Genomic DNA, 144,179 nt, shown 5'->3' on the forward strand with positions numbered 1-144,179 from the left:
ATGAATGAAGTGAGGACATGGCAAGTCTATATGCTCTGAAATCAAGTATTAAATGATTCCAAATCATCCAAAAAGCTCAAAGATAGCATGCCTGAAGCATCGAAACACAAAGCTAGCAAGGCCAATTGCACTATAGCTATACAAAGCATGAGGCATATGACAAAGGCAACCCAAAACAGTCCTAGAACATGTTAAAATGAGTCTAAAACATGTATGGATGGAAGCCAAAATGTGCTAGCATGAAGGGCATAAGGCATGGTGTATGTAAGGCAAATAGGGTGAATTACACTACACCTATTAGGACCAAACATGATATGACTTAAGCACCAAAAATCAGAGTTATATTATGGAAAAATAACCCCAAATAATCACTGAAATGATGGCTCGCAAGCTATGGCATGAATGCATACACAATGGCTCACGTTAAGGCATAAAGGACCAACCCTCCAACACATTGACTAAGTGACAAATGTGAATGTATGGCCATGAAAAATGGACTGAAATCACATTATGAATGATGTCAAATCATTGAAATAAGCCAAGTAGAGCATGCTAGATGACTCAATACACAAAGCTTACCAGCAAGATTGAACCAAAGCTATGCAAAACAAGTCATGGATGACCAAGACAACTAAAATCAGACCTCAAGCATACCCAAACATGGATAAAAGCTTCTTGAAGTCAAGCCAAAATCATGCTAAAAAGACATGTCACAACATGACGCATGTTAGGCTATTTCATGGGATTACATGGCAAGTGTATGGAGCATGCAAAGGCTAACCAAACCAAACCTAAACAGAGGTATGACATGATAAAATAAGCCCAAGAACATGCTGAAATGGACATAACATAGGCTAAAATGACATGCCACTTCAAGGAGCATACAAGGCTAGTGTGTGTGATTTACACTACAAGTGTATAAGGCATGCAAGAGCCAAACAAACCAAGCAAAAAAAGATCTAAGGCATGTTAAAAATACACCAAAAATCTGCTGAGATGGCCCAAAAACAAGCTAGAAACACATGCTCAAACATGAGGCATACAAGACTAGATTGTGTGATTTACGTTATAAGTGTATTAACCATGCAAGGGGTGACCAAACTAAGCAAAAACAGTGGCATGCCTCAGTAAAATAATCACAAATACAAGCTAAGACATGGCCAACACACACTTACTAAAGGTGCTCAAACATGAGGCAAATAAAGCATGTATTGAAGACACAAAAGAGAGGGGATGACCCTCTCTTTCTTTGGACCTTAAAACACCATCCCCACCACTGAAATCCCTCTGGATTTTAGTGGTGAGAAGGCCAATACAAGGTGGTCCCGAAGCTCACAAAAGAAGCACAAAAACAAGGCCAAACAAGGCCTAAAAGGGGGTAAACAACCCCAAATGAAAAAGTGACCTTAAACAAACTTTTTAAGCACGCAAAAATAGAACTTTTTCCAGTTAAGAGATAAGCTTAAAAAAATATGCAAATAAGGCAAAAATCTTAAGCAAAAACGGGGATTTAAGGGTTGGAAACTCACCCTTGATGACCCTTTTCAAAGCTGCAACTCCAGCAACCTCTTTGAACCCAAATCAGTCCAAAAACTCCAGAAACAACTCCTAGGTGCCTCAGCAACAAAAGGATGATGTTTGGATAGGAGGTTGTGTACACAAAAGTGTGAAGAATGGTCACTTTAAGGTACAAAACAAGAGGAAAATGGAGGATTATAGATATAGATGATATGTATAGCTCAAGCCCAAAATTCTGAACCCTAAGAAGGGAGAGAGGCATCCCCTCTTGTAGAGGAACAACTCTCAAACTTCTTGGACAAGCTAAGAGCTTGTTTAAATCCCTCAATTTGTATGGAGGATACAGTCTGTGCCCTCTAGCTGGCACAGCTGGCATCCACAGACTTTACAAAATCTGCAAGAAGGTCGCCGACCAAAAAAAGTGGTCGGCCTGCTACTTTTTCTAGTCGGCCAACCACTTTTTCTGGTTTTCCAAAAGAAAAGTGGTCGGCCAGGGTAATTGGTGGTGTCCACACTGAAAGAAAACCAGTGGTGTGGTGGGAAACCAGCAAATGTGGCCCAAAGACCAAGAAAACTGATTTCCTGACCAGAAAGTCGGCTGGCGGGGAGAGAAGTTTTCCCCAAGGATAAAAGCTAGTTTGTAGGGGGAATTGGTGGCCTCCACACTGAAACCAAGCCAATGATGTGGTGGGAAACCAGCAAATGTGGCCCAAAGACCAAGAAAACCAATTTCCTGACCAGAAAATCGGCTGGCCGGGAGAGAAGTGGTCCCCAAGGATAAAAGCTAGTTTGCAGGGGGAATTGGTGGCCTCCACACTGAAAGCAAGCCAGTGATGGGGTGGGAAACCAGAAAATGTGGCCCAAAGATCAAGAAAACTAGTTTTCCGACAAGAAAACCTGCTAGCGGGGAAAAGTGGTCTCCAAGGAGAAAAGGTGGTCTCCCACCCTTGTACCACCTCCCAAGCAAGGAAAACAAGGTTCATGCCAAAAATGAACCAACACGGATGCAAAACGAGAGATTGGGAGGCAAAGCGCGAGGCCGGGGGCCTCGAAAATTAGCTGTTGAGCACAAAAGGTGGCATATGACCACAAAAGTGGTCTCCCGGACCACAGTGTCCCTCTAGACAGAGGAAGCAAGGTGTGTGCCAAAAATCGTGCCAAACGGAGAATGTTAAGCGGTCCCAAGCCGAGGCGCAAGGCCGACAGCTCCAAAAATCAGAAACCAGTCTCCAAACGGGATCAGTGGTGTACGACCACGAAAAGTAGTCTACGACCACTGAGTGATGGTCTACAAGACCTCTCCCTCCCTCCGAGAAAAGAAAACAAGACTTAGTCCGCAGACCGAGTCAAAGCACAAAGGGTCCCGAGGTCTGGAGGTGAGGCTCTCAGCCAAGAACTCCGAAACCTTGAAATAAGCATAACATGCGCAATCACCAAGCGCTCAATCGATGACGTCTGAGTCTTAAGGTCGGTCAAAAGTGGGGTGTCTACAACTACTCAATCTCAATTTGGTACCCAATGCCATTTGCAAACTCTGCCAAAATCTTGATGTGAACTTCAAGTCCCTATCAGAAACAATGGACACAAGCACTCCATGCAATCTAACAATCTCATTGATGTAAATTGTAGCCAATTTATCTGCATTATAGATTGTTTTGACAGGTAAAAAGTGTGCAGATTTAGTCAAACGATCAACAATAACCCAGATTGAGTCCATACCTCTATTGGAACGAGGTAGTCCGGCAATGAAATCCATGGTAATATGCTCCCATTTCCACTCCGGTATTGGCAAAGGTTGAAGCAACCCTGCGGGTCGTTGATGTTCAGCTTTGACTTGATGGCATTATAAGCATTTTGACACAAACTCAGCAATTTCTTTCTTCATTCCTGGCCACCAGAAGTTAAGCTTCAAGTCTTGGTACATTTTTGCATTCCCTAGATGAATAGAAAGTTTTGAACTGTGGACTTCTTGCAAAACTCGCTTTTTCACGTCAACATCATATGGTACGCACAACCTACTTTGAAATTTCAGCACACCATGTTCAAAAATAAATCCTGACCTCGGTTGGGATTCCCCGTCATCAATAATCTTCTTCAAAAAGTCATCTTCTTGTTGTTTCTTCTTAATCTCCTGAATAAGTGCCGGTTGGGCAGAAATAGCAGCCAAGGTTCCGCCTTGTTCTCGCAGAACAATTTCAAATCTCCAATTTTTCAAGGTCGTGCAACAATTCTCTTTGCCCGGTAAGTAAGCATGCCAAGTTCCCAATTGATTTCCTACTGAGTGCATCAGCAACAGTGTTAGCTCTCCCCGGATGATACAAGATTTGTAAATCATAATCTTTTATTAATTCTAGCCATCTCCGCATTCTCATGTTCAACTATTTCTGTGTAAAGAAATATTTTAAACTCTTGTGATCTGTGTACACCTCACATGCTACCCCATACAGGTAATGGCACCAAATTTTCAATGCAAATATTACTGCAACAAGCTCCTGATCATGAGTTGGATAATTCTTTTCATATGGTCTCAGTTGTCGAGAAGCATATGCAATGACTTTACCATTCTGCATCAATACACACCCCAAACCCGTACAGGAAGCATCACTAAAAATAGTATATCCATCCGTACCTGAGGGTAAGGTGAGAGCTGGTGCAGTCATAAGTCGAGTCTTCAATTCTTAAAAGGTTAATTCTCTCTGATCGGTCCAGTCAAATGGTATTCCCTTTTGAGTCAACTGAGTTAATGGCAAAGTAATTTTGGAAAAATCTTTCACGAATCTTCGATAGTACCCGGCCAAATCCAAGAAACTTCGGACTTCGGTAACATTAGTCGGTTTAGGCCATTTCACCACTACTTCAATTTTTTGTGGGTCAACTGATATGCCATCTTTACTAATCACATGGCCTAAAAACATAACATTATCAAGCCAGAATTCACACTTTGTCAGATTTGCATACAATTTCTTCTCTCTCAAGGTTTGCAAAGCAATTCTCAAATGATGTTCGTGTTCCTCTTTACTTTTGGAATAAATCAAGATATCGTCTATAAAAACAACCACAAATTCATCGAGGAATGGTTTGAAAATTCTGTTCGTAAGATCCATAAATGCAGCAGGTGCATTAGTAACTCCGAAAGGCATAACGAGAAATTCATAAGGTCCATACCTTGTTCAAAAAGCAGTCTTTTCAATGTCCTCGGCCTTTACTTTCAATTGGTGGTACCCGGATCAAAGATCAATTTTTGAAAAGACTTGAGCACGTTGCAGTTGGTCAAATAAATCATCAATGCGAGGCAATGAATACTTGTTTTTCACCGTCACCTTATTTAGCTCACGGTAATCAATGCAAAGCCTCAATGAACCATCTTTCTTTTTCACAAATAAAACTGGAGCGCCCCACGGTGACGTGCTAGGTCTGATGAACCTCTTGTCTAACAACTCTTGCAACTGGATTTTCAACTCTTTCAATTTAGTAGGTGTCATTCTATACGGAGCTTTGGAAATTGGTTGTGTACCCGATATCACCTCAATAGTGAACTCAATCTCCTTGTCAATCAAATCCCCTGGCAAATCATCTGGAAAAACATCTGGAAATTATCTGACTATAGGAATACTGTCCACATTAGCTTTAGTATTAGTAGGCACAATCAATATACAGCATAAATATCCTTTACACCCCTTTTTAATAAATTTGGACGCTTTCATAGATGAAATCAAGTATGGGGGAGGTACAATACCAACCCCATTAAAGCTAAATTCAGGCAATCCCAGTGGACGAAAAATAACTTGCTTTGTTACACAGTCAATGGAGGCATGATATTTTGTTAACCAATCCATTCCCAAAATTACATCAAAATGATTGAGATTCAAAGGTAGCAAATCAACATATAAAAGCACATCCCCAATAACAATCTCACACACAGGATACACATAAGCACAAGTCATAGATCCCCCAGCAGGTGAAGATATAGCTAATAAATAGTTCATGGGTTCCAGCGGTCTATTTGATTTTCGTGAAAAAGCATGCGAGACAAACAAATATGTAGACCCCGAATCAATCAGAACATAAGCATTTTGAGCACAAATTGAAAATATACTTGACACAACTGCCTAACTGCCTCGATATTCTGCACGTCTCCTGGTACAACTGCAAACACCCGGCCTTGCCTCAAAAGTTCATTTCCGGTAGCTTTGGGATTAGGTTTTGGGTTAACAGTTGATGCTGCAGCACTTGCTACGGGTCTACTAGTGCCTTGACATGTGAGAGGACAATCTTTGACCATGTGGCCCACCTTGCCACACCTATAATATGCCCCAGAAATTTTGTAACAAACCCCTTTATGTCTTCTACCACATCCTGGACAAGGTGATATGGAATTATTTCCTTGACTGGAGCTACTTGTTAACCCTGTATTTTGCTTTTTATTTAATGAGTTGTTTCGGCCCTTTTTGAAACTAAAACTTTGTCTTTTGCCCCGCCATTCAGTCACCGGTGCCTTAGACTGTTTCAATGCTACAATATTTGCCTCAGCTATGATCGCTCAGTCAAGGACATCTACATACTTGAGTAATTTCAAGACATTAATTCGATCAAGTATTTCCACATTAAGCCCACCTTCAAACTTTCTAGCCTTTTTATAGTCGGTATCCACCATGTGTGGTGCGTATCGGGCGACCTTGGTGAACTTAGATTTATATTCAGCTACTGACATGATGCCCTGCTTCAGTTGTTCAAATTCAGTCACTTTGCGGTCCCGGACACACTGAGGGAAATACTTCCCATAAAAAGCTTCTTTAAACTGAGCCCCAAGTCATAGCATTGTTTGTATCACGAATAAGCATCCACCACCGTCTAGCCTCTTCTTGTAAAGTAAAAGTAGCCAATAACACTTTATGTGCCTCTGCACAAGGAAATACTTCAAAAAGTTTTTCAGTTTCTAGGACCCATGCTTCGACCTTCAGTGGCTCAAGACCTCCCTGGAATGTTGGTGGCTTCATTTTGTTAAACTTTTGTGTCAAAGCAATCACATCGTCATTGGCATTTGGTTCTGGCTGCACTGGAGGGGGTGGGGGCTATTGGTTCTGTTGTTGTCTTAGTGCCTCAGTCAATAATTCAACAATTCTTTCCAATCTTGCAATTCTCTTTTCAGATGATTCAGCTTCATCTGTATTCCTTGTATTCTCCATTGCACTATATACAACACAGTAATAATAAACATAGGAAAAATAGCTTATACACATTAGCATACACATACATATCATGACCACACATACTTTCTTATGCTCATGCAATGCCCTAATTACTTTTCTAGGACATCCTATAGCTCATTTGGACGTGTGTGTGCGGTATAGCTCGTGCTCTAATACCACTCTGTCACGACCTAAACCCGCCCCTATGGGTTTAGCATCGTGACCGGCCAGTAATCTGTGATTACCAAAGGCCTGCTTACCAGTAATGACAATAATATAGTATAAAGGGGCTGGCGGAAGCCAATCAATAATAAAATGATGTCCAATAAGCCGTGGGGACCTGAATAGAAGTAAACTTTCATGCACACAACCGTATTCACAATCACTTATACCAAAAATACATATGTAAGACATTATGCCACTTAGGGACGTGATCCCATCATCAAAAGCTGTATAACCAGGAGTCTTAAATATTCTTTACATTGGCAAGGACAAAAGGGTGAATTTGAGTCACCCAAAAAGCCTTGACTCGTGCAAGTTCGGAACTTCGTTATGACGTACAACAGCTGGCTTGACAAAACGTGAGCTCAAGTCGACACCTCTAGCTTTGATCCAGTGCCTGGCCACCTACATATATACAATAAACTGTGAGCGAAAGGCCAGTGAATAACGAATGTGTAAAGGGGTTAAGAATGAATGTCCTTTCAGAGTCTAAAACAGTCATTTGTATCTATAGATTATTCATTCAATGTCTCATATTTTGAAGTCATATTATTTATTTAGAAATCATAGCAGTCGTACATGGTACATCCAATAGCAGAACAGTACAGTAGGTCGTAATAGACCAAACAGTCAGTTGATGGCCATCAATACAGTAACAGTAGTTCCAAGGATAGGAACTGATGGAGATCTCTATAACAATAGCAGTAACAGTAACAGTAGCAGTAACAGTAGCAATCAGTTGCTACGGATGCCACGAGTACAGTTCGTAAAATAAGACAAACATTCATTCGGTAAACAATGTCATTTCAGAAAACAGTACAGTCAATCGTTCAGAAAATAATTATAATTGAATATATCTTTATAACATTATTACTCACAGATGACAGGGCTGTAAGCAGGCTATTCAGCTTCCTTGAGGTGCGTAACCTACACAGTTACAGAACAAACGTCTACTAAATTACACACCCAAAATTTATAACTTAGTCTTTTCTATTGTTTTGGTGTGGTTCTACATCATTATCCTTGTTATGATGTTTTAATCATGGCCTAGGAATGCCTAGGATGGAATGAAGATATAAAAATGTACTTGAAAATGTTTTTTAAGACTTGCTGAAAACAGGGGTCTCGCTCGAGCGTAGCTTTCTTCGCTCGAGCGAACATATCGAATGTGAGCGGTCGCTTGAGCGCACACTCCCTTGCTCGAGCGGTCTACAAAGTGTGAAAAAGTTCTGGTTGCGTGCAATTTTCGCTCGACAGTCGCTTAATGCTCACTCGAGCGTGAGACACAGGTCCTCGCTCGAGCGCAAGTCTTGTCGCTCAAGCGTGCTTCCTAACACACAAACTTCTGTGAGCATGCAATTTACGCTTGAGCCAACCTTTCGTCGCTCGAGCAGAAGTGTGAAAATAAATGTGGTCGCTCGAGCGTGGAAGTAAAATTCTGGGTTTTTCAGATTTGCTCCCAAAGTTCAAAATATGAATTCAACACTCCAAAACTCATCCTTTTGGGCCAAAATTTTGGAAACATTTTGGAAATTCATAACACATCATGATTTAAAGATCATTTCATAAAATCAAAGCCCAAAAGCATGTCAGTTGTACACAAATTCAACTTAAACTTTATGAATGTTTCAAGAATATAGCATGCATGAATTCTCTTGAACTCCACCACTTCAAAACATGATCAAACTTGGCAAATTGATAGAAAACATGATGATTGTCTACAATTAAGCTCAATCTATGACATGCATGAGAGGATTCTTAGCAAACATACTCCAAATGTAATGAATGAACATGAATGCACGGATTGATCTTCCTTCCTACTTCTTAAGCAGCTTAATTCTTACATCTCATTGCTCAATTCACTTGGATTCATAGATGAATCAACTTAATTTCAAGATTAGAGATTTGACTTCTTACCTTAGATGTTCAATTGGGTCCTAGATGCCAAATTCTTGAGCTAGATGATCAATCTCTGAGGTCCCTTCTTCTATTCTAGCAATTCCTTTCAATGCCTAAGACTAAATCTCCCTACTCTCTCCCTTTCTCACATTTTTTAGCATCAAAGAGTAGGAAATGAGAGTGTAAAGCCAAGTAAAGGAGTCAAAGTAGCCTTATATAAGCTTAATTAGGGTGACTTAATTAAATTGACTTGTGTTAATCACATTGGCACTAATTATTCTAATTTATTTGTTCCGAATCGAATTTTAAACAAACTTACAATAAAATTCTACAAGCATATAAATCAAGTCAATTTCTGAATCGAATGCCGATAAGGCCTTCAATTCGTAAATCGAAACTAAAACATGAACAGGTCTTTCTACATCAAACAGATAAAAATGCATTTAAAGCAACACACTCATGTAATTAATTTAGAATTTCATCTTAATCATTTACTTAACATGCTTAATCAAGAATTAGCATTAATCATGGGTCGGGGTTGTCACATGTGGTCCTTGCCTTAGATAAGTTCCGGTCCTATCTCCTAGGTTCCAAGGTCATAGTCTTCACTGATCATGCCGCTTTACGGTATTTACTATCTAAGAAAGAGACCAAACCTAAATTGATTAGATGAATTTTATTACTTCAGAAATTTGACCTAGAGATCTAAGATAAGAAAGGGTTTGAGAATGTGGTGGCAGATCACCTCTCCCGAGTCCTTGTTGAGTATACTAGTGACCCTCTCACTTTGCATGATTCGATTCCGGACGAACAACTTCTTGTAGTGTGACACCCGAATTTTTAAATTTAATTCAATACTGCAATAAATAGAATTCGTTATTATTATAAAAAAATAATAATAACAAATAAATAAATAGAAAAAAAAACAAAACAAAACCATGTTAGATTTTTGTGGGCCAAGGTTACTTTTGAGCCAAAGGTTAATTTGGCCCTTGGTAACTTCATAAGGTTAAAAAAAAAGGGCCAAAGGCCAATACAAGTAGCATTACTCCTTAAGGCCAGCACAAAGCAACGTGGCAATATTTGGCTTAGGAATCTTGCGTGGTAAACAAGTTGAGAGCTTATAAATAGGGACTCCGTAGGATGTAGGAGAAGCGATGAAGTAAGAAAGAAGCAACAGGCAACAAAATAGAAAGGCTCGGATAAATAGAGGGAGTGCAAGGAAATAATAACAAAGTGAGTTAAGTTATATCTTGAGTTACCATAATATGTTTTCTATATATGTCTTGAGTCACCTTATTATATTTTACGAATGTTTTGAGTTACCATAATTTATTTTATATAATTTATGTTTTGTAGTTATATTAATGTTTCAATTATGTGGATTATTTTCTGAACTTTATTTGCTTAAATGGAAATCCATGGATATATTTGTTTAAATTTTAGAAAGTATTTGACAAAAATCTTATAAACAATTATTTTCTATAAATACTACCACGGGAGTTCCATGCCTTGGGAGACTAAAATAACCATTGGCCCTTGTTTGGCCACTTTATGGTCCTCTGTTTGTCATAGATCCATTGACCCCTATTCTGATTATCACTCCGGTGATCCCTGTTCAGTTCTGTTCTGTACCGTGGTTATAGTTATTTACGTAATTTCTGTATTTCAGTTTATGCCACTTAAATGATTTGTTTATTCAACTTAAATTATGTTAATGCTTTGGCTTAAATAACTATCCATGACTATTTTGTACCTCTATACTCAAAGTATGATATTTCTCACTCTGCTATGTGCATATAGCTGTTACCCTTTTAGGTGACGAGATTTAGCGGGATCAAGATGGAGGATAAATCACAGTATTTTTTTTTTTTTTGTACTATCTGTATTTCTGATTGGACTCTTGTAACAAAATAAAATCCCAAATGACTATTTTTGTTTCTTTTTAATAAACTTTTGGTACCTAATTATTTTATTTAATTTATCTGTTGCCCTATTATTACAGAAATTTTAAAATTATTTTATTTTTATCTTGTTGCGACGCCAAACCTTTGGTTATCGGGTTTGGGTCGTGACAAAAGTTGTATCAAAGCAAAGTTTTTTTTTTATCAAAATGAATTTAGTATATTTTTCTAACTTGTTCCGTACAATTATTCACATTATTTGAGACAAAAAAAAATACTAATAATAAATTTAGCTTCATATTAGTATTTGATATTGTGGTATGTGTTTCCAGAACAAAAAAAATTTAAATTAAATTGTCCAACACAAGTAAACCGTGTTATAAATTTTTCTGGGCAATAGTTTCCTGTGTTGTTGTGACGCCCCAAATTTTGATAATATAATACAACAATACATCAGGGTTTAACTAGCAGATACACATCATTTTTAAGCACAAAATACAGATAATTACACTAAAAGAAAATATTAGTTACAGATAAAATTCTTCAAGTCTTTAAATACAGATCAGTTCCTTGATACAAAAAGATTATCCAAAATACAGGAAATATAAAATCTACTCTCTAAGGCATCCATGGTTTCGTTAAGCTTTCAGGGGTTCCGTTCTCGGTGTAAAACTCGCCTTCACCTGGCATAAAACGCTATGAGCTTGGAATGCCCAGTAAACACACACACCCCGACCCTTTTCCCATTCCAAATACACAAGTAACATAACAGCACGATCATAACATACAGCGAAAGCAATAATTAAGCAGAGCTTATAATCAAATATCAGTTCTCATGAATAATAGTCCATTTTAGTTAGTTCTAGGCAACTTCCCGCGGAATGCCATTCCTACCCAACCACTAACACTGGCCACGGGCAATTCTGACTCCCCCTTGGTTAATACAATACCAATGCGTCGCTTACCGCATAACCACCAGTGCGTCGCTTACCGCACAATTACCAATGATGCCCACGCACCTAGGTTACATATCCAAATGGTGACATCACGGTCTGTCCCAAGGAAACGAGCTTCCAGGGATACTCTCCTTGTGTGAGACCCTCACTGCCACCCTTATGCCTCCCATTTCCGTTAAGCAGCCAGAATACCTCCCGTGCCATGTTAGGGTTCAAAAACACACTTGTGCAAGACTTCACAAAAATGAAACACATTCCACTATATCATACTCTTGAATCCACCATTCATTATCTCATAAAATTTAATACAATAATTGCAACTCATTACCATCCCATTTGATTTCCGCTTTATTAAGTGCATTATGTCCTCAGTTATAGCAAAGCATGGTCAGTATAATTATGAATCCAAACTAAATAACAAGTAATTTATTCATGGTAAAGAAAATTCACAATTTATAATAGATTATATATCGAGACTAAAATATTCAAGAAACATAGAATATAAGAGTTGCAAACCAAATGAGAGCATATTAACACAACTTTCCAAATTTCCAGATTTGAACCAGTTTGAAAATAATTATGAAAAAAATACTTTTATTGGCCCTATGTACCTGGCCTCAAGTGAGTTTGTAGATAAACAAGTCTAGTTTCAAACTCAATTCACGAAAGTAGGATAGGTGTTTTATTTTTTTAAGATAATTCAGAATTACCAAGATCTGTCCAGATTCGTTGACCATTACAGAAATCGGTTTTTTCTCTCAAAGCCCTCACTCTCTTGAGTTCAAAAAAATTTTAGTTAAAATATAACACCAAGATTAAGATTTTGACATAAAATTGGACTCAAGATTATTTTTCTGGAATTTTATAAAAATAGAGAAAGTTGACTGTTTTTCTAGTTCTGTGAGTAGCAAGCTTAGAAAAATTATTTGGGTTATAAAAATACATCATTAGGTCCCACAAAAATTACCACATACTCTAAACATACCAAATATTACACCATAAAAACATATTTTGAGTTTATGGAGTTTTGATAGGAAAATAAATTGAAGAGAAGGAAAAGATTTGCTACTGGAAATTTAAGAAAGAAAAAGAAACACACCATTTCTTGATTAATAAAAATGTATACAAGAGTGTAGGCCTAGAATACAACATATATATATATATATATATATATATAAAGAGCTTGTATTAGGAGGGGAAAAACAAGTAGTAAAAGAACTTGAGAGAAGAGGTGATGTAGGTTTACCTTTGTTGTACATGACTCAACAAAATTCTTCTTTTTCTTCTTCTCTCCTCTCTCTCTCTCTCTCTCTCTCTCTCTCTCTCCCTCTCTCTCTTTTTTTCCAAGATCACTTTCTCTCACTCCTGTAGTGTATGGCTGAAAAATGTGTAAAATGAGGGGGAGAAGTGTGCATATATAGAGAAAGGAATGGAAAGTTTTTTAGGGACTAAGTTCCCTAAGTGCAAATTGTCAAAGCTGCCATTATGGCCCTTTCATCCATCACATGGTCAACAACTTGGGCTCTAAGACATATATGAGATATATGTATTTATAAACATAAAATAATAGGCACAAGTACATTAATTAATAAAATATTACAATTAAGGGTTGGAATGAAATAAAATAGAAGTATATAGGGACCAAGTCTAAATTTATGAAACCTTGATATTTATAATTGATATACTAACATTAGAAAATAGTTAAAATAATAAATTTGGGTCCCGTTAAATTAAAGCGCAAACAAAGGCGAGAAACCGAGCAAAAACGGCATTATTGGGAATTAAGATTTTAAAACGATTAATCTATAATTATAGGGTCTAATAATTAATAATAGGGTTTTAAAGGTGATTATCAATCTACCAGGATCGATTAGGGTTTACTTGAATTAATCCGCGATGCTTCCCGATTCTAGGGTTTATAACGCAATTAAGTGAAAATTCAAGGACTTTATTGAAACAAATTCAAGGTTAGGGATTTAATGGCAATTATAAAAATTAGGGTCTCTACAGTTGTAGGAAATGGAAAACCTAATGGAGTTATTTTGGTTCGAGCCCCCAGTAGCTTATCTTATTCTGAACTTATTAGAAGGCTGGGGTGATTCGGAGAGTCTTGTCAGGCAAGCCTACCCAACACTTGACCGACTCATGGGGTGACCCATGTATTTGCAAGCTGAAGATTTCTTATTTTAGAGGCTTAGCCAAGGTAGCACTCGTGAGAGGTACATAGGGCCGATCCACGTTGTTGGTCTTGCTCCAGACATCGGACAGCTGCATTTTCTGGTCGCACCTTTACCCCTGGGCTTTATGAAGAGGAGGAGACACGCATACCCTAGAAGCTACATTTGCACTACGACACCTCCCCCACAGCACATTGTCTAGACTCCAACTGTAGACTTCACTGACAGTGTATCATACTTGGAGATACCGGTGCGGATTACCGGACGGGAGTTTTGGGGTTATGATCACGGTATTCCTGTCTACATGGTTTAGGTAGTATGGCGTTGCTTTGGAGTAGAGCTCAATGGGTGGTAATTTGAGCCCCTCATACAGAGTGAGTTCACGGGGTTATTTCATGGGCCAGTTTTCCAAAGTTAGTTCTCATGGTGGCCTAACAATCCATTCTAGATATCTAACCAGGAGATTTTTGTGACTTGACCATGATTAGTCTAATCCTTCTGTTTTTTGTATTAATAGGATTAGACACTAACTCTTGACTGTATTTTAAATACGTTGTACTAATATATTTTCTTTTACATAAGTAAAAATGATATATGTACTGTTATAGTATCTTGTGAATCATAGATAATTAAATATATATTAAGTGGTTCAAAAAAAAAAAAAAAAAGAGGGGGGAGTTCACTAACCGTTTTCACCTTGCAGTTATGGCTAATGATGGAAATGGAACCGGATCGTCAGTTAGCGGTACTAACCCAATGGATCAAATTATGAAAAGAGCAGTTACCAGTTTTCTACGAGTCTTACAAACCAGCATAAGTAACGAAATGCCTGAACGACGAGAAAAGCCAACTACAATAAAACAGTTCCAGAACTTAAAACCTACCATATTCATCGGCAGTACAAACCCACTAACGGCAAAAGCTTGGGTCAGAGATATGGAGAAAATTTTTCGTGCGCTACCTTGCACAGAAAGACAGAAGGTGACTTTTGCCACATTCACCTTCAAAGACGATGCACAAGAATGGTAGCTTCTTACCCTGGAGAAAGAAGATATTGTGACTTGGGCAAGATTCTTGGAGGTATTCTATGAAAAATGCTTTCCAGATTCACTGCGGGAACAAAAGGCGGCAGAATTCATACATCTAAGGTAAGGAACCATGACAATGGCCAAATATGAGAGGAAGTTCACGCAACTAGCTCGATTTGCGACATACGTCATCCCCACTGAAACTTAAAAAGCCAGGAAATTCAAAGCAGGATTAGATGCTGAAATCAAGCACAGGTTGGAAGTTTTGAAACTACCAAACCTATGCGAAGGTGGTGGATCGAGCATACATTGCGGAAAAAGGGTTCAAAGCCTTGTGCTCCGGAGAACCAAGCCAAATGAAGCGATTTTGGGAAAGAGATAACAGAAGACCCAGTGTCGCGCCTCCTAAGAGGGCAAATATGGGCACAACCAGTTCAACCAGTTCAAGCAATCAAGATCCTATAAATCCCAAAGGTAGCACCATTCCAACTTGCTCTACCTGTGGAATGACTCATTAGGGGCAATGCCGTCGAGACAAGGGAGCATGCTTTAGATGTGGCCAAGTTTGCCACTTGCTAAGAGATTGTCCAAAGCTTGCCAATCCTACAGCGGACCCCTCTGAACTAGTCAGAAAACCCGCGGTACCAGGAGGAGTGAGGAAGGACTAAAAAGGCCAAGGAAGAGCTTTTGCCTTGGTGCCTGGAAATCTAGAAATTACTGAGAATGTTGTGTCAAGTACACTTTCTGTTTGTGGTCACTTAGCTCATGTTCTCTTTAAGTTTGGTTCAACTCATTCTTTTGTTACACCACACTTTGCTACCAAGTTGGCATTAACACCCAAACCCGTAGGATATATACTATTTGTGTCTTTTCCTTCTGGTAACTCCGTCCTTAATGCTGATGTGTACAAATCTTGTACTGTATCCTTAAAAGGGGAAACCTTATACATAGACTTGATTCCCCTTTGCATTAGTACCTTTGATGTGATCTTAGGAATGGATTGGTTAGCTGCCAACCATGCCTCTATTTATTGTGAAGCTAAAAAGGTCTTCCTCCGGTCACCAAACCAACTCGAGCTTATCTTTGAAGGAACTGGAGTCTCTCCCTCTCCATGTGTTATATCCTTCATGACAGCCCAACAACTTCTAAGAAAAGGTTATTGTAGTTATGTATGTTATATGATCAATACTCAACAAGAGGCCCCCATATTTGATGCAATCCCAGTGGTTTGAGAATTTTTGGATGTATTTCCTGAAGACCTACCTGGCACCCTGGTTGACCGAGAAATCAAATTCACCATTGAAACCTCACTTAGTACACAACCAATCTCAAAAGCCCTTTACCGCATGTCCCTGACAGAATTAAAAGAGCTGAATACTCAACTCTAAGAACTATTGGACAAAGGTTTCATTCGACCAAGTACCTCACCGTGGGGAGCTCTAGTACTATTTGTAAAGAAAAAGGATGGCACGATAAGGTTATGCATTGATTACTGGGAATTGAACAAAGTTACCATCAAAAATTGGTACCCTCTACCACGAATCGATGACTTGTTCGATCAACTACAAGACGCCCAAGTGTTCTCGAAAATTGACTTGCGTTCTGGCTACCATCAACTAAAAGTCAAAATGAAAAGCGTCGAAAAGATTTCCTTCAAAACCCGTTACAGGCACTACGAGTTTCTCGTCATGCCATTTGGCGTCACAAATGCTCCAGCAGCCTTCATGGACCTCATGAACCAAGTGTTCAAACCCTATCTGGATGAGTTCGTCATTGTCTTCATTGACGACATTCTTGCGTATTCCAAATCACCAAAAGACTATGAGCGACACTTATGAACGGTTTTACAAACACTAAGTGTTCACAAACTCTATGCCAAGTTGATGAAATGCGAATTTTGGATCACTAGTGTACACTTTTTCGGTCACGTCATTAACAAAGACGGCATCTCAGTTGACCCCCAAAAGGTTGCAGCAATCGTGGATTGGCTGCGACCTACTAACATGTCTAAGATTCAAAGCTTCTTGGGTCTAGCCAGCTATTGCCAGCGCTTCGTGCAAGATTTCTCGAAGATAGTATCACCCTTGACCCATCTAACTCAGAAAAACACACCCTTTGAATGGTCGAACAAGCAAGAATGTTGCTTCCAATAATTGAAGAACAAACTCCTGACAGATCCTATACTAGCACTCCCAGCGGAAACAGAAGGGTCCGTAATTTATAACGATGCCTCATACAATGGTTTGGGTTGCGTTCTTATGCAAAATGGGAAGGTCATTGCTTATGCCTCCTACCAACTAAAGACTCACGAAAGGAACTACCCAACCCATGATCTAGAATTGGCTACGATGATCTTCGCCCCCAAGATCTGGCATCATTATCTCTACAGTGCAACCTGTGAGATTTACACAAATCACAAGAGTCTCAAATATCTGTTTACACAGAAGAAGTTGAATATGAGGCAACGACGATGGCTAGAATTTATGAAAGACTTACTTTTGGCTACTAATTATTTTTTAGTTGCTAAAAAACTTAACTTTTGTCGATCAAAATCGGATTTGGTCACCAAAGTTGCACTTTCAGCTACTAAAATTTTGGTCACCAAAAAATTTTATTCTCGCCTTAGGATTTTAGTTCTCCCGCGCAAAAAATGACCACTTTTGGCGACTAAACTTATTTTTTAGTCGCCAATTGTAGACTTTTGGCTACTAAAAATTTTTTTGACACCAAAAAGCTTTACTTTTGGCTACTAAAATTTTTTTAGTCTGTAAAATCCATATAATCAACGACCAAACTTATTTTTAGTCGCCAATTATAGACTTTTTGCTACTTAATTTTTTTAGTCGCCAAAAAGTTTTACTTTGGGCTGCTAAAAATTTTTTAATCACTAAAACCCATATAATCAGCAACCAAACTTAGTTTTAGTCGCCAATTGTAGACTTTTGGCTACTAAAATTGTTTAGTCGCCAAAAAGCTTTACTTTTGGCAACTAATGCTGTTTTACTTTCAGCGACCAAATTTTTTTGGTCAGAAAATTTAGTCGCCGAATATGCTTTTTCCTGTAGTGTATATTGAGTTTAATTCATTTATTTTTAATCATTTACTGCATTTTAAAAATTTAGAAAATATATTGGCATTTTTTATTTTTTCAAAAATGTTATTATAAGCTTGGAAAGCTTTTGGCTTAGTGGCATTTCTCAAAATACTATAAAATATTTGTTTATGACACTTTTCACCTAAGTGCCATAAAAAGTAATTTGCACCTACCTAGTGTCCTGACATTTTTTAAAAAATGCCATTGCAAATATTCATAAAAAGTTTTTGTAGTGACATTTTTGTTGTAGTAAAGTGACACTTTTTTTAATTGAAATGCCACTAGAGCCTTGTATGTTTGTGGCTCTATGACATTTTTCTAAAAAATGCCACCAAATATTCTTTTTGTGACATTTTTTAAGAATATGCCACTAGTATAGTGTCACTAAAATATGTTTTTGTTGTAGTGTTGTGACACTTGTTCATTGAGATTAAATTACGAAAAATTATTCAATACTTTCGAAACACCATGTGGTTATATTTCACTAATTACTTAGCCCCATGTTGTTCCCTCATTCCCAACATAAATTGTGGTCCCTTACGTCTCTTCACCAATCAAAACCTTAAGAAATACCACATGTCTATACTTCGAAAATACTGAATAATTACCCTTAAATCACTTATTACTCAAGGTTAATAAAAGCTTTAAGAATATAATAAAATTACATAAATTAATTATAAAATATGACACAATCTTATCATGCACGTGTGATAAGTCTCTTCATTTTACGGATCACGCTTGTACAAGAGGTTCATCTGCTACTTTGTGTGTGTAAATAGAAGAACTTTATAAAAGCAAACTAAACTAATGGCTAATTAATCTTCAAGAAGGTCGCTACCCCACATTCAACTACATGAACAACGTCGACATGAAACGAAGAAGAAGGTTGTTTGTTACTTTAAGAAGATAGTAAAAGCAAAGCACGTGGGTCAAGCAGACAGACTACTACACACCTAACTAACTAGTTGGGGCAGGCAGGCAGACACAAGTTTTGCATTCAAAAAAAATTATACTTGTCCGAGCTTGCCCATATAAAGGCTTCATTTAACTCAAAATAATAAGTCAATAAAAAAAATTAATTTGTTTGAAGTTTTTTTAAATAATTAGAGTCGACTATTTAAGGAAAAATAAATATGGCTAAATAATTTACAAGAAAAAAAAAATATAACTTTTTTTTAAATCAATGTAACTTATTATTATGACATTGAAAGGGTGAATCCCAAAGTTAATAAACTCTAGTCAGTAAATTAACACACTAACAACAATCAAACTTGCCTTGCTCTGATTCGCTCCAAGAAAGTGTCAAAAACAAGAAGTTCACTACATTTGGTATTCTTCTGTAACATATAGAGCAGCATAGTCGGAATACCAAGCCCTGTCCAGAGAGAGAAAGAGAGGTACCATGGAAGAATCCACAGCCGAAATCAGAACTCCTCTGAGTAAGTCTTCTTCTTCTTCTTCTTCCGAACTTGATTTACAATTCAAATCATACACAACCACCCTTCTTATATTCATTCATTTATTATATATATTTCTCTGCAGTATCAAAGGATGGGAAATCTGAAGAACCATCGACCTCAGAGTCTGAGATTAACGTCGAACGAGTCCATCAACCGAAGGAGGAGGAGGAGAACTCGCCGGTGAAGCAGGTGGCTCTGACCGTACCCACCACCGACGACCCGTCCCTCCCGGTCCTGACCTTCCGGATGTGGGTCCTGGGAATCCTTTCTTGCATCCTCTTATCTTTCCTCAACCAGTTCTTCTGGTACCGGACCGAACCGCTGACAATCACGGCCATCTCGGCTCAGATCGCCGTCGTGCCGCTTGGACAACTGATGGCGGCGAAGATCACGGACCGGGTGTTCTTCAAGGGAAGTCGGTGGGAATTCACGTTGAATCCGGGGCCATTCAATGTCAAGGAACATGTGCTTATCACCATCTTTGCAAACTCTGGTGCTGGCACTGTCTATGCTATTCATGTGGTTACTGTTGTCAAGGTGTTCTATAAGAAGCACATCACCTTCTTTGTCTCCTTAATCGTTGTTATAACGACACAGGTTAGTGATCTAAATCCGCCACACAACCAGGCACAAAATGTATATCAACATATAATTATATTTTTCAAAAGTAGAATGCATTCAGTAAAATTTTACTTATGTCTATTCTGTGTCTGATTTTGTGACCCGACGGTTGTGGATGAGGATTGGTTGGTTGAGTTGGGCGGTTCATGTTTTGATTGGGCGTTGGGTTTGAACTTTTGAATGGTAGGTGTTAGGGTTTGGATGGGCTGGAATATTCAGAAGGTACCTGGTGGAGCCATCAGCTATGTGGTGGCCTGCAAATTTAGTCCAGGTTTCACTGTTCAGGTATGTTTACAATTACGTTTTTGTGTAAGTTTTCCAGTGGATATCCGGTGATTCAACCGGTGTTTTTGGGAGGTGGACACAAATATGGCATGTGTGTGTGTCCCAGATGGGTATGGCTCCTCCAATTCAATTTCTATTATTTCGGGGTGGACGCGAATTGGTTACGGTCACAGAATTTTTAATCTGTCATTCGTCTGTTAAATTGGTAGATTGGAGAAAATCAATTCGCATCCATTTATAAATCTGGCGGATATAGATTAAGTGGATTGACGGATGGATGCAAATTAGTTTGGCGGTTTAAAATTTTATAAATTTTCAATATAATTCAACTTGTGCACTTTCTAAAAAAAAAATATTACAGTCAATGACTTAAAAAAAGTATTACAATCACTGCATGTCTCATCCAAAGAAAGAAAGTTTGAAACTTTAGAATATTACAATCATTGCACGCCTCATTTATATATTACAATCACAGCATGCCCCATCCACATAAAGTATTACAATATATGATTATTAAAATATAAAAATAATTCAAACCACTAAAACCATGAACAGAGCAGTAGTAAAGATTATATGTCTCTATATTGTTATATCTATATCTGTTTTTGAAAACAAAAACCAACCAGTATATATCATTTCTTTTATTTATTATTTTTAGAGTTGATTTAAAAATTAAAAAATATAGATAAATAATACATTTATTTTTTTCAGTTCAAAAAATATATTTAAGTTGAAATTTTTTTTTTAACAGAATATTTTTTTTTTCAATTGAAAATACAAATAAAATATCTAAACAAATTAAAAATATAAAATTTTATAAATTATTAGGGATGCTCGCAGTTTGGTGATTCGATTGCAGTCAAAGGAACCTCAAATTTGTCATCCATCCAAAACTAAGCAAATTGAAAAAAATTAATCCACAATCGTCCACTCATCATCACATATCCATTTAACATGTGACGAATCAATTCAATTAGATCAACTTAAACAAATCGATATATTTGCTGTTTACCCCTACTATTACTAGTCTGATTCCTGTACGGAATAAGATGTATCATTGTTTAGGAAATAAAACCAAAAGGGTAATACTACGTATCATGAAATAAATATCATGAAAAACTTCATGAAACTAATCTAATGGTGAATGCATAACATACAATAAAACACTACAAACACTATAATCTAATCCAATGGTGGAGAATCTTCATGAAAACTTTTCATGACATTATTTTCATGATACCTAACATTATTGAAACCAAAATGTCAAAACCAAAGTACATGTTGAATGACAACTCTCATCTCACCAAACATCGAATGGGGGGGGGGGGTTCTGGATTTTCACTCGGTTTTACCACATGAGATTCGAAAATTTAATTTTAATTTTAGAATAAAGCTTTGGACCCCCAGTGGGGGTACTGGGGTCCCCTCCCATTGGTCCAAAAAAACAGTTTTTTTTTTTTTTTGAGTTTTCAGCCAACCCCAGGCCGACACGTGGCACTGGGGGTCACCCCCACTGGGGGTCTGTAGCATTGCTGTTAATTTTAAGTCTTCCCCTTTGCTGTCTGCGTTAAGTGTATATGATTTGTCATTATTAAAATTGGAGTTGTTTTGAAAAATAAGTTAAAAATTATTTTTTTATTTTTTTTAAAAAATATATTAAAAAATAAAAAAATGATATGATTTAAAAAAAAAAATTCAAAATAAAAAAATTATTTTAACCTTTTTGCCAAAAGAAACCTTAGTACTTCTGAGGCAAATGCTTGTAAAATTTGAACATAATTTACTTTTTTTAGTTTAAAGAGTGACCTACCACTTTTATCGTAACTTTTGACAAATGAACAAACAAATATTACAGTACAATAATAGAAGGTGACCTGGAAAATCATGGTTCAACGTATTTGAGTCATTTTTTTTTATATATATTTTTCAATATTTTTATTAAAAAATGTTACAGATTCCATAAATTTGAACATAATACGTATAAATTACAACTGTATTTTGATCTTAACAATATTTATACCATGTCTTTAGGCACGGACATACACTAGGGATAGCCTTAATTACAATTGTCCACATGATAAATATTGTTAAGATCCTACCATTACAAATAGATTATCTATGCACATCTATCTATCTAGCTATATATTATATAAGCAAAAACGAGTTTTCGTAAAGAGTTTTGTAAGAATTTTAAATTTTTATAACAAATTTGTGATTTTATCAAATTAAAAAATATATTTAAATAGTGTTGGGATTACAATTATATTCTAATTCTAACATTATTTATACCGTATCTTTAGGCACGGGCATACGCTAGTTAATAGATAAATTACTAATAGATCTTAATAATTATATTTTATTTTCATAAAGTCTTTTTAAAAATAATTTTTTGTGATACTTTTTTGAATATATCATTAAAAATTAAAAATTAATAACTTTTTTATATCACAATTTTTTTAAATTGTTACTAAAACTTACAATTAGTAATGTTTTTCTATTAAAAAAAATTTAAACTGTTACTAAAAATTAAAAATTAACGATTGTTTTCATTTTTACCAATTAAATTATAACATTTATTTTTTATTATATATAATTAATGACATAATAATTATAATATATATTCTAATAAAATAGTTAAATTTTAATTCATTCTAAATTATTTCTATATTTTTAAAAATAAATTTTATATGATTATTCAATTTAAATTTTATTTTTAATTATTTATTTAGTCCGTGCATTGCCACGTTCGTATGCTAGTTCTCAAAAGCAAAAGGCTCATGTTATTGAGACGTGGCAACATATCATCCGCTGCACAATATTCTTTGAATATTTTGTTTCTCCACGGTAACACCGTAAAAAGTAATGTTATAAGTAAGTGGTAAATATTTTTTTAATTTTTTAATATATAAATTAATGAATAAATTTTTTTTTCATTCAATTAATGAATGAATTACAAATACACTTATAATATGAATTACCCTTATGATTTTAAAAATTACAAATATTTTATTGTTAGAATTTTTCATTTAACAGAATTAATTAAAAAAGTAAAATTTCTAACTTTTTACTTATATAATAATAAAGTTATATGAATTATTAATTGAAATAAAATTTTAACATTATTAAAAATTGTTGATTAACTTGATGATTTATTAATAAAAGAATCTATTTGCTATGAAATTAGAAATCTTATGGGACATAATGTAATTTCTAGAACCACAAAAGTAATTTGTAATTTAAATAAACCTTAGGGGGTGTGTTTATAATTTGTCCTAAATTAGTAGATAAATTATTAATAGATCTTAATAATTAGACTTAATTTTCATAAATCTTATTAAAAATAAATCTTAATAAAATCGTCATTAAAAATAATTTTTTATGATGATTTTTTGCATATATCATTAAAAATTAACAATTAGTAATTTTTTTTGTCTCACAAATTTTATCAATTGTTACTAAAACTTATAATTAGTGATATTTTTCTATGACGAATTTTTCAGACTATCATTAAAAATTAAAAATTAATGATTTTTTTAACTATCTCTAAAACTTATGATTAGTAATATTTTCACTAAAAATTAATAATTAATAACATTTTTTAATAATATTTAATAAAAATATTATTAATTATTATAAAATTTATTAAATAATATATATATCTATTACAACCCTGACTGAAAACTCCCTAAATTAATTTGCTTGGTTGACCACACCACCACGTCAATCTATGAAAATAATTTATTTATATAATATTTTTCACATCAAATAAAAATGAGTAATATTAGGAATGTCAATTTTTTTACCAAATAAATAATCAAATGTTTCACACGGGTGGAGTTCATATTTTTATGAACTCCATACGATATAAGATATTTAGTCATTCATTTAATAAAAAATTTAGGACCTATAGTGTTTTTCAATAAAAGCTCCTGTAACTTTAAAGATGAAATTTTGGAACCATCTAAATAAATTGTTTATTAATTAAATTGTTTATTAATTTATTTATTATAAATTATCACATTATTTTTTATTTTTTTATACGTATTTAAATAAAAAGTTAAGAAAAATTTACGTGTACGTCATAATAAGTAGATTTATTATTTAACAGATCATGTAATAATTAATGATATTTTTCATCAAAGACTATTTAAAAAGTCAATAATTGTTAATTATTAGCTACACTTTGACACATTCGAGCCATTCGAATTACGAAAATTCGGATTACCAAATATTTTCCATTACAGTATAGGAAAATATGTCAGAGTATTGTTCCAATACTACCAAATAATTGTTCGTAGACTTCTCTCCAATGAATTAGATGGTCAAATTAATTTTTTTAAAAACAAAAATTAAACTACTTCCCAGGAGCTCTATTTTAACATACTATTTTTGTTCAGCTCATACACTTGATTAGTAATTTTTTTTATTACAATTTTTTTTTTTTTTATGTAATTCATATCCAAATGAAGGGTGTGAAAACTTTGAAGTATGTGAATTGTTACAATTTTTTTAATGTTTTATTATTATAATTTATAATACATAGATATTAATTATTTTTACATGTACAAATTTGAAAGAGTGATTTTAACTTTTATGAAAAAAATATCATGAAAAATTTATAAAAAGTTTTTACTTTTTAATTACACATACCATAAAATATCATAAACTAATCAAAAGATAAAAAAAATTTATAATATTTTTTATGAAATTTTTTTCATTAAAGCTAACATTATTCAATTTGAGTAAGCTGAGTAAGGAATCCGTGAAATCCGTAATCCGATCCAATCCAGTTCAATCCGATAGGTTTGGATTGATTTTTTGAATCCGTGGTTCGGTTCCGGATTGAAGAATTAAAAATCCGTAGTCCACGGATTGGTTCCAGATTTCAAACCGTGTACAAATAGTCTATATTTTTATTATACATCATCTCCCACAGTATCTTATCTTATTCTATATAAAACCCAAACTCAAACCTAAATTCATATAATATCTTCTTTTATTACTTTTGTTTATTAGTTTTTAGTTTTAATTTGTAATGGTCTAAATACTTATGGTGAAACCAGTTTTCTTAATGTTGTTTAAATTCTAGAACAGTATGTCGTTATTATAGAAAAATATGTTACTATTGTAAAACTAATATAGCGCTATATTTATGTTTTTAAGAAATTAAAATGTTAAATATATATTTTTTGTTATTTAATTATGTGAATCCGTGGTCCTAAATCGATCCAATCCGTGTTTAAATGGATTGGTTCGGATTGGTTTCATGATTTAAATGGATTGGATTGATTCCAATTTTTTAAGAACCGTAGATAATGGATTGTTACTGATTTTATCCTAATCCGGACCATGCTCACCCCTATGAGTAACAATGTTGAGCATGGACAATTAGAGCACAATATCGTGAATGTGTTTTCCTCGCCACTTTGTAATGTTAGAGCATCTCTAACGGTTCACCAAATTTTTCACTAAATCTAAGTAAAAAAAAAGATCATTTTCTCAACTTGATACAGACTGCTCCAATGGTTGTCATCAAAGCAGGGGTCGACCAGTGGGTCGACTGGCCGGTCAACCGGTTAGTGTATTTTTTTTTTACCTCTTTGAACCTTTTGACCTGTTTGAACCAACCTATTTGCAAGGGAACCGGTCGACCGGTTGGTCAATCGGTCGGTTGACTAGTTGGTCTCCCCCAACGGTCACGCACAGTAAATTGGTCAAATCTTCCCCCTGTTCTCACTTTGATGAAAAATCTGGTGAATTCTCGTTTTGATACCAATTTTATGAAACTATTGGAATTGCAAAAAGTGACTTTTTTACTAATTTTTAAATCCGATGCAAGGTTTGATGAAACGTTAGAGATGATCTTAGGTGACTTGTATCTGACAAACTTTATTTTTGTTGTTATCATATACCCAAAAATAGAAAAAATGATGCAAGATTTGAGACAATTATATTATACAATTTCTTGCTTAGACACACACAAGTATTGGATATATAAGTAATATATTTATCAATTATCATATGAACTATGAAACACATATCTATAATTTTTTAAATTGCGCCCTTAACAATTGAAAATCAGAAGATAGAATAATTTTAAACACGCAACAACTTTTAAACTGATCTTTTAAGATTACCCTAAGTGTCTTTTTTTTCTTTTTGTTTTTTCCTCCTCTTTATGATAATTTTGAAGAAGTTTCCAAACAAGACTTTAATCAAGCATTTTTCATCTACAACAATGATTGAGGCCCCCATTTTTTGGAGACCCCACAACCCTCTTTGAATCTTCACCATTGATGTGTGGGGCCCACACATACATCAATGGTAGAGATTCAAAAGGGATTGTAGGGGTCTCCAAAAAATGGAGGTCTCAAGCATTTTTCATCTAAAAAGCTACATATTAATGGGAAATTATTTACTAATCCCGGAACACTACGTGACCATACTCCATGTCAATCACCAATTACTTAACCCTTATGTTGTTTCTCATCCCCAACATAAATCGTAAGCCTCTATCCCTTTTTATCAATCAAAACTTTATGGAGCACCATGTGTCTATATTTTGGGAATACTGAATAATCACTCCAAATTGACTATATGTAACTAGGAATGGCAACGGGGTGGGCCGGGGCCAGGGACTGCACTCTCCGTCCCCGATCCCCGACGGGGAGCCCATCGGCCCCCCCGCCCCCGTCCCCATCCCCGTCACTGATCGGGGATCGGGTATCTTCGACCCCACAAATTCCCAGAAATATAGCAGCTGGTCTGATTTTTTTTTTGTTTTTTTTATCTGTCAAACAATTTTTAAATTTAAAAATCTGTACACATCTAGGAACATGTTTTTGTTCAATTGTAGAGTCTGATTCATTGATATTAAATGAAGAAGAAGAAAAAAAAGCAATAATCTAAAAAAAAAAGAAGACAAATCACAACTCAAGAACACAAAATCATTAACAAATCTGTGTATCAACAAATCATTATCAACAACAATAATAAAGCCATCAGATCTCAGATCTCAGAGAGAGAAAGAGAGGACAACGGAGGCATGAACAGCGGCGAACGACAGAGAAAATCAGCGTGATGGACGACGGAGGAGGTGGAGCAGCGGTGCGAGGTAGATAGAGGTGCGAGAGTGATGAGGTGGACGGAGGTGCAGAGTCGACAACGGAGGTGAAGCGGCAGTGCGAGCTGGACGGCGACGGCGGTGAATCTGGATGAGAGACGCGGTCGTGGTGGTGGTAAATCTGAGAGAGAGAGAGAGAGAGAGAGATGAGAGACGCGACTGTGAGTGAGACACAGAGAGAGAAGTGAAAGTGAGACAAGGGAGAAAAGTGAAAGTGAGAAACACTGATCCTTATATATATATATAGGGGCAAAATAGTAATTTCACATCGGGGATAATCCCCGTCCCCGGCCCGAAACTGATCGGGGATTAATTTTTGAATACCGTCTCTGCCCCGTCGGGGGTATTTTTTGGGAAAAACCCGCTCAATTCGGGGTCAGGGGGTCGGGTTCCCGTCGGGCTGGGTTCAAATTGCCATCCTTATATGTAACTTCTTTTGGTTATTGATTAGTTCGGCTTAGCCAACTTTCACCAATTCAATCTAGAAAAATGAAACTTGTCACACAGGATGAATATCACCAGTTTTTTTTTTTTTTTTTTTTTCAGGGCTCTGCACGAGAAAGAGGAACGGGCCAAGGGAGGCGTGACACGAACTCAGTTCTTCCTGATTGCACTCACCTGCAGCTTTGCTTACTATGTCTTCCCAGGTTACCTCTTTGAAATGCTAACTTCATTCTCATGGATCTGCTGGATATTCCCCACATCAGTCCTAGCCCAACAGCTCGGTTCGGGGCTTTATGGGCTTGGCATTGGTGCTCTCGGATTCGACTGGTCCACCATCTCATCCTACCTTGGAAGCCCATTGGCAAGCCCATGGTTTGCCACTGCCAATGTTGCTGCTGGATTTGTCCTTGTCATGTATGTGTTGACTCCCATTTGCTATTGGCTTGATATCTATAAAGCCAAGACCTTCCCAATATTTTCGGACGATTTGTTTCAATCAGATGGTATGATATACAATATTACGAGCATCATCGACTCCAATTTCCATCTAGACATTGCGGCCTATGAGCGAGAAGGACCTCTTTACCTCAGTACATTTTTTGCCATGACTTATGGTGTTGGTTTTGCTGCACTCACTGCGACAGTTGTTCATGTGTCACTGTTTCATGGAAGGTACTACTATTAAAGCATAAGGTGCCGTGGTATGGTATGTGCTAGCATTGATATTATCCATTGTCTATTGTTGGTGGGTATTGCAGTTCCTGTTCGTACATCACAATTGGTCATGTAGACCAATGTTGGCCTTTTGACATGGACTGCAATTCCAAATCGTCCTGTTTTGTGCAGTTTATAGTTTGTTTGTTTTTTTGGTGCTACTTTTCTTAAACTGAAATTTGATAACAACTTAAAAGCACTAATTTCCCAACTTCTAGATTACAATGAATATGCTAGGGACCAAAAACTCAACTCTCATATTGTGGTGTCCACACTTTTTAAAATAAATCTGGACCACACTTTTTTTCTTGATAATTTTTTGTGTCAATTTTTTGTCCTCGGGCATTCCTGTCTTTGAGACTTTAGGTTTAGAGCTGTATTTGACAGAAAATTGGAAACTCAATTTCAGCAGTGAAAATGCAGAGAAATTTGGGAGCAGAGCAAATCGAGTTTTGGAGAGAGGAAGATGGACATACACACAAGACTGATGAGCAGGTACAGACAAGTCCCTGGGTGGTGGTTTTGGGTGATCCTTGTCGTAAACATTGCAGTCACCATCTTTGCCTGCGAGTATTTCATTGATCAGCTTCAGTTGCCATGGTGGGGTGTGTTACTGTCATGTGTGATTGCCTTCGTCTTCACTCTTCCTATTGGGATCATCACTGCCATCACAAACCAGGTAATTCACTACTACTCTCTTGGTTGCTGCATTGAAAAACAAAACAACCTATGGTTTTGGATTATTACAAGTTGAAACTGTATATGTTGGCAATGGACAGACACCGGGGCTGAACGTGATCACCGAGTATATAATTGGGTATATATACCCGGGATATCCGGTGGCTAACATGTGCTTCAAAGTGTATGGATACATAAGCATGACACAGGCTGTCACCTTTCTGCAAGATTTCAAACTTGGTCACTACATGAAAATTCCGCCTAGAACTATGTTCATGGCACAGGTCAGTAATTGAAGCCACTTTTTTGTTAGAAAAACAGTTTTGATTCTGAGGCATTTTGGTCATTTTTGAGTTAAAATAAAAGTTGGCCCAACATGTATCCCAATCCACCTTATAACAGTATAGGTTAACAACTTATGTTTGTATGCTCAAAACTGTTGACAAATAAATGAGTAATTGACTCCGAAAATATAGCAAATTGGTTGTCAAAGAAACCTCAATGAAGTTTATGTACTTCTTCCTTGGAGATGGGTTTGGATGACAAAAAACACCCAAGTTTTATAGAAGAGAAAAAAGGACTTAACCAAAATAGTTTTTTTTTTCCTTTTTTCCTCACAATTTATTTTCCTTTCGCACCTCCTCAACCATCTAAAGTTACAAACAAGTGACAATAGTTAATTTTTTTTTTTATCATCATGTAGGTTGTAGGAACACTGATTGCTGGTTTTGTCTACTTGGGCACTGCTTGGTGGTTAATGGAAACAATCCCAGACATCTGCGAGTCATCCTCCTCCATATGGACTTGTCCAACGGACACTGTCTTCTACGACGCATCCGTAATCTGGGGTTTAATCGGACCTCGTAGAATCTTCGGAGACGAAGGCACATACGGAGCGGTCAACTGGTTCTTCCTGGCGGGAGCAATCGCACCACTACTAGTATGGCTAGCTCAGAAGGCCTTTCCGAACCAAAATTGGATACGACTGATCAACATGCCGGTGTTGATCGGGGCCACTGGAATGATGCCACCGGCCACGGCCGTGAACTACACGACTTGGATCATAATGGGATTCTTCTCAGGTTTTGTAGTGTATAGATATAGACCAGAATTGTGGAAGAGGTACAATTATGTTCTGTCAGGTGCGCTAGATGCTGGATTGGCTTTCATGGGAGTGTTGTTGTATTTTTGCTTGGGATTGGAAGATGTGAGTCTTGATTGGTGGGGGAATGATCTTGATGGCTGTCCTTACGCATCTTGTCCTACTGCCAAAGGGGTTAGGGTGCCTGGTTGCCCTGTCGTGTTATGAAATATTTGAGAGATTGTACCTTTTGTTTTTGTTTTTGTTTAGTTGGCCTTCATTATGTAAATACATTGTTTTTAGGACAAATTATACCAATAATTTCTAGTTTCTATTGTTTGTATCAATCTGATCCATATGCTACTTATTGTCATGCATTTGCTCTGTAATTTTTTTGATTTATTCCATTTCAATTTACTCTTATATATTTTTAATTGAGAGGTTTGAAAGTCAAATTTTATTCATCATAAAAAAAAGAAAGTCAAATTTTATTAATGAAAAAAATTTGCTATTTTTTTTAGGAATATTTAATCTAATATCCCTCTTCAACTTTTGATAATAAAAGAAATCAACAATGTATTTTTTTTTTGTGTAGCTTAAGATCCCTTACCTGCACCCACTCCCACCCCCACCCCCACCCCCGTACCTGTACCCGTACCCACCCCTCTCTCTCTCTCTCCCCTTTTTCGTTTTAGTTCTCACGCCTTTTCTCTCTTCTTCTCCCTCTGGCGCTGATCAAAATCGAATTTGCATCATCGGAGTAGTCTACCATCTCCGAAAGGGGCGCAAGAAAGGAAACCGAGATGCCATTCCTTTACCTGTTGCTTCTGATGTCCCAGCACCCACAAGCAAACACTTAAGCTGCTTTGTATGCCTTTTCCAAACAGTAGAGTACTGAAAACAAATTACATTATCCACACACATATACACGGGTGATTATTCAGTACTCCCGGAGTATGGACACGTGGTACTCCATAAGGTTTTGATTGGTGGAGAAGCGCAAGGACCCACGATTTATGTTGGGAATGGAAGAACAACATGGGGCTAAATAATTGGTAATTAACTTAGAGTATGGACACGTGGTGGTCCAGAAGTATTGAATAATTTCCCATATACACATACATATATATAACACAAGAATAGTTAATGGCTTCTCATTGGAGTACTGTTTTAATTGATACTAGATGGAATTGCGGGAGTTTGAAAATTGGGCATAAGAATTGTCTTCTTCAACCTTTGATTGGTTGTCTATTTGGCTCTTTGTTTCAAGTTGAGAATGGCAAGGAAGGACTAGACAAAAATTTCTCTAGATATTGTTTTGAAATTTTCTCTTCAAAGAAATTTCTTTGTGAATATTTTTGAGGCGAGTGGTGAAGGTGCGGGCAAGGGAAGAATGCTCCGGTAGCTGAACGAGCAACGCGAGAATAGAGATAAAAAGAGAGAAGATGTTGACATTGAAGAAGACGAAGGTGATGAACCAGAGAAGCTATATCTAATATAGATGAATATGTGTGTATATATGTATATCAATGGCATTATCTGGTTTCTTCTTATTTGTATGCTCCATTCTCTGATTGAGTCAACACAATTTTTTCTGCTTTCGTCAAAATATAGAGAAAATTGTAAGTAAATCACAGAAAATTAAAATCAGAGAAATTTCAAAGTACAAAAATTTGAAAATAGAGGAAAATGAGAGAAATTGAGCAAACCAAAAAAATCTCAAAACACATAGAAATTTGTCGGTGTTTCAAAATTTCGCTGGAAAAATGTTAAGTAACCTCAACCACTATGAAAATATTACATGTCTTTTATCTTTTAAAATCTTAATATCAGAGACCTTAAATTTATTTATTTATTATTACCTAATCTTTCTTTAGTTTTATTTCTCATTTTTTTAATTATAAAGTTTATGGATGTAACAATAAGGATTATTTACACAAAACCTTCTAAACTATTAAGAACTATCACTTTAACCTCCTAAACTATAAAAGTGTACATCATTGTAATATATTTTTGTACCTAAATGAAGTTGTTTTTGGCTATGAGATAGTTTTAACTGAAAATATCTAATCATCATGTGTAAAGTACAAATATTACATTGTTCTGTTAATTGTATTTAAGCAAGCTAATATTTAACAATATTAAGCTCTCGTTTGGCAATGTGGTCAAGACTAATTCAACTTACTTAACAATAAAAGAGATTAAAAAGTTAATAAGACAAATGTAATAATCATTTCACATCAAAACTACAAAAAAGTCAAAACTTTTTTAATCAGACTAAAATAGCCAAAAATTAAAAAATCAGGCTAAAAAAATTCTTTCCAAACATAAATTAATTTGTTTAAATATCAACTATGTGGGAGCCAAAAAAAATATATATATATATATATATCCACTTATTGGGGTTAACCCAAATAATGCTTACAATGGGTCCAGCCCAAACAAATATCACACCCCCCATCTATATAAAGGGGGGGCATTCCAGAAGAAAGGTATGTTCTCTCTCTCTACACTACACACCAACACTCTTGATTTCCATAACTTTATTCTTTCAATCAAAAGACTAACTTTAGCATCGGAGTGTCTCCGGCCGGCAACCTCGATTGGGTGGCGCCGATCATGTTCATCTTTGCAGACACACAGGAACAAAGTTCATACCTTCGTTGGATCTCTACAACATCCATGTGAGAGGATATTTCATGGTCTCACAATTTGCACCGTTTGTGGGAAACGTCTGCAAGAGTTCAACGAAGAAAGGAGCAAACATGTTCTTGTAAGTAAAAATTTAACAACACTGATTGATCTTGCTCTCTGCAAATTAGTTTAAGATTGGTTCTTGGATTAGAGGTACATATGTTTGTGCTTACAAAATAGAGCTTTTTGTTCACTGTGAATCTCAATAAAAAGTTTTAAAACAACATAGAATTCATGGTCTACTTTTGCATTTCCATTTTCTCTCTCTACAAATGGGTTTCACTTTTCTTAAAGAGAGCCTCTTTTCGGCAATTCAACAAGGTTGTTCGGCCAAACTCAATTCATTTATTTATATACATTTAGACTCACAAGTGGTGTCCAACCTTTATTGAATGACTTGACCAAGTTTATAGATATATGTGCATATACACAGGATGCATTATTCAAAATCCTTGCAATATTAGCACTTGATCGCTACTTAAAATCAGCATAAGTCTCCGAGTATAGCGTAATCTTCGCACTCGGCATGGAGCGCCACCAGCAAAGGCCTACACCCTCGCCCGAGGGTAATCATACCGTGGTCCATTTTTTGGCTGATATATTTACCTTATTTAATCTACATTATTTAGTTCAAGCAATCATTTCCGTGCTTGGTATATAGAGATATCACTAGCTTGGCACGAAAGTTCATATTTTGAAGTGCTCTTGGCACTCGACAATATACTACACCCTCGCTTGGGGGTCATAATATCGCGGCCTACAGCCCTTACCCGGGGGTAACACTACCGTGGCCCATCGTTATGATTTGTTTGAAACTCATGTGATATAGTTTCGTCCTATGATAGACATATGTATATTTATACATACATTCAAGACATACGTACATTTATGCATACATACAGTCATTCATTCATACATTTTATTCATTTATCCAGAGTGTTCTTTATCAAAAAACCTAACAGCTATTTGAATAGCGTAACTCGGCAAGAAAAACTCTCATTCTTTTTACCGCAGATAATGAAAGTTTTGGGGAAATTGTAGGAGTCAGAAAAAATATATATATCCGCTTATTGGGGTTAACCCAAATAAGGCCTACAATGGGTCTAGCCCAAACAAATATCACCCCCTCCCCCATTTATATAAAGGGGGGGCATCCCAGAAGAAAGGTATGTTCTCTCTCTCTACACTACACACCAACACTCTTGATTTTCATAGCTTTATTCTTTCAATCAGAGAACTAACTTTAGCATTGGAGTGTCTCCGACCGGCAACCCCGGTTGGGTGGCGCCAATCATGCTTATCTTTGCAGACACACACGAACAAAGTTCATACCTTCGTTGGATCTCTACAATATCCATATAAGAGGATATTTCATGGTCTCACAAACTTGTTACATTTCATAAAGTACCCTTACAATGCAAGTTTAGTTCATACATTATACATGTTTTAATGCATATAGTTATAGTTCAATAGATTTATTCTGATTGGAATAATACCAATATTGCATTATTCAACTGTGACATTCAGGGTGGCGTTTTTCAATGGGGGAATTTGTGGAAGACCAATATTGCATTATTCTACCGTGACATTCAGCAGATTTGAATTTGCAAAAAATCTAGAAAAGCTTTTCTTGAAAACTTAGTTCTTGAAAACTTGGGCAAAGAACAGTCTTGTTGACAACAATCACTGACTCCCGCTTTCAAGACAGTTTGTAAAAATCTGAATTTTTTCCCTTATCATTCTTATTATTATTTTTACTATGTATTTATTTCATTTTTAATCAATTAAATGCATTATTAAATTCATTTTAATTTTGTTAGCCAAAAGACAACCTAAGAGGGGGATGAATTAGGTTTTGCAATTAAAATTAATAATACCCTAATAAAAATTATGACTAGCACAATAGATAAATATAATTAATGAAATAAAAATAATTAAAACAAGTGTCTTAACAACTATGTCAATTAATGATTTTAGCACAATAAAAATGTAAAATATAGCTATGACAATTTAAAATAAAATAAAGAGATAAGGGAGAGAGAGACAAACAAATTTATAGTGGTTTGGCTTCAACTCGGCTTACATCCACTCCTCAAGCTTCACTTGAGATTTTTCACTATCTTCTAGCTTCACGGGAGTGCTAGCAACCTCTTTGCAAATGGAGCAATCCTCCACGAATTTTACACAGACTTCACAAGCCTAAACCCTTGCAAATCTTATGTGATTCATAATCACTCTCAAAATTTCAAGAACACAGTGTTTGCAACACTTTTACGAGATGAAATGGTATTTTTGCTTTCAAAGAAAACTTACAATAAATATCTCTCAAAGATAGAAATATAAAATGAAATTTTGATTTTTCTGTAAATCTCACACAGAAAAGATGGGCTTAAACCTGTAAGACACAGTGTATAATTTCTGAGAATAGATGTGAGTGATTATAAATCAAAGAATATTTTCAAGTTTTTTTGTAATTTGTTTACATTCGAGGCTTTAGTATATATAATGAAAATTATAACCGTTTATAGCCGTTGTATTCATTTGAATTTATAGTCGTTTATAGTCATTGTAGTCATTTGAATTTATAGCCGTTTATAGCCATTGTACTTCCATCATTACCAATTTGAATATCTTCGACTCCATCATTACAAATTTGAATAACTTCCACTTGAACCTTTTGAATCTTTTGGCCTTTTGAACCTTTATAACCGTTTATAGCCGTTGTACTTCCATCATTACTAATTTGAATATCTTTCACTTGAATCTTTTGAACCTTTTGGCTTGGTGCTGTGCTAGGCTGTTTGAACCTTTATTTTGGGCTGTTTGAACTCCTGATTTAATCAAATATTAAATACATTCTAACAACATTTAAGATAAAAGTTTAGGTGAGAAATAATTGGACAAAATAAATTTTGATTTTATTTTTCTCTTTTAAATAAATCATCAAAATAAATTTTGATTCTATTTTTCTCTTTTAAATAAATTAAAACATAATTAAATAAATCATCAAAATAAATTTTGGATTCTATTTTTCTCTTTCAAATAAATTAAAACATAATTAAATAAATTATCAAAATAAATAAGTCTAACAAATTTAATTTGTCGTTTGTGTTGGCAACCTGTATAATTGTTTTTGTGGATTGACCAAGCGTATAATGTTATGTTTCAATTTTTAACGTGTGTAATAGTTAGTTTATGTTTTATTCTTATCCTGCTAATTTAACAATTAATAATTGACTTTCGCTAATAAAAAAATATATAATAAATGATATTGCAACATTGTGGTGGGTGGGGAGTTTGAGAGTGATGGATGGAAGGGTGCCCTGCATTAAAACAAGGAAACCCTAAATTTTTTTTGCTTATTTCTTGGTAGTCCCTCCAATTCTTGAATGATCCTTACAAATAAGGCTCTCTTGCATCTCCTCTTTAACAATCTTTACAAATAAGATATCTCCCTTTATATAGCCATCCAACTTCTCAATGGATGGTTAGGATCATTTTGATCCAAGGATTACAAACTATTCTCTTGAACATTCCATAGAAATATTTAGGACAACTATCTTTCTTCTACATTCCTCTATACTAGAGTATTATATGGCAGGCTTCTTCACAATATTCTAGGATGTTTCAGACTCATCTAGACTCCTTGGGATCCTTCAAGGTTCTTCTACCATGTTCCAATATCTTCTAGTTCACTCCAGACCCCTTTGTCATATTCTAGAGCTTTCTAGCATACTTTAGCATGCTCTCATGCCTTTCGGACATAATCTCAAGCACTACTTCCTATGTCACAGAAATTCTCGGAGTACAAATAGAAAAGAAGTCAAAATGAAACACACCAATAGTTTAGGGAGTCTATTTATATATTTTTATAATATAAGGGCAAAATGATACTTCTCAATAGTTTAGGGAGTCTATTTATATATTTTTATAATTTAAGGGTAAAATGATACTTCTCAATAGTTTAAAGAGTCAATTTGTATGTTATTATAGTTTAGAGGATTAAAGCAATACTTATTAATAGTTTAGAATGTCTTTGTGTAAATAATCCTAATATAAGTTGTGAACATACGTTGTTGGATTTTATTTTATTTTTTTCGAATTGGTTGTTGGACTTTCTTATAATTTTCTTCATATTATTATTAATTATTAATCCCCACCATTTATATATATATATTTAGAGTTAGCTAATTCATTTAATTTTTTATGAATAAATTAAAAATTGCCCAAACCAAAAAAGAAAAAAGGTGTAATTCCTCATCTCCGAATCCCTGGAATATGACTCTTGCTCATAAAAAAGCATTTGATAGAGTTTTAGAATTTTGATTTGAGAATAGAGTTGTATTTTGAGTTTGTGAGTTTGGAAATTATGATTTGAGTGTTTAAAATTTGTTTAATTATGAGTTTTGAAAAGAGTTTTGAATTGAGTTTGGAATTTTTATGTGACATATGATACTTGATTTAAAAACTCACAACTTATAACCAAACACACAGCCCAAAATTCTATTCAAAACTTATAAAAAATGTAAAAAACTTCTGAAAATATTTTTCATTTAAAATATAAAAAATAACAGGTGCCAATTGCCAAAAAAAAAAGAAAAAGAAAAAAAAAAGCACTGTTTCGGTCAACTGGTCAGACGTCCGAGAGGACGACCGGGTAAGCCAAATTTCAAAATTCAAAACCCTACCTGGAACGAGTTTTCAAAAGTGGGTGTAGAATTAATTTTTAAAAGTTATATCCAAACACCACACTCAAGTATGGGTGTAGAGTCATGATTAGAACTCCACACCAAACACAGCCTTATTTATCCTATTTGACTTTGGGTTTTCAAACGTACGTTGCTTTTGTTTTTTGGAAAATTTGGTCTAAGATCCCTGTCCAACTTTTAGTAGGAAGAGATGTCCACAATAATATTTTTTGATGTCTAAGGTCCCTCAATGTTATTTTAGGTTGTAATGGAGATTTTCGTAGAAGATTATGATGTGCAGATCAATCGTGCCTTTTACACTTCTCTCTCTCTCTCTCTCTCTCTCTCTCTCTCTATCTCTCTGTGTCTATACTGTGTGTCACTACTGAGTTTCAATAATGGCGAATGAAGAAGAACAACAACAAACTCTGATCTATGAATTCCCTTCTCCAACATCATCTCCTGGACCGTCCTCCCTTATCTCTGCTCTCTTTAACTCCTTCATCTCTTTCCGCTACTTTGTCTCCATGTTCTGCCACCCCACCCTCTCTAACCATCGCACTCTCGCCACCCTTTTCAAGTCCTGCTCTTTCCTCTCTTCTCTATTCTTTCGGCCTCCAACTCCACACACTCTCTCTCAAGCTCTCTCTATCTTCCCAACCTTTCACCACCTCTTTGTTTATCAATTTCTATTCCAAAACCCGACTTCTAGATAATGCTAGTAATGTGTTTGACGAAATTCCGCACAGAGACCAAGTTTGTTACAGGTCTATAATTGTTGAACTGAATTTTCTCTGGTTTGGACCAGAGAATTTTTTTGGTTGAATTTTCTCTGGTTTGGACAGAGAATTTCTCTGGTTGAATTTTCTCTTTCTTCTCAACCCTTCACCACCTCTTTGTTTATCAATTTCTGTTCCAAAACCCGACTTTCAAATAATGCTAGTAAAGTGTTCGACGAAATTCCTCACAGAGACCAAGTTTGTTATAGGTCTATAATTGTTAAATTGAATTTTCTCTGGTTTGGACCAGAGAATTTCTCTGGTTGAATTTTCTCTATCTTCCCAACCCTTCCTCGCCTCTTTGCTTACCAATTTCTGTTCCAAAACCCGACTTCCAGATAATGCTAGTAAAGTGTTGGACGAAATCCCTCACAAAGACCAAGTTTGTTACAAGTTTATAATTGTTTAATTGAATTTTCTCTAATTTGGACCAGAGAATTTCTCTAGCTAAATTTTCTCTATGGAGCAATGCTATGGTAAGACCATTTCTACTATTTTTTACTTTTTTTTTTTTTTATCTATTGAACATTCTACATTTGTTATGTTACTTTTTTTGTTCAATTTTCTCTGGTTTGATCAAAAACACAAATTTTCTCCATACAATTTTCTCTAGATAGAGCCACACAAAGCCACACAAATTTTTTCTAACACATTTTTCTCTGGATAGAGCCACACAAATTTTCTTTACACAATTTTCTCTAGATAGAGCCACACAAAGCCACACAAATTGTCTCTAACACAATTTTTTCTGCATTGAGTCACACAAAGCCACACAAATTTTCTCTAACACAATTGTTTTTGCATAGAGCCACACAAAGCCACACAAATTTTTTCTATACAATTTTCTCTAGATTTCTTTGGTACTTAGAGAAAATTTCTTTGGTACTCAGAAAAAATTGGTCAAAATGATGGTTGTTCAATTTTATCTAGTTTATTGTTGTCTAAATGGCTTACAGTCTAGTTTGATAAAAAAAACACAGAGAAAATTATGAGCAAACCAAAGAAAATTGGTCAAAAACATAGAAAAATTCTCTGAGAAGTCAAGAGAAATTCCCAGAAATTAGAAAATCTCTAGGAAGGTCAGAGAATTCTCTAGGTCGAATTTTCTCTACATAGATGTTGAGGGACCTTAAATATTATGAAAATATTGGGTGTCCTTTATATTATAAAATTTTAATACCAAGGACTTTAAAAAAAAAATCCCCTAGTTTTTTCCATTCAATATGTCATTTCTTCCGGTGTTTTTGTATTTTTAATGAATTTTAAATATTGTAATCAATTTTTTGTTTTTTGTTTTTAAATTTTTAGATCCACTCAATCTTAATTTACGTAAATAGTACAAAATTTGTACAAAAATCTTTAAAAAAATCATTAAATATAACAAAATATGAAAATGTAATAAATTTTTATATATATATTTTGTATTTGATGAATTTTTTTTAAAAAAAAAATTATAGATATTATTAATTTTAAGTATATTTAGATTAGGTATATTTTAAAAATAAAAAATTAGGTAAAATATTAAAAAAAATTACTAAAAATAAAAAAACTTAATTTTTTAAAAAGTAAATTCAATTTTCTAAAAGTAAACATGATTGGTTCGAGAGATTGAGAGGAAAAAATTGTGTGATGTAACATTAACAAAAAAAAAAGTAAGGTAGCATTTGATAGAGTTTTAGAAATATGATTTGAGAATAGAGTTGTATTTTGAGTTTGTGAGTATTGAAATTATGATTTGAGTGTAGAAAATTTGTTCAGTTATGAGTTTTGAAAAGAATTTTGAATTGCATTTTTAGTGGAGTTTTGAATGTTTGATGTGATATGTGAAGAATGCTGCTATTAGCACTTATCAAAATTCTTTGGACCTCCCATTTCTTTGGACCCCAACCCTAAACCCTAAATTTTAATAATATTTTTTTGGACACTCCACTTATTACCAAATCTATCCATATTCATAATATTTTCACAATGAAATGCACACCCACCTAATTTTTCAACCCTCTCCTTCCCTGACTCACTCAATCTTCAGAGTTTGGAGCTTTGCTCCAGTATAGTTCCTCCGACCTCCCCATTGCGTAAGGATGGTAATTCACTCTCATACCCTTCTTTACTCCTGTCCCATCTGGCAACACGTCGTTCTTTAAAGCTTGCTTTTCGTCAATGGGGATAGGTGGGTAGAGTCTCATGGTCTCGCTCAGCAACCCGTGTGTGTAAACCATGTCTTTCATTTCTTCATAGATCGGAGCTTCGGATTTCTCATTGATTTCTTTGAGAATCTCAGTTTCTATATCTGGGTTTTTAGAGACAAGCCAGAAGAACCAGATTAAAGCTTTCATCTAAATGCCCTGAATTCAAGAATCTCGATAGGAGATCAGCAGATTCGAGTGATGATTTTGAATTTGTTCACCACTGTGTAGCCGAAAAAATGTATTTTGTTCAGAACTGTTTTGTTGAACAATAATGATCCTGTCAGCACTGTATGTCCGAACAAAATTTGTTCATCACTGTGTAACTTGAATCCATTCCAATTCACAACTTAAAATGACATGAATTAAATCCATTCAAAATACATAACTTAAATCCATTCCAATTCACTCTTTTACATTCTAAGTTAGTTTAACAAAGAAAATTACATAACTGACTATCTGCATTAATGTTCGGAACCTATGTATTGAACGAAAGGATTATGTTCAGTATTGTATTATCGAACATAATTCTAACAGTCAACAAACCAGTACCGAACAGCTCGAACGAAACAAGAACGACCGAAAATGACTGAAAACGACCGAGAATGTTAATACAAGACAGATAAACTTATTAATAGAACGCCAGTCTCACTAGAATTGTTGTCCTCGTCCTCCATTGCTCTACACAGTAAAATAAGTGACGAAGTATATGTTATACTTGAAGCAAAACTTTCAAGTTCAATAGCGTTGATGATGGTGATGAAGATGACACATTCAGAATTTAAGATGATTAAGAAAAATAATAGATTTAGGGTTTATATTAGTTGGTTATGAAAAGTAATAGGTTTAGGGTTTACAAACATGGAATACGTATAGTTGGAGTAGGAGGTAGGGGTGGGGGTGGGGGTGGGTGTCCAATATTATAGAGTATTAGTTCTTATTAATAGGTGGGTGTTCCATTTAATAATGTCTTTTAATGTAATTTTACTTTAGGGTATAATTGTAATAAAAAAAAATTATAAAATAGGGGGTCCAAAGAATTTTGGCAGGTGCTTATAGCAGCACTCTACGTGAAATAAGAAAATTTGTTTCATTATGAATTTTGAAAAAAGTTTTAAAAAGTTATAACTCAGAACCACACACAACTCAAAACTCTATTAAAAATTTTGTTCAAAACTCATAGCCAAACTCTTTTTAAAATTCAATTAAAAAAATTAATTATTAAAAAAATAACATAAATTTTTTTAAATTGAAAATATTACAAACAAGATAAAAAAAAAATTCAAGATAAATATTCAATTACTGCTTTAAAATAACTTTTGATTGTATATTTGATTGGAGTTATTTTTTAAAAATATTTTTTATTATAAATTGCAATTATTGTTTTATTTATTTATTTATCTATTTAATCTTCTCTATTATAACTGCTCAAACTCTCTCTCTCTCTCTCTCTCTCTCTCTCTCTCTCTCTCTCTCTCTCTATGACATCAAACTCTCTATCTATGTCAAACTCCATAGACTTGATTGAAACTCAAAATCTGAGATTCCGGACACAAACGCCTTTCATTTCATACGAGAAAGTTCTAGATCTTGATGACGAAGTTGAATATGAATCTCATGATTTCAAGATCGCCATATATTTAGAGAGAGAGAGAGAGAGTGAGAGAGAAGAGAAGGAAAATGAGGAAATTCTAGATCTTGTTGATTATAGAGTTTAATGTGGAGATCTTCTGTCACAACCTAAACCCGCCCCTATAGGTTTAGCGTCGTAATCGGCCAGTAATCCTTGAATTACCAAAAGCCTCTTAACATAATAATGCATAATTATGGGCTGCGGAAGCAAATACATAAAATATACATAGTCCATCAAGCTGTGAAGGCATACATGGGACATATAATCTCAAACTTTTATAAACATACGAGCGACGTCAAAAAATGTAGTATTTACACGTCACTTCATATACATAAAAACATAGAAACTTGTTCATGGAGCTAAGGTTGGCTGACAAAAACTGAGACGCCAAGTTCTCAACTATGAGCCTGGTCATGTGCCTGATCACCTATATACATAATATAAATAGTGAGCAGGAGCCCAGTGAATAATAACAGAGTAAATAGTTAAATGAGTGATGTCCCATGACTAAGCTAGTTCACATTCGTATTCTTATTCAATTCATATACAGAATTCAGAATTCAGGCTTGATCATACGTGGTTTATCCATTAACGCTAACAGATCATATACAAAGCATCATAGATTATACTTGTCAGTTCGATAGAGGAACCTCTGGCCAGGTACGAATAACTTGTCAGTTCCATAAAGAAACCTCCGGATTGGAAACAGATAACTTGTCAGTTCTGTAAAGGAACCTCCAGCCGGGTATAGATAACTTGTCAGTTTCATAAGGAACCTCCGGTCCGGGAACAGATAACATACTTGGATCATAGGATAATACCAAAAATATTTGTTAGAGTTGGACAATCATCATTGTATAATACATGGCATTTCATAGAACAAATCTTATTCCATATACAGAAAATAATTTAACTTGAACATAGCTTTACTACGTTATTACTCATAGATAACAGATGGCTCCAAATAACGAACAGAGTAGGCAATTTAGATATCTTGTGGCACGTGACCTACATAAATATAGAACAAATATGTACTGAATTACACACCCAGAATCATTAACTTAGTTCTTTCTTGTCTTGATGTGTTTCTACTTCTTTATCCTCATTATGGTGTCTTAATCTTGGCCTAGGAATGCCTAGGATGGAAAGAGAATACAAAAATGCACTTGAAAACACTTAACAAAAAGTGCTGAAACAGGGTCCTCGCTCAAGCGTGACTTCTTACGCTCGAGCGAACATGCAAAATGTGAGTGGTCGCTCGAGCGCAAGATGCTAGTCACTTGATTTTTCTGTTCGATGCTCGCTAGAGCATAACTTTTGTCGCTCGAGCAGACTGCAAAACATAAGAACTTCTGGGAGCTTGCATTTTACGCTCAAGCGGACTTCTGGTCACTCGAGCGGAAGTACACGCATTCAGAGTGGTCGCTCGAGCGTGGATTCCTTCGCTTGAGTGGAAGTGCAAAATCTGGAATTTCCAGATTGCACTCCTTAGCTCAAAACTCGAATCTAACTCATCAAAACACAACTCTTGGCTTCCAAAACTTGAGAAAACAAGTTTAGACTTTGAAAACATTAAGAATGAAAGATCCTTTCACAAAATCAAGGCCCAAGAGTAAGTTAATTGTGCAAAAATTCAACTTGAAATATAATAACATGATATGAACATGACATGCATATATTCATTTGGATTCATGGCTTCCAAAACATGATCAAATGAGGTCCAATGGTGAGAAATTGTATGAGTTCTTCAAACCATGCTAGAATTACAACATACATGACAAAAATCTTTGAAGACAACTTCAAAATGTCATGAAATATACATGCATGCATTGTATGATTTATATTCCTTTATTTTAGTTCAATTTCAACTTTATTCTCTTGTATTCATGAACTTGCCAACTCAAAAGCAAGACTAAAGGCTTGAATTCTTACCTTATACTTTGGATTCACAAGTGTGGAGGCTTAAATTTCTAAACTCTCCTCAAGTTTCCAACAATTCGTAGCAATTCACCGCTTCTCCCTTGTTGAACTCACTCTCACTTTTGGTCTCTCTCTTTTCCCACATTTGTAGCTCAAAAAGAATGAAATGAGAGTGTATGGATGCATATAAGAGTGCACTAGTGCCTTAGTTAGGCTTGGATTAAGGAATTCATTAATTAGTCTTAATTGAACACTAATTACTCTAATTTAATCGTTCTGAATCGAATTTCAATTAAACCTATCATAAAATTCTAAAAATCCCAAATAACACATAAACCAAGTTAATTTCAAAATTGGATTCGATAAGGCCTTCAATTCACAAACCGAAACAAAAATATGAATAGATCTTTTTACGTTAAACATATATAAATAAAAATAATGCAATGCACATGTAATTAACTTAGGATTTCTTCTTAATTACTTGTTAGGCATACTTAAGCATGGATTAACATTAATCATGGGTCGAAGTTGTTACAGTCTTCCCCCCTTAGGGAGTTTGGTCCTCTAAACTCAAATTACCTTCATTTTGAAAGAATACCGAGTCCAAAGGAAATAGTTTCGGGTATCTTTTCATCATATCTTCCTCTGTCTCCCAAGTTGCATAGGTCCCTCCATGATTTTGCCAATCGACTTTCACCTATCGGATTTCCTTGTTTCTCAATTTCTTGATTCATCGGTTAACAATCTATATCGGTCTCTCCTCATACGTATAGTCATCTTTCAGGAGCACATGAGTTGGTTCTATCACATGGAATGGATCTCTCAAATAATCCCGAAGCATAGAGATATGAAATACATTGTGCATATGTTCCATGGCTGCTGGTAAAGTTACCCGATACGTCACTGAATTTATCTTCTCAAGGATTTCATAGAGTCCAACATATCTTGGTGCCAATTTGCCTTTCACGCCAAACAGTGGCTGGCCTTTCATTGGAGCCACCTTGATAACTACATAGTCATTGACTTCATATTCCCTGTCTCTTCTTCGAACATCGGCATAACTCTTCTGGCGGCGTTGTGCAGTTTTTAGTATTTGCTGAATCAATTTCACATTTTCAATTGTTTCTTGCACAAGTTCTAGTCCCAACAACGGTATATCACCTACCTCAGCCCAACAGATCGGAGATCAGCATTTTTTACGATACAAAGCTTCATAAGGAGCCATACCAAAACTTGAATGGTAGCTGTTATTATATACAAACTCGGCCAACGGTAAGTAGGTTTCCTAACTGCCTTGAAAGTCTAGAGCACACATCCGTAACAAGTCTTCCAGCGTTTGAATGATCCGTTCAGATTGACCATCTGTCTGTGGGTGATAAGCACTACTTAGTCTCAATTCAGTTCTCAGAACTTGCTATAGACTCTGCCAGAATCTTGAAGTGAACTTAAGATCTTTGTCTGATACAATAGATGCCGGTATGCTATGTAATCTCATAATTTCGTTAACATACAAATTAGCCAACTTATCAGCATTATATAGTGATTTAATAGGTAAGAAATGTGTTGATTTTGTTAAACGATCAACAATTACCCAAATAAAATCCATACCTCGAGGAAAGCGAGGTAATCCCACAATGAAGTCCATGGTAATGTGCTCTCATTTCCATTCCAGTATTGGAAGCGACTGTAATAAACCAGCGGATCGTTGATGTTCAGCTTTGACTTATTGGCAGTACAAACATCGGGCTACAAAATCTGCAATGCTCTTTTTCATTCCAGGCCACCAGAAATTCTATTTCAAATCATGATACATCTTTGTGTTTCCTGGATATATGGCAAATTTGGAGTTGTGAGCTTCTGCCATGATTTGTTTCCTTAAATCAGAACAATCTGGCACACAAAGACGACTTTGAAATTTCAACACATTGTTTTCGAATACAAACCCGGGCCTGGGTTTTGAGTCAATTTCATTCATAATCTTTTTCAGGAACTCATCTTGCAGTTGTTTCTCGTTAATTTCTTCAATGATTGCAGGCTGGGCAGAGATAGGAGTTAAGATCCCACGTTGTTCAAGCAATGGACTTTCAGCTCAAGACATCTGTGACTGTATTAGCTTTCCCCGGATGATACAAAATCTGTAAATCATAGTCTTTGATTAACTCTAACCATCTCCTCTATCTCATGTTCAATTCCTTTTGGGTGAAGAAATATTTGAAACTTTTATGGTCTGTGTATACTTCACAAGTCACACCAAACAAATAATGGCGCCAAATCTTTAAAGCAAAAACCACAGCTGCCAGTTCAAGATCCTGAGTCGGGTAATTCTTTTCATGTGGTCGGAGTTGCCGAGAAGCATAAGTAATTACCTTTCCATTTTGCATTAATACATAACCCAAGCCTTTATAGGAAGCATCACTATAAATCTGGAACCCATCTGTTCCGTTTGGCAAAGTCAGGATTGGTGCAGTTACCAGTCTAGCTTTCAATTCTTGGAAGGTGGACTCTCTTTGATCATTCCAATCAAACGCGACATTTTTCTAGGTTAACTGGGTCAATGGCATAGCAAGTTTTGAAAAGTCTTTCACAAATTGTTAGAATTTACCATTCACACTCACCTACTACACTCCACCTACCACCAATTTACCCTCACCTACTCCTCACCTACTACCCAAACCCTCTCCTATATAATGAGCCACTCTGATTTGTAATACAACAATCTTGTAGAACATCAATCAATAATAATACATATATTTTTACATGGTATCAGAGCAAGGTTAACAACCTAGTCATTCTGTTTCACCGGCGGGCGGCAGTCTCGCCTTGGCCGCCCGCCGGACCTCTACACATACCTTCACTCCGCTGCCCGCTGAAGTTTTCAAAACAGCTCATCTTCCTCATCCACGACCTCCGGCTCGCACCCGACTCGACCCGCAATGACCCGTCAGACGAGCATCGCACGCTTCCCGTGCATGCACTTGAACTCGGATTCTTCGCGTTCTGGGGCCAACCCGTTTTGGATATGATCCGAACAATGTTCTTCCCCGAATCGCCATCTATAACAGGCTCACTATCTTCATAGAAACCCACCTCTTGTCCATCCTGCATTCCTTTCTCGATATCAACAGTCCCAAAATATCCCTCCCTTTCCTATTTCACATTTGGGCATTGCTCACAGACCTGCTCTGTCATCTGCTGGAACATTCCAGGACCGATTTGCTTGTGGTAGACCTCATTTCGACAATTACAGCGTCTCTTACCCGGGGCTGATTTTAAAATGTTTTTCTCCCTCCCAACCTTCAATGATCCCCCCTTGTACACATCCTCCAATGTTGCCTGTGAGTTGTTCTCCTCCCTCAGAAAAGCTCTCCCTTTTGACCTCTATTTTTCACCCCTGCCCATGAACACCACCGACAGAGAGCACATGCATACACATGCTCACCATTCCACATTTTTGAAATGAATAGTGCTGGTGGGCCCTACCACTAGCCAAAGCAATTTATATTTTGATTTCTCACCACCGAATTCCACTCAATTTGTCTCCACTTTGCATTTTTCTCTTTTTTTATTTCTTTTGCTTTTTTTTATCATGCCATCCACCTGAGTTTGTCCCTCTCTCTCCTACGTTTGCTTTCAAATTTAATTATTATTTTTTTTTTCCTTTCTTTATTTTATTGTCTCCAAAAAAAAAATAAAAATAAAAATAAAAAAAAAATAAAAAATAAAAATAAAAATAAAAATAAAAATTTCTATTAATTACATCTCATTTTTCTGCTCAGTCTTGTCCCTTCAAACCATTTAGATTTGCACAATACACTCATTTTATTTCTATCGGGACTTCGCCCTGATCACCATTCTACACCAAAACAAAAAAACAAAAAAAACAAACAAAAAAAACAAAAAAACAAAAAAAAAAAACAAAAACAACAACCACACCCACAGTGGGATTTTTTCTCTACTCTGCCGCAGGTCTCTTCTTTTTGCCTCCGTCCTGGGCAGTCCTTGACGGTGTTGCCTCCGTGTTTCCTTGTCCACCGAGCACGTTCACTCCCCCATACTCCTCTACTGCAGCATATGGCGGCCCTCCGAATCGGAACATCACGGTGGCTTTCCGCTTCAGCTCCTTATTTTCTGCCCTTAGCACGCTTATCTCTGCTCGCGCATCCTTATACATGCGTTGGAGCAGAGCCAGCTGGGAATTTAAATGCTGCACCTCATTTGTCCTACTCTGCAGCCGGTTCGACAGATTTGTGACCGCCGTCATGGTTTCCACGCATGACTTCAGAGTATACTGATTAGCCTCAATATCTGTTTGTCCTGCCATTTTTTGCTCCACAGACCGCATCGGAAAGTTCAGCGGAGTAAACTCCGGGGCACTCGGTTGAGGTTCCAGTGCCACCGCTCCAGTTCTCTCTCTTGTTGACTCGTTGAGGTCGGGAAAGAGGGTGAGCAGTCCACGGGAAGACGAGGCCATTTTCTGGGCAACCAAGTGTTACAGCCTATCTCTCTCAGCACAAGGAACTCTCTTTCTCAGCAACACGGAGGATTTTTCAGAGGTTTCTCTCAGTTTTTCTCTGCCTCAGCCTCTGCCTTCGTCTTGGTTATATAGCCAAGGTAGCCACGCGCATCGCGCGCCTCTTGCCACCAGCCGACACACGGGCACGCAAGCCAAGGCGCCCACGTGCCTCGCCATCATGTCCGGCACACCTTTTGATGAATTGGGCACGCCTTTTGATGGCACGCCTTTTTGACAAAATTGGGCACACCTTTTGAGGGTGCCACTTTTCCAAGGGTCCGACAAGACTCTATAAACTGTCCCGACATTTGATACCGGTTAGCTTTTTCAAGGGTCCGACAAGACTCTGTAAACTGTCCCGACATTGATTCCGGTTAGTTTCTACAAGGGTCCGACAAGACTCTGTAAACTGTCCCGACATAGATTCCGGTTAGTTTCTACAAGGGTCCGACAAGACTCTGTAAACTGTCCCGACATTGATTCCGGTTAGTTTCTACAAGGGTCCAGCAAGACTCCGTAAACTGTCACAACAACTGTCACAACAGTGTCCTCTACCACGTTATGACACCCCCATACAGTGTCATCTACAACGTTATGACACCACCATACAGTGTCCTCTACAACGTTATGACACCACCATTCAGTGTCTTCACCAATGGTCTGACACGACCATACAGTGTCTCCTATCCTTTTTTATTTTTATGTATTTTCTTGTTTTGTTCCTCTCTTCAAACTCAAGTTGGTTAGTTTCTATCCTCCTTGAGTTTGCGGGGGGCTGTTAGAATTTACCATTCACACTCACCTACTACACTCCACCTACCACCAATTTACCCTCACCTACTCCTCACCTACTACCCAAACCCTCTCCTATATAATGAGCCACTCTGATTTGTAATACAACAATCTTGTAGAACATCAATCAATAATAATACATATATTTTTACACAAATCTTCTGTAGTAACCTACAACTCCCAGAAAACTTCTAACTTCTAACATATTTGTCGGTCTAGACCAGTCCACAATAGCTTTAATTTTTTGTGGGTCAACAGAGATACCATCCTTGTTGATTACATACCCCAAAAATGATACACAGTCAAGCCAAAATTCACATTTGGACAATTTTGCATACAATTTCTTTTCTTTCAGAATCTGTAAGGCAATTTTCAAATGATTCTCATGTTCTTCTTTGCGTTTGGAGTAAATCAATATATCATCAATAAAGACAACAATAAATTCATCCAGAAATTGTTTGAACACCCTAGTCATTAAATCCATGAACTCCATAGGTGCATTAGTTACCCCAAATGGCATTACCAAAAATTCATAGTGCCCATATCTAGTTCTGAATGCAGTCTTCTTTATGTCTTCTGCCTTGACCTTTAATTGGTGATACCCGGATCTAAGGTCAATTTTAGAAAAAACTTGGGCTCCCTGAAGTTGGTCAAACAGGTCATCTATTCGCGGTAATGGATATTTGTTCTTTACGGTTATTTTATTCAACTCACGGTAATCAATGCATAGTCTCAAAGGTCCGTCTTTCTTTTTAACAAACAACACTGGGGCTCACCAAGGTGAGGTACTTAGACGGATGAATTTCTTGTCTAAGAGTTCTTGGAGTTGAACTTTTAATTCTTTTAGTTCAGAAGTCGACATCCTATATGGAGTTTTAGAGATAGGTTGTGTTCCAAGTACTATATCAATGGTAAACTCAATTTCCCTATCAATTAACTTCCTAGGTAAGTCATTAGGAAACACATCCGGAAAGTCACAAACCACAGGAATAAGTTCCACGTCGGTACTATCCGAAGACATAGTCAACACACTGCACAAGTAGCCCCGACACCCTTTTCTCAACAATTTTCTAGCTTTCATATATGAAATCAAGTATGGTGGAGGAACTACCCCATTCCCTGTGAATACAAACTCAGGCATACCAGGTGGTTTAAACGTGACGATTTTATTCATACAATCAATAGTGGCATAATATTTCGACAACCAATCCATACCCAATATACAATCAAAGTGGTCAATGCTCAAAGGCAACAAATCAACATACAATGTCATATTACCAATCAAAACATCATATGCAGCATATACATAAGTGCACATCATAGAACTTCCCAACGGTGTAGACACAGATAGTATGCAATTCATGGGTTCTAAAGATCTAGCCAACTTCCGAGAAAAAACACGTGATACAAATGAATGCGTAGAACCAGAGTCAATCAGCACATAGGCATTCTGTGCATAGATAGAAAGTATACCTGACACTACTGGCTCAGTATTCTGTACATCTCTGGGTACTAGAGCAAACATTTTTCCCTGCCTTAGTGTTTCATTCCTGGTGTTATTTCTGGCATTGGTTCTTGCATTAGGCCTCGTTACAAGAGTAGATCTGGCCGAACTTGCTACTGGATGGTTTGCATTGTCAAACCTCATTGGACAGTCCTTAAGCATGTAACCGGTTTTGCCACAGAGAAAACACACACCCAATACACGATGACACATGTCTTTATGTTTCCTTCCACATTCTAAACAGATTGGCATAGACTCACTACTTTGGCTTGAGCTGCTTGAAGATCTAGTATTTTGCTTTTTGTTTGGGAAGAAGGAACGGTCCTTCCGAAAATTTGACCCAGATCTTTTGCCTCTCCATTTCTGTTGTTAGTGCCTTGGCTTGTTTCATTGCTGCTATTGTGGCTTCTATCATTATTGCTTTGTCTAAAACTTCCACATAGGTAGGCAATTTCAAGACGCCTACTCGGTCAAACATTTTCAGATCCAGTCCACCTTCAAATTTATGTGCCTTCTTGTAATCAATATCTACTATATGTGGAGCAAATTGAGCCAATTCAATAAATTTGGCCTTATACTCGGCCACAGACATCCTGTCTTGTTTAAGTTCTTGGAATTCAGAAACTTTCCGATCCCAGAAGCACTGAGGGAAGTATTTATCGTAGAAGATTGCATTAAATTGTGTCCTATGTTATATTCCCATTACTGTTTCGAATTAGCAACCACCACTTTCGGGCTTCATCTTTCAGAGTATAGGTGGTCAGAAGAACTTTTGAAACCTTAGAACAAGGGAATATTTCAAATAACTTCTCTATTTCAAGTAACCATATCTCTGCTTTTAACGGTTCAATATCACCTAAGAAAGTCGACGGTTTCATCTTCAGGAACTTTTGAGTTTAATTTATGAGATCATTGTTATCCAGTTCCATTTGGATCAGCGGGGATGACGGAGGTAAGGGTTGTTGCCTCTGTTGTTGTTGAGCTATTGCCTCAATTAAAGCTGTTAGCATTTGTTCCATGCGGCTCATTCAAGCCTCAGATGATTCAGCTGTTCCATCACTTCTTGTATTTTCCATTTGTTATAGGTAAACGAAACATCATGAACATAGGCAAATAGTCCTTTTTACATTATTTAGATTATTTGTTTCCATATCTTGTGATCATAACCAGATTTATGCTTTCACTTTCAAAAACACACACTCATATATGCAGATAGAATGCCCCTACTTCTTACTAGGACATCCTAAGCTCGTGTGTACTTGTGTGTGTGGTAGAACATGTGCTCTAATACAACTCTGTCACAACCTAAACCCGTTCTTATAGGTTTAGCGTCGTAACCGGCCAGTAATCCTTGGATTACCAAAGGCCTTTTAACATAATAACGTATAATTAGGGGTTACAGAAGCAAATACATAAAATATACATAGTCCATCGAGCTGTGAAGACATACATAGGACAGATAATCTCAAACTTTTATAAACATATGAGTGACGTCAAAAGATATAGTATTTACACATCACTTCATGTACATAAAAATTGAGAAACTTGTTCATGGAGCAAAAGAAACAAAGTCTTATACATTCATAATAGCATAGCCACTAGACTTGACTTAATCCGGAACCTCCTCGGGAGGCGCTAAGTTTGGCTGACAAAAACTGAGACGCTAGGTTCTCAACTCTGAGCCTGGTCATGTGCCTGATCACCTACATACATAATATAAATAGTGAGGGAGAGCCCAGTAAATAATAACAGAGTAAAGGATTAAATGAATGATGTCCCATGACTAAGCTAGTTCGCATTCGTATTCTTATTCAATTCATATACAGAATTTAGAATTCATGCTTGATCATACACGATTTATCCATTAGCGCTAACAGATCATATACAGAGCATCATAGATTATACTGGTCAGTTCCATAGAGGAACCTCCGGCCAGGTACGGATAACTTGTTAATTCCATGAAGGAACCTTCGGACTGGGAACGGATAACTTGTCAGTTCCATAAAGGAACCTCTAGCCGGGTACAGATAACTTGTTAGTTCCATAAGGAACGTTCGATCCGAGTACAGATAGCATACTTGGATCTAGGGGTGTTCGCGGATCGATTTTGTGCGGTTTGTGGTTCGGTTTTGACCGGCCCGCATATATGCTATAACGCCCTCAAAAATAAACCCATTTATCATATATTCTTGACATGCTTAGACGAAAGAGAATAAAGCATAATTTCATAAAATTGGATTATTCTTTACAAAATGTATTACATGTTGGCAACAAAAGTAAATGCCCTATAGGCTTACAACTTTCTAAGTCAACACTTGGTTACAAAAGGAGAGTACTAACTCTACACAAAATAAGCCCTTGGCTTGATATACATGTAATACAACAAAATAAAACAAAAAGAGTCTTCGACTCCCACTGCCATCCAAGCTAAGGCCTCGGAGGCGGCATACTACCTGTACCTGAAAATAATGTCCCATATAGGGTGAGCCAACGCCCAGTAGAGATATGCTAAACATAATATGAGTAATAACTAAAACATTAGCACTTGATAAATGTTCAACTTAACAAAACTCAACTTATAAACATGGCTCAGAACCTGGCCAAATAACTAAAATGAGGCTATATCTCATGCCAACAATACTACAACTTGCCATTTTACGGAAATTGCATCCGCGGGATTCGGCACCCATGTATTTTCATTCTCTTATGGCCATTTTACGAATATTTCATCCGCGGGACTAGGCACCCATGTATAGATATATTCGGATTGCCATTTTACGGATATTGCGTCCGCAGGATTCGACACCCATGAATAATTACATTCAAATGGCCATTTTACGAAAATTTCATCCGTGGGATTCAGCACCCATGTATTCAAATACACAACTTGATTAGTTTCAATTCACCTAATCGTCATGTAATGTCTACAACAATCAAGACTATCCTCCACCGATAGCCCAAAGCAGTTATTTCTAAATAGATAATAAATGTCTCAACAGATATATAATTGACATTTTCAAAAGTAAGCGATTTATAAATCCAACTCCATCATTCTATTTCATAATGAGCAAATTTCATTATCCCTAACTCAATTTCATAACAAATGTCATTAATTACACTGATGACCCAAATATGGCATTTTTTCCTTTAAACTCAATATTAACCCAAAGGTCCAAATATCTCCAACAACATCAATAATCTCTTTTTAAGACCCCAAATATATATATATATATATATGAGTCAACAAGACAAAACTCCTATTTTTCAATATAATACAGTACAAACCCTAACTTCCCAAATCAAACCATTTATACAAAAGCTCTACATTTAGGTTAAAGATCATAAAGATGAGTAGGAATCCCTACCTCAAGAGATGAAACCCAAAGAAATGATGAAGAACTCGAAAATGCTCCAAATCTCAAGATTCTCGGATCAAAATGTATCCCTCAATAATCAACACACTTTTTACAAAGGCCCAAGGGTAGAAAATCACTCCTACTAGATCAATCCTAAGAGAGAAGGAAGAAAGTAGTGAGAGAAGCTCTCAAAAATGGCTTTTCGAAAAAGTAAGAGAGAGAGTGGAAGTTGAAAAGTGATCTAAAAGACCCAGCTGATATCTGATATACGTATGACCCGCTCAAGCGGAGAATAGGACGCTCGAGCGTCAAACACAAAAACTAGACCAGCTCGAGCGTAAAGATTCCCGCTCGAGCGCTAAGACACAACTGCAAAACACACCTGCTCGAGCGCAAAGGAAAAGCCGCTTGAGCGTAGATTCCCCCCTTCCAGAACTTTTATAGACAATGAACTACCCGCTCGAGCGTAAAGAAATCTGCTCGAGCGTGAAAAACACACCTGTAAAAGTTTTGCAGAGGCACGAAATGCTAAGAGTGTGAAAACCTCGCTCGAGCGCAATAAGGCCGCTCGAGTGGACAACCAAAAATCAAACTCTGCTCGAGCGCAAAGGGACCCGCTCGAGCGTACCATCAAAAATCTGGGCAACAAGGAATGGGATTAAAGCTCAACCAACTTGTTCGAAACACGCCCAATACATCCTAAAACTCAAATACACAGAATTAAAGGATAGTAACAAGATATACAACCACCAACTCCACGGAACCTAAGTTCGGAATACAACAATCAAAGAAAGAGAAATCGGGATCGCTCGGTTTGGGGAAAAGTCAAACCGCAACTGCCCGCAGTGCGGTTTGCGATTTATATAGATAGGATTTACGGATGTGCGGGCGGTTTACGGTTTGCGGTTTGGATATTTTTCTTTAAAAATTAATATTTGATTTTTTTTCCCATTTTGTAAATATTTATTTTTTATCATTTTCTTCCAATTTTCTAAAATGCTCCAACAAATCATTCAAAATTCTAAAATCATTCAAAATCCTAAAATCATCCAAAATTAATCTACTACCCAACAATACAATTAAAATAAAATCATTCAAAATCCTAACTAAACCATTAATCTCATTCTTCAACTACTTTCTCAACATTCTCCATCTACTACTATCCAATAATACAAAATTAAAGTAAAATCATTCAAAATCCTAAGTTTACCTAAAAGTAATTTTTCATTAACTATTACGTTCATCCAAAATGTAATAATAAAATGAAAAAAATAAAATAAAATTGTTGTCAAACAAACTTCATTAACTATTACATTCATCCAAAATGCAAGAAAAAAATAAAATAAAATTGTTATCAAATAAAATAATATTTACTACACAATATCTCAAACTCCGTCATCATGAATCACATCCAAGTTCTACAAATTTCAATTCCATGCATTTGGTTGATCAACCCTGCACAAAAACAAGCTGAAAAATAAAAAGCTAAAATCTACTGCTATGGAGTTGGAATGTTTAGTGGTAAGATGGTCAGTAAAAACTGAAGGAAAATCCAAAGCATGATTTGCTTCAAAGTTCAAAACTAATAAAGTGGCTTTGATTCAAAAAAGCAAAGATGGTTTTGTTATAAATCAGAGACCTTATTGAACCAGTTTAAACTTCACGTGAAGTGGCATTGATTCATTGATTGATAGCTCAATCTAAATCAGGAAAATCATGAACCAGTTTAAACTTCACATAAAAACAAAACCAGAGACTTTATTGCCTTCATTTAAAAAACAAAACAAGAAAACCTTAAATAAGGGGGAGAAATAGAACAAAAAACACAAAATAGAAAACATCTCAATTCGGTTTCATTTTCAGAACCTGATTTTTGAATTTATTTTATTTTATTTTTTGAGTTTTTCGTATGGTTTCTCTCTTTTTTGGCCAAAATAAACACCAAAGACTTGTTTTCACCCCAAAAAAGAGAAAAACCCATATGAAAATGATGGTGTTTTTTTTTTTAATTTTTTTTCACCAAACTAATCTTTTGTTTATTTGAAATAACTTCATAAAACAGATTCCAAAAACAAAACTAAACAGAGTAACTTGTTCAATGGAGATCCACAAATGAACACATCTAAAAAGTGTGGATGATTTCAACTTTAGTAGGCCATTCCAGTACACCCCATAAGGTTTAAAAGATCAATGGTAGCTAGCTATTAACCAACACTAGCTAACCTTGATAATGATAAGAGGTAATAGAGGTTGCCGATCAAACAAAGTTTCAAAATCTAAACATTAAACACATAAGTTTGACATAACAATAAGATTTTAAATTCAGATTCAAAAAATAACAGAATAGGAGAATAGAGAGAGAGAGAGAGAGATAGAGACAGAGAGAGAGTGAGACAGATCTGATAGAGAGAGTCTTTACCTGCGACTTGCTGGAGAGAGGAATGATCTTGCCAACGTCGATCAGTGCGAGCTGTGTAGATGAAAAACGAGAGAGAGCAAGACAGAGACAGAGATGAGAGAGCAAGATGAGAAACAAATCACAGATTAGGGAAAGAGAGCAAGATAAAGACAAAAATGAGAGAGTTCTTACCTGAGAGTTGCCGGAGGGAGAGAGACAGAGAGAGATTGTGAAGCTCGATCGGTGCACGCGAGCTGCGTAGATGAGAGACTGAGATGAGAGAGTGAGATGAGAAGAGTCTCAGATAGATAGATGTTTTGATTTGAGATTAGGGTTTCTCTTTTGTTTGGGTAAAGAATATCTACATAGTTGAACGGTCCATGTTTTTCCAAAAAGATTAACGGTCCAGGTTTTTCAAAAAAAAAAAAAAAGAAGAAGTGCGGGCGGTTGTGGCAAGTGCAGGTCAAACCCACAACCCGCCCGCAACCCGAAAAATTACAATATTTCAAACCGCACCCTACCCTATTGTATTTGTGAAACCGCTCATACGTGTGCGGGTAGGGTCGGGTAGGGCGGGTTGTGCAGATCGGATAACCCTATGCCCAGCCCTACTTGGATCATAGCATAATACCACAAATATTTGTTAGAGTTGGACAATCATTCATAGTATAATACATGGCATTTCATAGAACAAATCTTATTCCATATACAGAAAATAATTTAATTTGAACATAGCTTTACTAAGTTATTACTCACAAATAACGGATGGCTCCAAGTAACAGACAGAGTAGGCAATTCAGATATCTTGTAGCACGTGACCTACACAAATATAGAACGAATATGTACTAAATTACACACCCGGAATCATTAACTTAGTTCTTTCTTGTCTTGATGTGTTTCTACTTCTTTATTCTCATTATGGTGTCTTAATCTTGGTCTAGGAATGCCTAAGATGGAAAAAGAATACAAAAATGCATTTGAAAACACTTAACAAAAAGTGCTGAAAACAGAGTCCTCGTTCGAACGTGACTTCCTACGCTCGAGCAGACATGCAAAATGTGAGTGGTCGCTCGAGTGCAAGATCCATTGCTCGAGCAATCTATAAACTTTTGTAAAAGTGCTAGTTGCTTGATTTTTCCGCTCGATGCTCGCTTGAGCGTGAGAGACACGCCCTCGCTCGAGCGGACTGCAAAACATAAGAACTTCTGGGAGCTTGCATTTCACGCTCGAGCAGACTTCTGGTCGCTCGGTCACTCGAGCGTGGACTTCTTCGCTCAAGCGAAAGTGCAAATTCTGGAATTTCCAGATTGCACTCCTTAGCTCAAAACTCGAATCTAACTCATCAAAACACAACTCTTGGCCCCTAAAACTTGAGAAAACAAGTTTAGACTTTGAAAACATTAAGAATTAAAGATCCTTTCACAAAATCAAGGCCCAAGAGTAAGTTAATTGTGCAAAAATTCAACTTGAAATGTAAGAACATGATATGAACATGACATGCTTGTATTCACTTGGATTCATGGCTTCCAAAACATGATCAAATGAGGTTCAATGGTGAGAAATGGTATGAGCTCTTCAAACCATGCTAGAATTACAACATGCATGAGAGAAAATCTTTGAAGACAACTTCAAAATGTCATGAAATATGCATACATGCATGGTATGATTTATACTCCTTTATTTTAATTCAATTTCAACTTAATTCTCTTGTATTCATGAACTTGCCAACTCAAAAGCAAGACTAAAGGCTTGAATTCTTACCTTATACTTTGGATTCACAAGTGTAGAGGCTTAAATTTCTAAACTCTCCTCAAGTTTCCAACAATTCCTAGCAATTCACCCCTTCTCCCTTGTTGAACTCACTCTCACTTTTGGTCTCTCTCTTTTCCCACGTTTGTAGCTCAAAAAGAATGAAATGAGAGTGTATGATGCATATAAGAGTCCACTAGTGCCTTAGTTAGGCTTGGATTAAGGAATTCATTAATTAGTCTTAATTGAACACTAATTACTCTAATTTAGTTGTTCCAAATCGAATTTCAATTAAACCAACCATAAAATTCTAAAAATCCCAAATAACACATAAACCAAGTTAATTTCATAATCGGATATCGATAAGGCCTTCAATTCACAAACCGAAACGAAAACATAAATAGATCTTCTTACGTTAAACATATATAAACATAAATAATGCAATGCACATGTAATTAACTCAGAATTTCTTCTTAATTACTTGTTAGGCATACTTAAGCATGGATTAATGTTAATCATAGGTCGGGGTTATTACATCTTCATTGAAGATATTGACATGTATTTCTAGAGAGAGAGAGAGAGAGGCATCAAGGTTATCGAAAGTGAGATCTGAAAAGAGTCTCTTTCTTGTTCATTTTTAGAGTTGTTTAATTTTTGCCATTTTAGAACCTTGGTTGATGATCTTTGAACAGAAGAGTGATTTGTAGTTTTCTTTTCTTTTCTAGCATCCACGAAAATGTTTCTTGGATTTTCTATGAAAATACAGGTACGAGTAAATTTAAAAGTTACTCTCTCTCTATTGTTTTTTGAGCCTTTTTTTTTATTTAATTAAATTTAAAATAATAGGTGCCAATTGCAAAGAAAAAAAATAAACTATTCTAGTCAACCAACTGGACGTCTGGAAAGATGTCCGAAAAAATGACCAAGTAAACCCAAGTCGTGTTTTTCAAAACTAAAAAAAAAAAAAAAAATCCAAATCTCCAAACAAAAGTTAAAATGAGTTTTAAAATATTATATTAAAATTAATTTTTAAAAACTTTTATCAAATAAAGGGTTGTTTTGGGAAGATGGTAAAAAGTGACTTTTTGGCTTTTAACTAAGCTTTTGGCTTTTTTAGACAAATGATTTGGAAAGTTGGTAAAAAGTGACTTTTGACTTTTTTTATTAATATTTGTTTATGATGTCAAATCATAATAAAATGACCAAACTACCCCCATTTATTTAAAATATTTACAACTTCACCTATGTAACACATTTTGACCCATGAGGGGTAAAATTGTAATTTTACTGTTGGCTAAAAACCAACTTCCCAAATGAAAAAAAAGCCAAAAAGTCAACTTTTAGCTTTTGCTACTAACCAAAAAAAGTGACTAAAAACTATATTGCCAAAATAAGCCAAAATATTAAAAAAAGCTCTGAATCGTATACTGCTCCAAGCACAGCCTAAAAATTGATTTATACAACATAAAACAATGATTGTATCCCTTTCCTACCCTTCCATGTAGGGGTATGCATAATACTGTCAAAATCGTCGAAATCGTCGAAATCGCACTGAATTGCACTGTCAAAGTAAATTCGTTATTATTTGTCAATCGAATTGTCAATTTTTGATAAGAAAAATGACAAATTCTAATGACACTTTTATCAATCCGCCAGTTTCTATTTTTCTTCCAAACCGCACCGACCCGCACCGCTATTAAATCATATTTATAAGATTCTAAAAATTCTTTTTACTTAAGTTTGCTTGTTGTTCTATACCTTAGAATATAGTGTTACAGTACTGCTCGAGGGGAATTCAAGATGTCAATAATCCAAAATAAAGTTGGATTCTAATTCACTTTTCAAGATGCTTAATTCACGGTATCTCTCGTTTTTTTTACTCTTTAATTTAAATTTTGTAATTTGAATTATATTTTTTATAAACCACCAATCCGTCCGAATTACCAAGACAAATCTACCATTATTTACCAACCAAACTACCAATTTTTAATTAAAAAAAATGACAAATTTTAATAACACTCTTATCAATCCACCACCTCCATCTATTTTCTTCTCGACCCGCACCGCCCACACCCGTACTTCCAAGTGGTATAAACCTCAAACCTCTGCATAAACCTCAATGTTCATTCATATGGCAGCCTCCCAGTTGAGTGACGAACCTTGATTTGCACCACAAGTATCTTAGATAGAGAATTGACGTGTGAGTGTGTATCTGAGAGAGAGAGAGAGAGAGATGGAGACACAATCAGACGGTAACAGAGACATGGCGAACATGAAGGACCTCCGTCAACACCTCGAATCCCGTCTGGACACTCTGCACAATGCTCAGCTGGACCTCATCTCTTCCCTTCAAACCCAAATCCCCAACATCGTCTCCTCTCTCGATCTCTCCCTCAAGGTCGTCTCTGCCTTCAATGGCCGCCCTTTCACTCCTCTTCCTACCCTCCTCCCTAACCCTAACCCTAATTCTAACCCTAAACGATCAGCACCTCCACCCCCCGAAAACCTCCCTGACACTCCTGAAAACCGCTCAGTCCGTGATCCGAAACCCTCCAATTCCAAGAATCAGCAGCCGAAACGATCTCCCGAAGCTTCTATTCGTCGATCGGATAGTGAAAAGTTTATGATTGATGAGAGTGGAAGCCCTTTATCGGTAGTTCGGTCGATGGTTGCGGTTTGTTTGTTGGAAAGGGTGCCTTTTACGCCGATTGATTCGTCGACGGTGCTGCGGAAACTGGAGAATGATCAGAATGCAACAGCAGGGGAGAAGGCGGCATTGCGTGAGCTGGGAGGGGAGTCGGGGGCGATACTGGCGGTGGAGATGGCACTGAGGTCCATGGCGGAGGATAATGGCGGAGTTGAGTTGGAGGAGTTTGTGGTAAGTGGGAAATCCAGGGTTATGGTGATGGGAATTGACCGGACTCGGCTCGTGAAAGAGTTGCCGGAGAGTAAGCAGTATCAACAAAACGATTCGAATTCTTCCAACGAAGGCAATCAAATGCAACAAGGGGTGGGAAGTGGGAGTGAGGTTAGTGGTGGAGTGCTTGGAATGGGAGGGCCAATTCCTAGGCCAATGCAGGATATGTGGATGGGGCCTCCAGACCCACATTTATCAGGATTGCCTCCATTGTTTCCAGGGACGGGAGCACCAGGTGCGATGATGGGGCCTAGGGGTGGGCCTAGAGGTATGGGGGGGATGATGATGATGCCGAGAGGAATGGGTGTTCCTCCAATTCACAGACCTCCGTTGGGGCCGAATGCTCCAATGGGTGGCTCACACGCGATATCTTTGAAGCCTAGGACCGAAGAGGATGATTTGAAGGATCTCGAGGCTTTGTTAAATAAGAAGTCTTTTAGGGAGTTGCAGAAGTCAAAAACTGGAGAGGAGCTTCTGGACCTCATTCGCCGCCCAACTGCGAGGGAAACTGCTGTGGCTGCAAAGGTTTTTTAACTCTTAAGCTTTAATATTTTGCATATTTTATATTTATCAAAAAAAAAATATTATGCATATTTTGGTTTGAACTGCCATTTTGTTCGATTCATTACACTCAGATTAGCTGCTCAATTAAAATAATGCATGCTTTTGTTTGTATTGGTATCGTAATTAATTTACAAGAAAGCCTCTATGTTGTTAAACAAATGACAGAACGGAAAGGAACGGAAAGGAACGGAAATGCATGTCCCCGTTTTTTCTTGTTCATTTATCCGGAGAAAATAGTTAAGGAAGGAAATGCCCAACTGTCTTGTTCTTGTTGTCATGAAAAATGGGGCAGAATATTGAATTTTAGAAGGAAAAGTAATTTCTGTCTCATTTTAGGCAGAGTTTCACACCAAAAAAAATCTCCTATTTTCCCCCCTTTCATCCCCTGCACCAGACATACGTTGGGGCCTTAGCAAATTAAGGAAAACTGTCTAATTCTTTAAATTTTCATCTATGTCATATGTGGCATCTCCAGGAATTTTTAGGGCTGTAAATTCATCACAAATGCTCATATTTTATCCTTTTTAATCATATTGATTCATCTCATGGTTGAATCTTGTTTCAGTTCAAAACCAAAGGTGGTTCTCAACTAAAGGAGTACTGTTCAGCCTTGACAAAAGAAGATTGCAGACGTCAATCTGGTTCCTATATTGCATGTGAGAAGGTCAGTAAGGAGTATAGTATGCTGGTTGTATTTATTAACGCAAAGTAGTAGGCATCAAAGCACCAGTTTTACCTTATTTCAAAGTTTGATTAGCATTGTATATCAGTAATAGTTTTCCTAGTCATGAAATGTTTTTGCATAGGTACTTATCCAAAAAGAAAAGAAAAAGAATGCTATTTGGATATTCACTTTGGCTAGGCCTTGCGTGATATATGTTGTCAAACAGCAAAATAATGTCCTGAAACCCTTCCAGTTTCATTGTCCAGAAGAGATTGATTGCTCCTCCTTGTTTTTTTTTTCCTCCACAACATTTCAAGCTTCGAAGTGCTGAAGAAACTAGTTGACCTCTCTTTTATTTGCTTTAACTTCAAATCTTGAACTCCAAAGGAATGGCAACTGAAAATTGTGATATATGCTAGTAACTAATGCGGAATGTCTACTAGATTCTTCAAAGGAGATGTCTATCTAGATATTTGGCATCGGGTTATTGACCATTCATTTTAGAATTTCTGTAACTATAGACGGTCACAGTAGTTCCTTGATTTCAATTTCTATTGTAAAGCATCTTTGTTTTATTTAATATTTTACTCCTTTCAGGTTCATTTTCGACGGATAATTGCTCCTCATACTGATGTCAATTTGGGGGACTGCTCCTTTTTGGATACTTGTCGTCACATGAAGGTAAACTTTCTAATATGATGTGATTAGTTTTCATGGAAAGTGGTATTTATTAACCCCCCGTAAGAAATTAATATGGAGATTATTATTCATTTTCTTTATCACAGACTTGCAAATATGTTCATTATGAGCTTGATAATACACAAGATGTGACGCCTATGATGATGGGGACTGGTCCTCCCCCTAAACCTTTGAAGCCTCAACGTGCTGAATATTGTTCAGAAGTGGAGCTTGGTGAACCACAGTGGATTAACTGTGATATCCGGAATTTTAGAATGGACATTTTAGGGCAATTTGGAGTTATAATGGCAGATCCACCATGGGACATTCATATGGAGTTACCTTACGGTACGATGGCTGATGATGAGATGCGTAGTCTTAATGTTCCTGCACTGCAGACTGATGGCCTTATTTTTCTTTGGGTAACTGGACGTGCAATGGAGCTCGGACGAGAGTGGTATGTGCTTTATCTTTAGTTTGGTAGCAATAGTTGATCTAACGTCCTCTCTTGGATGGTTTAACGTTTCTTCTTGGTTAGAGAGAGATCCTAGGACGTGCAGCAAGCTAATGCAACAAATTATGCATGATGCTGGAGTTATTGTAATATTTGGTTATTTATGCTTATGAGATGCTTACCACAAAATGAATGAAGACCAATAATATTTGAAATTCCCTTCGTTGTGGTTGATTCGCAATTATGGATCCGCTAACTAGGCGGTTTGTCAAACAATTGATGTCCAATTCAACAGCACACAATCAACTACCTTTTTTACCAATTTATAACTGGATCTTAATTAAATAGCATGTAAACTACTAGATACTACTAAAATGAATTTGGTTACAATGCAAGTAAGTGTTTGTCATATGGAATTGCCAAACTACACTAGCGGGACTCTCTCTAGGTCCTAACAAAATATATTTTTAATTTGTTTATGCTTAATGTGAAAATGAAATCCTTTTGCCTACTATACAGTCGTGAACTGGCAGAGGTGTTGTTTCCATAAATACCATGTTTGGCAGGGGTCATTCTCTTTTGCATGCTAATTGCAACATATGAATGATTCCTTTCGGGTGAATCCTTTCTATACTAATGTCGAAGTCATCTTTGGGAAGATAACTCACTTCTCTTGAATCCAATGGCCAGTGGCTACATATGGTTTTCTTAAATACCTTACTGTTATAGATGTTTATTGTTGTGAACCCTTCAGCTTGTAGCATCAATTTTTTCCAGTTTCTTTTTAATTATAATAATCTTTGTAATTTCAGTCTGCCTTATTATCAATGAGGGTGCAATGTCAGTGGCTTTTTTTGAAGTCTTTGCTGGAGTGATGAAATAATTCCGTAATGCAAAACTAATAATGTTTTAGCTTGGAAAATCAGTTCAAGCAGTTAATTGAAGGCAGTTATTGCAAATGCTAAGACACTTCCCTCGTATATTTATCATTGTTATTCGAGAGAAATTTGTTGGCTGCATTAATTCGTGGATCATCATTTCAAACCCTGGTGCTTGTGGAGTTCATAGGTCTTTTGCTTTCTAGTACATATTTCAATGTTGGATAACTCATATGTATTGTGTTAATACTCCTTGCAGTTTAGAACTTTGGGGATACAAACGTGTTGAGGAGGTTATTTGGGTGAAGACCAATCAACTTCAGCGAATAATCAGAACTGGGAGAACAGGCCATTGGCTTAATCACAGTAAGGAGCATTGCCTTGTTGGAATAAAGGGAAATCCAGAAGTAAACAGGAATATTGATACAGATGTCATTGTCGCGGAGGTTCGAGAAACAAGTCGTAAGCCAGATGAGGTTAGCAGACTCCATATTTTTCTTTTACAGCTTAACCATTGTCCTGAACCTTCTTTGGTTTGTCTGTTTCTTCTTTATCTTCATCTCACTGTAATGTAAATTATTTCATGCTGATTGATGGCAACACATATTCTTGTTTTATAGCCAATGGTTGTACTGTGATGATTTCTAATGAAGATGGCTAATTATAATTGGCTGCTTAATTATTGTTGCCATGCTTTACTGAATTATTATAATTCTTGGTTTTCATGAACTAAGTCGAGTTGATATGCATACCACTTTGCAGATGTACCCCATGCTGGAGAGGATAAGTCCAAGAACAAGAAAGCTGGAATTGTTTGCTCGCATGCATAACACTCATGCAGGGTATGCTTTTTTATCTGCCATCATAATTTTAGTTTGGTATCATTCAAAGGAATACATTGTGAGGACTTGGGATTGTGAACCTTCTTGATCTTTCAACCCATAGAGAAAACCCCTCTTCTGGAATAGTCAAAAAATTATGGAAAAATTCTAATAATTAAAGGATGAGGCACTAGTAATTATAGAAATTATTAAATTATTTTTTTCAGTTTTTTTTATTTTATTTTGATTTTTTTGGCCAAATAAAGGCTTAAAAAATTCGAAAAACTCAAGAAAAATTGCAAAAAATAGGGAATGACATTTAAAATTGATTGTAGTGCATTTTTAATTGTGTGGCATGATTTGGGTAAGATTATAAAAGAATCTTGGGTGGCATGGACCGCGGCTCGACCGCGGCCTGACCGCGGCCTTGGGCAGCATGGCATGGCATGCGCGCGGGCGTGGGCGGCTTGGCATGCGCGCGACGTGGGCGGCACGGCATGACATGCGCGGGGCGTGAGCGGCCTTGCATGCCACAACCTTGGCCAGCAGCATGCCATGCTCCGGCCCTGGCCAGCATGTCATGCCACGGCCTTGGCTAGCAGCATGTCATGCCACGGCCTTGGACAGCAGCATGCCATGCCACAGCTAATTTGACAGCATAATCTGCTTCAAATTTAGTTTTAGCTTTTTCGGAATGATTTGTTGCTGACATTGGGCTGGTTTGGGAACTTGGCTGTTTTAGTTAGCTTTTTGGCTATTTTAGCTTAGCTAAAAAAATTGTGTTTGGGATGATAGTTGATTTTTTTTTTGGTAGTTAATTTGATAGTTGTGAGAGAAAAAAGTAAACTAATTATGGTTTGGATGTGACATTTTGTCTTATTAGTTATTTTAGCTTATTTTGTCTTTATTAGCCAAAAAAACCACCAACCCAACTTCCCATATATGATGGTTGGGACTATCTACAGGGAACCCATTGCCTAGGTACCAAGCTAGGGTCTCATTCTGACTTCTTTGCAGCGTTGATCTTGATTGCTATAACTGACATCCTTCTATGCAGAGATTTAGATCATTTAGAATAAGGATTTGTTTACGACCGTGAAATAATTTGATTGTGGCATTTCAATTTATGCATTGCAACATTGTCTCCAAGTTATCTCGATTGTTCCATCATATCAGACAAATGTGTCCCATGCAAGGAGAAAAAGAAGAAAAAGAAAAGGGCAACTGGACCCTATATGAATCGATACAAGGCAGTAACTCCCGAATAATTGCATGTATTGCTCATTCAGTAATGGACCATGGTCCTCGACTTGTCACAAGTTATTATGGATGGAAATACTCTTCTTCAACCCCTTAAAAAAATCTGACTTTTATATTCTAAAATTACACGCCACGTGTTATTTATGCATTTATGTACTATTTGGTAAGGAAGCACCCCTGCAACCTTTTGTGTGAGTATATATTCTGGCTGCTGTTGTAGCTTTCTCATTCCGATCTTTTGATTATTCAGGTGGATGTCGCTTGGTAATCAATTAAGTGGAGTTCGATTAGTGGATGAAGGGCTGCGGGCTAGGTTTAAGGCTGCTTACCCTGATGTAGAGGTGCAACCATCATCACCACCAAGACCACCTGCCATGGAAGTAGATTCTAACACTGCTCAAATGAGGAGTCCATTTGTGGGAGGTGAATTAAAGTCCACGGAAACACAGTTTGCAGAGGGCACAGCTCCTGGGTCTGCCTATGTTTCTGAACAGAAGTCGATGAACCTTGATATTGAGATGACCAGCTAATTCACCAAATTCCGCCATGTGCCCAGGTTATTGTCCTGGTCATAGTGGAGTTCACTGATCTGATGATGCCCACAGTTTATGATGGGGAACTGTTCTGGCGTCTTTGTCCCATTCCTTACCTTTATTTGTTTTTTTTACCACAAATCAAAAATTGATCATTCTCTAGTCCCCTTTGAGTTCAGGCTTTTGTTTAATACGATAGGCAACAGAACATGTAAACTATTTACATTGATCAGTACCATTGTAACAATTACCAATTGTGGCACCCCCTTTTCTTTTCTTCTGTTCTTTTAAAAGTTTTTCCTTTTTTTTTTGTTTTGTTTCTTTTGGGTTGTTGAAATGATCATAAGGCTCGGCTTGAATGGCTGAGATCTTGAGGGAAGGGGTAATGTAATGTGATTCTGGGTTCAAAACAGGTTGAAATGTACAAGTGATTTTTGATTATTTATTCAAACTGAGTTCACTCTGTTTGGAATTGTTTTTAATTTTTTTTTCAAATTAAAAAAACAAAAGGAAAACTTAAAACTTGTTTGATGGAAAAAAAATAAAATATATTCATCATTGTCATATGGATATTTTTTGGGGGTATTTATTTTGGTTAAATTAGTTATTATAATAGATGTTAAGAACCAAATCATACAAAGTGGGTGTTTAGGAAGTGGTCTTTTTTTAGACTTTTTAATTATTTGACTATTTTAGTTGGCTATTGTTTTTGTGTTTGAAAAGATGGGAAGAATTTTTTTTGTTATTATTGTATTGAAAAATGTGTTTGAAATGATGTATAATATAAAATGACCAAAGTGTCCCTATAAAAAAAATAAAAATAAAAATAATAATAATAATAATAATAATAATAATAAAATAAAGGATGTAGTCAATGCTGTGGCAGTTGCCACTGCCCAGTTTGTTTCTATGAAATGAAAAAAAGTAAATGCTAGGTTCAAGAAAGAGTACAGGTTGGTCCGAGGTGGATGTGTAATCTAAGGGTAAAATAGTATTTTTATCTGTTAGTGCATCCAGCTGGACAGCCTCGCTAGCTATTTTGCTTTTTTTACAAAGGAGTAATGGTAGAGATCCAAATATTTTACTAAAAATTTTATCAAATGTCTTATATGGGTGTAAGATTTACATAGTGTGGGTCCCATGTAGGTCCCACATGTGAGACATTTGGTAAAATTTTTAGTAAAATTTTTGAGACTTATAATATTTTTGTCTGACAAACGGGCTAAAATAGTCTATTTCACGTCTTCCCAAACACCGCCAAAATGTAATAACATTCTCAAATTAAATAAGAATTACATTGATGAAGCTAATCTCATATTTTTGGAGGATTGTGAACTATCTAATGGTTAAAAAAACCTTCCTCGTAATAATCTTACCTTTCTAGAACAATGTTAACATTCTATGGTTTAACAAAAACTACAAAGTAGATGGCCCGACAAGATATCAAAGATATGATGGTATTTGAACTTTGTGGAAAGTTGGAAATGGAACACATTGACATTAGTGTTGAAAGAGAACAAATCTTATTGTTTTAAATTGCTAAAAAATAATTGCATAATCAAATCATCAAAACTCTTGTACAAACAAATTCATGGAAATTTCAAAATCAACTTCTCGAGGGAAGATGAAACGTATTGGAATAAATTAAACAAATAATAATAACAAAAAAAAATCAATGACAGCTAATAATGAATCATATAGTTTCAGTTGTCGGCTGCCAATTCATTTTCATGAGATCTGAAATAGAAGTGCAGATATCCAGAATCCGATGGCAGCGGACAACAAAAACACAGGAATTTTCAATGACGATGATGACGACGACGACGACGACGACGATGATGATGGAAGCGAAGAGGAAGGTGCCATCGGGATTGAGCCGAAGACGGTAGGGTAAGAAGGTGAAGCTGCAGGAGCATAAGAGGGTGAAAATGCTGATGAAGATCCATTTCCAAAGACAGAAATGTGGAGTTTCTGGGCATTATCGCAGTGGCCCAGTACGCCGCTGGTGAAGTAAAATTCACCTGGTTGGGTGATGTTAAACAGAGAATTGCCATTGCTCATGTACAAGATTGGATCTGTGATGTTGCAGCTGTTGTATGATTGCTCTGTTACTTGAATCACCGAATCTTGACTAGGTGGGTATAGGAAAACTGTCATTGGAGAAATGTAAAAAAGTTCATGAGAAAGAGATCAAAATTGATAGGAAAGAAAAAGAAAAAGCAAGAAAAAAGAAGAGGAGAAGATGATGATGAGAGAGAGAGAGAGAGTGAGGAGAGGGACTTACAGAGAGAGTCTCCGAGGTTGAAGGCGTGATAGGTGGCCCAATTGGTGTAGACATTTGGATTTGCTGAAGTGGGTATGCCCCAAGCATCTAAATCTCCGACCTTGTATTGGTAGCAAAAAACTCTGGTTTGAATCAACAGGAAAAATTGAAGAGCGTACCACAAGAAGTAATATTTTGGGCTTCCAAATCTACCCATTTTCTCTCTCGCTCACTCCCTCTACTTTTTAGCTCAGATCGAGGACAGATTCAGGAATGAGGAGGGGGAAATATTATTGGACTGAGTGTCTGTTGGACAGATAGGAGAGAGAGAACGAATATGGGTGTAACATAGAAGCACACTTGTATATATATATATATATATGAGTAATTTTCAATGCGTTTTAAAAAAGTTGGGTCCAAACAAAGAAGTAAAATAGTAGGGTTTAATTAGCAACTCTAAACTATGCTTGTGATTGTCAAAATCGCAAATGGGTAACAGTACTAATATGAATAAGAAAATGGATAAAAACAGATGCGTATACAAACAATGAAAGCTAAGGAATGGAGGCCCAATGAATAATAGAGCACATGGGACAGTTGTACGCAGGCAACTAAAAGGAAGCAACTCCAACGTGTCAACAACTTCTTAGATCGAAATGAAACCTTAGAAGAAGAAGTTTAGACAAGACAGATGCACTCCATTTGTCATATATATTATTTTTTCTTTTTTTTGAAATGTCTTTTTTTTTATATTATATTGAAGTTTAATATTTTGATAATAATCACTAGCATATCACTCGTACTATGCACGAGTTTAAATTTTAAAAAAAAATTATTTATATTATGTCAAATATATTTATAAATTGTTAGTATAAAATATATGTAATTTTAAAAGAAAATGTTGACATTGCATAATTAAAGTAATAAAAATAAGAATTTATTACATTTGTTCGAAATTCACTGCATAAGTAAAACAAAAAAATAACTAAAATCTAAATTGTTGTGAGTATTCCATCAGCATTCTTACATTGTCAACGTGATAGTTAAGTGGTGTTTGGTTATCATATTTAGCTAAATAATCACAAAAAGATAAAAAAAATTCAAAAAATCACAGAAAGCCAAAAATCACAAAAAGACAAAAAAAAAAAATTCACTATTCCAAAACTAAAAAGCCAAAAAAAGTCAATCAAGAATACCAAACGAACAAAAAAGTCTCAGGCTAAAAAAGTCAAAAAGACCAAAAAGCCAACTAAAAAAGTCATTGCCAAACAAATGCTTAGTATTATAATTAATGAACAATACATATATTATGTATTTATAATGTTACAAAGTAAAAATGTTATACTTACATTTTTTTTTTTAACCTTCTGAAATGTATAGACATTCTTCTGACCAATCTACATTTTAAAAAAAATAACCGTTAAACTAACTACGATCACATTTTCTCTTTGTGAGTGTTTATATTTATCTAACTTCAATCATATTAAAAAATCAAATTATAATTTTTTTTTTGTTAGACCAAATACAAATAAAAAAAAATGAGATAATTTCAATCATACAAATCACAAATATTTTTATGCTATCTAACTACAATAATATTTTTTTCATAATAAAAAAATAATTATAAAGAATAACCATTAAAGCAGTAAATAAAACGATTAAATCACGATAAAAAAAATTATTGAACAAACTACAATCACATTACATTTTTCTCATAATAAAAAAAATAAATGAAAAAAAAGAACCATTGAACTAACTACAATACAATCACATTAAAAAAAAAAAAATCATTGAACAAACTACAATCATATCACATTTTTTCCATAATAAAAAAAATAAATGAAAAAAAAAGAACCATTAAACTAATTACAATACAATCACATTAAAAAAAAGAACCATTGAACTAATTATAATCATATTAAAAAAAAGAACCGTTGAACTAATTACAATCATATTTTTCTCTTTGTAAGTGTTTATATTTATCTAACTTCAATCATCTTAAAAAATCAAATTATAATTTTTGTTTTAGCTAGACCAAAAACAAATCAAAAAAGGAGATAGCTTCAATCATACAAATCACAAATATTTTTATGCTATCTAACTACAATCATATTTTTTTCATAATAAAAAAAATAATTGTAAAGAAGAACCATTAAAACAATAAATAAAACAATTAAATCACATTAAAAAAAATCATTAAACAAACTACAATCACATCACATTTTTCTCATAATAAAAAAAAGTAAATGAAAAAAAAAAATCATTGAACTAGCTATAATACAATCACATTAAAAAATAGAACCATTGAACAAACTACAATCACATCACATTTTTCTTATAATAAAAAAAAAAAGACAAATGAAAAAAAAAAAAAGAACCATTAAACTAATTACAATGCAATCTCATTAAAAAAAAGAATCATTAAACTAACTACAATCACATTTTTCTCTTTGTGAGTATTTATATTTATCTAACTTCAATCATATTAAAAAATCAAATTATAATTTTTTTTTTTTTTTACAAATCACAAAAGGAGATAATTTCAATCAAAAGAACCATTAAAATAGTACACAAAAGAAGAAATTGCTAAACCAAATACAAATTGTAATTTTTTTTTTTTGGCTAGACCAAATACATCAAAAAAGGAGATAACTTCAATCATACAAATCACAAATATTTTTATACTATCTAATTACAATCATATTTTTTTCATAATAAAAAAATAATTGTAAAGAATAACCATTAAAATAGTAAATAAAACGATTAAATAATTATGAGAGAGTTTTGATCAAATCTCCCAAAAGGCATGAGGATTGAGAGAAATTAATAAATGCTGAGTTTTTTTTTAAATCAAAAAATTAGAAAATTAGGATTGGGATATTGGAACTCCCACAAGACTTGTGGGTTAAAAACCCCAATTTGCTTAATATATAGTATAGATAGCATATCACCCGTGCTATGCACGGATTGTATTTACAATTATCTATATATGTGAATTACGATTTTTAGACGTCTTTTTTTTTTTTTTAAATGTCTTCTTTTTTTTCCTTTTTTATATTATATTAAAGTTTAATATTTTGATAATAATCATATGTGTTAGACTTTTTAATGAATTAAATGTCTTTTTATTATTATTATATTATATTAAAGTTTAATATTTTGATAATAATCATATGTGTTGGACTTTTCAAGAAATTTTTTTATGCTTGTTTTCAATGCATTAAAGTGTTATTATGAGGGATAATAATTATATATATTAGGACTTTTCAAGAAATTCATATGTGTTGGATTTCAATTTTTTTTTTTTATGCTTGGTCTTAATGCATTAAAGTGTTATTATGATGGTAAGACTTGGGGGTTGGGAGAAGTTAATAAATGCTAAGGTTTTTTTTTTTTAAATCAAAAAATCAGGAAATTTAGATTGGGAGATTGGAACTCCCACAAGACTTGGGATTAAAAACCCTTCTTTTACTTAATATATAGTATAGATAGATTATGATGGTAAGACTTGGGAGTTGGGAGAAGTTAATAAATGCTAAGATTTTTTTTTTAAATCAAAAAATCAAAAAATTTAGATTGAGAGATTGGAACTCCTACAAAACTTGGAATTAAAAATCTCCTTTTACTTAATATATAGTATAGATTTGGTGCACATTGTGTCACAACTCATTATCATCATATATATATATATATATATATATATCAATAATAGGGAGAGAAGGAATGGGAAAACAGTGAATTCTCTCACCACTCCCTCGTGGGGACTCCTTTGTATTAACGACATGGAAATTGTGCATGTTAAGGTCACAAGTTCACCTCTCTCCCAACTCTAATAATGTACCTCTCCTTACATCATATTTTATTTTTTTATCGATTAGTGCCTATTAATTATGGCCAACTTCTATTATAGTCTGTTGATTGAAATCATACCTATTTTTAAGAAATAACCTTGATCACATTTGTTTTTATTATTATTATTATTATTATTATTATTATTATTATTATTATTATTATTATTATTTCTGTCGACAAACATGCTAACGTGACATGACAGATATATTAAAAACGTGGCATAATGACATGTTAAATGGAGGACTAGAAAGTTAGCAATTGCAACAATTTGAAAATTAGTTACTGAGATCCAGTGGCAGAGCCAGAAATTCAATGTAGAGGGGACACACATTAATCACAACAATAGCTTTTTTTTTCTTCTCCCATAATAAGTAACAATAAGATATTATTAAACTTATGCATTTTTATTTTTATTTTTATTACAATTATCCTTATATTTACATTAAGGTGACTTATAAATCTACAATCAATAACTAAATTTCATTAACCAAATAATCAATAAGTTCAATCCTACCAACTCAAAAAACACTGCTATACAATGAGGAGAAATAAGCAAGTAAACAAATCCTATAATAAGAAATGAATTATCAATTGATTCAATTCTTACCTTAACCAATCAATTAAAAATGTACAAGAATAATTAAAATAATAAAATAGAGAATTTTTAAAATTTTAAAAAAGCAAAAAGTTTTACATAATTTAAGGAGGGTCATTATTAAAATTTTATAAAGGATACATAATACATAATCTTTATCTATATGGGTAACAGTATAAATATTAAAAGTTTAGGAGGGGCACGTGACTCCCCTAGGTGTTAAGTGGCTCCGCCCCTGCTTAGATCAATGAGCCAAGATCAAATCAAATATCAAATATGTAAAGTGGTTCTTATCAAACATGGGATATAAAAAAATGTTGAGCAAATCACGGGCTTGTTGAGGACATCATGGGTTTAGATTATCTCTCTCTCATATGGCTACGCCTATAAATAAGCCAAAAGAGATACAGAGAGAAATGAATAATCTCAATCATCAATCACACTCGCAAAGAGTTTATGTAAGAGTAGTTTAACTTAGCATTTTAAGAGTAGATTAAACTAGTAGTTTTTTTCAACTCCTATTTCTTTTTTCTTCTTTTTTTCTGTTGATTGTTGTATTTCTTTAATTTTTTGTGCCTGTAACTAGTGACAAATGACAATTTATTCGAATTAATACATATTCTTTCATGTTCCATTTCATCTTCATTTAATTACTTCCAAAGAAGCCTTTAATCTATTTAAGACAAATAACTTAACTACAAAACCTAATTTTATTTGTGTTTACTTGAAATTTATTTGAATCTATTGATCAAATCATTATTAATTGGGTTTAAACTAGATTTTTACCAATCCCACGCGGGCTAAAAATTAAAACTCGTCACCTTAAATTTGGGGGTTTCAAGGGTAGAAAAAATCCTCACCATAACAATATGTTGTTACTAATATTAATCTCCCTTGTACTTTTATGAATTTAATACTAATATTTTTATCATTGGATAGAAATGAATGCCCAATACACATAAAACGATAACTTTTATTTTTATTTTAACATGTACCTGAGTTATGGCCCTGAGAGTATTTAGGCCTCGTTTGGGACTCTCTTTTTTAGTCAAAAAGTTATTAAATTAGTCAAAAAGTCAACAATTCATACCAAAAAGTTAAAAATTCTCTTTTCTTACTACTTTTTGCACATCTTTTCGTAAAAAATCTAAAAATCATCCTAAACATACTAGTTTTTTTTAGCTCATATTTTAACTAAATAACCAAAAAATTACTAAATTAATCTGTTCCCAAACGAGTCCTAGTGTCCTTGTAGTAGCAGAGAAAGCCACACACTGTTTTGGCATCAGCTTGATTTATGATTCTTAGAGTAATTAATTAGGCCATGTTTGATTGTCAAATTAAATTAAGCAAGTTTGTGAGAATTAAGTTGTGTGAAATTATAAGTAGAATAGAATTGAGCGATGAAAATATTGAGAAATTAGTAATAACTATACATTTGGAGCTTTTAACTTAATAACTATCTATTTAAACTCAAGGATCATAACCAGTATGAATTAATAATTGGTGTCAAGTATTACTCTAATAACATCAAATAATATTTTCCTATGGAAACTGGATTCATTGCCAATCCCAAAAAAAGCGAACATCACTTTATTTCCAAACTGCCCTTTTTCAACTCAAGCAAAGCAGGCAGGTATATGTAGTGGGCATGGGATCTGGTGATAGAATTTGCCAGTGATATATTATCTTTTAGGTCAAGTTTTACGAGTTGAAAAAAAGTTAAAAAATTAAAAAATTATTTAAAAAGTTAAAAATTATTATTATTTATCAAAAATTAAAAAGTACGGTTACACAATTTTCAATTTTAATTTTTCCTTACACACTAATTTATATAATTTTTTAATACACATTTTTTCATAAAAAGTTAAAAAGTTAATCTAAACATCAATATTTTTTCCCTCAACTTTCTAGTTCAAAAAGACAAAAAGTGCACTTATTTAGGACATCCCAAACAACCCCTAATAGTCTTCAAGTTTCCATTTTTATAATGAGTTATTAGTGGTAACTTGTGCTATGCATGGTATGTAAAAAATTAATAATATATTTTTATACAAAATAATATAGAATTGTTAAATTTTTGTATGTAAATTATGAAAACAAATAAGATTAAAATTTACAATTTAAGTCCTACAATTTTATCACAATTTATTTATTATTTTTTAATTTGTCACAAATTTAATCATGTAATTTTGAACTGCCCTTGCTAGATTGCAAATTTAGGTGAACTCAACCCAAATAACTTGAGTCGAGCTTAAAATTTTTTAAAAATTAAATAATATAATTTTTAATTAAGTGAATACCTATGCAAAAATTCAAAAATTCAAATTAAATTTGAATGAATTGGGTAGAAACACCAAATGACCTGAAAAACCAAAACAAAATTATATATATAAATATATAAATTATTTGCTAATTTGTTTTTTAAATAATAAATAAAATTAAAAATTTAATATGAATGAACAAAAGAAAAAGAAATATATTTAGGATTTCCAATACAATTTTTTTTTTGAAAATATTTTAAAAAAATAAACCTTTTAAAAATAGATCATCAAATAAAGGGTTTGAGAAGTATCATATTAACTCACTTTTTTATATTTTTTTTACTTTTTTGAGTCACATTACATTTTTAATTTTCTATACATCTTTTCATAAAAAATAAAAAAATATATTTAATTATCTTTTTTAGGTCACATCATATCTTTACTTTTTTGTATATATTTTCATAAAAAGTAAAAAAAATATAATTAATTACCTTTTTTAGGTCACATCACATTTTTATTTTTTTGTATATATTTTTATAAAAAGTAAAAAAATATACTTAGTTTTTTTTTTAAGTTACATCACATCTTTACTTTTATTTTTTTATACATATTTTCGTAAAAAGTAAAAAAATATACTTATTTAGCACTTTTCAAACTATCACTAAGTTGATGTTAAAAAAATTTACTTTTTATAATGGCATAAATAATTTAAATATGATTTTTTAGAAATTATTTTTAATTTAAAATTACAATAAAATATTAAATAGAATAAAAATAAATTTCTTACAAAATAAAAGTGTTTGAATTAAAAAAAGGTAAGAAGAAAATTTAATATGGCATTTTCATTTAATCTGAAAATAATTTTAGATGAATAATAAATTATCACTTATAACCCTCTTTTTTTTTTTAAATAAAAAAAGTTTAGCGGACTATCACTTTTAATAAAAAGAAAAATTAACGTTTCTTTCTAATTTATTTTAGCAAAAGTTTTGAGCTAAATATATCTTTATCTTTTATTTTAATTTCTTTAATTAACAATTGAGATTTTAAAATTTAAAAAAAAAAATCTAACAAAATTCACCATATTTGGTAAGTACTAAAAAAGTCATGTTTTGTTCTTTTGTCAAAAAAAAATTATATTAAAAAATATTATTATTCAAGTCCTTATAGTTTAGAAATATATAATTTTTTTTATAAAATTTAAAACAAAAAAAAGAAAAAACAATTTAATAGCGATTACAATTTGAACACATGTATATTATGACACATGTGAATATTGATCTCATTTAATTGTAGCATTATAATTTTAAAAAAAAATTAAATTTGAAATTTTATTTTATAATTTAATAAAGGATGCAAAATTTAAGGAATGAATATTGGTCTCATTCCAATTATAGCAATATAATTTATGTAAGAATCCAAATTTGAAATTTTATTTTAGGGTAAACTACAAATACACCCCCTGAGTTTTGCTTAGCATACAGATTGCCCCTTATGATTTGAAAAATTACAACACCCTCTTGTTAAAAAAATTTATTTAACAAAATTAACTAAAAGTATAAAATTCCTAATTGTTCTCCTATACAATAATAAAATTACATAAATTGTTAATTGAAACATATTTCTAACCTCATGAAAAGCTATTAATTGATTTGACGATTTATTAATAAAATTGGCGATTTGTTATGAAATTAGAAATCTCAGGGGTGAAATGTAATTTTCAAAACTACAGAGAACGATTTGTATTTTAATCAAACCTTGAGGGATGTATTTGTAGTTTACCCTTTATTTAAGAATATAAAATTAATTTATAAACCAATCATATTGTAATACATATTAACAACAAATTAAACAAAATAAAAAAAAATGAGAAAAAAGAATTACAACTTTCAACTTTAATGAAATAATAATATTTTACAATTGTAATAGTATATATATATAGATAAATCATAGAATAGATCATTATTTAAAACTTATATTTTATGGGATAAATCATTATAATTATAATTTTAAATTTAAATTAATGGAATGCTTTCCATATTTAGTGTCCTCAAATTTGAATTTTGAAATGGGTTAGCATACTTTCTATTTTTTATTATATATATATATATATAAATGATATACTTTATATTTGAAAATCATAAATTTAGAGATATTAAATATATATATTATATATATATACATATATTTGCTTGAATGATTTTCAAATATGAGATATTGGAGCTCCTACAAGACTTGTGGTTGTAAACCCCTTTTTATTTATATAATAGATAAATAGATTTAATAAAAATTTATATTTGTTTTAGATATTTTTTTTAAAGATTTTTGATAAAAATAATTTAACAATCTCATCATTAACCATAGTATATGAGAGAAGTTGGAAAGGGTGTAACAATAGGTACGAGAGAAATCAAAAAGACTTGTGGATCGGAAAAAATCAATATCTGTTAAGGTTTTTTTTTTTTAAAAAAAATCAAAAAATTACTGGAGCCCATAACTAACCATAATATATGATAGAAGTTAGAAATGATGTAGCAATAGACATGAGAGAAGTCAAAAAGACTTGTGGATTAGAAGAAGTCAAAAAATGCCAAGATTTTTTTTTATAAAAAAAAAATCAAAAAATTAGAAAATTAATATTGGGATATTGGAACTCCCACATGACTTGTGGGTTAGAAACCACATTTTCCTTATATAATACTAGCATATCACCCGTGTTATGCACAAATTGTGTTTACAATTATCTAGATATGTGAATTACGATTTTTAAATGTCTTCTCTTTTTTTTTTAAATGTCTTTTTTTTTCCTTTTTTATATTATATTAAAGTTTAATATTTTGATAATAATCATATGTGTTAGACTTTTCAAGGAATTAAATGTCTTTTTTTTTATGGGAGCTTTTTTGATAAATCCATTTTCTAAGAGCTTTATTCCATCCAACCCATATTCTTTTTGACTATTCCATTAAGTCCAATTTGAGATAAGAAGACCAAAATACCCTTTTCATCTACTTATGTTCTATTTAGTTCATATTATTTTCTTATGTTTCAATAAGTCCTATGGGTGACATAATTACCAAAATACCCTTAATGTGAATGTTCACACCGTCAATATAGATGTTTATATCGTCAATGTGTAGGGGCCCAGCTCATGTCGATCCTCGTGGGTGCCCAGAAAAATTCGAGTCGAGTCGGGCCGGCCCACAAGCCAAAAAAATAGGCCCAACCCGGCCCGTTGATAATATGAATATTCATATTGACAAGTTAACATTCACATTGATAGGAGTGTAAAATTGGCCTACGGCCCATGGGTGGCCCGAAACCAGCCCGTCGCCCGGGGCGGGCCCGGGCCGGCCCGTTCACAATATGAATATTCACATTGACATATTAACATTAACATTAACATTAACATTGACAAGAGTGTAAAATTGGCCCATGACCCGTGGGCAGCCTGAAGCCCGGGCCCGGCTCGGCCCGTTGACAATGTGAATATTCACATTGACATGTTAACATTCACATTGATGGGAGTGTAAAATTATCCCGCGGTCTGTGGCTGGCCCGAAACCCGCCTGTGGCTCGTGGGCTGCCCTGGGCGGGCCCAGCTCGACCCGTTGATAATGCAAATATTCACATTGACATGTTAACATTCACATTGATAAAAGTATAAAATTAGCCCGCGCCCCGTGGCTACCCGAAAATAGCCCACGGCCCGTGGGCGGCCCAGGGCGGGCCCGATCCCGCCTGTTGACAATGTGAATATTCACATTGACATATTAACATTCACATTGATAAGAGTGTAAAATTGACTCGCGTCCCATGGGCGGCCCAGGGCGAGCCCGGCCCGGCCCGTTGACAATGTGAATATTTACATTGACATATTAACATTCACATTGATAGGAGTGTAAAATTGGCCCGTGGCTCGTGGGCGGCCCGAAGCCCGCCCGCTGCCCAGGGCAGGCCCAGCCTGGCTCGTTGACAATGTGAATATTCACATTAACATTGATAAGAGTGTAAAATTAGCCCGTAACCCGTGGGCAGCCCGAAGCCCGGCCCCGGGCCGACGCGGGCCCAGCCCGTTGACAACGTGAATATTCACATTGACATGTTAAAATTCATATTGATAAGAGTGTAACATTAGCCCGTGCCCCGTGGCTGCCCGAAACATGCCCACGGCCCGTGGGCCCCCGGAGGCGGGCTCGGCCCGGCCTGTGGACAATGTGAATATTCACATTGACATGATAACATTCACATTGATAAGAGTGTAAAATTGACTCGCGTCCCATGGGCGGCCCGAACCCCGTGGGCGGCCCGGGGTGGCCCGGGTTTGGGTCCGGGCCTACCCCGGGCCACGGACAAGCTTCGGGCAGCGAACAAGTTTTACACTCTTATCAATGTTAATGTTAATATGTCAATGTGAATATTCACATTGTCACGGGTCGGCCCAAGCCCGCGGCCATCCACGGGCTGTGGGCCAATTTTACACTCCTATCAATGTGAATATTAACATGTCAATGTGAATATTCACATTGCCAACAGGCCAGGCTCGCCCTGGCCCGAGGTCGGGCTTCGGGCTGCCCACGGGTCACGGGCCAATTGTACACTCTTATCAATGTGAATGTTAACATGTCAATGTAAATATTCACATTGTCAACAGGCCGGGCCGGGCCCGCCCGGGGCCGGGCCCGCCCCGGGCCGTCCACGGGCCGTGGATGGGTTTCGGGCAGCCACGGGGCGCGGGCTAATTTTACACTCCTATTAATGTGCATGTTAACATGTCAATGTGAATATCCACATTGTCACGGGTCGGGCCAAGCCCGCCTCTGGCTGCGGTCGGGCTTCGGGCAGCCCACGGGCTGCGGGCCAATTTTACACTCTTATCAATGTGAATGTTAACATGTCAATGTGAATATTCACATTGTCAACGGGCCGAGCCGGGCCCGCCCCGGGCCGCGGGCGGGCTTTTGGCTGTCCATGGACCGCAGGCTAATTTTATACTCTTATCAATGCGAATGTTAACATGTCAATGTGAATATTCACATTGTCAACGGGCTAGACCGGGCCCGCCCCGGGCCGCCCATGGGTTGCGGGCGGGTTTCGCGCCGCCACGGGACGGGGGACCAATTTTATACTCCTATTAATGTGAATGTTAACATATCAATGTGAATATTGACATTGTCAACGGGCCGGGCCGGGCCGAGTCGGGCACGTCCTAGGCTGCTGTCTAGTTTTATACTCTTATCAATGTGAATGTTAACATGTCAATGTGAACATTCACATTGTCAACAGGCTGGGCCGGGCCCGTCCACGGGCCGTGGGCGAGTTTCGGGCAGCTATGAGGCGCGGGCTAATTTTACACTCCTATCAATGTGAATGTTAATATGTCAATGTGAATATTCATATTGTCAACGGGCTGGGCCGGACCCGTCCCGGGCTGTGGGCGGACTTTTGGCCGCCCATGGGTCGCGACCCAATTTTATACTCTTATCAATGTGAATGTTAACATGTCAATGTGAATATTCACATTGTCAACGGGCCGGACCGGGCCCTCCCCGGGCCGCCCATGGGCCGCGGCAGGTTTCGTGCCGCCACGGGACGAAGGCCAATTTTACACTCCTATTAATGTGAATTTTAACATGTCAATGTGAATATTCACATTGTCAACGGCTCGGGCCCGCCCTGGCTCGCGGGCGGGTTTCGGGCTGCCCACGGGCCAATTTACATTCCTACAAATGTGAATTTTAAAATATGAATGTTTAGGAATGGCAACGGGGCGGGGCGGGGCCGGGGATCACACTCCCCGTCCCCGATCCCCGATGGTCAAATTTCCCCCGGCCCCGGCCCCGATCCCCGACGGGGAAGCCATCACCGCCCCCGCCCCCGCCCCCTAACGGGGATCGGGTTTCCCCGACCCCGAACATTCCCCGGCCAAAAAAAAAAAAAAACCTTCAGAAAATACAACAACAACTGTGTAAATCAGATCTGAACTTTGTGTAGAGTCCACCAAATCAAATCCAATACAGAGAATATAATCAATGGAATATTCAAGAAATTAACAAAGAATATAAATTACATTAGTGTGTTTATATGTACACACCATAACACATTTATTTCCTTTGGTGGACCAAAACAAAAAAATTGAAAATATAGCAACTTCAGTTTTCTTCTTCAGCTTGCGGGACTGCCTCGGCACTACGATCACTGCCGAAATCAAGTTATTATTCGGTGATAATGGAGTCGCCACCTCAACCGCCGTGTAATGAGACAGATCTGAAACAGATCTGAAATTTGTGAAACAGATCTGAGACAGATCTGAACCAGATCTGAAAACCAAAAAAAAAAAAAAAACTGATCGGCAGTGTGAGACGCGGTGGTGGTGAGAGATGCTGTGGTGGTGAGAGATGCTGTGGTGATGGTGGTGGTGCGAGGTGGAGGCGACGAGAGGAGGAGCCGACTGCGTAGCAGTCTGTGGAGTGAAGAGAGAGAGAGAGAGAGAGTGAGAGAAGAGAGAGAGATCACAGATCAGAGATGTGTTTTGGGAACTTTGACAACTATATAATAGATATAAAATAGATAGGGACGGGGGTTTATTATCAAAGATAATATAATAGATAAATAATAGATTACAGGGAGGGGCGGGGAGAAACGGGCCGGGGAACGGGGCCGGGGACGGGGCGGGTCCGGGGCTGTGAAAGTGATCCCTGTCCCCGGCCCGAATTTAATCGGGGATTCAAATTTAAATACCGTCCCCGGCCCGAATTTAATCGGGGATTCAAATTTAAATACCATCCCCGGCCCGTCGGGGGTATTATTCGGGGAAAAACCACTCTTATCGGGGACGGGGGGTCGGGTCCCCGTCGGGCCGGTTTTAAATTGCCATCCCTATGAATGTTCACATCATTAAATTGCTAATCGTTGAAAAAATATTTATAAGGGTATCAAAATTAAATATAAGGGCATAAGTGTCCAAGAAAATAGTGTAAATCAAAAAAATGGACTTTATAGAATAAAACTATACATACATGGGACTAAATGGGTTAAAAAATTTCTTCATGGACTTCTTGGGTTAAAACACTTCTAAATTGGACTTATCAATAAAAATCCATTTTTTTATTATATTATATTAAAGTTAATATTTTGATAATAATTATATGTGTTGGACTTTTCAATAAATTTTTTTTATGCTTGTTCTTAATGCATTACAGTGTTATTATAAAAGATAATAATCATATGTGTTGGGACTTTTTAAGAAATTCATATGTGTTGGATTTTAAAGATTTTTTTTTATGTTTGTTCTTAATGCATTACAGTGTTAATAAATGATAAGGTTTGTTTTTTGAATTGCGATTTTTAAATGTCTTTTTTTTTTTCATTTTTTATATTATATTAAAGCTTAATATTTTGATAATAATCATATGTGTTAGACTTTTCTAAATTTTTTTTATGCTTGTTCTCAATACATTAAAGTGTTATTATGAGGGATAATAATCATATGTGTTGGGACTTTTCAAGGAATTCATGTGTTGGATTTCAAAGAATTTTTTTTATGATTGTTCTTAATGCATTAAAGTGTTATTATGAGGGTAAGACTTAGGGGTTGGGAGAAGTTAATAAATGCTAAGGTTTTTTTTTTTTTTTAAATAAAAAAATCAAGAAATCTAGATTGGGAGATTGGAACTCCCACAAGTCTTGGGGTTAAAAACCTCATTTTGCTTAATATATAGTATAAACTAGCCTATCACCCATGCACGGAATAATTATAGATATTTATATTTATTTTAATATATAAATTATGTTTTTTAAGATTTTTTATAAAAATAATTTAACAATCTTATCACTAACCATAGTGTACAAGAGAAATTAAAAAGGCTACTGCAGTAACTATGCACAGGCTGTATCTATAATTATTTGTATGAGGGGATTTTAAATGCTAATAAGGGATTTTGACCAAATTAATAAATGCATGTATGTGGATTGAAAAAAGTTAATACATACATGGGACTAAATGGGTTAAAAAATTTCTTCATGGACTTCTTGGGTTAAAACACTTCTAAATTGGACTTATCAATAAAAATCCATTTTTTTATTATATTATATTAAAGTTAATATTTTGATAATAATTATATGTGTTGGACTTTTCAATAAATTTTTTTTATGCTTGTTCTTAATGCATTACAGTGTTATTATAAAAGATAATAATCATATGTGTTGGGACTTTTTAAGAAATTCATATGTGTTGGATTTTAAAGATTTTTTTTTATGTTTGTTCTTAATGCATTACAGTGTTAATAAATGATAAGGTTTGTTTTTTGAATTGCGATTTTTAAATGTCTTTTTTTTTTCATTTTTTATATTATATTAAAGCTTAATATTTTGATAATAATCATATGTGTTAGACTTTTCTAAATTTTTTTTATGCTTGTTCTCAATACATTAAAGTGTTATTATGAGGGATAATAATCATATGTGTTGGGACTTTTCAAGGAATTCATGTGTTGGATTTCAAAGAATTTTTTTTATGATTGTTCTTAATGCATTAAAGTGTTATTATGAGGGTAAGACTTAGGGGTTGGGAGAAGTTAATAAATGCTAAAGTTTTTTTTTTTTTTTAAATCAAAAAATCAAGAAATCTAGATTGGGAGATTGGAACTCCCACAAGTCTTGGGGTTAAAAACCTCATTTTGCTTAATATATAGTATAAACTAGCCTATCACCCATGCACGGAATAATTATAGATATTTATATTTATTTTAATATATAAATTATGTTTTTTAAGATTTTTTATAAAAATAATTTAACAATTTTATCACTAACCATAGTGTACAAGAGAAATTAAAAAGGCTACTGCAGTAACTATGCACAGGCTGTATCTATAATTATTTGTATGAGGGGATTTTAAATGCTAATAAGGGATTTTGACCAAATTAATAAATGCATGTATGTGGATTGAAAAAAGTTAATAAATGCTGATTAGGAGATTTTGACCAAATCAATAAATGCTGAGATTTTTTTTTTAAATAAAAAATTTAAAAAATTAAGATTGAGAGATTGGAGCCCCCACAAGACTTGAGGTTTAGAAACCCATTTTTCCTTAATATATTTACAATTATCTATATATGTGAATTGTGATTTTTAAATGATTTTTTTTTTAAATGTCTTCTTTTTTTTCCTTTTTTATATTATATTAAAGTTTAATATTTTGATAGTAATCATATGTGTTGAACTTTTCAAAGAATTTAATATCTTCTTTTTTTTATTATATTATATTAAAATTTAATATTTTGATAATAATCATATGTGTTGAACTTTTTAATTTTTTTTTTTATACTTGTTCTTAATACATTAAAGTGTTATTATGAAGGTAAGACTTGGGAGTTGAGAGAAGGTAATAAATGCTTAGGTTTTTTTTTAAAAATAAAAAATAAAAAAATCAGGAAATTTAGATTGAGCAATTGGAGCTCTCACAAAGCTTGAGGTTAAAAATCTCCTTTTGCTTAATATATAGTATAGATAGATAGCCTATCACCCGTGTTATGCACGGGATAATTATATATATTTATATTTATTTTAGATTTTTTTTAATATATAAATTATGTTTTTTAAGATTTTTTATAAAAATAATTTAACAATCTTATCCCTAGTCATAGTGTATGAGAGAAGTTGAAAAGGGTACTGCAGTAACTATACACGGATTGTATCTATAATTATTTGTATAAAGGGATTTTAAATGTTGATCAAGAAATTTTGACCAAATCAATAAATGCAGGCATGTGAAAAGACATGTGGATTGAAAAAAATTAATAAATGCTGATCAAGAAATTTTGACCAAATAAATAAATGTTGAATTTTTTTTTAAAATAAAAAATAAAAAATTTAGAAAATTCAGATTGAGATATTGAAGCTCCCACAGGCCTTGGGGTTAAAAATCCATTTTTACTTAATATATAGTATAGATATGTTAGGAGTCCCAAATAATTTATCAAATTTTCTATCAAACCTCTTACACGGGTGTGAAACGCACACATATGTGAATTTGTATAGATCTCACATTCATGTGAAATGTTTGATAAAAATTTGTATAGATCCCACATTCATATGAAATGTTTGATAAAAAATTTGATAAATTATTTGAGATCCATAACATTTTCCTTTATAATTCGGACGAACTAAAAAAGGCAACAAAATAGATACATTCGACTCCCCTGGCGCAATACAAATTAGATTAATCTCTCTCTCTCTCTCTCTCTCTCTCTCTCTCTCAAATATACTTTTCTTATGTAAAGGGTGGGAAAGGAGGAGAGGGAAAGAGAAGCAAGGAGACAGGGTTTAAAAAAAAGTGTATAATATTGCTTTACAAATACCCTGCTTAAACAAAGACCAAAATTACATATAAAAACATTAAAAGAACATTAAAATGTCTAAGATTAACATCTCAGAGGATGTACCCATATTAGTGCAGCACCTGTTTACAGTAACTGACTAACCGAAGGGCATTGCCTTCACCCTTCTTTTCCCCATAAACCAATTCTTTTCTGTGAAGATCAGATCACCCAGCTAAAAAAATCTAACATTTTCAAACATTTAAGAAATAGCCCACAATCCGCCTTACCTTATTTTTATCACACAGCCAATTGCAACCAACAAAATAATACTGCTCTGACAATATTCAACAACAAAAGGTAGCTAGCAGACTTCGACATCCCATTGTTTCCAGAAGGCTCTACATCACATCAGAGATTCAGTGGCTCTGCCTCCATTTCCCTCTCTCTGTGTGCCACTGTTATGAAATGCACAAGATTATTTCGGGGAGGGTTTAGAATGATCTATGAGTACACAAAAAAACTTTAAGACAGACGATATTAGTTTGATTAAGGAAATGCGGAGACTAAATGCAATGATTACTAAACTTACTTGATTTATGGCTCTCCGCAATCACCATGAGGCGCCTCTGCAAGATAGATGCCACAAAAAGGAAAAACGAGCACATCCCAAACATAACAGTGATGGGGAATGCATCAACCTTCAGGGAAGAATAAAGAATTGAAACATACATACATGTAAGTCCCTTCCAGCATTGATTATATATTCCAAAAGGCAAGAGAGAATGAAAAATCACGAAGTGGTAGATAGATCTCGTAAGATTATTTGAAAGTTAATCCACTTGGTTTGGTTCCTGATCAATGGAAATGCATCCCCGCCACAGAAGTTTGGGGGGGAGGGGGGGGAGGGGGAGGAGAGAGAGAGACTACTCACATTGTACAGCACAACACACACGAAAATGTTAAGAGGAATGCGAAAAAAGTTCATTATTGTGCTTCGCGCCTCCTCAGGAATGTATTGGGACCTCATTTTCATGATAGATGGCCAAAATATCCCCACACAGGCCTCAAATGCACAGAAGCCGATAAGTAGGACATACCCTGAGAATGAGATGCTGCCACCTTTTGCAGTAGAAGGTGACCCCAAGACCTGTTCAAAGTAGAAGTGAAATTAAAAAAACAATCAAGAAATAAGACTATCAAATTCATGAGTTTCAGCGGAACAAAATGGGACATCAGGATTTATGCCATACATTTGTTCCAACGGGAATGAAGAGCGAGACAGCAGAGATTAAAAAGACAATCTGCAAGTAGCTTTCGACTTTGAGGGATGAACAGGCCATCAGTCGAGATGCAACGGAGCTTCCCAACATTGAAGCCAACATAAATGTTGCAAAAATGAAACCATGCGGAATCTCTTCATTATTTGGGCTCAAAGCAGGAGTCCAAAGGAACACAAAAGTGTACATTGAACCTTCAAATAAGGACTGTATGGCACCGAGCAGCGCAATTTTCTCATCTGGTCCATATGCCATATAATATTAAGCTTGTTTCCCAAAATATAAGACAGACAGAAAGAAAGTAGAAACCAAAATTTTCATTTTCTTTCCATTTTCCTCTCTTATATATATATATATTCTTTCTTTTCTATATATATATATATATATATATTTTCTTTGGGGAAGTGGGGTGTTCTCGACTGGTCAAAGTAAGAAAATTTGGAACTATAGGATATATGTGAATTTGGCAATTCAAATCAGAAGCCAAAAAGAACATCATAGGTGGCAGTACTATTGCCATCTGGACTCCACTGTTAATTTCCATGAAAGAAACCTAATTACAGAGAACTGAACACACAAGGTTTAAGGATTAACCAGAAGCAATGGCTACAGCAGCACCCTTGAACTGGGTAAGCAAGTCCTTGCTTTCTGAAGGATCACCATAATTTTCAGTCCACAATGATAATATAATTGACATGCCAATTGCAAGAAAGCATGCAGCGGCATCAAATGGAGCAACAGGGCCCAAGCTAAACGAATCAACTAGCAGATTCCCAAATAACCCGGATAAAATTGCAACTAGACCATTGCCAAGAAATATTGCCTTAGAAAAAGTTAATGACAGCCATTGTTGATCAAAACCCCTCTGCACAAAACAAGGAAGAATACATAATGAAAAGAAACCACCTAAAAAGAGAACACAAATATAACAGCAAATCCACAGCATATGTGAATTTGACCTCAAGGAGTTTTGTAAGGAATCAACCTGATTGTTGGGGGAAATTCCTACAAAACACTCCATCCTAGGAGATTAATGAAGGAAACAGTAATTTATTTGACGTTCAACCTTTTAATAAGTTGGTTAGATGGCAACAATTATCAAATCACAATTTTTTAATCTATTTACTAATGGCCTCACCAACTGGGAATATGTGGAGTAAGGAAAAGTTCATCCCAGCGGGCATCTGCAAAATTTTCTCAAGAAACATGTAAATAAAACCTTCAACGTTTGCAGTTTAGATTAACCAATGATCAATATGGTTCGAGTACTGACTTCTCACCTTATTGTGTTCTGCAACAAGCCATGACTCAAATGCAGAAAACAGAAGAGAAGTGGCAATCCCTCCCAATACACGTCCCAACATTAAGACTTGATACTGAGAAGAATGTTTGGTGATGCAGCTCAGGATGTAGGTTATGCAGTAAGTAACACATGCCCTCTTTCGACCTCTGAATTATAAAGATGGAGAAAGTGTCATTAGAAAGCAATAAAGTAGTTAATATTAAATGATAAAACCCAAACAAGAAAAAGGAGGTATTACTGCTTATCTGCTAGAGATCCAACAATTGTTCCAAACAACATAGAGGATCCAAAACCAGCAATAAACAGCTGCCCAATTTCCCCCTTCCCAAAACCATACTGGCTGTACAGGTAGTAGACATATGGACCCTGCAACCAATCACCGGCTATTTCCACAAGCATATTAATAACTCTTGATCCATCCTGGAAAGACTTACCAGCTTATAACCGACTATATGGCAGAATTCTTCCACCATAAGGTCAAACGGTGGGAATGGGCAAGAAAACTTAAATTTTAGACATTATTAGCACTTCAAAGCAGACTTTAACAACTGTTAAGATTATTGATCATGCATACATACATACAAACAAACCTCCTACATTGTGTTGTACAGTTAAAAATATGTGTGGTGTGTGTTTCACACACGAATCAATATATAAACTCATTTGTGACTATGACACTGACTTATCATGCATCACCGGTTTACCGTTCAACATCTTACTTTTACAGTCCAGTCCAGTCCAGATTTGGATCATCGGCTTCCCTTCAATTGATTGACAATCCAACTAATAGAACCAAAAACTCAATTTTGGCACAATGTAGATGGGCTAAACTTGTTTCAAAAAGAGGAAATTCTATGTTAGTAATCAACATATCAAGCTCGCATAGCATAATGACCAGAAAAGTGACTGTAAAATGCAATTGAAGACTTCCATTTTGTAAGCATGACAAGAAGAGAAGGGGGGTGGCCAAAACAGAAAATAAAAATCATCAAAATAATATTAGTTTTTTTATTATTTGGACAACAAACAAGATAACTTCGTTAAAACAAGTATGACACAATTGATTTCAGTATTTCGTGTAGAATCTCAATTGGGTCTCCCAGTAAACGTCATTTGATTTCCTATAGTTTCCCAGTAACCAAACGGATATAAAGAGTCGGAATTTGAGCCCTAGATCCAAATAGATATCGACGCCGTTGTCATTATCCAAGAATCTTCGTACAATTAGAGACAAACCCCGATCCAAATTCGCAAAAAAATGTAAGCCGAATAAATTAGAGTAATTGAATTGGAAATGGAGAGCATACCCATCATGAGGGAGTAAACAACGAGGTAGTTATTCTTAAAGGAATTGAAAGAAGTGGATGTATTGATGCGATCTTTACTGGTTTTGCTGAGCTCCAATGCCACCACCACAGCCCCAAATCCCCCGAACACCAAGTAGTAGAACAACTCCATTTTCTCTCTCAGATTGTTGGATCGATCCGCACAGCACAGTGTACTTATTACTCAAACAGAGCAACACAGAGTCGAGTAGAGTAGAGTGTGTTTAAAGAAATAAACAAAGGAAGAAGAACCAAAAAGCTATTAGAAAAAGTGACTTCTTACCATCCCATACCATACGGATAAAAAGGACCTAAACCTTTCGTCATATGTATCTCCCACTGCTCTCTAGCTGGAATTTGGAAGAAAACTCAAATTATAAAAAAAAAAATTAAGGGGAAATATGACATAGTGATGTTTTAAAAAAATAATAATTAGCCATCAGTTGTAAAATTTATAAATATTAATAATTAAAGAGGGACCTAATTATCCACTAAGTCCTATGATAATTAATGATACTTTTAATCAATTATTATTAAAAAACGTTACTGTTTGTTAATTTTTAGCGATAATTGAAAAATTGTCACAAAAATATCATTAATTATAAGTTTTAACTATAGTTTAAAAAGATCGTTATAAAAAAGTTACTAATTTTTAATTTTCAGTGACAGTTTAAAAAATTTATTATAGAAAAAAGTCACTAATTGCAAGTTTTAACGACGATTTATAAAAATCGTGACAAAAAAGTTACTAATTATTAATTTTTAGAGCCATGTAAAAAATTGTCACAAAAAATTATTTTTAGCAGCAATGTCTTAATAGTTAAATTTAATTTTCATCGAATCCGATTGAAAATAAGTGCTAATAAAATTGTTGCTAAAAATAATTTTTGTGACAATTTTTTACATGTTACTAAAAATTGACAATTAGTGACTTTTTTGTCACGATTTTTATAAATTATCGGTAAAAATTACAATTTGTGACATTTTTCTGTGACTAATTTTTCAAACTATCGCTAAAAGTTAAAAATTAATGATTTTTTTGTGACGATTTTTTTAAACTTCGCTTAAAGTTAAAATTAATAACTTTTTTTTGTGACAATTTTTTTAAACTGTCGCTAAATACGTAAGTTCCCTTGTGTATTTAAATTTAAATTTCAATTCTTTAAAAGAGTAAAATGAAAGTGGAACTCCACCATTGAGATGTTTTTGTAAGAGCATCTCCAACGATGCATCTTTTTTTTTTTCACCAAATTTGTGTAAAAACTCCATTTGATATTAAGTGCTTCAATGAAAGATTTTGAGTTTTCATCAAAACACCGGTTGACCGGACGGACGACTGGGTGGATGTCCGGCCAGTCGACCGGCCAGTGTATTTTTTTCACAAATTTTTACCTAGAGATGGTTATCTGGGAGACATCCGATGGAGAAAATTCAACAGTTATGGACAGTGATTTGATGAAAGCTCCCAATGTCTTCAATTTGGTGAAATTTTTTTTATATCCTCAATTTGATACTTATTTGATGAAACTATTAGAGTAGAAAAAGAAGTATTTTTCATCCAATTTAAATTTAATGATAGGATTGATAAATGATTGGAGATAGTCTAAGTGTATTGATGGTTGCTTATGTTCCCCATAACCATAGATCAGATCCAAACAACAAATTCATCATGGTGAATTTGAATACTACATGGAAAGTGATGATGAATACTAGATGGAAAGGTAAGTGAGAAGGGAATAAGAGAGGAAGGGGGTATTGGTGATGGCGACACGAGCAATTTTGGTGGTGTGTTGTATGTGCAATAAGCAAAAAGGAGCAAGGGAATAAAAGTGTGTATATTGAGAAGATTATTCATAAGGTAATATACACAAAATAACTAAATTATTGCTCCTTTGTAATTCACCGAACGGAATTGAAGGATTGGTTTTGATTGATATCAATTTTTAAATTTACGAGTTTAAGTTAAAAAAATTAAAACATCATAATTTAATTTGTTATGAGATCTAACTAAGTTTTCTTTGGGCAATTTTTTTTTTTTTTTAATTTTTCTTTAGTAAATACTCTATCAAGTTAAGATGACTGGCTTGAGCGAATCCAAACTCAATTTAACTTAAATATATATTTGTGGGGATATATTTTCTGAGTACCAACACGTGGCAAGGTGACGCCGACGTGTCAGCCGAGGTGCCACGTGTCTTGGTCGTTGTGCCGAGGTCATCTCGGCTAGGCCGAGGTTGCCTCCGAAGATATCGGAATCCGAGATAAGCGGATAAGGGACAAGAGTCCTAGAATGAAGAGGGAACTCAACTTGGATATGGACAAGAGTCCTAGATTGGGAGAAGACTTCAGTTTGGGTAAAGATAAGACTCTTAGAGAGTTTATCCTAAACCCACTGGGAGTGCCAGATTAGTAGTAATCCTAAGTCCATTAGGGCCAGGCTCCTATTGGGACTAGGATTGTATTGGCTATAAAAGAGAGGCACTCCCATGGGTCTAAGGTATGCTTTTGATACTCAAGCTTGTGAGTTTAGTATTTGATTTATCTTTGAGAGATATACTGACTTGATCGTCGGAGTGCCCCCGGGTGGTCGAAACCACCGCGAGATTCTTATATTTCTGTTACAGGTCAGTCAGGTGCCATCTATTCTGCCAGTGCTCTCCAGCTGGTTACTAAGCGGGCAGTGTGGTCGGAAAATCACCCACACAATTTGGCGCCGTCTGTGGGAAAGAAAGAAGAATAGATGGCCAATGACGGACAGAAAGATCAGACTGAAGACAACGCTCTTGCTGGAAATAGGAGATCTATCAACCTCGACGTTGAAGGGGACAATAGCAGCACAGAAACTCGTGACCAGAGTCACGGAGTGAAAGAAGTCGGTCAGGAAGGTGACGCACCAAAGACGACAGATCGAAGCAACGGAGATGACCTCCAGGTATGGAAGGATAGATACCTGCGGAGGAACGAAGACCCTTCTAGAAGGGATGCAAAGACAAGGGGCATGAGCGCTCCCAAGGAAACAACATTTAAGTATAGAAGAACTCATCCTGAGTGAGCAGATCTCGAATTCCAGATCCTGGATCCCGGATCCGAGAAGACATGATCTCAGCCTAGACAAGTAGGCCCGAGAAGACGAGAGCTCAACCTAAGTGAGCAAGATAAGATCTCGGCACCTGAATCCGAGAAGAGAAGAGCACAATGAGCAGATCTCAGATCCCAGAAGATAAAAAGAAAAACACACAAGATCAGACTAAAGTTGGCCAGAATTGAGAAGTATGCTAGGGCCAATGAGGATATGCCGGGAACAAAGGCATCGGAACAAGAAAAGAGAAACGGCTCGCCGATGCGAGGCCGAAAATCAAACTCAGGTTGGAGCCAAGTAAGACCAATAGAGAAACCAAGGCCGACAACCTCGGCTTGAATTCAACCTCGGCGACAAGGTCGAAGCTACATGTATGATGAGAACCCAAGTGGATTTTAAGTTCACACTGGGGGCGCAGAGAAAAAGAATGCGTTTATCACTTGTTGAAATTTGTAGAAATTTACAAGTTGGTTAAACCAATATGATGTTTACCGCTTGTTGAAATTTGTAGCAATTTACAAGTTGGTTAAACGAAGATGGTGCTTAACCGAAGTTAAACCGAGATGATGCTTAACCGAAGTTAAGCCGAGATCATACTTAATTGAAGTTAAGCTGAGATGGTTCCTTATCTTCACTTGTTGAAATTTGTAACAATTTACAAGTTGAAGTTAAGCTGAGATGGTTCCTTATCTTCACTTGTTGAAATTTGTAGCAATTTACAAGTTGGAGTTAAGCTGGTTCCTTATCTTCACTTGTTGAAATTTGTAGCAATTTACAAGCTGGAGTTAAGCTGATTCCTTATCTTCACTTGTTAAAATTTGTAGCAATTTACAAGTTGAAGTTAAGCCGAGATTACTGTTTCTCTTCGCTTGTTGAAATTTGTAGCAATTTACAAGCCGAAGTAAAGCCGAGGTTATTGGTTAAACACTTGTAGAAATTTACAAGTTGGTTAACCCGAAGAAGATGCTTAAACTTGTTGAAATTTGTAGCAATTTACAAGATGATGTTAAGCCAACATATGATCATCCGTTGAAATTTGCAGCAATTTACAGGTTGAAGTAAAAGCTAAGTATATTGTTTAAATACTTGTTGAAATTTGTAGCAATTTACACGTAGATCATTATTTAACAATTGTTATAACTTAAGGAAAGTTTATAGGTTGGAATTAAAACAGCATGTGTTTTATATCTGTTGGAATTTATGCAAAGTTTACAGGATAAGTTTTTGTCGAGATAAATCATCAGTTTGTATACCCGAGGTATGTCACCCCGAGAAGGTTACACAAAGAAGGAAGAGCATACTAAAGACATGCAAAATATTTTAAGTATAGAATCATGCAAAGGCAGTTAAGAAAAGACAAAGGCACAAGCATTCAGAGAAGGAAAGTTGCATTAAACATTCAAGAACAAGGAGGCACATCGGCCATATGCAGAGCTTACATTGTCTAAAAAAAAACAAAAAGGTACAAGAGTACAAGCGACAAAAAAGGAAAAACTTCAAAAAACCGAGGTGATGCTTAACTGAAGTTAAGCCGAGATGATGTTTAACCGAAGTTAAACTGAAGTGATGCTTAACCGAAGTTAAGCCGAGATGATGTTTAACCGAAGTTAAACCGAGATGATGCTTAACCGAAGTTAAGTCGAGATTATGTTTAACCAAAAGTTAAACGGAGATGATGCTTAAACCGAAGTTAAAACGAAATGATGTTTAACACTTGTTGAAATTCTGAGAGAATTTACAAGCTAAAGAGTGCACAAAGTTAAATGTCGGCAAAAGATTCGCCGGAGTCAAACGTCGTTTTGATTAGAACCACTAAGTGCACGCCAGAAGTGGTGACCAGAATTGTGAAAGGAATAAATGTTTCAAGAAACAGCGATGATAGTTTGCAAAGGCCAAGAGAAAGAGGGTCTAAATGGGGTGAATGAAATACCAGAAGTTTTAATACATTGGCGAAAGAAGAACACATCAGGTCTGTGACTACGGCACGAAGCCAACTTCCCTAATGTGATCCTAAGTACAACTTACGTTCACATTAGGGGGCAGAGAGAAGGTGTAGGGGGAAAGAATGATAATTAAGTAGTAAGGAATGTTAACACTTGTTGAAATTTTTGAGCAAATTACAAGATGAATTAACCGAAGGTTATGAAGTCTACCACTTGTTGAAATTTGTAGCAATTTACAAGTTTGGTATAGCCGAGATAACACTGAAAGACGTTTCCGAGATATGATCATCCGAGATGACCAACTAGCTTGTTAAGAGCTGAGAAGGTTGGCAAGTACAAAAATGAAGACCTTAAAGAACTAGGGACTGAAAGCAATAACGTCGGACTGATCTGCTTCGACGGACAACGATGGTTCAGCCTCGGCAGTCAGTTGAAGGAGCTTCTCTATCGTTACCTCGGCATCAAATTCAAAAAAGAAGCAAACTACTCGACATCAGCGGCAGGTTGTGTCTTACTCCCAGAAGACAATTGGAAAGAACTTCTCAGCAGCCTTCTCAGCCATGAAGCTCAGCATCAACCTCCTGAAGAGTTTGATCAAAGCTATTCTCGGCGATTGGCACCTCGGAGTTTGAAGGCAAGGATTGAAAGCAAGAATCTGAAAAAAGACACAGAAAATAGAAATAAGAATGTAATTTGTAATCAAGAATGGTGATAAAGCTATCAGGAAATCAAGACAAAAAGATTGCACAGGTGTGTCAAGCCAAGAACAGTGGCAGAAATCAACAGATTTGTGAACAGTGTGTAGTCAAGAAGATGATTTGGAAACAACAGGTAAAACAACAATAACAATGAAGCAGAGCTTCTTGGAAAGCAACAAGAAATAAAACCAGGAGGAAAAGTGGCTTACTAGAAAGAGGGAAGCCGGAATGAGAATTGCCGAAGTCTGACGACGGATGCGAAAATGACAGAATAACGTAAGCTTCACCGGAGGAGAGGAACGAAAACAATTGCAGAGCTTGAAAGCTTGGAACAATTGACGGATTTAAGCAAAAGAGCTAGAAAGAGAAGAAGCCAGAGGATTAAATGAAAAAAGAGAAAAATAGTCAAGAAGACGACAAAGTTCAAGAATAAAGCCAAGTGCACAGACACTAAGTAAGTGAAGAACAAGAAAGTAATGAACCAGACATGATGCTAACAACAGAAAGCGGATATGACAAAGAACAGTTCTAGGCATTTTAGCAATAAGAAATCAAAAACTTGAAGACAGACGAGAACAGAAGGCCACATATGAAAAATAAACAGATTCAAAGTAAATCAGAAGAGTTATGAAAGATTGAGCTTAATAAAAAAGTAAGAGTTTATGAACCTACAAAGTGAAATAAACGCCGATATGAAATCGCCGGAGTCAAATAGATGATTGGAAATCGGGAACTCACCAGAGAGTGTGAGTGGAGCAGTTGCACAACTCTTGGAGTTTACGAATTAATGGAACCAAAATCTCGGCTAGGAGGTGCGATTTCAAGCAGCTCGGAAAGCATGAAACTTGATTCTTGACACCAGTGGACAGTAAAGTCCAGAGAACTTTGAGGTCGGCGAGTTTGATCTCGGACAGAGGGGCACAGATGAACGAACAGTGTAGGTTCCATCACCTCAGAATGCCGAGGTAATAGAACCTAGGGGGTAGTTGTGGGGATATATTTTCTGAGTACCAACACGTGGCAAGGTGACGCCGACGTATAAGCCGAGGTGCCGCGTGTCTTGGTCGTTGTGCCGAGGTCATCTCGGCTAGGCCGAGGTTGCCTCCGAAGATATCGGAATCTGAGATAAGCGGATAAGGGACAAGAGTCCTAGAATGAAGAGGGAACTCAACTTGGATATGGACAAGAGTCCTAGATTGGAAGAAGACTTCAGTTTGGGTAAAGATAAGACTCTTAGAGAGTTTATCCTAAACCCACTGGGAATGACAGATTAGTAGTAATCCTAAGTCCATTAGGGCCAGGCTCCTATTGGGACTAGGATTGTATTGGCTATAAAAGAGAGGCACCTCCATGGGTCTATATGCTTTTGATACTCAAGCTTGTGAGTTTAGTATTTGATTTATCTTTGAGAGATATACTGATTTGATCGTCGGAGTGCCCCCAGGTGGTCGAAACCACCGCGGGATTCTTATATTTCTGTTACAGGTCAGTCAGGTACCATCTATTCTGTCAGTGCTCTCCAGCTGGTTACTAAGCGGACAGTGTGGTCGGAAAATCACCCGCACAATATTGTTTTACAATATAATTTTCTTATTAACTAAAAAATTGCAAAAAAATAAAAAGAATATGAAATAATTGCAAAAACGGTAAGAATAAAAAAATAATTGTGGTATGATAAAAATTTAAAATATAATTATAAAATACAGTTACAATTTTTTTTTGCCCATTCCATCTTGCCCTCACCGTCTATTGCTTGTTCGTTCTTCCTTCCCTCACAACCTATTGCCGCAGACCACCCCCTACCCTACCCATCCAAGTAGTTGGCCACCTGTCCCTTACCCTTCTCAACTGTCACCAGCCCCACGTTCACCATTCCTCTCCCATCTAACCCCACCTTTTCCAACCCTCCTTAGCTCCCTTTCCTACTTACAACTATTTTTCTCACCACCACCCCCCAACCCTGCCTTACAGCGTCTTTTCTCCTACCACCTTCAGCCCTTTATAACTAGAGCTACAAAATGAACGAAGTTACTAGACTTCAATTCTTATTCAGCTTGTTAAAATCTTATTTGCGATTAGCTCGTTATATAAAGCAAATGAAATTTGAACAACTTACTATTCAGTTTAATAATATATACACTATAAAAAACTAAATTATTCAAGGGCGACTTTGTGTTCAACCTTTTCGAGATTAACCTGTTATAAGAACAATTGTCTCATCTACATGTAGAAGTATTTAGGATCTCTAACAATTGTTGGAAAAAGAATTCACTTCTCCATTACGAAATTCAATTGATATGTTTCATGCCAATCGAAGCGTACAAACCAGGGCAAACTACCTCAGCATTCCTCTGCCTGCCCACATGAAGAAAATCACTAGGAAACCAAACAAAAGCCCCACACCCACCTCACCATCACATCTCCACATGGAGAGAAGCTAATACTAAAACTTTTTTAAAAAAAAGGCACAAATTTTTCATGCAAAGTTGAACTCATAATCATATCTTGGCTTGGCTGATGATGAGATAGACAATAATAATATATATTACACGAAAATTTTCTTCAAAAATTGAGATCTGCATATTCCGATCACGATGACGCAATACAAAACGACATTGAGAAGAGAAGAACTACACAATTAAGGTGCGAAGAATTCAAGAGATTTCATTATAGAAAAGATCTGAGAGGGAGTTCTAATAACTATGAAAATTTTAGTGTACACAAGAAGAAGAAGAAGAAGAAGAAGAAGAAGAAGAAGAAGAAAATATATTTAAAAAAAAAAAAAAAAACAATCCCGAATGGTATGCGATGCAATAGGCAGCTATTGTAATTTGTAAATGTAATGATAGGTAATTAAATTAAGAAGGCTGGTGGTGGTGCCTGGTTGTTGCTGCCGCCGCTGCTAGGGGAACCACCTCGGCGAGAGGGGTGGAGAGGGGTGTGGGGACTGGAGATGTCCTACAGACGGGGCAGGTGGGGTGCAAGCGCAACCATGGGTCAACACACCTCAGGTGGAAGAGGTGGCCGCAATCAGGGAGCAATCGGAGGGTGTCACTGCCCTTGTAATCCGCCAAGCAGATGGAGCAGCACGACGCTGTGGAAGAACATGAGGAGGAGTAGTCCTTCTTGTGGAGCTTTGCCTGCGAATAAAGCAGCTTTGGATAGCTCAACAGGGTCGCCTCATCAAGACCCCCAACTTCCACTACGCAACTACTATGGTTCTGCCCGAGTTGCTGCTGTTCAGGTGGCTCCTCCTGGGTATTATTATTACTAGTATTCCTCCTCCTCCTCCTCCGAGCTGACACGGGGGCCTGTGGCGGGTGAACCCTGGTGCAGAAATATGAAGTCAGGGTTATGGTTGTGATGAGCAACAGAATCCCAACAGAAACCCCGATGCCATAGCCGAATCCCCCGATGTTTTGGGAGCCCAGAAACCCGGTGGAGCCTGTTGCTGCTGTGTTATTCATGATCTCCTGAAGGAGTAATAATGGGAAGATCTTCTGATTAAGGTGGTGGTGGTGTTGGGGGTTTGGTCAGCCATGGCTATGGCAATGCTCTGTTAGCTAGTGGTGATTTGGGGGGGGACACACACATACATACTGCATATATTGCATAGAATTGGAAAGTCAACGATGTAGCATGAGAGAGTTTTAATTAAGAGGGAAATGGGGAAGATGTATTTGAAGTTAAGAAAAGAGAAGGTAAGGAAAGGTGAGGTGTAGTTGGGGAAAACATAATAAAAAGCCTTTTTTTTCTCTTCGTATTTGTTATTATTAGTTTAGTTTAATATATGGGTGTCTGTCTAGAGGTTTTAGATGTCAACGGTTCTGTTCTCTATCCTTTGCTTGCACTCTTGATTCATGTGACTAACGACTCTCTTTATATCTATATTCTTCAACCATATTATATATTATTGTTACTCCCTTCTCTCTCCCTCTCTGTTCAGTGCATCGCACGTTCCATGCACTACAAAATAAGTTTGTGCTCAGTGACAAATTATTAGAATAATAGCAGTTGAGGGGATAATTTTTTGGGAGCTTAATTGCTCTTAACACACCCGGGAATGGGGTACTCCTATGCCCCCTTCCGAGGCCAATATTGATACTATTTTGATAATCCAAATTATTCATATTGTACGGTTTGTCGAGTAGAGTATCTATAAAAAATAAAAAATAAAATTACGTTAATCAGACATTCATAACCACATGATCAAGGGGAAATCCAATTTATTTTCTAATAGAACATTTTGTCAATAACCAAACAGAGATCAGGTTATGTGTGAAAGCAATAAAAAGTGGGAAAACTTTTTACTATATAATTTGGAGTATAAAAGTAGACCTTTTCTTTTATATCTGTATCAATTCTGGAATTGGTTTCAGCAAAAATGATAGCTCCCTTTGAGAGAACTAGGGATTTGCTTTGACCTGGATCTGATCCTCCCCTTCCAATAGCACCTCTCCTTCACCCTCGCTCGATGGCTTAAACATAACTGAAACAGCCTCTGTGATTTCTTCAACCAAATCAACAATCACTCCTTCGACACCCATTAAATGTTGCAAGTAAACTGCTTTGGGCATGTTGCTGAAACATTGAATGAAATTCATAATTAGCAACCACATGACAAATATGCAATTCATTCTGATAAGGAAATTTGAATTGAAAATTAGAACTTACTTTAATTTGCCATATGTTAAGAGTGAGAGCTTAGCCTTCTTGATCTTGGTTAGTGCCCCAGGATTTCTAAAAAAATCCTTTGGCCTCGGACACAATCCCTTGCAAACCACCCTCCAAGCACAGCTTTATGGCCTTCTCTAAGGAGTTCCTTCTCACATCATATTAAATCTCCGTTCCACCATTTGTGAGAAAGAAAACCTAATTTCAATCAGCAACGAACATAATTAGAGCACTCTTTTCATCCTCATTTACCATGCTATGACAGAAAAACTTTCGAATGGTTTTTCTCAATTATGGAGAGTAAACTTACAGCGAAGGTGCTCTGCAATTTCCTGGCAAGTAGTGCCACAACGGGGTGGAAGGTTGAGAAAATGATTGGTCTATCCTTGGCGTGATCAAACATGACCTGAATTACAAAATTTCAGATGCTTAGCAAGTCCACAATCAAAAAAATAGTAAATTAGGTTTACAATGCTTGAGCAAAGACTCATCAGTTACCTTCAAGACAGCTTGAATAACATGAATGAGATCTTCTTGTTGATAGAAAAGGCAATCATCGAATTTCAATTCGATGTTGATGCCCAAAAAAGGGTTAACACTCTCAACATTCCAATTTAAAATCTTGCCATCTTTATTTTTTTCTCAAGAGAGACTTGCCCACCTTACTAGGCCTTCTTTGAGGGCTCTAGCAAAGGAACTTGGACAGACTAATGTCACCCTCTTCTCATATACAGTATCTTGAAATTCACAATTCTAAATTAGATCAATTGGCATCTTTCCAAAAATTAACCATTAGAATTTCTAAAATAATTGCATATGAGAGAAAAGAGATATAAGAGCCTATGTTGTCTTCAGAAATGATGAAGTTGTGTCACCCTCTTTTCATATACAGTATCCTGAAATTCATAATTCCAAATTAGATCAATTGGCATCTTTTGAAAAATTAACCATAAGAATTTCTAAAATAATTGCATATGAGAGAAAAGAGATATAAGAGCTTACATTGTCTTCAGAATTGATTAAGTCGTCGTGGAAGATGATAGGGCAGCCATCTTTGGTCACCTACAAAGACAACCAGCCACAACAAGACAACAAGCCAATAAGCTACTATGAATAAAACAACCAGCCACGACATAAAAACATGAAAGCCTCAGTGAGCCATAGAAACAAATTCACAATCCAATAGAAAATGTTACAACTGCAGTTTTATGCTCTTTTAATCAAAACTACCAACCGCTATAATAATAATCTCAAGCAATAGATCAAGATATTTCTAAAATCAATGCCTTCACCACAAGGGGACTTCCTGGTAATGATGTGAAGAACCTTGGTGGGCATCCTCACAGGTCCCTTCACCCTCAGCCTCTTATCCTTGGCACTACGAACCATATCTGCATACACTATCCATTAAAAACACAAACACAAAACAGTTTATCAACACTTTATGGAAAATTTTCATAAAGGGCATGACCGATCAGATGAAGAATTCATGGTCGTTAATCATGGACAATTTTCATGTATAGAGATCTCTTCTAATTGAACCCATCATCACCGTAACGGTTGCAAGAAAAGAGGTCAAATTCAGGCGAGCGATTTGGCGGAAACTTTGTGTGATGGTGTCTGAAATTTTTATGAGTTTTGGTGGTGGTGAGTATTTTTTTTTTTTTTGGTGTGCTGGTTTTTATTAAATAGGGAATCTCATTCAAAGAATATCAAATGAAAATTTGTGTCGGGTTTTTGGTGAATGGATTGGTGTTTCACGACTGTTTAAATGTTTTATTTTTCATTCAATTTTGCTGCTGGTGTTTAATTCAATAGCAATCAAATTTGCGCATGAACGACAGCCCAACTGTGGGAAGAAAGGGAAAAACGCAGAAGAGAGATCAGGGAAGGGGAAAACTCTATTGTTTGGAACATATATTTTTTAAATTTGCTTGTGTGACACATTTAGATTGGTTGTTTGTAAAACTCCTGTTGTACAGGACAGCCATGTATAATTCATTCACCATTTACAGACACAGAATTGCTGTGAACATAAGCATATACAAAGAAGAAGGGTTCCTAATAATAAGCACAAATCACTAGAAATGTTTGATCATTTTTGGTAAAGAATAATAATTAGAAGATAGTACCATGACAACCATTTCTCCAATCAATTCAGAAAATAAAATCAAGATGAAAGCAACAGAACAAATTAAATTAAAAGCCTCATATCTAATTTATTAACTGAAAGCAAAAAACATTACACGAATCAAACATTTGAAAAGCTAATAATCACTAACGATATAGGTTTTTATTGAAATCATAGAGTCGAGTGAGCAATCAATATTAATTATCATTTCAACGATCAACTTCTCCCATAATGAAATGAACGCAGATCAAGAAGACTATTAACATTTTATCAACAGCCAAGGATAACACAGAAAGGATTTCACTACTAAGTCCATTCCATCAAACACCTCGTAGTTAATGATAGCCCCAACATTTAATTCAAAACAAAGAGAAGAGAAAATAAACATCATTAAAACAACACCACAAAAATTCCATATGAAACAAAAAAAATCCAAGATATCATCAAAAACAGATAGGAAAACAAATACCCATAAAAAATAAAAAAGGAAAATGAGAAAAAAGAAAAGAACAGAAACCCATTAAACAATGCTCATGAACCAACATTTCCAATCCAATCAACAGCCTCTTTTCCAGCCCCCAAATCCAAGTCCCCATTCCTCAATCTGTTCAAGTAACCACTATTAGGCAAATGCTTGAATTCCTTTTTGACCATCAAAGCCAAGCACTCATCACTCTCCAAGTCCCCATTCCGCAATTTGTTTTTTTCCCTTAGGAATTTGTATGTTGTATATCAATATTTCTTTGATCAGTTTAGAGCTCACTTTTCATACGTTGATTAATTTGATTGGTCCTGTGTGGCTTCCATCTGTTTGTTTTTCATTCTTTGTGTTTGTAATCTTGTATGGATATACTGCCTACTGATATATAAAAAATTTGCATTAAATGTGGGTATGTTCTCAAATTGACAACTGGTGGCAAAATTGAAATTGACAACTAGTGTCAAAATTGGTTAATAAAAACAACATTGCTCATTCTGTTTGATTTATCCTGCGAAGATGACAATGATTTTAGACAACAAGAGAAGTAGTGTACCACTTAGGCTACGTTTGGATCAACAATTTGAAGTGAAATTTGTGGAGGGAAAAGAAAAATGAATGAAAATTGAGTTAAATAGAAAAAAAAAATTAATTCCTTTTTCGGTTCCATTTAGAAATCCCTAAGTTCTTAGATGCAAACACAGTTAGAGATTCAAATGTAGGCCTTGATTATATTTGATTTTGTTACTATGCTTTGTGATCATGCTCACAAAATCATTACTGATGTGTCATTTAACAGTTGTCTTGATTAACTGGCACCGGTTTGCCGCTTCGCTAGTTTTACTGGTTGAACCACCGGTTTTTTCAGTTTTTGGCCTAGTTCGGTTTTTGTAGATCTTCCAGACCGAAACTAGGTCTGGTCACCGGTTGAACCAACCGGCCTAGTCCAGTCCGGTTCTTAAAACATTGGCTCAGTCAATGTCGTCCGTTCTACTAGGTGAGGACATATAAACAGCAAAAATATAAAACAACCCCAAGCACCCAAATGGTGGATAATTCTAGATTGCTCAGTGTTATTTAATTGCTGAAATGAACATTAACATTTGGAGCAGACAAAATAAAGTTTGTAATTCAACCTTCTCTGTCATATTTATTTTCCTTGTTTTCCATGTGAGTGAAACAATGATTAATTTCTTTTCATTTCCTTTCTTTTTCTGCTCCTTTTGACAAGCAAATGAAAAGATGAAAACAGTTAACCTCCCATTGGCTGCTAACAAAGTGTTATTTCTCAGAATCTCAAATTTTTATTTGTAGTGATTGCTATATGGATGTAAAGAACAGAAATTGCATCCATATCTTAATTAGCAGCCACATCATTTTGATACACTTGGTTGGATTTGCAATTCAGGATAGAATGAGACACCTAAATTAGTCAGCTCATTTGATCATGACATATCTGTTTTGGTACATTTCACACTCAACTAAGAGCTCTAGCTAGAAAATATTGAATTTGAATGTGACAACTAAGATTCTTTGATCATCATGCATGCGCTGTTTGATTGCTTTATAAACCAAATTCTCTTGCAGGCCCCCTTTGTTTTTTGGTTCCAGAAATGTCCACCACCTATTAACAATTTTTTTGTGTTTCATGAGTACATACCTATCCTATGTTATGACATTAAAACTTGTTTAAGAAAGTGCACATTCTTTGTAAATTATGATAAGGAAGATTTTTAATGGGTACCAAGTTGTTTTGTGTGACATTTGCAATTGCTGGATAGCCATGTCAAGCAACTGAAACTTGAAACATCGATTTACAGGTGAACTTGGAATACCTTAAAGTGGTATTAGACACAGAAGGCATGCTTTACCATGATACTGTCACTGGAGCAGATTCACACAAAACTATGACAGATGGATTAGGTGTTGCTGGCTAGGAAGTTGGTGGGACAAAAGATGAAGCTGTAATGCTTGGTCAGGTTGTAAGAATTCTGAGGAATTTCTGTATATTCAATTGTATTTACTGAACAAAGAATACATCACTTATATAGAACACTAAATCTTAATCCTAAATGAATACATCACTGATATAGAATTCTAATAGATATAGAACACTAATCCTAAGTAAGAAACAAGAATAAACCTAAACCAATCCTAAATAGGAAATAATATTCACATAATATATATACTAATATTATTCTCACACCCCCACTCAAACTCAAGGTGTTTGGGTAGAAAACACTGAGAGTTTGCCAAGAAGAAACTGAAACCGAGCAATGGTGTAAGTCTTGGAAAGAAGACAGTAAGCTGCAGAGCCAAAAAGACAAAAGGAAGTGAGATAGAGCCAGGCAGACTGTAGATGCTGAGGAACAAAGTGACAATCAATCTCAATGTACCTGATCCGCTCATGAAAGACAGTGTTATGTGCAATCTGAATAGCATTGCGGTTGTCACAATAGAGGAAGGTCGGAGAAGATTGAGGGACGCCCAAGTCAAAAAAAAAGACAACGAAGCCAGACAACTTCAGCAGTAGCATGAGCCATAGCACGATACTCAGCTTCGACAGTAGAGCGAGCAACAACAGTTTGTTTCTTGCTTTTCCAAGAGATCAAGGACTCGCCAAGAAACATATAGAAACCAGACGTGGACTTGAGATCAGTAACATCACCAGCCCAATCAGAATTAGCATAGGCCACCAAATCTAGAGAGGAAGTAGAGGACCATAGTAAACCCTGAAAGATAGTATCTCAGAGATAGCGAAGAATCCAAACCAAGGCAGCCCAATGTGTGGAGTGAGGAGCAAAGACAAACTGGCTAACCTCATGAATAGCATAGGCAAGATCAGGATGAGTAACCGTCAGATAGACTAAGCAACTTACAAGAACTCGATACAGAGTAGGATCATCCAGAAGAATAAATATTTCTTCTCCATACCTCTGCTGGATTTGTCGCGTTGTTACTTTATGTGGATGATATGATCATCACTGGTTCTTACTCTTCCGTTATATCTGAAGTCAAGCAGCATCTTTTCTGCACCTTTGAAATGAAGGATCTGGGCCCATTGCGGTATTTTTTTGGTATTGAGGTAGTTTTTCCTCCCAATGGCTACTTTTCTCTCAAGCCAAGTATGCCAATAAGGTTATTCATCGTGCCAGTCTTACTAACACTAAGATTTATGATGTGAGAATAATATTAGTATATATATTATGCGAATATTGTTTCATATTTAGGATTGGTTTAGGTTTATTCTTGTTTCCTACTTAGGATTAGTGTTTTATATCTATTAGAATTCTATATCAGTGATGTATTCATTTAGATTAGGATTTAGTGTTCTAAATAATTGATATATTCTTTATTCAGTAAATACAATTGAATATACAGAAATTCTTCAGAATTCTTACATGGTATCAAAGCTATGTTCAAAACCCTAACCTCTTATTTTCGGTTCGTCGTTTCCCTCTTTGGTTCACGATCGATCGAAGCTCCTTGCTTCGTGGGTTGTATAGGTTTCTCTCGCCGAAAGACTCCCCTTTAACGTGGTTCGCCTCTTCTTTTTGGTCAACCCATTTGTTTGACATCGTAGTTGTGCCTCAATTCCTCATCTGTTCATGACTTCTTCTCTCTGAGTCGCGGTTGTCTCTGATCGTGGTTTTTTCTGGTTCATTGATTCGTCTTCTCTGGTTCGTGACTCATGTCACTTTACTTGTCGCATTTGCTAGTTGCCTTGGTGCTTCTTGTTCTCTGCTTGTGACTCAGTAGTGATTGATCTCTTGTTGGAGTTACGACATCAGTTCTTCGACTTCGTTTTCGTCAGTTGCTGGAATTGTGACATTAGTCACACCTGTCAGAGTCACGACCTACATCATGACATCTCTCTCTCTCTCTCTTGTTCTGAGTCTGGTGAATTTGGGTGTTTTTCTTTGGCTGACCATTGTTCTCTTTTATTCTTGTTTGGACCAAACAAGTTTCTTGATATTACATAGTTGCCCCATCAACTTTCAGCTTATTACGGTTCTCTATTGTTTTTTTGGTTCATTATGATGATGACGGGTTCTACTTCTGTGGAGCCCAAGAATGGGCTCCTTGCTTCAAATGAGTGTGCCCTTTGCCATTAGAAGTATCACTGTCCCAAGAAGGGATTGGGATGTCTGTCTGGCTCGTATTCTCAGCAGTCTCGGACCTAGTTTTGCCCTTCTTCTCCGAGTATTTTCAGGCTTCCGCCAGTTCTACTGCATCTGCTCCAGCTCTTGATCCTGACTTGGCTTCCTTTAGTGCTCAGATTAGGTATAATAATTTGCTAATCTATTTATGAATCTTAATACAAGAGAGAAACAATTTGGTATAGAATCTCAATCAATCTTATATTCATTATCATTGCTTAGATTTCTTGATAACGAGTTAGCTCCTCCAATAATCACATTAATGTAATATGTGAATGTATATTTCTTAGTAAGAAAATCCTTGATCCCAGTACACTAAACATATTGTTCGTATATTTTATCAACAATTAATCATATTTTTATCTTTGTCTGTACACAACCCATGAGTATGGTTCTTCTTGGTATGGATATGTTTTATTTATCTAAAAGAAAAATGGAGTGACAGCAACTAATTTAGTTTTGACAGACCATGATACAACCCCCGCGTGTGTAGTACGTGGGAGTCCAACTAGTATATATATGCACACACTAATATATATGTGAATGTATATTTTATATATATATATATATATTAATAATTGAGTTGGGTTTGGCTAGACCAGCTTAAAAAAATATTCTCAAATATTGTCTATTTAATAAACTTAAATCTTCATTCTAACACAGTTTTATGTATTTAAATTTCAATTTTAAATCTTTAAAAGAGTGAGACGAAATTAGTGTTGGATGGATCATTCGGTTGATGCCCACCCCTAAGTGGGACTCCACCATTGAAAATGTTTTTGCAATTGTATTGATGGTTGCTTATGTTCCCAAACAACAAATTCATTATGGTGAATTTGAATACTAGATGGAAAGTGAAGAGGTAAGTGAGAAGGGAATAAGAGAGGGGAAAGGGCATTGGTGATGGCAAATATAGTTATCCAGATTCCTTAGTTCCATTATCGGTCCTCTAGGAAAGTAAATTTTCCCTTAGAAGCTTAACAACAAAAAGGAAAAAGAAATTAAACATGGAAAACTTATGTGATGTTAAACAGAAGACAAAAAAGAAAAATAGGTGTTATTGTTGGGAATTGGGGTCACTGCTCTGCTAAAGGCACAGCAGTGACTATTGTGCCTCAATTTGAGGTATATTATAGGCTTATTTTTACGATCCGAACTGTTCATTTTGTAGGGTTTGTTGAGTACTTCATGCCTACCAAAAATCATATTAATTAGATATCAATAAGTATATCTGAGAAAGAGCAAAAAAATAAACAATAAGTTTTTCTTTTGAGAAATAGCATAAAAAATATGCAATTCGATCATATACTTATTGATGTCCGATTAATATAAGTTTTCATAGGCATGAAGTACTCAACAAACCTTACAAAATCAACGGTTTGAATCAAAAAAATAAGCTCATGATATACCTCAAATTGAGGCACAACAATCACTACTGTGCTTTTAGCACAACAGTGACCCCATTCTGTTATTTGTTGTGGGATAAATAATTGTTTCGAGTCAGATAATAAAAGAGACAGAGATTATATAAAATAGGACATCATTAATTAATAAAGTAGGGGCATAGATGTCAAAACCTCTATTCTTGAGTGAATTAAGAGTGGTGCTATTAGCACCCCATTTATTATTTTGGACCCCCATTTCTTTGGACCCCCACTTATAAATTTTAAAACCCTTAAAATTTATTTTCTCTTCCCAAATAATAGCAAAATTATCCTTGTGAAAACATTCTACCTATTCAATTAAATGCATACCCCAAAAAAACCTCTCTTCCAAAAACCCTAACAAAACCCACAAAGAAGAAGAAGAGTCAAGTGTGATTACTATCTCTCTCTCTCTCTCTCTCTCTCTCTCTCTCTCTCTCTTTGCCGTCTCATCCTTTTCTTAGGTGATTAATGTTCGGTTATCGGTTCTGTACAGGGAAAAGATATTCGTTGCTATCCGCACTCCTTTCGTCCAAGCTCTGAATCTATCCGATCGACCTGAGAACACAACAGCAGTGAGCTACCCGGCGGTGTGTTGCTGGAAAACCCTCTAACGGTCAAGTTAGCACACACTGGGAGATAGAGAGAGAGAGAGAGAGAGAGAGAGAGGAAGAGAGTTGAGTGTTTAGGTTTCTCTCACCAAATGATGTTCCATCCCTAACATGGGGGCGCAGTCATGCTTATATACTTTCTGCGTTCAACTCTGCACCCATTAGTCTCTTGACACGTGGAGCTACTCTCCCATCTGTCAACACAAATCCAGCGAACACCACCTAACCAAACCGCCAGACAACATTAGCGGGAACTAGGCATCTCGGCGGCACAACCTCGGCCTCATACGACCGTGCTACGTAACGAGTCCAACAGCGCCACTCATCGAGCTCCATTATAACCGAGCTTAGCAACCCCCCGTAATGACTGAGCAGTTACTCGGTTGGCCGGTCTGTGGAGGATCTTGCACGCCGATCTCAACGAGCAAACAACGCGAACCGGGCTAGCAGAGAAGTTATCCCGGCCAAATCGGACCTGTGCTTTAACTGAGCGCACTGCACCTGGATTGTCCCAGCCTAGCTCGGCCCAAACATGCTAGGACCAATTTTAGCCCGGTCATTACCACGGCCCAAAGCCAGCTTATGAAATCTCCCTCACAATTGCCCCTTAATTCTGTCCACATTTGCGTGACCGAAATTACATTACGAGGCCAGGCTAGACTTTTTGCTCTGTGGTTCACTTTACTCGGTCTAGAAACCTCAAATTTGGCAAACAAAGTAAGCTCGTCAACTCGTTTCTTGGCGAGTAAAATCAGCTCAGCTACTTCTTGAGCGAACAAAATCAACTTGGCAAGGACCTTTAAAGTTAGCGAGGAAAGCCAGGTCAGCAACTTGATTCTTGGCAAGCAAGATCAGCTCGGCAAGGAACTCCAAGGCCAGCGAGCAAGGTCAGCTCGACGACTTTTTTCTTGACGAGGAAGATCAGCTCGACAAGGAACTCTAAGGTCGGTGGGCAAGGTCCGCTCCGCGACTTGCTTCTAGGAGAGTAAGATCAGCTCGGCAAGGAACTCCGAGGTCGGCGAGCAAGGTCCGCTCCGCGACTTTCTTCTTGGCGACCCAGATTAGCTCGGCAAGGAACTCCATGGTCGACGAGCACGGTCCGCTCGGCGACTTGCTTCTTGGCGAGCAAGATTAACTCGGCAAGGAACTCCAAGGTTAGCGACCAAGGTCAGCTCAGCGACTTTCTTCTTCGCAAGCAAGGTCCGCTCGGCAAATAACTCCAAGGTCGACGAGCAAGGTCAGCTCGGCGACTTTCTTCTTGGCGAGCAAGATCAGCTCGGCAAGGAACTCCAAGGTCGGCGAGCAAGGTCAGCTCGGCGACTTGCTTCTTGGCGAGCAAGATCAGCTCGGCAAGGAATTCCAAGGTCAGTGAGTAAGGTCAGCTCCGCGACTTGCTTCTTGGCGAGCAAGATCAGCTCGGCAAGGAACTCCAAGGTTGGCGCGCAAGGTCAGCTCGGCGACTTGCTTCTTGTCGAGCAAGATCAGCTCGGCAAGGAACTCAAAGGTCGGTGAGCAAGGTCAGCTTGGTGACTTTCTTCTTGGCGAGCAAGATCAGCTCGGCAAGGAACTCAAAGGCCGGCGAGCAAGGTCAGCTCGGTGACTTTCTTCTTGGCAAGCAAAATCAGCTCGGCAAGGAACTCCATGGTTGACGAGCAAGGTTTGCTTGATGACTTACTTCTTGGCAGGCAAGATCAGCTCGGCAAAGAACTCAAAGGTCAGTGAGGAAAGTCAGCTCGAGGACTTTCTTTTTGGCGAGCAAGATCAGCTCGGCAAGGAACTTCAAGGTCGACGAGCAAGGTCAGCTCGGCGACTTGCTTCTTGGCGAGCAAAATCAGCTCGGCAAGGAACTCAATGGTCGACGAGCAAAGTCCGTTCGACGACTTCCTTCTTGGCGAGCAAGATCAGCTCGGCAAGGAACTCCAAGGTCGGCGAACAAGGTCAGCTCGGCGACTTGCTTCTTGGCGAGCAATATCAGCTCGGCAAGGAACTCAAAGGTCGGCGGGCAAGGTCCGCTCGGCGACTTGCTTCTTTGAGAGCAAGATCAGCTCGGCAAGGAACTTCATGGTCGACGAGCAAGGTCCGCTCGGCGACTTACTTCTTGGCGAGCAAGATCAGCTCAGCAAATAACTCCATGGTCGGCGAACAAGGTCAGCTCGGTGACTTGCTTCTTGGCGACCAAGATCAGCTCGGCAAGGAACTCCAAGGTCGGCGAGCAAGGTCAACTCAGTGACTTGTTTCTTGGTGAGCAAGATCAGCTCGGCAAGGAACTCCAAGGTTGGTGCGCAAGGTCGGCTCGGCGACTTGTTTCTTGGCGAGCAAGATCAGCTCGGCAAGGAGCTCAAAGGTTGACGAACAAGGTCAGCTCGGCGACTTACTTCTTCGCAAGCAAGATCAGCTCAGCAATGAACTCAAAGGCTGGCGAGCAAGGTCAGCTCGGTGACTTTCTTCTTAGCGAGCAAAATCAGCTCGGCAAGGAACTCCATGGTCGACGAGCAAGGTCCGCTCGACGACTTACTTCTTGGTGAGCAAGATCAGCTCGACAAGGAACTCAAAGGTCAGCGAGCAACGTCAGCTCGACGACTTTCTTCTTGGCGAGCAAGATCAGCTCGGCAAAGAACTCCAAGGTCGGCGAGCAAGGTCAGCTCGGCGACTTTCTTCTTGGCCAGCAAAATCAACTCGGCAAGGAACTCCAAGGTTGGCGAGTAAGGTCAGCTCAGCGACTTTCTTCTTGGCGAGCAAAATTAGCTCGGCAAATAACTCCAAGGTCGGCGAGCAAGGTCATCTCGGCGACTTTCTTCTTGGCGAGCAAGATCAACTCGGCAAGGAACTCTAAGGTCGACGAGCAAGGTCAGCTCGGCGACTTGCTTCATGGCGAGCAAGATCAGCTCGACAAGGAACTCCAAGGTTGGCGAGCAAGGTCAGCTCCGCGACTTGCTTCTTGGCGAGCAAGATCAGCTCGGCAAGGAACTCCAAGGTCGGCGCACAAGGTCGGCTCGGCGACTTGCTTCTTGGCAAGCAAGATCAGCTCGAAAAATAACTCCAAGGTCAGCGAGCAAGGTCATCTCGGCGACTTTCTTCTTGGCGAGCAAGATCAACTCGGCAAGGAACTCTAAGGTTGGCGAGCAAGGTCAGCTCGGCGACTTGCTTCATAGCGAGCAAGATCAGCTCGGCAAGGAACTCCAAGGTCGGCGAGCAAGGCTAGCTCCGTGACTTGTTTCTTGGCGAGCAAGATCAGCTCGGCGAGGAACTCCAAGTTCGGCGAGCATGGTCAGCTCGGCGACTTGCTTCTTGGCGAGCAAAATCAGCTCGGCAAGGAACTCAATGGTCGACGAGCAAGGACCGCTCGGCGACTTCCTTCTTGGCGAGCAAAATCAGCTCGGCAAGGAACTTCAAGGTCAGCGAGCAAGGTCAGCTCAGTGACTTGCTTCTTGGCGAGCAGTATCAGCTCGGCAAGGAACTCAAAGGTCGGCGGGCAAGGTCCGCTCCGCGACTTGCTTCTTGGTTAACAAGATCAGCTCGACAAGGAACTCCATGGTCGACGAGCAAGGTTCGCTCGGCGACTTACTTCTTGGCGAGCAAGATCAGCTCGGCAAGAAACTCCAAGGTCGGCGAGCAAGGTCCGCTCGGCGACTTGCTTCTTGGAGAGCAAGATCAGCTCAGCAAGGAACTCAAAGGTCGGCGGGCAAGGTCCGCGCCGCGACTTTCTTCTTGGCGAGCAAGATCAGCTCGACAAGGAACTCCAAGTTCGGCGAGCAAGGTTAGCTCCGCGACTTACTTCTTGGCGAGCAAGATCAGCTCGGCAAAGAACTCAAAGGTCGGCGAGCAAGGTCAGCTCGACGACTTTCTTCTTGGCGAGCAAGATGAGCTCGGTAAGGAACTCCAAGGTCGGCGAGCAAGGTCAGCTCGGTGATTTGCTTCTTGGTGAGCAAGATTAACTCGGCAAGGAACTTAAAGGTCAGTGGGCAAGGTCCGCTCTACGACTTGCTTCTTGGCGAGCAAGATCAGTTCGGTAAAGAACTCCATGGTCAACGAGCAAAGTCCGTTCGGCGATTTCCTTCTTGGCGTGCAAGATCAGCCCAGCAAGGAACTCGAAAGACGGTGAGTAAGGTCAGCTCGGCGACTTGCTTCTTGGCGAGCAAGATCAGCTCGGCAAGGAACTCAAAGGTCGGCGGGCAAGGTCCTCTCCGCGACATGCTTCTTGGCGAGCAAGATCAGCTCGGCAAGGAACTCCATGTCGACGAACAAGGTCCGCTCGGCGACTTACTTCTTGGCGAGCAAGATCAGCTCTGCAAGGAACTCCAAGGTCGCGAGCAAGGTCCGCTCAGCGACTTGCTTCTTTGTGAGCAAGATTAGCTCAGCAGAGAACTCCATGGTCAATGAGCAAAGTTAGCTCGGTGACTTTTTCTTGGCGAGCAAGATCAGCTCGGCAAGGAACTCCAAGGTCGCGAGCAAGGTTCGTTTGGTGACTTGCTTCTTGGCGAGCAGGATCAGCTCGGCAAGGAATTCTAAAGTCGATTAAAACCATCAACAAACATCTTGCCGAGTAAAATTCATTTGACAAGGAATTCTAGAGTTGATAAAATCTTCAACAAACCTCTTGTCGAGAAAAATCCGTCCGGTAAGGAATTTTAAAATTGATCAAAACCATCAACAAATCTCTTGCCGAGCAAAATCCGCCTATAAGGAATTTAGATCTTTTCGTCAAAATGATTGTTAGTTGCCCCTTGGACCGCACTAAATCCGCTTGGCGAGGCAAAAATACAACAACTCTGAAGAAAATGGTTTACTTGTTTCATTGTGCCAATGGCAAAAAAGGTTACAAAAATAGAACTAAGAACAAAACTTTGGATTGGCAGAGTTCAATGTTCTGAAAATGGATCGGCCATTTACATTCCATGAGTTTTATGCCCCTTTTCCTCAGCATTCTTACAGACGTCTTCCAAAAACCGAACTCTCTATATCTCTTCCATGGTAGTTTGCATGGCAATCATCTTGTCCGACTGTGTGAACCTTTCGCACTACTCTCTTATTCTCTCCTACTGAACTTGTTGTCATGGTAGCTGCGGCTGCATCGTCTTCGACTCGGATATGCTCATTAATGTGTTGCATGAGCAATTCAATGGTTAACGGTTGATTCATTGTGAGCGAGTCTCTCAGTCGATGTCCAACTGGAAAACCGCGCTTATACTGAGTGATTGCAAGATTGGTCGGGCAATCAAGGATCTCGTTGAAAGTCTCTCAATACTTAGTATTATACGCCTTCAAAGAGTCGTCTGGCTCTATCTTTACTCTCAAGAGATGGTCAATTTCCTTGGGCATTTTAGCATTTGTCTTAAATCTAGTGACAAATGCCTTTGCCAACTGTTGCCACCCCTCGATGCTCTCCTCTGGCAGTCTCTCGAACCATTTTAGGCCCAACTCGCCTAAACTTAATGGAAAAACAAGGCACATGAGTGCATCGTTTCGCTTGTGCCCAGCCATAACCTTCCGGAAGTGGCTTACGTGCATATATGGATCATTCTTCTCATCATAGAGCGTGAACTTTGGTTGATGAAACCCGGGGGGGAGCGGTGTGTTCTCGATCTCTACGGAAAAAGGGGTGGCGCTCAGCCTTGCCAACTCTCTGTCTGGTGGCACGTGTGCCACCAAGCGTGGTTGTGGCATGGCTACCTTTTCATTGACTCGCCCTCTAGGGACCAGCCGCTGCAGTACAGACATCCTTTGCGCCTCTTGCCGGCGAGCGCACTCCTCCAACACATCCCTCAAGTCTTTCGAACGGTTGGAGCGAGAATATCTCGACGCCATCGTCAGGCGTGAGGGTTGGTAACTGCTGTCTGGTGTGCGAGATCCAGCTCTGAAGCTTCTCGTGACGGAGAGTGAAAGGGTGCGACGTCTATGAAGACTTCTGGAACGGCGGGAATGGGCGTGCTCACTGTGGTTTTCCACTCCAGCGATGCCCTTTCCCTTCATCTGGCATCTCATGGCCTCCATTTCCATCGCCATTTTCTTGATGATGGTATCTTGGTCTCTTAGCTTGTCTTCCAAGTGTTGAGTGTGTGAATCTTGCCGTCGGCGAAACTCTTTTGGAATGACAGAGCGCCCGAAACTCCTTGCGCTCTTGTCTCGTGCATCCCTGGGAAGTCCTTGTGCAGAGGTCTCCAAATCAGCCATCGTCGGAAGGGGAACAAGCCATCTCTGCGCCAAACGGACTCTGGCGTGATGCCGTTGATGGCGAACAACGGAATGTCGTCGTGGTTCTCCATACTAGATGACCGGAGAAGCTTGGAGAACAAGGTTTTGTCTGTCAACTTCCCACAGACGGCGCCAATTGTACGGGGAAAAGACATTCATTGTTGTCCGTACTCCTTTCGTCCAAGCTTTGAATCTATCCGATCGACCTGAAAACACAACGGCGATGAGCTACTTGGCGGTGTGTTGCCAGAAAACCCCTCCGACGGTCAAGTTAGCACACATTTAGAGATAGAGAGAGGAAGAGAGTTGAGTGTTTAGGTTTCTCTCACCAAATGATGTTCCATCCCCAGCATGGAGGGCGCAGTCATGCTTATATACTTTCTGCGCTCAACTCTGCACCCATTAGTCTCTTGACACGTGGAGCTACTCTCCCATCTATCAGCACAAATCCAGCGAACACCACCTAACCAAACCGCCAAACAACATTAGCGGGAACTAGGCATCCCGGCGGCACAACCTCAGCCTCATACGACTGTGCTACGTAACGTGTCCAACAGCGCCACTCGCCGAGCTCCGTTATGACTGAGCTTAGCAGCCCCCCGTAATGACTGAGCAGTTACTCGGTTGGCCAGTCTGCGGAGAATCTTGCACGCCGATCTCAACGAGCAAACAACGCGAACCGGGCTAGCAGAGAAGTTATCCTGGCCAAATCGGACCTGTGCTTTAACCGAGCGCACTGGACCTGGATTGTCCCAGCCTAGCTCGGCCCAAACATGCTAGGACCAATTTTAGCCCGGTCATTACCACGACCCAAAGCCAACTTATGAAATCTCCCTCACAGGTTCCTAAACAAATAATAAATGTTTGGTTACCGGTTCCTGTCACAACCCAAACTCGCCTCTATGGGTTTAGCACCATAATCGGCTAGTAATTCGTGATTACCAAAAGCCTGGTTAACAGTAATAACAATAATACAGAGTACAAGGACTGACGGAAGCCAAAATAGTAAATGAAAGATGTCTAGTGAGCCGTGACAGTCTGAATGCAAAAAGACTTTTCATAACATATTCACATTCAAACCATAACAATATGTACATACACATATACATGCATTCAGGTTAGGGACCAAATCCCTACCATAACAGTACAGTACAAGTCTAAACAGTCTATACAAAATAGAGACAGAAATGGGGATTAAAACACCCCGAAGCAGCCTTGGCTTGGACACACTTGGAACCTCGCAGTGAGGCACGTTGGTTGGCTTGGCAGAAATGGAGTTTAACCCAACCCTCCTAGCTCCGATCCGGTGCCTGGACACCTACATATATATATATATATAAACAATAAGCTAAAGCCCAGTGAATAACATATGCGTAAAGAGGTTAGGAATAAATGTCCTTTCAGTATTTAAAACAGTCATTTGAACAGTATATCAGTTATTCGATCATAGCATTCGTCAGTGGTACATCCAATAGCAAACAGTACAGTAGGTCTTAACAGACCGAACAGTCAGTTGATGGCCATCATATCAGTAAACAGTAGTGGTTCCAAACATGGGAACCGACAGAGATCTCTGTGACAGTAGCAGTACAATACAGTAACAGTAAATTGCTATGGATGCCATGAATACAGTTCGCAAATAGGACAAGCATTCATTCAGTAAGAAATATCATTTTAGAAAGCAGTATAGTTGATCATTCAGAAAATATTCATGATTGAATATATCTTTATAACATTGTTACTCACAGAGTTCTGGGCTACAGATAGGCTAGTGAGCGTCCTCGGATGCCAACCCTACACAGTTACAGGATGAACACACACTAAGTTGCACGTTTGGAAAACAACAACTTAGTCCCTATCTTGACTCGGTGTGGTTCCACAGCATTAACCTCATTAAGATGCCTTAAACTAGGCCTAGGAATGCCTAGGATGAAATGAGGATGCAAAGATGCACTTTAAAACATTTTTCAGAATTTTCAGAAAACAGGGGTCTCGCTCGAGCGTGGCTTTCTACGCTCGAGCGGACATGCAGGCAAAGGAGCTCCGCTCAAGCGTGACTTTCCTCGCTCGAGCGGACTGCAAAAGTACTGGATGCATGAAATTCACGCTCGACGGGCGCTCGACCCCCGCTCGAGCGTGAGACACAAGTCCTCGCTCGAGCGTGCATTCCCTCGCTCGAGCGGACTGTAAACACATGCAAAGTACTGGATACACGCATTTCATGCTTGAGCATTACTTTACTCGCTCGAGCGGATTGCATGAACTTAGAGTGTACGCTCGAGCGTGAAGTTCCTCGCTCGAGCGTGGATCCAAAATCTGGAATTTCCAGATTTGTCTCCAAGCATGAAACTCAACATTCAACACATCAAAACTCAACATCTTGGGCTCATTTTCTGGAAAACACTTTAAACCCATAATATAACATGTTTTGAAGATTAATTTGTAAAATCAAAGCCCAAGGGTAAGTCAACTGGACACAATTTTCAAATAAACATCAAGAACATGATGAACATGCAACATGCATGAATTTAATCAACTTCAAAGCTTCCAATACATAATCAAATGAGACAAAACTTCCAAAAACATGATGAATTCATGAACTATAACCCAAACATGGACATGTATGCGAGGATTCTAAGAAAACAATCTCAAAATTCAACGATGTATACATGCATGCATGATTTAAGCTTCAATTCAACATTTTAAGCCATGACTTGGCTCTAGACCTCAACATCTTCTAAACCATGCAAGAACCTACTCAATTCATAAACAAGAAGGTAAAAGCTATACCTTAAGTCTTCAAGTTCAAAAAGGGAAGCTCAATTTTTACAATTACTCTTCAATTCTTCAAGTTCTCCAAGCAATTCTCTAGATGAAACCAAGCTCTCCTAACTCTCTCTCTCTCTAATCGGTTTAGGCTCAAGAAAAGGCTGAAGAAATGTGATGCCAAGCCTGGCAAATCAAGACTAATAGATGGCCTAGCATTATCCACTAATGGCAATTTGGTAAACAACTCAAATTGATGTAATATAACTTTTTAACCTAATTTAATCATACCAAGTCGAATTTCAATTAAACATACCATAAAATCACATAAATTCTAATTAGCATAAAACACTAATCAATTTCGGATTCGGCCGCCGATAAGGCCTTCAATTTGCAGTTTGAAACATAAAACATGAACAGATCATTTAGCAGTCAAACAGATAGATTTGCATTTAAACTAATACACTCAATCAATCAGTTCAGAATGTCAGTCAAATCAGTTACTTAATCATGTTCTGTCACAGTTTAGCAGTAATCAGTGGTACTATCAGTAAACAGTGGTGAGCGTTGTCACAGTCTCCCTCCTTACACAGAGTTTGGTCCTCCAAACTCGAATTACCTTCATTTTGAAAGAATACTGGATCCAGAGGGAACAGTTCAGGATATCTCTTGATCATATTGTCTTCTCTTTCCCAAGTGGCATATACGCTACCATGGTTTTGCCAATCTACTTTCACTAACAGAATCTCTTTGTTCCTCAACTTCTTGATCCATCTATTTACAATCTGAATAGATCGTTCTTCATAAGTGTAGTCATCACTTAGCACTACACGGGTAGGCTCAATCACATGGAAGAGATCCCGGAGGTAATCCCTCAACATTGAAATATGGAACACGTTATGCATATGCTCCATTTCAGGAGGAAGCACTACTTGATATGCCACCGGATTAATCTTTTCAATAATCTCGTACGGTCCAACATATCTCGGCGCTAACTTGCCTTTAACCCCAAAACGGGTCTGGCCTTTCATCGGTGTCGCTTTAACAAAAACATGATCACCTACTTCATATTCTCTGTCTCGCCTTTGGAAATCTGCATAACTTTTTTGTCGGCTTTGTGCAATTTTGAGTCTCTGTTGAATCAGTTTCACTTTTTCAGTGGTTTCCTGTACAATCTCGAGCCCAAGCAAAGGCCCATCTCCGACTTCTGCCCAGTAGATAGGAGATCGACATTTTCTGCCATACAAAGCCTCGAAAGGCGCTATATCAATGCTTGAATGAAAACTGTTGTTGTAGGCGAATTCAGCGAATGGTAAGTGGCTTTCCCAATTTCCCTGAAAATCAAGGACACACATTCTCAATAAATCCTCCAGAGTCTTGATGGTTCTTTCTGACTGGCCATCTGTCTGAGGATGGTATGCACTACTCAGTCTCAGTTCAGTACCCAATGCTGTCTGTAGGCTTTGCCAAAATTTCGATGTAAACTTCGAGTCTCTATCAGAAACAATGGACACAGGCACTCCATGCAATCTAACAATCTCATCAATATAGAGTATAGCCAATTTGTCCGCATTATAACTTGTTTTGATAGGTAAGAAGTGAGCAGATTTAGTCAGTCTATCAACAATAACCCAAATTGAATCCATACCTTTACTGGAGCGAGATAAACCAACAATGAAATCCATAGTAACATGTTCCCATTTCCACTCCGGTATTGGTAAGGGTTGCAGTAAACCTGCAGGTCGTTGATGTTCGGCTTTAACTTGTTGGCAATGAAGACATTTCGATACAAAGTCAGCAATCTCTTTCTTCATTCCCGGCCACCAGAAATTCAGTTTCAAGTCTTGGTACATTTTCGTATTTCCTGGATGGATAGACAGTTTTGAATTGTGGCCCTCTTGCAGAATTCTTCTTTTCAGTTCAGAATCACTCGGTACACATAACCTTCCTTGAAATTTCAGTACATTATTTTCAAATTTGAAACCCGGCCTCAGTTTAGATTCTCGTTCAACGATGATCTTCTTCAAGAAGTCATCCTATTGCCGTTTCTCTTTAATTTCCTCAATCAGTCCCAGTTGAGCAGAAATAGCGACTAAGGTTTCACCTTGTTCACGCAAAACAATCTCAACTTCAAATTTTTCAAGGTCACATAGCAACTCTTTCTACCCGGTGAGTAAACAGGCCAAATTTCTGATCGATTTCTGACTCAGTGCATCGGCAACAGTGTTAGCTTTCCCCAGATGGTACAAAATTTGCAAATCATAATCCTTTATCAGTTCTAACCATCTCCGCTGCCTCATGTTCAGTTCTTTCTATGTGAAGAAGTACTTCAAACTCTTGTGGTCTGTATACACCTCACACGTTGCCCCATAAAGGTAGTGACGCCAGATTTTCAGTGCAAACACTACTGCAGTAAGTTCCAAGTCATGGGTCGGGTAGTTCTTTTCATGCAGTCTCAGTTGTCGGGAAGCATACGCAATAATTTTACCATTCTGCATTAAAACACATCCCAAATCCTTATAAGAAGCATCACTAAATATAGTATAACCATCCGTACCTGAGGGTAGGGTAAGAATCGGTGCAGTCACAAGTCGAGTCTTTAACTCTTGAAAGGCTGATTTTCTCTGATCGGTCCAGTCAAATGATATCCCCTTTTGAGTCAATTGAGTCAGTGGTAGGGCAATTTTGGAGAAGTCTTTGACAAACCTTCTATAATACCCGGTTAAGCCTAGAAAACTTCGGACTTCGATAACATTTGTCGGTCTAGGCCAATTCACTACTGCTTCAATTTTCTGTGGATCAACTGAAATTCCATCTTTACTGATCACATGCCCCAAAAACATTACATTATCAAGCCAAAATTCACATTTTGTCAGTTTAGCATACAGTTTCTGTTCTCTTAGGGTCTGTAAGGCAATTCTCAAATGATGTTCATGTTCTTCCGTGCTTTTGGAATAAATCAAAATGTCATCTATGAAAACAACTACAAATTCATCTAGGAATGGTTTGAAAATTCTGTTCATAAGATCCATAAATGCAGCAGGTGCATTGGTAACTCCGAAAGGCATAACTAAGAATTCATAATGTTCGTACCTCGTTCGAAAGACAGTCTTTTCAATGTCCCATGTCTTGACTTTCAACTGGTGGTATGCAGATCGAAGGTCAATTTTAGAGAAAACTTGGGTACCCTGTAACTGGTCAAATAAGTCATCAATACGAGGCAATGGATATTTATTTTTCACTATTACCGTGTTCAGTTCACGGTAGTCAATGCAAAGTCTCAATGAGCCGTCTTTCTTCTTTACAAATAAAACTGGAGCCCCCCATGGCGAAGTACTAAGCCTGATGAACTTCTTGTCTAGCAGTTCTTGCAGTTGAACTTTCAACTCTTTCAATTCAGTCGGTGCCATTCTGTAAGGAGCTTTTGATACTGGCTGTGTATCCGGAATCACATCAATGGTGAACTCAATCTCCCTATCAATCAAATCCCCTGGCAAATCATCTGGAAAAATATCTAGGAATTCTCTGACTATAGGAATGCTATTCATAGGGCTGAGCAAGGAATCCGTGAAATCCGTAATCCGATCCAGTCCAGTCCAATCCGATAGGTTTGGATTGGTTTTTTGAATCCGTGGTTCGGTTCCGGATTGAATAATTAAAAATCCGTAGTTCACGGATTGGTTCCGGATTGAATCCCACGGTTCCGGATTGGAACCGATCCGGACCGTATACAAATAGTCTATATTTTTATTATACATCCTCCCCCATAGTAGCTTTTCCTATTCTATGTAAAATCTAAACTCAAACCTAAAATCGTATAATATCTTCTTTTATTACTTTTGTTTGTTAGTTTTAAGTTTTAATTTGCAATGGTCTAAATACTTATGGTGAAACCAGTTTTCTTATGGTTGTTTAAATTCTAGAACAGTATGTCGTTATTATAGAAAAACATGTTGCTATTATGGAACTAATATAGCGCTATGTTTATATTTTTATGAAATTCAAGTGTTATATATATATTTTTGTTATTTAATTATGTGAATCTGTGGTTCTAAACCGATCCAATCCGTATTTAAATGGATTGGTTCGGATTGGTTCCATGATTTAAACGGATTGGATTGGTTCCAATTTTTTAGGAACCGTAAATAACGGATTGGTCCTGGTTTTATCCCAATCCGGTCCAATCTGGACCATGCTCACCCCTAGCTATTCACATCAGTTTTAGCATCAGTAGGTACAGTCAATACACAACACAAATACCCTTTACACCTCTTCTTAATCAGTTTAAAAGCTTTCATGGATGAAATCAGATACGGGGGAGGTACAACTCTAACTCCGTTAAACACAAATTCAGGCAATCTAGGTGGACGGCAAACAACTTATTTTGTTACACAGTTTATGGTAGCATGATATTTTGTTAACCAGTCCATTCCCAATATTACATAAAATGATCAATATTCAATGGCAGTAAATCAATATACAAATGCGCATCTCCAACAATAATCTCACATGCAGGGTATATATAAGCACAAGTCATGGATCCTCCGACAGGTGAAGATACAGCTAACAGATAGTTCATAGGTTCCAGTGGTCTATTTAATTTTTGCGAAAAAGCATGCGATAAATATGAATGTGTAGACCTCGAATCAATCAAAACATATACATTTTGAGCACAAATTGAGAGTATACCTGACACAACGGTCTCGGTATTCTGTACATCTCCCGGTACGAGTGCGAACACTCGACCTTGCCTTATAAGCTCTTTTCCAGTAGCTTTCGGATTTGGTTCCAGTGCAACAGTTGATGCCGCGGCGCTGGCTGCAGCTTTACTATTGCCCTGAGGAGCAGAAGGGCAACCTTTGACCATGTGGCCCACCTTGCCACACCTGTAACAAGCACTTGAAATTTTATAACAAACCCCTTTATGTTTCTTATCACATTCGGAGCAGGACGGTATGGAACCACTTCCCTGACTGGAACCGGTTGTTGACCCTGTATTTTGCTTTTTATTCAATGAACTGTTCCAGCCTTTCTTAAACTTGAAGCCTCGTCTCTTACCACGCCACTTGGTCGCTGGTGTTTTAGTCTGTTTCAGTGCCTCAATGTTCGACTCAGCTATTATTACTCGGTCAAGAACATCTACATACTTCAGTAGTTTCAGAACATTGATTCTATCAAGGATTTCAACATTAAGGCCGCCTTCAAACTTCCTGGCCTTTTTGTAATCGGTATCCACCATGTGTGGTGCATATCTGGCGAGTTCAATAAATTTCGATTCGTACTCAGCTACGGACATAGTGTCTTGTTTCAGTTGTTCAAATTCAGTCACTTTTCAGTCCCTGACACACTGTGGAAAGTATTTCTCAAAGAAGGCTCCTTTAAACTGAGCCCATGTCATAGCAGTATTGGTGTCGCGGACCAGCATCTACCACCTTCTGGCCTCTTTTTGCAAGGTGAAGGTAGCCAGTAGCACTTTGTGTGCTTCAAAACACGAAAAGACTTCAAAGAATTTCTCGGTCTCTAGGACCCATGCTTTGGCCTTTAACGGTTCAAGGCCTCCTTGGAATGACGGTGGTTTCATTTTACTGAACTTCTGCGTTAGAGCAATTATATCATCATTCATATTCGGTTCCGATTGTACTGGATGAGGTGGGGGTTGTTGGTTCTGTTGTAGCCTCAAGGTCTCGGTCAACATTTCAACTGTTCTTTCCAATCTCGCCATTCTGGCGTCAGATGATTCAGTTTCATCAGTAGTTCTTGCATTCTCCATTTCACTATAGGCAATTATGGCAATAATAAACATAGGCAGTTGCATACTTTAAACATATTAACACATTAGCACATATATTCATGTCATGGCCACACACACTTTTTCAATGCTCATGCAATGCCCTATTCACTTTTCTAGGACATCCTATAGCTCATTTGGACACGTGTGTGCGGTATAACTCATGGTTTGATATCGTTCTGATACCACTTTGTCACGATCCAAACCCGCCTCTATGGGTTTAGCACCGTAACCGACCAGTAATTCGTGATTACCGAAGGCTTGCTTAACAGTAATAATAGTAATACAAAGTACAAGGGCTGGCGGAAGCCAAAACAGTAAATGAAAGATGTCCAGTGAGCTGTGACAATCTGTATGCAAAAAGACTTTTCATAAAACATTCACATTCAAACCATAACAGTATGTACATACACATATACAGGCATTCGGGTTAGGGACCAAATCTCGACCATAACAGTACAGTACAAGTCTAAATAGTCTATACAAAATAGAGACAGAAAGGGGGATCTAAAATACCCTGAAGCAGCCTTGGCTTGGACACACTTGGAACCTCGCAGTGAGGCACGTTGGTTGGCTTGGCAGAAAGGGAGTTTAACCCAATGCTCCTAGCTCCGATCCGGTGCCTGGACACCTACATTTATATATATATATATATATATAAACAATAAGCTAAAGCCCAGTGAATAACATATGCGTAAAGAGGTTAGGAATAAATGTCCTTTCAGTATTTAAAACAGTCATTTGAACAGTATATCAGTTATTCGATCATAGCAGTCGTAAGTGGTACATCCAATAACAAACAGTACAGTAGGTCTTAACAGACCGAACAGTCAGTTGATGGCCATCATATCAGTAAACAGTAGTGGTTCCAAACATGGGAACCGACAGAAATCTCTGTGACAGTAGCAGTACAGTACAGTAACAGTAAATTGCTATGGATGCCACGAATACAGTTCGCAAATAGGATAAGCATTCATTCAGTAAGAAATATCATTTTAGAAAGCAGTACAGTTGATCATTCAGAAAATATTCATGATTGAATATATCTTTACAACATTGTTACTCACAGAGTTCTGAGCTACAGATAGGCTAGTGAGCGTCTTCGGATGCCAACCCTACACAGTTACAGGATAAACACACACTAAGTTGCACGTTTGGGAAACAATAACTTAGTTCCTATCTTGACTCGGTGTGGTTTAACGGCATTAACCTCATTAAGATGCCTTAAACTAGGCCTAGGAATGCCTAGGATGGACTGAGGATGCAAAGATGCACTTTAAAACACTTTTCAGAATTTTCAGAAAACAGGGGTCTCGCTCGAGCGTGGCTTTCTACGCTCAAGCGGACATGCAGGCAAAGGAGCTCCGCTCGAGCGGACTGCAAAAGTACTTAATGCATGAAATTCACGCTCGACGGACGTTCGACCCCTGCTCGAGCGTAAGACACAAGTCCTCGCTCGAGCGTGCATTCCCTCGCTCGAGCGGATTGTAAACGCATGCAAAGTACTGGATACACGCATTTCACGCTCGAGCTTTACTTTACTCGCTCGAGCGGACTGCATGAACTCGGAGTGTACGCTCGAGCGTGAAGTTCCTCGCTCGAGCGTGAATCCAAAATCTGGAATTTCCAGATTTGTCTCCAAGCATGAAACTCAACATTCAACACATCAAAACTCAACCTCTTGGGCCCATTTTCTGGGAAAACACTTTAAACACTATAAACCAAATTCTCTTGCAGGCCCCTTTTGTTTTCTGGTTCCAGGAATGTCCACCATGTATTAAGGTCTCATTTGGCAACATTACTTTTTAGTCTAAAAGTTAAAAAGTCACTAAAAAAATCAAAAAACCAACAACTTATACCGAAAAATCAAAGATTCTTTTTCTCTTTACTTTTTGCACATCTTTTCATAAAAAACCAAAAAGTCATTTCAAATATACTAATTTTTTTTACATCGTATTTTAGCTAAAAAACCAAAAAATTACTAAAAAAACTTGTTCTCAAGCGAGACCTTAACATTTTTTGTGTTTCATGAGGAGTACATACCTATCCTATGTTCTGACATTAAAACTTGTTTAAGAAAGTGTGCATTCTTTGTAAATTATGATAAGAAAGATTTTTAATGGGTACCAAGTTGCTTTGTGTGACATTTGCAATTGCTGGATGGCAATGTCAGGCAATTGAAACTTGAAACATCAATTTGCAGGTGAACTTGGAATACGTTAAAGTGGTATTAGACATAGAAGGCATGCTTTACCATAATACTGTCACTGGAGTAGATTCACACAAAACTATGACAGATGGATTAGGTGTTGCTGGCTAGGATGGTGGTGGGACTGAAGATTAAGTTGTAATGCTTAGTCAGGTATAATAATTTGCTAATCTATTTCGGAATCTCAATACAAGAGAGAAACGATTTGGTATAGAATCCCCAATCAATCTTATATTCATTATTGTGCTTAGATTCTTGATGATGAGTTAGTTTCTCTAATAATCACATTAATACAATTTGTGAATGTATATTTCTTAGCAAGAAAATCCTTGATCTCAGTACACAGGGCATGTTTGATGACAGGATTAAAGCATAGGATTGAGATTATTAATCCGTAAGCTTAATAATCCTGTATTTATTATGAAATTTTATTTCAGGATTATTAGTCCAATGGATAGGAGTGATGATAGAGAGCATGAGAATTGAAGCTCTAATGTCAACTCTAGTGATGTGACAATACATAATAAATAAATAAATGCAACATCACAAGTCAAAACATCAAATCATAAAGTGGGGCTCACCCCTAGAGCTCTCTCTAAAGCTCCTCATTTAGAGGTCTCAAACATTTTTGAATGTATAATTAATCCAACAAATTTATAAGATTTTTAGTAATAGGATAGAGATGGGATTATATATCCTGAGTTGGGAAATAAAATAAAAAAACTCTTTTACCCTTGATTAAAAATTAAAACACTTAGTATTTTTTATATAATTTTATATTTTAAAAGGCTAAAAATAATTTTAAAAATTTTAAAAATATTTTTTGATATTTATTTTATCAAATTGGTTTATATTTTTAAAAAAATTAAAAAACAAACCAAATATGACTTTGTATTTTGTATTTTCATTTTGCTATTATTTATTTATTTATATTTTTTTTTTTCAAAATCACGTTTATGAAAAGAATTTTGATAACGTAAAGACTGTGAAAAAATATTGATGGAGAATAAGATTGAAAAAGAAGATAAATATAGTTGTAATCCTACATTCATATGTTTTCTTATCCAATGCAAATCAAACAATGGATAAGGGGATAATTTATCCTACTAATCTAATTGAAGAGTGAATACCACACTAATTTGATGGGATTATTAATACTTTCACTATTAGTCTTGTGAATCAAACATGGCCTAAACATATTGTTCTTATATTTTATCAACAACTAATCATATTTGTATCTTTGTCTGTACTCAACCCACGAGTATGATTCTTCCTCGTGTGGATATGTTTTATTTGTCTAGAAAATTAAGAAAAATGGAGTGACGGCTACTAATTTAGTTTTGACAAACCATGATGCAACCCCCCACGTGCTATGCATATGTGTAACGCCCTCGAAAATAAACTCATAAATCATCCAACAATAGTATGCTTAAACATAAGTGAATAAAGTATAAATATATTCCATCAGAGTAATCTTTACAAAATGTATTACATGTTGACATCAAAAGTAAATGCCCTTATGGGCTTACAACTTTCCAAGTCAACACTTGGTTACAAAAAGGAGTACTAACTCTATACACAGAAAGCCCTTGGCTTGATATACATGTAATACAATCAAAAACACAAAACAGCCCAACAGTCTGAAGCCTTCCAAGCTATGTCCTTGGAGGTGCCATGCTACCTGTACCTGAAAATGATGTCCTATATAGGGTGAGCCACAGCCCAGTAGAATTATACTAAATCAACTATAAACATTGACTAAAATAATAACATTCAATAGATCGTCCACACTTGTACTCCAACATATGTCGTGAGAGGGAGATTGATGATACAGAGTTAGGCCGAACAGATTTGGGCCGGACAGATTTGGGCCGGACAGAGTGTTGGGCTGAGGATGTGTGGCCCAGCTTGGAAAGAAGTTGCTCGGTTAAGGCAACGCTTGGTTAGACCGAGCTACATGTTTGACGGAGGCGAAGCCAGTCAAGTTAAGTGACTGGCGCCCGGAAAGGCGTGGACAGCCGAGGTACCAGTTTGCTCGGCTTTGTCGAGATGTTGCCTAGCCCGGCCCTTATTAAGCTTAGCTAGTGGAGTGCTTGGATATGAAGCACAGCACGACTGTTGGCGGACAAGATGGTGCAGCTCGGCTGCCGAGTTCCCAATAGAGTGAGCGGGCAGTTGAGATTAGGTGACGCTCAGCAGGATTTGTGCTGACAGATGGGATAGCAGAACCACGTGTCGAGGGACCATTGGGAGCAGGTTTGGGACGCAGAAGGGTATATAAGCATGTCTGCGGCCCCCATACGGGCAGAGGAACACTTTTGTAAGGAACTCCTACACTCAAACTCTCTCTCTGCTCTCCCTAAGGTGTGTGCTAATTAGATCGTCGGAGGGGTTTTCCGGCCACACACCGCCGGGTAGCTCACCTTCATTGTGTTTTCAGGTGATCGGACAGAAACGGAGCTTGGAAAAAAGGAGTACGGGCTTGCTGAAATATTTGCTCCCCGTACAATTGGCGCCATCTGTGGGAAACTTACAGATAAAACCTTGTCTTCCACACTCGTTTGACCGCCGACCATGGCGAACAACGAAGAGTTTCCGTTGTCTGCCATAGACGGAGCAACCCCGGAGTTTACCCGACGGAGAGAAGGACCTCCCGCCATCCATCCAATAGCAGACTTGGAGACACCCACCGGAGGACAGTCAGGAGACGCGCGGGATAAGCGCGGGAGAAGTTATGGCCATTCACGAAGTTCGGACGGTCATCGGCGGCGGAGAGAATCACAGGCCCGACGTCTGGAACACAAGTTGAGGGACTAAGACATTGTCATCCGGCGAATGACAGCTGAGATGGAGGAGCTCAAGCGGCATGTCAAAGGAAAGGGTGTAGCTGGAGTGGGTGACCATAGTGAGCGCACCCCATCCTGCCGTTCAGGCGGTCAGAGTCGGCGACGCACTCCATCCATTTATATTACCAGAAGTTATCAGGTTGGTGATTCTGACGTGCATGCAGAGAAGTCTAGCGCGCAAGATAGCACTTACCGGCCCTCACGTCCGGCGACGACATCGAAGTACTCTCACTCCGCTCATTCAGAGGATTTGCGGGCGGTCTTAACGGAGCGGGCTCGCCAACGTGAAGCTCAGAGGATACCGGCGTTCCAGCGGCTATCCTACGGGGTTCACGCCAGCGAGGAGGTCGGAATGCCTCCACCCCGCCAAGCAACGCCGCTCCTAGTGGATTCAGATTTGGCCAGGCTAAGTGCCATCCCTTTTGCCCAGGAAATAGAAACAACACCGCTTTCGGCAGGCTTCCACCAGCCGAAGTTCACGCTTTACGACGGGAAAACCGATCCTTACATGCATGTGAGCCACTTCCGATAGGTTATGGCCGGACATAGGCGAAATGACGGACTTATATGCCTGATCTTCCCGTCAAGTTTAGGCGAGCTGGGCTTGAAGTGGTTCGAGAGGTTGCCGGAAGGGAGCATACACCGGTGGCATCAGTTGGCCGAAGCCTTCGTGACGCGCTTCAAAACCAACACAAAAACGCCAAAGGAAGTCGATCACTTACTAAGTGTTAAGATGGAACCGAGCGACACACTGAAGGCATATAACTCCAGGTATTGTGAGACCTTTAACGAGATCTTGGATTGCCCGGTCAACCTTGCAATCACTCAATACAAGCGTGGTCTCCCGGTCGGACATAGACTGCGGGACACGCTCACCATGCACCAACCGACGTCCATGGGCCAGCTCATGCAGCGTATCAATGAGCACATCCGGGTCGAGGATGATGCGTCAGCATCTACCGTGAGATCAACTCCGGTAGCAACAGACAAGAAGACGGCAGGCAAAGTGCACGCAGTTGGGCGAGAGTCCAGCCACTCAAGTGACAGAGCAGAGGAATCAGACCGTGGCTCGAGTCGTAAGAACCGGGGTAGAGGACGTCGGAACGATCGGGATGACTACACCCGAGATAATGTTGCGGATGCCAACAGAAGATTGAAGGCAAGGACTGGCATCACCACGGTCTTCAAGATTCCAATTTATCGCATACTTAGTGAAATCTGAGACAAGGAGTATGTCCGGTTTCCTGCTAAGTTGGGCGATAGACAGAAGGGCTACAATCCGCGGTATCGTTGCACATTCCACCGGGAGAAAGGCCACCGGACTGAGGATTGTTTGCCTTTGAGGCAACACTTAGAAGAGCTGGTCGCGGCCAGGCACCTAGACCTTTACATTGATGGCGGAGTAAAGCCGAATCAGGCTCCGGTCGATCCCAGGGGACAGGATGACCGGGACACACCACCACAAGGAGTTATTAATGTCATCCACGGCATCGTGGAACCGGAGCGTGTTTGCGAACTCCGGGGCATGATAAAAAAGGCAGAGCATATGAGGGAAGTTTTGTCGGTACAGCCTGCCATCAAAAGGGGGAAGACTGAAGAAAAAGACGCGATTAGTTTCACCTCAAGGGATCTAGAGCGTATCCAGACACCGCACAACGATGCCCTAGTAGTAACACTACGCGTCAAGGAATTTGATGTTAAATAGATCTTGATCGATCAGGGAAGCTCGGTCGAGATCATGTATTTTGATGCGTTCAAGCAGCTCAAACTCCGGGAGACAGACTTGGCTCCGGCAACTTCGCCACTGGTTGGTTTCAACTCGCAACCGGAGTGGCCCTTGGGAAAGATTATCCTGCCGGTCAAAGCGGGATCCGTGGTCAAGCAAGTGGAGTTTTGGGTGCTACAAGTGCCTGCGACGAACAACCTTATCCTTGGAAGGGGATGGCTTCACGCTATGCAAGCTGTAGCGTCGACCTACCACCAGGTGATGAGATTCCCCTCGGCTATGGGGGCAATCGAGGAGATCTGGGGGGATCAAGTCATGTCCAAACAATGCTTCGTGGCGGTGAACGGTAGCCGGGCTGCCAAAGGGTTCGTGCAAATGATAGAAGGACCGGAAGACCGAGGAGTTCTGGAGGATGTGGGCACTAAGGCAGAGGACAAAGCTGTGGAGGACCTGGTTGAGGTGCGACTCGATATAGAGTGGCCGGATAAGTTCTTCCTGCTCGGTTCCAGCCTTACTGCCCAAGAGAGGACCGAGATGGTTGAGTTTTTGATGGCCAACATCGAAGTCTTCGCATGGTCGCCTTACGACATGCCGGGCCTCGATCCAAGTTTTATCTGCCATCATCTCAACGTCTTTCCTGGAGCAAAGCCAGTCATCCAGCGAACAAGGAGATTGGCACTGCATCACGCCGAGGTAGTTGCAGAGGAGGTGAAGAACCTGCTTGAGGCAAGAGCAATTCAGGAAGTGCACTACCCTCGGTGGATTTCTAACACAGTAGTGGTGCCCAAGAAGAATGGAAAGTGGCGAGTTTGTGTCGACTATAAGACAGTCAACCGAGCTTGTCCCAAAGATAGCTTCCCTTTACCGCTAATTGACCAGCTTATGGACTTGACGGCTGGACATAATAGGCTCAGTTTCTTGGATGCCTACCGCGGCTACCATCAGATCGCCATGCATGGGCCTGACCGAGAGATCACCTCTTTCACGACTCCAAGGGGACTCTTCTGTTACCGAGTCATGCCTTTTGGTTTGAAGAACGCCGGGGTAACCTTTCAGAGGATGGTGACCAAAATGTTTGCTCCTTTGCTTGGCCGGACAATGGAGGCTTACATCGATGATATGGTGGTAAAGAGCCGACATGAGGCAAACCATTTGTCCGACTTAGCCGAGATGTTTGCCATTCTAAAGAAGCACAAGCTGCGCTTGAATGCGTCAAAGTGCGCCTTTGGCGTGGGTTCTGGAAAATTTTTGGGGTTCCTAGTCACGAACCGAGGCATCGAAGCAGACCCTTCTCAGATCAGAGCCGTGCAAGAGTTGAAGTAGCCCAGCTCGGCTAAGGACGTGCAGCATCTGGCCGGGATGGCCGCCGCGCTTAATCGGTTTATAAGCCGGTCATCAGATCACTGCCGCCCTTTCTTTCAAGCTTTGAAGTTAAAGTTCTCGTGGGACGTAGAGTGTAACCGAGCTTTGGCCGAGCTCAAGGAATATCTGTCTTCTCCGCCACTGTTGGTTACACCTAAGCCGGGTGAGGAACTCTACCTTTACCTTGCCATCTCCCAACACGCAGCCAGTGCGGTGCTAGTCCGCGTTGAAGGAATCCAGCACCTCTCAATTTTCTATGTCAGTAAGACCTTGTTGCCGGCTGAGACGAGGTACTTGCCGCTAGAAAAGCTTGCGTTGGCATTGATGATGGCTTCAAGGAAGTTGGCGCATTATTTTCACACCCATACCATCATCGTGCTGACCGAGTTTCCCCTTAAGGCCTTGTTTCAACGGGCGGACTTTTCAGGCCGAATTCTCAAGTGGGCGGTCGAATTGGGACAGTTTGATGTAAAGTTCCAACCGCGCACAGCCATAAAGGCCCAAACTTTGGCCGATTTCGTTGTTGAATTCTCGCCAGGAACTCATCCGGTATGCTCGGTCGATATTGCCGCGGCCGAAGAAGAAGGGACTGCAAGCTTGACCGAGATACCACAACTGGGTGGAGTTGCAGACGCAGAATTTGCGCGTCCCACCGTAGTACCCTCAACTTGTACATTTCAACCAACCGGTGATGTGATGACGGAGTCGGGTATTGTCGTCCCACCCACTTTGTCCAGTACCGCGTCATCAGAGGGTGAAGTAATGGAACTACTCAACACAGAGTCTGCGGCCGGCATAATACCGCAACCTGGTGATTCGCCTACGGACTTAAGCATTGTAGACCGACTCGCTGAGTCCGGTCCCGAATCACCAAGGTGGCCTGGAGTGGAACCAATCAATACGGAACTTGAAACTAGACAGCCAAGAAACCGTGATCCCATTACCCTTCGCAACTTTCAGGACCCATCAGACTGCTGGAAACTTTTTGTGGGGGAAATGTGGAAGCTTTTTGTTGATGGAGCGTCCAACCGTCATGGTGCGGGCCTAGGTATCGTTCTTATCTCCCCGGATGGCCTAACCATTGAACATTCTATCACGCTTGGCTTCCCAGCATCTAACAACGAGGCTGAGTACGAGGCCCTTCTCGCCAGGCTCAAGAGCGCTATTCAAATGAAGGCTGCCGAGCTACTGGTGTACAGTGATTCCCAGCTTGTGGTTAACCAAGTCTCTGGGATTTACGAAGCAAAGGATAACAGAATGGTGAAGTACCAAGCTCTGGTCAGGGAACACCTCAAGCAGTTTCAGGTAATCAGAGTCCAACAGATTGGCCGTGAAGAAAACAGCCGAGCTGATGAGCTGGCTGGCCTCGCTTCGATGGTAGATAGTACGTCTCCAAACCCCCTGTTAATTGACTTTCTTCCACGGCCAAGCATTGAAGACTCCGGGCAGACGGATGTACTCTGCGCCGCGCTAGGTCCTTCCTGGATGGACCCCTTAATCTTATTCCTCAGAGACCGGACTCTACCAACTGACAAGAAAGAAGCACACAAAGTCCGGGTGAAGTCAGAGCGGTTTTGGCTCTCTCCATCTGGTGCGTTGTATAAAAAGTCCTTCACTGGTCCTTATCTAAAGTGCATGCACCCGAGTAGTGTGGAGGCCTTCTTGTACGAAATTCACGAAGGCATTTGTGGCAGCCACATATGGGGCAGGTCCTTGGCCTACCGAGCTATTTCACAGGGATACTGGTGGCCGTGCATGCAGGCCGACGCACAAAAGTACGTCCGCAAGTGTGAAAAATGCCAGAAATTCGCCCATCAGATGCACCAGCATACCAGGGAACTTCTTCCCTTCACTAGTCCTTGGCCCTTCGCCATGTGGGGGCTAGATATAGTGGGGCCACTGCCAACAGCACCGGGCAACCGGAAATTCTTCATTGCGGCCACAGATTACTTCACGAAATGGGTTGAAGCTGTGCCCTTGGCAACAATCAAAGAGAAAGACGTGAAGCGGTTTGTCTAGCAGAACGTGGTCACGCGGTTTGGCGTTCCCAAGGTCTTGATCTCTGACAACGGCACCCAGTTTGACGGTCGCCTATTCAGAGGATTTTGTGAAGATTTGAAGATTGAATTCTACAAATCCACTCTGGCTTACCCACAGTCCAATGGTCAAGCCGAGGCATCGAACAAGACTATACTGGATGGATTGAAGAAACGGCTGGAGAAGGCAAAGGGAAAATGGGCTGAGGAATTACCCAGCGTCCTTTGGGCATACCGAACAACCCCGCGACGATCTACCGGGGAAACTCCATTTGCTTTGGCTTATGGCATGGAGGCGGTCATACCTTTGGAAGTTGGCATGCCCACCCTAAGAAGCGAGAGTTTTGAGCCCGAACTGAATGCCGAGGCTATTGCCTTGGAGCTGGACCTAGTGGAAGAGCGTCGGGAGAAGGCCCTCATCCATGTGGCCGCCTACCAACAAAAGCTCTCAAAGAAGTACAACAAGACGGTGCACCCCAGACCGTTCAAAGTCGGTGATTGGGTTTTGAGGAAAGTTATGGGCAACACCCTGGTGCCAGGTGAAGGCAAACTAGGGGCAAATTGGGAAGGTGTAACAACCCTCATACTGTTTACTGATTAATGACTGATCGATTACCGATAATCACCGATTACTGTTAAACGAAACGGATAATGACTGATAACTGACTGATAATTGAACTGATTAAAAGTACTGAACTGACTGACTGAAACTGGAAACCGAATTGATTGAGTATATGTTAGTTAAATTGCATTATATCTGTTTGACTGTATGATTATCTGTTCATGTTCATATGTTTAAACTGCTAATTGAAGGCCTTATCGGCGGCCGAATCTGAAACCGATTAGTGTTTTGTCACAGCTCATTGGACATTGTTTAATTACTGTATTGGCTTCCGCCAGGCCCTGTACTCTGTTTTACTGTATTTCTGTTAAGCAGGCCTTCGGTAATCTCGGATTACTGGCCGGTTACGGTGCTAAACCCATAGGGCCGGGTTTGGGTCGTGACAGAAGGACCCTACAAGATCACCGGTCTGGCGGGCAAGGGGGCTTACCACTTGGAGGATCTAGAGGGAAAAGCAATACCCCGACCACGGAATGCGGCCAACTTGAAACTGTATTATTTCTAAGCTTTTGCTTTCTTTTCCTGTGCAAAGGAATTTTTTGGCTTGTACTTCAGAATGTAATTCTTTTTGTCAATATATAGAAGTAATTTTGCTTTAGCACTTGGACTGTTGTTTTAAATGTAAAAACCGAGATGATTTACTCCGGTTGGAAGAGTTGGTATTTTGTCTAACTTCGTATTCCCAACCGAGATGATTTACTCCGGTTGGAAGAGTTGGTGTTTTGTCCAACTTCGGATTCCCAACCGAGATGATTTACTCCGGTTGGAAGAGTTGGTGTTTTGCCCAACTTAGGATTCCCAACCGAGTTGATTCATTCCGGCTGAAGAAGTTGGTGATCTGTTCAACTGTTATTTCCAGCCGAGATGCTTTACCCCGGCTGACGACGTCGATGTTTTGTCCAACATAGTTATTTTCAGCCGAGATGGGTATTCCGGTTGAAAAGTTGGTGAAATCAACTTGGGTTTTATGTTCAATTTATACCGAGATGTTTTGCTGAAAAAGGAATTGATGACGACAGTCCAAACACTTAATGAAATCAAAGCTTTTCATTGATAAAAAGTTAATACAAAAGATAGGGAACTTAGCCCGGTTACATTTGCAGAAACAGAAAAAAGAAACCTAAGCTAGGGGGGAGAGATCAGGGAATTCCTCATCAGCCTCCAGGTTGACCGTGGCAGTTGGGTCCTGGACACCGGTCCCAGTCTGGCCAGCCTGCTCCTGTTCGGTTTGGTCCTCTTCTTCAGCGTCTGCTTCGCCCTCTTCTTCAAGTCCTTCCTCGGCCTCAGCTTGCAGCGCGCTGAAGACGTCATTGGCATATGGAATGAGGTAGGTCGGCAAGAAGACAGCCAGTGGAGGGGCAAACACGTCAGTGTTAGGACCCTGACCGAGCTATTGACAGGTAGCCTTCTATCCAGCCTTGAAGTAAATGTCCTGGGTGGCAAAGACTTGTTTCTTGTAGTTTTCCTCGGCTTCGTTGAAGCCGGCGTTATTGGCGTCCTCGTAGTCTTTTTTCCTCGACTTCTTCAGCTCGTCAAGCTCGGCCTGGATCCCGTCCTTTTTTTTCTCGGCTGCTTCAAGTTGGCCGAGCAGCCTGTTGTTGTCGAAATTGGCGGCTTCGAGCGATGACTTTGCTCGGCCAAGCTCGGTTTGGAGGCTTTCGACTTAGCTGGCGGTATCACTCGCCTTCTGCCGAAGTCTGTGGATGCGCTCTATGACCAAGTGCTGCTTTTGGATGGCCTGCAAAATGAGAATTTGATCAGAGAAGAAACCGTTCAAACACTTGTGAAAATTGAAGCAGAAGATTGAAATTCTTACCCTGGTCATGGACTTCACGGCGGATTTGACCAGCCGGGTGTCAGGAACGTGGTCGCCGCCAACCACGTCGCTGGGCAACAGCAGAGCCTTTGAGAGATTGAAGGCAAGCAAGTGCTCCTTGTCGCCTTTGACCGAAGCATTGGCCGGGATCTCTTTGCCTCGGTGCTTCAGCTGCGGCCGCCATGCTGGAATGGGGCTGACCGTGACAGCAGGTTGCTCGGTTGTTAGTTCGGCGATGAGCTCGGCAGAGGGATCTACCTGTGGTCTTTTGCCAGCCCGGCGTGTTTCTTTGCTAGACTGCCCGGCGGCTGGAGAAGCTAAGGCAATCACGGCGGCACTTGATTGACCGGCAGCCGGGGAGCGGGCGACGACGCTCGGTATCTCGGCCGAGGTTGCGGTGAGCAGGTTTTTGATTCGGCTTCTTTTGGCCATTTCTTATTCGTCTGTCAATCGGATTAAGGGGACGTCAGGAAGGGTAGGGTCTGGAGGTGGCGATGGAGCACGGAGGAAGTCTGTTACTTTACTCCGGTGCGGAGCAGAGTACCTGTAGGTTGGGGTGTAACTGAGCAAATCGTTGCAATCTCGGTGGGAATAGCGCAGCACGGTCCGAATTGCCTCTATGTTGGGAAATTGGTAGTTGGCCTGCAAGGCTTGAATCGCTGCTAGGGATGTGCATAATACCGCCAAAACCGCACCGAACCGCACCGCCAAGGCAAATTCGTTATTATTTGCCAATCGAACCGCCGATTTTTGGTAAGAAAAATGGCAAATTCTAGTGACACTTTTATCAATCCGCCGGTTTCTATTTTTCTTCCAAACCGCACCGACCCGCACCGCTATTAAATCATGTTTTAAAAGATTCTAAAAATTCTTTTTTACTTAAGTTTGCTTATTGTTCTATACCTTAGAATATAATATTACATTACTGCTCGAGGGGAATTCAAGATGTCGGTAATTCAAAATAAAGTTGGATTCCAATTCACTTTTCAATCTTTTTTTTTTCCTGGCCATGTTGCAAACTTGCATCAGCTCATTTTTCAATCTAAATACTTTTCAACAGTAAACATTTTCAATATATTGTAAACCCTAAATGATATTAATTTTATGTATTGTATTTGATCATTGTAGCTTTCACAGATGCTTGTAATGAACTGATGGCATAGTCGTTGATATTATCATGTTGTTGCTACACTTGCTGCATCAGAAGAAATTTTCGCAAGATGCTTAACATCACGGTATCTCTCGTCTTTTTTTTACTCTTTGATTTAAGTTTTGTAATTTGAATTATATTTTTTATAAACCGCCAATCCGCCCGAACCGCCAAGGCAAATCCGCTATTATTTGCCAACCGAGCCGCCAGTTTTTTATAAGAAAAATGGCAAATTCAAGTGACACTTTTATCAATCCGCTACCCGCCATACGGTTTCTATTTTTCTCTCAAACCGCACCGACCCGCACCGCGCACACCCCTAATCGCTGCAAAAGAAACAAGAAAACTGGTTAATCACAAAATGGAGGTAGGCTGACCGAGCAAGTTTGAGCGACTTACATGAGGAACCGAAGTTCTTGCTTATAAACCAGCCCGGTACGTCGGCTGTTTCGTAATTGCCCGACACCCAGAAAAAATCGTCATCGTGCAAGTCTTTGTTCGGGGTGCCGGTTACAATTTTCTCCTTGCCCAGCCTGATCTTAAGATAGTAGGCGAGGCCGTCGCCGGTATGACCAAGAGTGTACTGCCGCAGTATCTCGGCTAAGCCTAAGTTTGTGCCTAGTCAGTTGTTTAGTTCGTGCACACCGTTTATTATCCGGTAGGTGTTGGTGGACACTTGGGTAGGTGCAAGCCCGATTCGGCGCAGGAACTCGGTAATTAATGGATTGAGTGGGAAGCGCAGGCCTCCTTCGACGATCGACAGCACGGTGAAGGGGCATTGCTTTGTTCTACCCCAAGGCGTGGTCTCTTCTTCTGCGAGCTCCAGGTGGACATCGGCCGGTACGCCGTACTCCTTCCTGAACGTAGCCAGCGCGGCCGGAGTATCCACTAGGAAGCAAAATTTTCCCATTTGTTGTCGGCCTAGGATAGCTTGGTTGAGGGGCTTGGCACTGTGGTAATTGGTTGTTGCTCGGCCCTGAGAGCCTCAGGAATGGACAGTGGTCCCCTTGGACTTTGTAGGAAAATGATGGCAAGTGTAAGTGTGAGCGCGGTCGCGCGAAGGGAGCTGGACTTTAGCTCGGTCATTAAAAGTGCCAAACCACCTCGGTCGTCTAAGCTAACTAAGGAGCTCGGTCGCCTAAGCAGACCAGATGTTAGCCCGGTTGAGCGACCAACTCCTTTTACTATCTCGGTTTTTGCTAGGGTTGAGGCAAACATGTTATTTGCTCGGTTAGATTGGTTTTTTGGATCAAATGAAGACCAGGAGCCCAGTCCGCCCCAGTTCTTCAGTGTTCTTCAGGAAAAATGAAGAACACCGTTAACAATGGAGGGTTTGGGATGGTTTTAGGAGCCCAAGGCCTAAAATCTACGATTTCATGCCCTAATGTGTGAAATATCAAAGAAAACGACAACAAAAGAGAAGTTTGAGGACTTACGAGCGTAGGGCAGGGTCCTCTTCTTCAAGCACGAACTCAGCGTTGGCAAGAAACAAGGGGCAGGAGCTCTGTGAAGCTTGATTGGCAAGAGAGGCAGTAAGAACGGAAGGAAGAGGGCAGAGGCATGTTTATAGAGGAAAAGAGACCGCCCAAATTCAAATTCTTGCAAAACGGCGGGTTGGCTGCTCGAGAACCAATGGCAGCCCGCCACGTGTCCCCATTTATGGCGATGTCAGAACTGAAGAGACAGGTTAAAGAGTTGAGGAGGCAACCGGGCTACTTTTAAAAAAGAGGACGTCAGCCGAGGAGTATAACCGGGCAAGTTTGCAGACAGTAATGATTACCTAGCCCGGTCGCCATTTAGCATTCTGAAGACCGAAGAAATGTTATCCCGGACGAAGTGAGTAATCCCAGTCACGCTTTTGCGGACGGAATTAAGGGGCAATTGAGAGGGAGATTAAAGATACAGAGTTAGGCCGAACAGATTTGGGCTGGACAGATTTGGGCCGGACAGAGTGTTGGGCTGAGGATGTGTGGCCCAGTTTGGAAAGAAGTTGCTCGGTTAAGGCAACGCTTGGTTGGACCGAGCTACATGTTTGACGGAGGCGAAGCCAGTCAAGTTAAGTGACCGGCGCCCGGAAAGGCGTGGATAGCCGAGGTACCAGTTTGCTCAGCTTTGTCGAGATGTTGCCTAGCCCGGCCCTTATTAAGCTTAGCTAGTGGAGTGCTTGGATATGAAGCACAGCACGACCGTTGGCGGACAAGATGGTGCAGCTCGGTTGCCGAGTTCCCAATAGAGTGAGCGGGCAGTTGAGATTAGGTGACGCTCAGCAGGATTTGTGCTGACAGATGGGATAGCAGAACCACGTGTCGAAGGACCATTGGGAGCAAGTTTGGGACGCAGAAGGGTATATAAGCATGTCTGCGCCCCCCATACGGGCAGAGGAACACTTTTGTAAGGAACTCCTACACTCAAACTCTCTCTCTGCTCTCCCTAAGGTGTGTGCTAATTAGATTGTCGGAGGGATTTTCCGGCCACACACCGCCGGGTAGCTCACCCTCATTGTGTTTTCTGGTGATCGGACAGAAACGGAGCTTGGAAGAAAGGAGTATGGGCTTGTTGAAATATTTGCTCCCCGTACATGTTGTATTACAGTTTCACGACAGTCATGCCCATGGCACACTTCAGTTTTCATTTCTTATTCAACTTCGAGTTTGAAAACAAAGCTTAAAACCTAGCCAGATAACTTAATGAGATTAAGACTCATCTTTAAAACACTTTTGAAATTCATGATGGATACACATTTTGGAGCTGTATCATTAACACATAGAAACATTTCTATACTTCACAATTGATAACGATATACATTTTAGTGCTATATCAAATCAATTCAAACACTTCCATAATCCACACTTGATACACATTGTAGTGCTGTATCAATGTCACACAAAATCCGGTTTAGAGGTCCATCCCCTATCTTCCCCTAAGCCGTGGAGTACATCCCCTATCTTCTCCTACACACAATGCATATAAACCTAGATCATATACACAATCAATCAATACATAAAGTTAATGTATTATTCCAACCGTTATACTCGATAGCATACTCAATCGATTAGTTTTAGTTTGCCTAATCGTCATGCATTGTCTACAACAATCAAGACTATCCTCCACCGATAGCCCAAAGCAGTTATTTCTAAACAGAAAATAAATGTACCAAATGGATAAAATATCAACATTTCAACTAAGTGAGTGATAAATGATCCAATTACACCCTTTAATCCCATACGTTCCCAATTTCAACATTCTCAATTCAATTTCTCATTTCTCAAAACAAATTTCACAAATTAATTCATCAATGTAATTAGGGCATTTCCCTTAATTAACAAAACAACCCTAAGGTTTCATTTCTATCAATAACCCAACATTTATTTCATTTCTCCATGCTAAACATACATATAGGTTTATATAAGTAAAACCCCTTCTTTTGTAAAATTACAAAAGGCCCCAAACTTTCTCAAAAATACCCAACAACCTCCAACATATCAAAATGCTAAAATTTAAAAACAAAGCTCATAAAGAGGAGTAGGATATCCCTACCTCGAAGTTAGAGCTCAACCGGAGAAGATGAAAAAAATGAAAATGCTCCAAACACCAAGATTCTCGAATCAAAACGTAACCCTCAACGATCAACACACTTTTTACAAAGGCCGAAGGATAGGGAGACACTTTAACTAGATCAAACCCTAGAGAGAAAGAAGATCCTAGAGAGAGAGGCTCTCAAAAATGATTTTGGGAAAGTAAAAGAGAGAGAGGAAATGTAAAAAGTGATTCAAAATTACCCAGCTGCTCACTGATATACAACACTCCCGCTCGAGCGGAAAATAGAACGCTCGAGCGTCAAGCACAAAAATCTGGACACGCTCGAGCGCAAGAAGGCCCGCTCAAGCTCCAAGACACAAGGATAAAGTACATCCGCTCGAGCGCGAAAACCAGTCCGCTCGAGCGTAGATTCCCCCCTCCCAGAACTTTCACAGACAAAGAACTACCCGCTCAAGCGCCAACATACCCGCTCGAGCGTAAGAAACCCACTCGAGTGTGAAAAACACACTTGCAGAAGTTTTGTAGGGACACGAGATACTGGGAGTGTGTACATCCCGCTCGAGCGCAAAAAGGCCTGCTCGAGCGGACAACCAAAAATCAAACTCCGCTTGAGCGCAAAATGATTCGCTCGAGCGTAACACCAAAAACCTGGGCAACTACACTTGAGATCAAAATTCAATCTACCTGTTCAGAACACGCCCAATACATCCTATAACTCAAATACAAAGTACAAAAGGATGTAAACAAGATCTAAACAACTGCTACCATTCACGGAATCAAGTCCGGATCACTGTACAACAAGGGGTAAGATCTGGAATCGCTATAATATGGGAGTCCAACTAGTATATATATGCACACACTAATATATATGAATGTATACACAATATATATTAATAATTGAGTTGGGTTGGGCTAGACCGGTTTCAAAAAATATTGTCAAACATTGTCTATTTAATGAAATTAAATGTTCATACTAAGACAATTTTATGTATTAAAATTTCAATTTTAAATCTTTAAAAGAGAGATGAAATGAGAGTTGGATGGATCATCAGTCGATGCCCACCCCTAAGTGGGACTCCACCATTGAAGGTGGTTTTGCAATTGTATTGATGGTTGCTTATGTTCCCTATAACCATAGATCAGGTCCGAAACAACAAATTCATCATGGTGAAATTGAATACTAGATGGAAAGTGAAGAGGAAAGTGAGAGGGGAAGGGGCGTTGGTGATGGCACATTAGTGACAGTGGTAAGGGGCGATACAATAAGAGTAATGCTACACATCATGAAAAGAATATCATAAAAAATTTCATAAAACAAATTCAAGGGTGATTGTATGACATACAATAAAGCATTACAAACACTATAAACTAATCCAAGGGTGGAGATTCTTCATGAAGACTTTTCATGATACTTCTTGTTGGACAATCTTCACTGTATTTAAAAGATTTAATTCTATTGTGTATACAACAACAAATAGAATTTAAAGAAATAAAGAAAAAGGAGAGAATTTGTTTGATTACAAAAATCAAACTCGAAATAAAAATAAATAAATAAAAACAGATTTTATTTTGTTACAAAAACAAAAATAAAATCTGATTAAAATAAATAAAAACAACACTGAAAATAAATTAAATAACTTACTTGATTTAATTTCTTCGAATTATTTTCTGATCAAGTCCAGTGTTTAACACTGTGTCCTTAAGACAGATTCGTCCTCTCCACGGTGCTTTCAGAATTCGGACGTCTATCTCCCAGGATGAAATGATCTACCACAAACAATAGCAGCACTACTAATTGTTTGTCTTACGAACACACTAAGTGTTTACACTCTTTCTTTCGGAAATAAAATGCAGCAAGATGAAGAATATAAATAGCAGAAGTGAAATACGAAATTTCTGAATGGAAAACATCAAATGAGGGTGGTCCTATTTATAGATGTGAAGGTGGCTCTTGGTTTTGAATTGAACAGGTATGTGGCTCTTGGTTTTGAATTGAACAGGTATGATACTTGTTGGGTTTGAATTTCAAACAGATTCAACAATTCAAACAGATTGTGCACTAACCACACACCACGCACCCGCGCCCAGCCCGCCCGGACGGCGGCGCGCGTGTGGTGTGTGGTGATTTTTGGGTCCAATGGGTCTAGCCCATTTTGCCCATAACCTCTCCCTCTAAAACACTTGGGTACCCCTTGGGGCACACCCCAAGTATCTCACCCTAAGCCTTATAAACCCTTTCAAAACTTCCCACCAAATCAATGTGGGACAAGCCAATTTACAACCTTAAGGAATTTCCACCAAAACTCCATTTCCATGGAGCACACTTTGGTTTCAATTTCCCATTCACTCGGTAATG

General features: G+C 37.9%; 6 protein-coding genes and 1 pseudogene across 8 annotated transcripts; 2 read left to right on the forward strand and 5 right to left on the reverse strand.

Moving 5' to 3' along the window:
- The first annotated feature begins 18,963 nt into the window (after positions 1 to 18,963).
- Positions 18,964 to 30,740, forward strand: OPT7 (oligopeptide transporter 7). Of its 2 annotated transcripts, XM_028204258.2 has the most exons (7): positions 18,964 to 19,426; positions 19,530 to 20,044; positions 20,256 to 20,353; positions 28,023 to 28,592; positions 29,058 to 29,313; positions 29,414 to 29,596; positions 30,016 to 30,740. In XM_028204258.2, exons 1-7 carry the CDS (start codon positions 19,390 to 19,392, stop codon positions 30,619 to 30,621), a joined length of 2,265 nt encoding a protein of 754 aa, XP_028060059.2. In that variant the 5' UTR covers positions 18,964 to 19,389; the 3' UTR covers positions 30,622 to 30,740. The 2 variants fall into 2 exon arrangements, with proteins under 2 accessions (XP_028060059.2, XP_028060060.2); XM_028204259.2 differs by lacking the exon at positions 29,414 to 29,596 and having other exon boundaries at positions 19,047 to 19,426.
- Positions 30,741 to 50,370: 19,630 nt separating this feature from the next.
- Positions 50,371 to 51,315, reverse strand: LOC145802893 (uncharacterized). Its single transcript, XM_082895705.1, has one exon. It carries the CDS (start codon positions 51,313 to 51,315, stop codon positions 50,371 to 50,373), a length of 945 nt encoding a protein of 314 aa, XP_082751831.1.
- Positions 51,316 to 60,649: 9,334 nt separating this feature from the next.
- Positions 60,650 to 67,636, forward strand: MTA (mRNAadenosine methylase). Its single transcript, XM_028222025.2, has 7 exons — positions 60,650 to 62,047; positions 62,652 to 62,750; positions 63,348 to 63,431; positions 63,536 to 63,885; positions 65,020 to 65,236; positions 65,523 to 65,602; positions 67,092 to 67,636. Exons 1-7 carry the CDS (start codon positions 60,839 to 60,841, stop codon positions 67,369 to 67,371), a joined length of 2,319 nt encoding a protein of 772 aa, XP_028077826.2. The 5' UTR covers positions 60,650 to 60,838; the 3' UTR covers positions 67,372 to 67,636.
- A 1,238-nt stretch (positions 67,637 to 68,874) lies between these two features.
- Positions 68,875 to 70,234, reverse strand: LOC114279744 (early nodulin-like protein 8). The gene is made up of 2 exons (XM_028222026.2): positions 69,659 to 70,234; positions 68,875 to 69,524 (listed from the first exon to the last, which is right to left on the reverse strand). The coding sequence occupies exons 1-2, from the start codon at positions 69,852 to 69,854 to the stop codon at positions 69,103 to 69,105; spliced, it is 618 nt and encodes a 205-aa protein (XP_028077827.2). The 5' UTR covers positions 69,855 to 70,234; the 3' UTR covers positions 68,875 to 69,102.
- Positions 70,235 to 86,670: 16,436 nt separating this feature from the next.
- Positions 86,671 to 90,975, reverse strand: LOC114279745 (uncharacterized). Its single transcript, XM_028222027.2, has 8 exons — positions 90,555 to 90,975; positions 89,486 to 89,630; positions 89,225 to 89,393; positions 88,539 to 88,809; positions 87,918 to 88,183; positions 87,599 to 87,814; positions 87,257 to 87,365; positions 86,671 to 87,122 (listed from the first exon to the last, which is right to left on the reverse strand). The coding sequence occupies exons 1-8, from the start codon at positions 90,703 to 90,705 to the stop codon at positions 87,076 to 87,078; spliced, it is 1,374 nt and encodes a 457-aa protein (XP_028077828.1). The 5' UTR covers positions 90,706 to 90,975; the 3' UTR covers positions 86,671 to 87,075.
- A 7,964-nt stretch (positions 90,976 to 98,939) lies between these two features.
- On the reverse strand, positions 98,940 to 100,120 carry LOC114279725 (RING-H2 finger protein ATL70). Its single transcript, XM_028222006.2, has one exon. The coding sequence runs from the start codon at positions 99,757 to 99,759 to the stop codon at positions 99,151 to 99,153; it is 609 nt and encodes a 202-aa protein (XP_028077807.1). The 5' UTR covers positions 99,760 to 100,120; the 3' UTR covers positions 98,940 to 99,150.
- A 456-nt stretch (positions 100,121 to 100,576) lies between these two features.
- LOC114279714 (glycerophosphodiester phosphodiesterase GDPD1, chloroplastic-like) lies at positions 100,577 to 101,862 on the reverse strand (annotated as a pseudogene). Its single transcript, XR_014345466.1, has 4 exons — positions 101,465 to 101,862; positions 101,277 to 101,372; positions 100,967 to 101,164; positions 100,577 to 100,873 (listed from the first exon to the last, which is right to left on the reverse strand). The product of XR_014345466.1 is annotated as a glycerophosphodiester phosphodiesterase GDPD1, chloroplastic-like (transcript).
- Between the last annotated feature and the right edge of the window lie 42,317 nt (positions 101,863 to 144,179).

The sequence above is a fragment of the Camellia sinensis genome, chromosome 11 (genome assembly GCF_055761805.1).
Source record: "Camellia sinensis isolate YWXY chromosome 11, ASM5576180v1, whole genome shotgun sequence".
NCBI lineage: Eukaryota > Viridiplantae > Streptophyta > Magnoliopsida > Ericales > Theaceae > Camellia > Camellia sinensis.

What these genes read in the sequence shown, in the direction of transcription:
- OPT7 (XM_028204258.2), top strand. Translation starts at nt 19,390, where the DNA reads ATGGAAGAATCCACAGCCGAAATCAGAACTCCTCTGA. An exon ending in GTCCAGGTTTCACTGTTCAG is followed by an intron (nt 20,354 to 28,022) that starts GTATGTTTACAA and finishes TTTTTTTTTCAG; the next exon opens with GGCTCTGCACGAGAAAGAGG. An exon ending in GAACTATGTTCATGGCACAG is followed by an intron (nt 29,597 to 30,015) that starts GTCAGTAATTGA and finishes ATCATCATGTAG; the next exon opens with GTTGTAGGAACACTGATTGC.
- LOC145802893 (XM_082895705.1), bottom strand. Translation starts at nt 51,315, where the DNA reads ATGTGTCATCGTGTATTGGGTGTGTGTTTTCTCTGTGGCAAAACCGGT.
- MTA (XM_028222025.2), top strand. Translation starts at nt 60,839, where the DNA reads ATGGAGACACAATCAGACGGTAACAGAGACATGGCGAACATGAAGGAC. An exon ending in ATACTTGTCGTCACATGAAG is followed by an intron (nt 63,432 to 63,535) that starts GTAAACTTTCTA and finishes TCTTTATCACAG; the next exon opens with ACTTGCAAATATGTTCATTA. An exon ending in CAAGTCGTAAGCCAGATGAG is followed by an intron (nt 65,237 to 65,522) that starts GTTAGCAGACTC and finishes ACCACTTTGCAG; the next exon opens with ATGTACCCCATGCTGGAGAG.
- LOC114279744 (XM_028222026.2), bottom strand. Translation starts at nt 69,854, where the DNA reads ATGGGTAGATTTGGAAGCCCAAAATATTACTTCTTGTGGTACGCTCTT. An exon ending in CAACCTCGGAGACTCTCTCT is followed by an intron (nt 69,525 to 69,658) that starts GTAAGTCCCTCT and finishes CTCCAATGACAG; the next exon opens with TTTTCCTATACCCACCTAGT.
- LOC114279745 (XM_028222027.2), bottom strand. Translation starts at nt 90,705, where the DNA reads ATGGAGTTGTTCTACTACTTGGTGTTCGGGGGATTTGGGGCTGTGGTG. An exon ending in TCATTCCCGTTGGAACAAAT is followed by an intron (nt 87,815 to 87,917) that starts GTATGGCATAAA and finishes TACTTTGAACAG; the next exon opens with GTCTTGGGGTCACCTTCTAC. An exon ending in TGCGGAGAGCCATAAATCAA is followed by an intron (nt 87,123 to 87,256) that starts GTAAGTTTAGTA and finishes ATTTCATAACAG; the next exon opens with TGGCACACAGAGAGAGGGAA.
- LOC114279725 (XM_028222006.2), bottom strand. Translation starts at nt 99,759, where the DNA reads ATGAATAACACAGCAGCAACAGGCTCCACCGGGTTTCTGGGCTCCCAA.